General features: G+C 40.3%; 5 protein-coding genes across 13 annotated transcripts in view; 4 read left to right on the forward strand and 1 right to left on the reverse strand.

Annotated features, from left to right (window-relative positions):
- Positions 1-19,348, forward strand: part of LOC133441533 (rap1 GTPase-activating protein 2-like) — a 257,100-nt gene extending 237,752 nt beyond the window's left edge. For all 7 annotated transcript variants that reach the window (XM_061718933.1, XM_061718934.1, XM_061718931.1 and 4 more), the window contains 14 exons: positions 909-992; positions 3,240-3,340; positions 3,800-3,929; positions 4,977-5,132; positions 5,761-5,832; positions 9,735-9,821; positions 9,930-10,070; positions 11,065-11,214; positions 14,548-14,660; positions 14,760-14,858; positions 14,950-15,076; positions 16,656-16,758; positions 16,887-16,960; positions 17,934-19,348. In XM_061718933.1, coding sequence (XP_061574917.1) covers positions 909-992; positions 3,240-3,340; positions 3,800-3,929; positions 4,977-5,132; positions 5,761-5,832; positions 9,735-9,821; positions 9,930-10,070; positions 11,065-11,214; positions 14,548-14,660; positions 14,760-14,858; positions 14,950-15,076; positions 16,656-16,758; positions 16,887-16,960; positions 17,934-17,942 — 1,446 coding nt within the window. In that variant the 3' untranslated portion in view covers positions 17,943-19,348. The remainder of the gene's footprint in view (positions 1-908; positions 993-3,239; positions 3,341-3,799; positions 3,930-4,976; positions 5,133-5,760; positions 5,833-9,734; positions 9,822-9,929; positions 10,071-11,064; positions 11,215-14,547; positions 14,661-14,759; positions 14,859-14,949; positions 15,077-16,655; positions 16,759-16,886; positions 16,961-17,933) is intronic.
- Positions 19,349-19,894: 546 nt separating this feature from the next.
- On the reverse strand, positions 19,895-23,490 carry si:dkey-52l18.4 (uncharacterized protein LOC560708 homolog). The gene is made up of 5 exons (XM_061718939.1): positions 23,208-23,490; positions 22,093-22,434; positions 21,161-21,373; positions 21,047-21,075; positions 19,895-20,960 (listed from the first exon to the last, which is right to left on the reverse strand). The coding sequence occupies exons 1-5, from the start codon at positions 23,257-23,259 to the stop codon at positions 20,862-20,864; spliced, it is 735 nt and encodes a 244-aa protein (XP_061574923.1). The 5' UTR covers positions 23,260-23,490; the 3' UTR covers positions 19,895-20,861.
- Positions 23,491-33,444: 9,954 nt separating this feature from the next.
- blmh (bleomycin hydrolase) lies at positions 33,445-71,702 on the forward strand. The gene is made up of 12 exons (XM_061720225.1): positions 33,445-33,597; positions 39,720-39,917; positions 41,923-42,032; positions 42,894-43,035; positions 43,228-43,316; positions 43,426-43,518; positions 58,034-58,189; positions 58,282-58,440; positions 58,928-58,995; positions 60,622-60,739; positions 60,965-61,031; positions 71,398-71,702. Exons 1-12 carry the CDS (start codon positions 33,588-33,590, stop codon positions 71,544-71,546), a joined length of 1,359 nt encoding a protein of 452 aa, XP_061576209.1. The 5' UTR covers positions 33,445-33,587; the 3' UTR covers positions 71,547-71,702.
- A 14,373-nt stretch (positions 71,703-86,075) lies between these two features.
- On the forward strand, positions 86,076-107,664 carry slc6a4a (solute carrier family 6 member 4a). Of its 3 annotated transcripts, none has more exons than XM_061718942.1 (14): positions 86,076-86,182; positions 88,676-89,562; positions 92,243-92,377; positions 93,985-94,207; positions 97,243-97,381; positions 98,498-98,632; positions 99,406-99,509; positions 99,660-99,787; positions 100,040-100,152; positions 101,393-101,524; positions 101,988-102,087; positions 104,797-104,897; positions 105,052-105,219; positions 107,009-107,664. In XM_061718942.1, exons 2-14 carry the CDS (start codon positions 89,091-89,093, stop codon positions 107,081-107,083), a joined length of 2,025 nt encoding a protein of 674 aa, XP_061574926.1. In that variant the 5' UTR covers positions 86,076-86,182; positions 88,676-89,090; the 3' UTR covers positions 107,084-107,664. The 3 variants fall into 3 exon arrangements, with proteins under 3 accessions (XP_061574926.1, XP_061574925.1, XP_061574924.1); XM_061718941.1 differs by having other exon boundaries at positions 86,093-86,193; XM_061718940.1 differs by lacking the exon at positions 86,076-86,182 and adding an exon at positions 86,403-86,581.
- Positions 107,665-135,649: 27,985 nt separating this feature from the next.
- Positions 135,650-144,179, forward strand: part of ssh2a (slingshot protein phosphatase 2a) — a 39,143-nt gene continuing 30,613 nt past the window's right edge. The window contains exons 1-2 of the mRNA XM_061718944.1: positions 135,650-135,834; positions 140,217-140,260. Of these exons, the coding sequence (XP_061574928.1) occupies positions 135,772-135,834; positions 140,217-140,260 (107 nt within the window). The 5' untranslated portion in view covers positions 135,650-135,771. The remainder of the gene's footprint in view (positions 135,835-140,216; positions 140,261-144,179) is intronic.

Genomic DNA, 144,179 nt, shown 5'->3' on the forward strand with positions numbered 1-144,179 from the left:
TGTGAAGAGGTCCGGTCAATATTGTGCCACTTTACACATTTTAACCCTCGTCAGCCTTCTCGCCTCTCCAGCATTTGTCCTCTCCAGTAAGCTTCTTCTTTTCCTTTCGGCTGCGCCCTTCAGCAGTCGCCACAGCAGGTCATCCGACTCCATCTACCCCTGTCCTCCGGCATCCTCTCCTCTCACACCGACCAGCCTCATGTCCTCGTTCACTACATCCATATATCCCCTCTGTCATCCTCCTCTAGGCCTCATGCCTGGCAGTTCCCATTTTAGCTTCCTTTTCACAACAAAATTCATTATCCCTCCTCCGTACATGGCCAAACCATCTCAGCCGGGACTCTCTCACAAAGCACTTAAAATCCTCCTTCTTTATCTTTTCGTCCTCTAACCTCACTGTTCTACTTGCATCCCTCTCATTCACACATGTACTCTGTCTCGCTGCAGCTAACCTTCATCCCTTTTCTCTCCAGTGCAAAGCTCCCACCTCTCCAGATTTTCCTCCACCTGCTCTGACTACAGATCACAAAGTCATCTAGATAATAGTTAAATAAACGACTGATGATACAGCAACTTCTTAACAAGGGTATGATGGATGTCTCCTCCCTCTGCGTGCCTGGAGGAGGAGTGTTATGGAGCACGCTCTCAGCCTTGGCCTCAGGGAAGGAAAGAACCCATCTGTTTCTCCGTCTGCAGGAGACGGTGACGGGGCACCGTCTTCGCTGGGGGCCGCAACAGTTTGTCGCATATTTGTCTTATGCAACATGGGCCCAATAAACTTGCCCCCGAGATGCACTGCAAAAGGAGAAAAACATGTTTTTCTAATGGCTGCAGTCATTAGAAAATGTGCAGTTTAGATAATAACCACTGGGAGTAAGTGAGACGTTATTGTTTGTGTTCGTGTGCAGGGATCCCAGTTGATAGTGGCCTACGACGAACACGAGGTGAACAACACCTTCAAGTTTGGCATCGTCTACCAGAAGGTCGGACAGGTGAGCGATTCGCCGTGTGCGTCCTCGTGCATGTCGTACCTTGTGCACGGGTTCATCTTTTGTCTCGTCTGTCTGGGCATTAGGGATGGGCGGTATGGACTAAAAAATGTATCACGATAATTTCTGGCATTTATCCCGATAACGATAAAAATGATGATAAAATAAATACCAATTCAACTCCACCTTTTCAACTATAAATCTATCTCGCTCTCAGATCCGCCATGTTTGTTACACAAAAACGCCATCAACGGGAATTTATCCTTCTTTCTTTCTTTCTTTCTTTCTTTCTTTCTTTCTTTCTTTCTTTCTTTCTTTCTTTCTTTCTTTCTTTCTTTCTTTCTTTCTTTCTTTCTTTCTTTCTTTCTTTCTTTCTTTCTTTCAGGCTCATTTCCTTCCTTCCTTCCTTCCTTCTTTCCTTGTTTTCTTTCTTCCTTCCTTCCTTCCTTCCTTCTTTCCTTCTGCTCTCTCCTTCCTTCTTCCCTTCCTCCTTTCTCCCTTCCTTCCTCCTTTCCTTGTTTTCTCCCTTCTTTCTCCCCTTTCCTTCCTTCCTCCCTTCCTTCCTTCCTTCTTTCCTTGTTTTCTTCCTTCCTTCCTTCCTTCCTTCCTTCCTTCCTTCCTTCTTTCCTTGTTTTCTTCCTTCCTTCCTTCCTTCCTTCCTTCCTTCCTTCCTTCCTTCCTTCCTTCCTTCCTTCCTTCCTTCCTTCCTTCCTTCCTTCCTTCCTTCCTTCCTCCTTTCCTTGTTTTCTCCCTTCCTTCTCCCCTTTCCTTCCTTCCTTCCTTCCTTCCTTCCTTCCTTCTTTCCTTGTTTTCTTCCTTCCTTCCTTCCTTCCTTCCTTCCTTCCTTCCTTCCTTCCTTCCTTCCTTCCTTCCTTCCTTCCTTCCTTCCTTCTTTCCTTGTTTTCTTCCTTCCTTCCTTCCTTCTTTCCTCCTTTCATTAGCCCCTTTCACACAGAGATTCCGCAATATTGGTGTAAAGAAGTCCTGCCAATACGCCTCCTTTGTTGGTTCACACAGAACCATACAACGCCGGCATAACGCCGCTCCCGTCTGTAAATTCACACAGCATGCCGGCGTTCCGCAATCAGAGGCGTGACGACAGCGTCAGTCCGACCGTCATGTCAGCGGCATGCCGGCTGTGTCATTCACACAGACCCCGTTTCGTCTCTGTGACGGCTCTGTGACTACCTCCGCTGCCGGCTTATTGGTGGGGCCACTTGGCCCCCCCATTCCGCCTCCGTGACTTTCACACAGAACAGCGAGGCGGCTTAAAGGCGCAACGTTCCCGCCTCGAACTGGCTGTGTGAAAGGGGCTCTTGTTTTCTCCCTTCCTTCCTCCTTTCCTTGTTTTCTCCCTTCCTTCTCCCCTTTCCTTCCTTCCTTCCTTCCTTCCTTCCTTCCTTCCTTCTTTCCTTGTTTTCTTCCTTCCTTCCTTCCTTCCTTCCTTCCTTCCTTCCTTCTTTCCTTGTTTTCTCCCTTCCTTCTCCCCTTTCCTTCCTTCCTTCCTTCCTTCCTTCCTTCCTTCTTTCCTTGTTTTCTCCCTTCCTTCTCCCCTTTCCTTCCTTCCTTCCTTCCTTCCTTCCTTCCTTCCTTCCTTCCTTCTTTCCTTGTTTTCTTCCTTCCTTCCTTCCTTCCTTCCTTCCTTCTTTCCTTGTTTTCTTCCTTCCTTCCTTCCTTCCTTCCTTCCTTCCTTCCTTCCTTCCTTCCTTCTTTCCTTGTTTTCTTCCTTCCTTCCTTCCTTCCTTCCTTCCTTCCTTCCTTCCTCCTTTCCTTGTTTTCTCCCTTCCTTCCTCCTTTCCTTGTTTTCTCCCTTCCTTCTCCCCTTTCCTTCCTTCCTTCCTTCCTTCCTTCCTTCTTTCCTTGTTTTCTTCCTTCCTTCCTTCCTTCCTTCCTTCCTTCCTTCTTTCCTTGTTTCCTTCCTTCCTTCCTTCCTTCCTTCCTTCCTTCCTTCCTTCCTTCCTTCCTTCCTTCTTTCCTTGTTTCCTTCCTTCCTTCCTTCCTTCCTTCCTTCCTTCCTTCCTTCCTTCCTTCCTTCCTTCCTTCCTTCCTTCCTTCTTTCCTTCCTTCAAGTACGTTGTGGGTGGATTTAACGCAGAACCATAAATCAGCTTTACACAAAAACGTCATCAACGGGAATTTATCGTTTTTACCGCGAGATGACAAATTCTTACCGTGGGGAATTTTTTTGACGGTTTATCGTGAATGGTAAAATATCGCCCATTCCTACTGGGCATCTGTTTTCCCTTGCAGACGTCAGAGGAAGAGTTATTTGGAAACAACGAGGAGACTCCTGCTTTCAAGGAGTTTCTCAGTATCTTGGGAGACAACATTGAACTTCAGGATTTTAAAGGGTAAGAAAAGAAGCACATTTGAAATAAAGTGCTATAAACGTGGGTGAAATAAAGAGAAAAAATTACGACTGAGTACAGAAAAGGCTTCACAGAGATGAAAAGACGGATGCATGAGTGCAGTGCAGCAGAAGTTGATAGCGGGGTTTCATTGCCGTCACCTTGGAGCTATTTGTTCTCCTGTTTCGGACTCGGCACACAGCCGGGATAAACTGCTTAGTGAAACAGATCTGAGGAAAGAAAGTGCCGCATGGACATGTAGCCATGCTTTGAAGGCTGTTTCTTATTGTCCTGCTGGCCTTTTGTATACTGTTTCACTTCCTCTGTTAGAGGGGATCCAAACAAGCTCGCGCCCTTTTGAGCTGGTTAAGGGAGAAAAAAGTCGGATAATAGAATTATATGTCATGACTGAACAATAGAAACAACACAGAGACACGATGTGTTTTTTTAATGATGTTACAGGTTCCGCGGTGGGCTGGACGTGTCTCATGGACAGACTGGATCTGAATCCGTCTACACGGTCTTCAGGCAGAGAGAGATCATGTTCCACGTCTCCACTAAGCTTCCCTTCACTGAGGGGGATGTTCAGCAGGTATCAGGCGGAAATACTGACTTTATTACTGTTACATGGTGTTTTTAACCGCCAAGCAAGGAGGCTTTGTCCCAAAAATATCAATAAGACACAGGTCGATTGTGTTTATTGTCGATATGTTATGATCAGTACTGGAGTTGAGGGGGGATGAGGGGGGATGGCATCCCCCCTGAAATAAAAATTGTCAAAATCATCCCCCCTGTAAAACTGCCATCCCCCCTTTCCATCCCTTATGTCATTTCATCAATGAATGTGGTTTTACTGCTATTTCAACATTTAGAGTCATCACCAGAAAAATAACACCAGAAAAATAACTTATTTGACAATTTTAATCTGTTTCAAGTAAATTTTCCCTTGAAATAAGTAGAAAAATCTGCCAGTGGGACAAGATTTATCTTCTTATTACAAGCAAAAAAATCTTGTCCCACTGGCAGATTTTTCTACTTATTTTAAGTGAAAATCTACTTGAAACAAGTTAAAATTGTTGTTTTTTCCAGTGATCAGTCTTGTTTTAAGTCTAATGAGATTTTTTTACTAAAATGAGACATTTTAACTAAAAATAAGACAAATATTCTTGTTAAGATTTTGAGCTTTTCCAATGATCCATTTTACTTATCCTGTGAAGGACAGAGTCATATTAATAAGTTCAGAAAACAGTTTTTTATTGTTGTGTTTTGATGTATTTGATGTAAGCCCAGTGGATATTTAAAGCTTACAGAAGGCTGCATTTAACTGCTGCTATGTCATTCCTGCAGTATTTCTGCAGGTGTTTTGGTCAGTGCTATTATTTGTAATATATTTTATTATTTGTATTCAGCACAAATTATCTGTCCCCATATGATAAAATCCACCATCCCCCCGGTTTTTTTTACAACTCAAGTACTGGTTATGATGTTGTAATAAAAACTAAGCTAGTTTTAAATCATTGACCAGCTTCTCAGATCCTCCTGAGAAACAAAGTGATATCTGTTTGTGTGTGTTTTTACAGGTTCTGTGTGTCATAAACTTGTTCCCTGCCCTCTACTAACTTGTGGTCCTCTCTCCTAGCTCCAGAGGAAGAGGCATATAGGAAACGACATTGTGGCCGCGGTTTTCCAGGAAGGGCCCACGCCGTTCGTTCCGGACATGATCGCCTCCAACTTCCTGCATTCGTACGTGGTGGTGCAGGTTGAAAACCCCTGCACCGAGCAAGCCACGTACAAGGTACAGGACAGAGCTCTGTGTCCTGATGATGTCTCGGCCCTAAATGTGTTGTTGCAATGCTAAGTTTCACTAAGGAGAGAGTCGAGCAAACTGTGTCCTGGACAGAGAATCTAACTCCTAAATATAGGACTGTCTCAGAAAATTAGAATATTGTGATAAAGTCCTTTATTTTCTGTAATGCAATTTAAAAAAACAAAAATGTCATACATTCTGGATTCATTACAAATAAACTGAAATATTGCAAGCCTTTTATTATTTTAATATTGCTGATTATGGCTTACAGTTTAAGATTAAGATTCCCAGAATATTCTAATTTTTTGAGATAGGATATTTGAGTTTTCTTAAGCTGTAAGCCATGATCAGCAATATTAAAATAATAAAAGGCTTGCAATATTTCAGTTGATTTGTAATGAATCCACAATGTATGACATTTTTGCATTACAGAAAATAAAGGACTTTATCACAATATTCTAATTTTCTGAGACAGTCCTGTATATAAATGACAAATGATGAGTCTCTTATCACTCATGACGATGTTTTCCCAAGACTTTTTGTCATCATTATAGCTTCAATACAAATCACTCAAAATAGACCCCAAGAAAAAGTGCCTTTTTTTTTATGTCAACAGGTGTCTGTTACGGCAAGAGAAGACGTCCCTTCCTTTGGGCCTCCTCTCCCGAACCCAGCAGTCTTCAAGAAGGTGAGAGATCGTGCCTCCAGTCCAGAGGTTTCAAGTAACGAAGTACAAATACTTCGTTACCTTACTTAAGTAGAAATTTTGGTTATCTATACTTCACTGGAGTAATTATTTTTCAGACAACTTTTTACTTTTACTCCTTACATTTTCCCGCAATTATCTGTACTTTTTACTCCTTACATTTTAAAAACAGCCTCGTTACTCTATTTCATTTCGGCCTTTAAACAAAAACTATCCAGTTAAATTGCTCCATCCGGATAGAGTGAATTTGGTTGTGGTTGTTTCAGATGTTCTTGTCCAGTTTTGTTCTTACATCCGTTCCCTCAGATTCCTGCAACTAAACTTGGATGTACATTCCAATAAAGGTTAGGATAAATGATAACATGCCTCTGAAGTTTGACTTTTTGCACCATTACAATACTTATAGGCAACTAGTCATCATATCTGCTGCTCTCTGAAACACACGTTAATGCTCAATAGTACACATATATGGTTCTTTAATATATTTGCATTATACTAAGATGCATTCATTTTCAATGGCTTTTGTCCTTAATGGCTTTTTTCCCCCCTTACATTACTTTTACTTTTATAGTTTAAGTAGTTTTGAAACCAGTACTTTTATACTTTTACTTGAGTAAAAAACTTGAGTTGATACTTCAACTTCTACAGGAGTATTTTTAAACTCTAGTATCTATACTTCTACCTGAGTAATGAATGTGAATACTTTTGACACTTCTGCTCCAGTCATGCGAGAGTCCCCTTTTTCACAAGCCGGCACAATTTCCTGAGGTTTTAAAATTTTTAAATTTTAAGCCGTCCTTACACCGGTTTTTAAGCGGACGACGTGACTCTTCAGTGGGATATGCCTCTTTGAGGACTCGTCGTGCAGTTATGTGCAACCATTCAAATTATGATGATCAACCCTTTTAAGCATTGTTCATCAGTTTTAGTCCTCAGGCACCACTGTCAACGCACCTGATTCTAATTAACTGTCATCACCAGCTTGTTTTCAAGGTCCGCGCAGGTCCGTGCTAATGACTCGGACATTTGTGTCAGGGCGTGCTGAGGCAGGGAACCGTCTAAAGCAGTGGTCTCCAACCCTGGTCCTCAGGACCCTGTCCTGCATGTTTTAGATGTTTCCCTGGTTCATCACACCGTGGTACAAAGGACTGTGTCATTGACTGCGTTTACATGCACTCAATAACCCCTTTAAAACCTGAATATTGGCAATAACCCGAATTTGCACGGCCATGTAAACACCAATAACCCTTTAAATAACCCAAATTTGCTCATATTTGGGTTTTTAAAAACCCGAATATGACCCCAGGGTTACTCCTTTTAAAACCCGAATATTGGGTCATGTAAACGCCAAACGGAATATCCTGATCAAACGGAACATGAATTGTTTTCTGCGCATGCTCTGTTCGCAAGGAATCCTGGTCTTTTGAGTCCAGGAAGTTCTTATAAACACAGAGAAACGCAAGACCAGGCCACACTTTTGGAGTGAGGAGGAGACTAATCACTTCATAAATGTAATGAAGGATATGAACATTTCTGCATTTGTAGACGGTAGAAAGTACGGGGATAGTGAGATTTAAAAGAAGGTGAGCGAAAAGTTGCGCGAAGCAGCATTTGTTTTGAATTTGGATACAGGAAGAAGAAGCGGAAATGACGGGAAATGCGTCATCACGTTCTCCGCGCGTCACTGGTTTGATCGAGATATCCCGAATGTTTAATCACCATGTAAACGGAATATTCCGAATGTTTCAGTAACCGGAATATTAGCAATAACCCGAATTTTGACTGCATGTAAACGTAGTCATTAACACACTTGTCCAGACGTGGATGAGAAGCTGATGACGATCATTAATTAGAATCAGGTTTGGTCAGGGTTGAGATTTATGAATGTTTTAGACGAATGTGTCATTGACAGACTTGTGCTGACTTTGATGACCAGCTGGTCGTGATCCATTCAGTTCAATCAGGTGTTTTGCAGCAGGTAAACATTTAAAAGTGGTCCCTGATGACCAGAATTGGAGAGCACTATCGTAAAGCATCATTTTTACACAAGTTCGTCACACTGCCACCCACACCAAACGGATGAACTGATCCATTTTATTTCTTATTTACTAGTGGCTTTTTGGCCACAGACAAATGCCACAGATTCCTCTTTCAGCCACAGTTTCATGGATGCATTTAACAGGCCAGATTGTTGAAAGCTGAAGTAACTTAACAACCAGTCGGCTTGTGGTGGCAAAACATGAATCTGTTGCAATTCCTCCTTCAGGTTCATGCTGAACAGGTGACGGCTTTTAGTTTTTAGTTTTTAGAGCCTGATGTTTAGGATCGCTGCTTAGTGCTTTCACTCATGTTTACACCCATGTGTTCTTGTTTTGCAGTATTTTATGTATCGTCTCCTATGAAATGTGTTTTGCTTGCCAGTATAAAATTGCTCTTCTTGTTTTGACGTAATGTATGTTTTGATGGCTATTATCCCCAAGGCACTCCCTGCTTGATGACTGGTTACAAATAAAAAAGACCCCATAAATGATTCTTCGCTGCAGTACATCATCACGTCTCGGGACATCATGACAAACTGAAGAGGAGACAAAAAAAGATCTATTTCTGAAATATACCAGGACATTTCACTGGCTTAAAAAGGGAATTTATGAAAATAATTCCTTTTTTGTGCTGCAAAGAACATATCCTGAAAACAAGAAAACATTTTATTTTGTTTGGGGCTGAAAATATATACTTGTGTGACTCCCCCCAGATTTTCAGGGGATTTGTGTGTCACTGACAAAGTAGCGAGTAGTGATATCGAGCCTCTCCATCTGTGTCTCCACCCACAACGTAACATTATTTACGTGTTTACGGTATTTGCTTTCCCTCAGAAGTGGGAAGTCAAAACTGTGTTGGCCTTGCTTTTTTACTTTGCTTATTTTTATTTATTTTTTATTTTATTAGTTTGCACACAATAAAATTAACACTTCAAAATATCAAAATAGTAAAACAAATGTGACAGGAGAGGTCAAAAAGCCAACAGGCTTATGCAACGGACCTCCCCTCAATTTAGGAAGTAAAACAGTAATTACAAAAAATCAAAAAACAAAAACAACAAGACGAAGACTATAAACAAAAACAAAGAAGGTTTGTAGTTACAGATCATCAACACACACAAAAAAAAAAAAACAAACCAAAAAAAAAAAAAAGAAAACTTGACATTTTTTAAATGTGAATCAAATGAGATGATACATTTCTTTTAAAAATCTCTAGAGAAGCAGAGCTTTTGATAATGTGAGATCTGTACACCGCGATATCTGAGGGAAAACTGGCCGTGTTTAGTTTTATAAAAAGGAAAATGAAAATGATTAACCTGTCTAGTATTATGCAAATGAATATATTATGAATATATTTATATTTTTATCAGCAATCATATTATATATCAAATGTATATATTGTCTATTTACCATAGACAATATCACAAAATGATGCTCTACTAATATTTTGCTTAATCTTTTATACTACTACTAATATACTCTCTCATACAGTATTCATGTGCTTCAAGGGTTGCTGAATTTCATTTTTGTCCACATTTATAGTTAAAAATGGAATATTTGACTTTGTCTGTGGGACATTTTGACATCAGTAAATAGTGTTAACTTGGTGGGAAAAAAACATATAATAGCTCCTAAAAAAAGGAGGGAATTTGAGGCAGACAAGAATTTAAATCAGTGAGATTTATATTCCTGCTGAGACGCAGCATGATGCAACACTGTAATCGGTTTCAGGCCGACAAAGGTCACCTTTCCTCGTTGCAGCCTCCCCTGCCTAAGTCTTTTTGCTTGTCATCTTATTCTCCTTCTTCTCTCTTCTGCCCCCCCCTCCCATCCTTTCCCCTTCAGGGTCCTGAGTTTCGAGACTTCCTGCTGACAAAGCTGATCAATGCCGAAAACGCTTGCTACAAATCTGACAAATTTGCCAAACTGGAGGTGACACACGCTGCACTCAAACACCACAGCACGCCCTCAGTCACTTATCTGTGTCACCCAATAATCGCTTTCCCTAATGAGGGTTTTTAATGGGTGAACCGCTTGCAGGGACGCACGCGAGCGGCGCTGCTGGACAACCTGCACGACGAGCTGCACAGACAGAGTCAGGCCACGCTGGGCCTGGGCCAGGTGGGGGAGGAGGACAAGCTGGAGAACGGGGGCCACGGAGGCCTGCTGGAGTCATTCAAGGTGAACATGAACCCAAACAAAAGCACATCAGGATGTCCTTCTCGGCTCTGTGACATTTATTTAATCACTATCGCTCCCGCGATGGACCGGCTAAATGTCACAGGCCTGCGAGACGAATTCTGCGGCGGCTTTCCTGTGCGCTCATGAATTTAAACCTCAGACTCAGTGGGAATGTTGGTGAGCAATCTCTGCGAGTGTGTGAGGATAAAAGCAACCCTGCCATGCTTATACCGTCACTTTCTCTCCTAGCATCCTAATCCCTCACTGATCCTCCCGTATTTTATCCATAAGGAAGCTAATCATTGGTAGAAGGACCAGTACAATGTATATTTCTATCTGTGTCTGTGTGTCAATGCTAACTGGGCTCTCTTGCTCTTTTCAGGTATTACGGACAGCTGCCGTATACTTTCCGCAAACAGTCCCAGGGGGCGCTCTTCTCATTGCTTTCGTAGCTGTTACTGTATATTATTTCTTTGTATTACTGTAAAGAAGAAGAAAAAAGATTAACATGCACAAAATAAAATTATTTTGTGAGATGTTGTTTGTGTTTATGCTTTCCAAGAATATGAGGTTTTCAAATCCTGGAAGCTGCCAAAGCTTTTACATTCTATCATCTCAATGTGGGATATAATTTCAACTGATAATGAACTCACAACACTCGCATTTTTGTCTATTTATACTTATTACTCACAAATATTCAATAGAAGTGTAAGGCTTCCTACGGTCCATCCACTCCGACACGTTTTTCCTCTCTCTAGTAGAACAGCGCCCTCTGGTGGTTTCATTCCTGCAATATCATCTCGGATCCTTATCTATATATTATTTAAGCCTAATGAAACAGTTTTCCTCGCAGTTTTTTTTTTTCCAAATAATGCTTCTATATCTATCCAGCTTTTCGTGGTTTCTGTTCTTCTGTATTTTACAACGTCTCCTCTCCTCCGGGCTCCTGTCTCCCCTCTGTCCTCTACTCATCCTCTGCGTCCTCTTCTTGCAGAGAGCCATGCGAGTCAGGAGCCACTCCATGGAGACCATGGTGGGCTCCCACCGTCACCGGAGCCCCGGGGTGGGAGGCGGCGTCCCGGCCAGCCTCAGCGGTGGCGGACTGCCACAGAGCAGCAGTGAATGCACAAAGAGCACTTTCACTGTGAGTCAAACCATTGAGACTGAAAGGAAAAGGGAAAGTGAATCTTAACAGAAGAGACAATTGTTTCAAAAGGTCAAACCTGCATTTTAAAGGGGACCTATTATGAAAAACACGTTTTCTCTTGCTTTAACATCTATAAAGTGGTCTCCACTCAGCCTGCCAACTCAGAGAAGGAGGAAAGCAACCAGATTCTGCAGTGTCTGTACAGCCGCCCGGATGAGCCGTCCAATGTGATGTGGCTTCTACGAGCCGTTCAGATTCTGCTCCTGTCGTTACGTAATGACGGGCGCGATTTACATAGGTCGGCCTCCGATGCGTGAAACCACGGCCACAACCAACTCCGCCGGCCGGAGCTTCCGCCATTTTTTCATAGCGGTGTATCGCGTCATTCAGGCAGCCAATCAGCACAGAGCCTCATTATCATAACCCCGCCCACTCAGATCCTGCATAGATAATGAGGTTAGAGAATGGGAAGATAAAGACATGGCTCAGAGGCTGAATTTCTAATTTATTTAGCAAAAACAATCAAAAGCTTGTTTTTAATAGGTATTAGATGCCATAATAGGTTCCCTTTAAAGTTTGGGGTTTTTTTTGTATTTACTTTCACCTTGAAAGCCGTGATGACATTGTTAATCATTTTATTCATGCACCACACACAGCCACAGCTGGTTCTTCCAAAGATCTCATGTTCTCATTTACTCATTTCTGTGTTGTGAAACCAGCACAGCAGAGACTCTTAAACTGGATAAAACAACAACCTTCCGATGAAGCTAGTTTCCGTTTTTTGCCTGTTTTAGGGTATTTCTGCCCAAGTGAGACTCTTTTTTAATATAGTCCTGTGTTCCAGCATACGTCGCTGTCATATATGGGAGTCATGAGGTGGCCCTGACACAGACAGCATAGCATCACATTATTATTATTTATTTATTTATTTGGTATGGACATCACAATTACATAGGACAAACCAAATGCACTGTTTGAGTGTTTTAGCATACATGCTAATTTGCAACACTTGTCCACGGGAAGCTTTTAAAAAAGTACAGACAATAAAATATACAATAAAATTAGAGGATGACATAAGATATAAAGCAAAGACAACATAATTCAAGAGCAGAACCAGACCTGACCTATTCATGTAGGCACTGTTGTTTAGACTTGAGCCATAGTTTGAGTCCTCTGTTGTAAATATTGCCACGTGTTTCTAATTTTAAATTAGTGGGTAAAGAATTCCAGAGTTTTGCACCCTTCACAGAAAAGACAGACTCACCAAAAGAGGTCTTATACTGTACTTTGGGATAAGACAATCACCATTGGTGAAGGCCCGTGTGGTTACTCTACCAGAGCTCTGATGCCTAATAACCACTTCAGGGAACAGGGGTGAAACATGATTATGTAAACATTTAAAAACCAGTTTAAGACTACTAAAATTCACAAAGTTTTCAAAAGTGAAAAGGTTGTGTTTTCTTAAAATTTCACAGTGGTGGCATCTCATAGGTTTCTGATCCATAATTTGTATTGCCTGCTTGAATAATGATATTATAGGTTTTAGAGTTGTTGGAGAGGCAAATGACCATGATGTGATGCAATATGACAAATGTGAAAAGATCATTGCATGCATGTATAATCGAGCAGTTTGACATGACGAGTTCCTTCGAATATAACGAAATAAATTTCAATTTGGTTTGACCTTCTTGGAAATTTGCTTAACCTGACTGTCGAATTTTAAATTATTGTCCAGAATAATGCCTAGGTACTTGACTTCGGTCACTACATACATTTTTTCATTGTCGACCCATACCTCAATTACGTCATTAGCAGCCCTATCACGTATAGAGAAACACATGGAGACAGTTTTCTTTACATTAAGAGTTAAATAAGACAGCTCAAGCCATTTATGAATGTTTAGTAGTGCCTGTGTCAGCTGCTCGCCTGCCAAGATTGGTGTTTTTGCGGACACGTAGATGACAGTGTTATCAGTATACATCTGGCATTTGACACGCGGACAGCAGTTCTGTAAGTCATTAAAGTACATGGAAAACAACAGTGGTCCGAGTACAGACCCTTGTGGTTGTGGATTTGTTTACCAGCTGAAGTCCAGTTTAGCTGAAAAACAACAGTAACGGCCAAATAACACACACAAACTATCAAATAAGCAAGCATTTTCATTCACAAAAGCAGTAGATGGTGAAATCCATATTCCGATGTAGGAACGTAGCTGTAGTGTAGCTACACAGGTGTAATATACCTACGCAGCATGCTTCTATGAGTAAGAATTCTTCCTCTCAAAGGTACCGTATTGGCCTGAATATAAGACGGGTTTTTTTTAATTGAAATAAGACTGAAAAAGTGGGGGTCGTCTTACATTCGGGGTCTAGACATTATACCCATTTACACCGCTAGATGGCGCCATATATCTTTAAAGCCAATGCTGAACTTAACTCCCCAGGCCAAAGCGAACCCCTGTCACGAAGAAGAAAAATAAAAAATAGTATAAGAAAGAAAAGAGAGGAAAATAAGAGAAGAGATAACAGAAATTGGATAAACGTAGCGACAATCTGGAGAAAAGAGGGTGGAAGTTCGGCAGGTAAACCGGCAGCTGAGGAGAAGTTATAATGCAAACTTCAAGATAATGATTTCAAATAGTCAAAATAACAGGCTTTTTCTCTTGAATATATTGTTATAATCATTTGTTTCAGATTTACTGTAATTATTTTCTGTATAAAAATTGAATTTGGTGTTCAAAAAGTCTTTCTTCAAACTTGAGTCTTGAAAAAGAGGCGGTCGTCTTATAATCGGGACAATACGGTATTTGTCATGCTGCAGTCACAGTACAGAAAGGCAACTTATAATAATATCCTAAAACAATGAAAACAAAAGAAACAAGCACACACCTGGATAACTAAAGTACACAAACTCGTATACAGCTGTGACGCTAATAAAGAACAGCGAGTCAAGGGAATGTATTTCTAAAACACAGAATCAACTGACAAAAAGTGAAACCTGCTTGCACGACTTGACATAACCAAAACAGAAAATGCCAGAGACCTCACAAGTGGCTCACCATGGGTTCTCCTGAAACCAACCACCGACAAACACTAAATTACAGAAGGAACCACTTTATTGGCACAAAACCACATGGTGGTTTCTTTGCAAGATGTTCCACGATGAATGAGTAGTGACCCCGGCAGAAGTGATGATAATAGGCGACTACAGTGTTACACAGTACATTAGATGGATGTCAAAACTGTGATTTTGAGGTGAAAAAGTTATGCATTGTTGCTTTAAAGTGCTCCAGTTAACAAAAAGCCTGATTGTGTTCCCTGCAAACTCCAGCCTCCGACGCTGTCAGCCAAGTCTCCTCTGAAGAGCCCAGTGAAACGGCGCTCCGGCCTCTTCCCCCGTCTCCACTCCAGCACAGAATCCCCTTCGGACAAACACACCCGCGGGTCGGTGCTCACTGTTGCAGCTATCACTATGCCTCCTGGTTGTCGCTACGATTCATCAGAGGTTGAAGTTTCTAAGTCGTTTCATTGTTTTGCCTGCAGTGACCAAAAGCCAGCAGAGATCTGCCCCTTTTCACAGGAAGTGAGGTCAGAGACATCATCCAACCCAAGCTCCCCTGAGATCTACCCCAACAAAGAAAGGTGAGCCAGATGCTGAATGTCCTAGAGATCAGCTTAAAAGTTGTCCCTTCTCCTATATCTGAGTCTTTCTGTGTCCGTGCTCCGCCACCAGGCCGTTTATAAAGCTAAAGGAGTCCAGCAGCAGCAGCAGCAGGCCCAACATCTCTCGTTCCTCGTCCAGCACCAGCAGCTTCAGCAGCACCACGGGAGAGACGGAAGCTCTGGAGGAACTGGAGACGGTGAGAGGAGGATTCTGCTTGTTTGACTTAGAAACTTGAGAAGAAAGTGCTTGCGTCCACTTTTTACTGTAGAATGTGAGAACACTGGAAACATCACAGCTTTCAGTGGTGAAGTAGTCTGCCATTACTAGGAAGTCTAATAGTGCACTGAGTGTCAGGCTTATTCTAATGATCAAGCCTCTTCTCACTTGGACTCCTTCAGGTGAAACCACTTGTCTGTGTTAATTTATTAACTTACCATTCCTGCTATCAGCATTTGCAGTTAAACCTGTCAGATTAAGTGGTTTAAAGGCAGGAGGACGTAATCCCACCATGATTATTCAATCTGATATTGGCGGCAGCAGCGCCGAATACATTATATATATATATATATATATATATATATATACTGTCTAAGAAAATTAGATATTGTCACAAAGTTCTTTATTTTCTATAATGCAATTAAAAAAACAAAAATGTCATACATTCTGGATTCATTAAAAATGAACTGAAATATTGCAAGCCTTTTATTATTTTAATATTGCTGATCATGGTTTACAGTTTAAGATTAAGATTCCAGAGTATTCAATTTTTTTGAGATAGGATATTTGAGTTTTCTTAAGCTGTAAGCCATGATCAGCAATATTAAAATAATAAAAGGCTTGCAATATTTCAGTTGATTTGTAATGAATCCAGAATGTATGACATTTTTGTTTTTGTAATTGCATTACAGAAAATCACAATATTCTAATTTTCTGAGACAGTCCTGTGTGTGTGTATATATATATATATATATATATATATATATATATATATATATATATATATATATATATATATATATATATATATATATATATATATATATATATATATATATATGTGTGTGTGTGTGTATGTATATAATGTATAGGACCTATCACAAGAGACAGTAGTGGAAGTATTTCCATAGTAAAGAATACAGATGTGCTGTTCAGAGTCATTAAGTGCCCTGTGGTACGTTTCTTGTGAAAAGGTCCCGTCCAGGCCATGATAAATCCTGCAGAAGCAGTCCACAGACACAAAATCCTGCCATTAAGTGTAATAAAGAGGGAGATAAGATCTGAGTGGGCTCTTTTATTGCTTAGATGGAAACAATGGGTTTCTAACGGGGTCTAAGACGACTCTGCTTCTAGTTTTGGTGCCAGATGCTGGAGCTTCTCTGGTTCTGAATGAACAGTGTTCATTTCAGCCTTTTAGGAAATTCAATTATGCATATTAATTTCCTGCAGAGGATGAGAATTATTACACTTCTCTCTCTCTCTTTTTTATATATATCTGTACAATTGCGCTTTTTAATTTCTGGTCTCTTCTTTGTAGTGGAGCTAATCAGAAAACCTTTTTTTATTCCTTTATAAATACAGAAAATATTAACACCATCTCAAAGCTTCACCTTTGATGGTAGCTAATCATTTTATTAACCATGACATCGTCAACTCTTCCAATCAGCCTCTGGCTGAACATTTCAAAACGTTGTTAAGGGAAGTTTGAAGTCATGTTCATTAAAAAATCCTTTCCCTGTTTACTTTACTTAATCCACCCTGCTCTTTCCCTCTCCCAGACCGGCCATCCATCTATAGCGTCTTCGTCCGCCTTCAGCCCTTCCCTCAGCGTGGACAGTCAGGGGTCCGGTACACCTGTCATCATGTCCCGCAGTCCAACAGGTAAACTCAAATAGACGGCTGAACATCCTGATCTCACTGTTCACACGTTTCACACCAAGTCATGTCAGAAACGACACCGCTTGTTCTCTAATGAGCATGTCCCACATTGTCCCTGTTGTGTCCTGCAGATGTGAAAAGCAAGACATCACCGAGGTCGAGCTTGAAGTTCCGCTTCGACAAAATGAGCCACTCGTCCACAAATGTAAGTTTCATGTTTGACGCCTGCAGTACTCGAGTTGTAAAATAAAATCAGGGGGGATGGTGGATTTTATCATATGGGCACAGATAATTTGTGCTGATTACAAATAATATAATATATTACAAATAATAGCACTGACCAAAACAATGACAGGAAAGAATTACATAGCGGCAGTTAAATGCAGCCTTCTGTAAGCTTTAAATATCCACTGGGCTTACATCAAATACATCAAAACACAACAATAAAAAACACTTTTCTGAACTTATCAATATGACTCTGTCCTTCACAGGATAAGTAAAATGGATCACTGCAAAAACTCAAAATCTTAACAAGAATATTTGTCTTATTTCTAGTTAAAATGTCTCATTTTAGTAAAAAAAAATCTCATTACACTTAAAACAAGACTCATCACTTGAAAAAATAAATTCACCTGTTTCAAGTAGATTTTCACTTGAAATAAGTAGAAAAATCTGCAAGTGGAACAAGATGTTTTTGCTTGTAATGAGAAGATAAATCTTGTCCCACTGGCAGATTTTCTTACTTATTTCAAGTGAAAATTTACTTGAAACAGGTGAAAATTGTCAAATAAGTTATTTTTCTGGTGTTATTTTTCTGGTGATTACTCTAAATGTTGAAATAGCAGTAAAACCACATTCATTGATGAAATGACATAAGGGATGGAAAGGAGGGATGGCAGTTTTACAGGGGGGATGATTTGGACTGTTTTTATTTCAGGGGGGATGCCATCCCCCCTCATCCCCCCCTCAACTCCAGTACTGGACGCCTGTCATTTTAAATTTTTCAAAGCTTTTTAAGGCGGAGCCTCCAGATACCTGCAATATTTTTGACATTAACAGCAACATGTTCCTCAGCTTTTTCTTATGGTGTTGCGTAACACGCCCAGACTGAAATACACGTGCTGCCAGTAAGCAACTGTCCTTTAATTGCTTTCCCTGTTCTCTCTTCTCTCTTTCAGTCTGAGTAGCTTCATGGGAGAGAAAAAGAAAAAAATACGGAGATTTGCACAAAGAAGAGGAAGACCGAGGCGGCCGAGGGAGCTGAAAAACATCATCACGACCACAAAACCGCAGAGCGACCACATGTTATTACAAATGAATTAGCTTCCATCTGCAACAGAGACGCCGCACTATAAACGTACTGACGATACTGTGACTACAACACGAGGAACGGCGGCTGACGCGCTCACTTGGCTGTTAATCTATGCTTCTAGCAGCTGAAATGACACAATACTCGCTGCATTCGAGTCATTTTCATCGTCACCACATGGAGGTCTGGGCATAGCTGTAATAAATACTGTGAGTGTAGACGCCACCTCAGCTTTTTCTTAAATGTCTTGTTACTAAATGAGACACGAGTTTGTGGCAGAACTGTTAGTCTTTATATAGATCACTGTCGGCTGTTCCGTGGAAACAATTACAGACACCAGGATGCTCCTTTTAACATTTACCCTCCAATGGTACGTCTGGTGAAAGTTCCTCTTTTGGCTAAGAAAAAAACGAAGAAAAAGTAGGCTGAGACACATGAAACACACACATCCATGGAAACGTTATGTACAGTAGCGAAGCCTCGATGTTTGGCAACAGTGCAAGTCTTTTGGAAGCTGCGGGATTTGAATCTGTTCTCTGCTGCTTGTTTCTGCTTTTCTAGGGAGCGTCCGTGTCTTTTGGAGATGCTTTTATAACCTTGATAGCTGCTGCGCCGACATGCCTGCTCCTTACTTTTCCTCGTTCCGTAAGGGGGACCTCAAAGCCCCGGTGAAAATCACTTCACGTAGGAGACACTGCCAACACTTTTCTTTTGCCAAGAGCTTATTTTAGCTAAAGCTGCGCCTTACAATCCCTTAAAAAAAACCTTTCCTCCACACACACTCTCCGTCTCTCACAACATGAGAAGAGAGTCCCCCGGGTCTGGTGGCAGCACAGCTGTGCGAAGCCAACCTGACACCCTCAGCTGCTGAAAATAGACGCTGCCGTTGAAACATTTCAGACTCTCGTACCTCTCATTGAAGCTTTCTGGCTTGGTGTAAACATCCGCAGAGCTTCTTCTTAGCGCAGAAGTGTCCGCAGAGTTTACCAAAACCTTTAAACTGTCCTCTTGCAAAAACACTTTGAATGTGAAGTTCCAGCTTTTTCTTTTTGTCGTGTTTTATGCCTTGATAGTTATTACACAAGTTGAAATGGTAAAGCCAGTTACTCACAAGCACAACAGGACCAGATTTATTCTCTAATTTAGTTTAGTTAGAACTTCAGATTTGGGATTATTGAGACGAACAGTTAAAGATGCACAGATGCAGGGCCGCCGCAAGGGGTGTGCGAACCGTGCGACCGCACAGGGCCTCGCGCCCTAAGGGGCCTCGCGCCCCAAGGGGCCTCGCGCTATGGGCCGTTTTTTTTTTTTTTTTTTTTCAAATTTTTTTATTTCGTTTTTTCCCTTATAAATATCAACAGTCACGTTCCATTACAGACCTAAATGTGTACTAGTCTGTGCATATCAATAAATATATGTGCAATGATGCGCGTGTCTGTTGTTCAATACAACTGATCAGACCAAGCGCAGACACAAGCTGCTCTGATCCAGACGGGTGGAGTTGGAACAAACTGTCACACAATGTCGAGAGAACGAGACAGGATCAGGAAATTTCGATCAGGGGATGAAAAAAGAAAAAAAAACTAAAGAAAATGGAAGAGTTTAATGCCTCTCTGAAAGGCTTGTTTGATAAATTTGTTACAAATATCACTGATCCGACTGGGTCTCAAGCAGCCGCGCGGCCCCGCGCCAAGGCAGGCCAGATGATGATGAGGCTGGGGAAGGTATCCAGTATTTTGCTAATTGGAGAGTTAAAATTGCGCATATAGACACCCGATCCGACCCGAAAAACCCCAAAAATTTCACGTGCGCTCGCTAACTCACGCGCGAGGGCCCCCCTGGCCATTCCGCACAGGGCCTCGCAAATCTCCCAGGCGGCTCTGCACAGATGTGTTTGTGGTCTGACCAAAACAACCACGCTGGTAGTTTTGCAGTGGGATTGTCCCTTTCTGGATTAGTGACTGTCCTGATAGTGCGTCAAGAAGTAAATGTTCTGTTCTCTCAAATTATGAAAAGCTCCTGTAGTTAAATTCAATTCAATCCAATTCAATTTTATTCATGTAGCGTCTATTACAACAGAAGTTGTACCAGTCAGAGACCCAGAACATAAACCCCTGAGCAATTATTACATAAACAATGACAGGTAAAAACTCCCCAAGTGGGAGAAAAGCCTTAAGCCAAACAGTGGCAAGGAAAAACTCCCTTTAGGAGGGAAGGAGTTACGTTGATATTAAAACTTTCCAGGAAGCTCTTCTCAAGGAAGGCACACGTGAACTAGGGAAAAAAAAGTGTTGAATGATGCTCAAGAGCCTCAGACGGCCAAGACCAGTGAGTACCTTTAGTAAGAAATCCTCTGGCCAGAAGCAGGACATCCAGATGTCGTTGAGTGTTGTGAAAGGTATCGCTCAAACCACCCTGCAGCCTTTTCTCTGTTGATATGCTTAATTTATTATTTTTGAAAAGAAAGTTCTTTTGCATTGATGTAATGTAAAACTGTCACTGCAGAGTACGCTAATTAATTAAAGTAAGATAATTAAAGAGAAATCTATTAATTTAAGAGATGTCTAAACATGTATATGTATATTTCGTTATGTAATGTGTAATTGAGAATTTATTCTAAAATAAAATGTTGTATTTTGTGTCACTTGTGGATGTTGTTGGCTTTTTTTTTCCTTCCACACTTTCCAAAAGAAAAAAAGTCATTTTAGGAGTCAAAAAGTATCAGAGTGTGTCCTGAGGCGCCTTTAATCGAGTCCCACAGAAAGTTGGTCCTACTTGATCATCTTCTTCTTGTCAGTCAGGAAAACCTGACGTCTGAGTAGATGGTGGACTGACCAGGGTCCCGCGTGGCTCCTTGTTGCAGCGGTGCATCCTGGGAGATGTCTGCATACACCAACTGGAATGATATTACGCATAAGCTTGAGTCCACCCTACCGTAGATATAATCCAGACAGTTACTACATCAGTATATCATCCACCCACCTCAGCCTTCTGCTCACAGCTGGAGGAATCTGTCAAATTTGAGATAAGGTAGTTGATTAATAAGAGTTCATTTCCAACATCAGTGCAGTAACTTATTGGAAGAGTAGGAAGTACCTTTTGGGGGGACAGTCTTGCGCTTTTGTGGAATGGGGCGGCGAGGTGGAGGCTGCGGGACGGCATAAGTGACCCGTATCCTGGAGTACGGCAGGCCGGACTTCTGGGCTTTGGGACTCAGACAGCGAGCCAATCCCAAAATGATGGGGAGACAAAGGAGAGCGCCACAACAGACCAAAACCCTGTGCAAGTCACTTCTCCGGTGAGATGAAGCTGAAACAACGGGGAGGACACAAAAGGAAAAAGAGGCATCAGCATGTTGAGTTTAGTTTAGTTTATTGTTTTGCACAGTTTTTAAAAATATACAGGAAATATCAAATATAAATACTATAGGTGCAGGAAGAGGCAAAAAACCCAATGGGCTTATTTGAAGCCTCCACCAAAGATATTACAATTTTATGTGTTTATAAAGAACACAAGATTAACATACAAAAACAAAAAGTATAACTACACAAAAGTGATGACAAACTATGAATGCAATATATAAATAATAAAGAATAGAGACAAAAAAATAGTGTGTGTGAGTGTGCATGGGATATTGTTTTTACAACTTATATTACTTATAACTTATATTGACTCCTGAGCAAATAAGACGGTACATGTCACTATGAGTGAAACACAAAAAAAAAAAAAAAAAAGAACATGGATACATGTATAACATTACATTGGGAAAACAGTTACAAAACAGAAGTCAAGTGGTCCTTCTTTTGTACGTCTTTTGTAACCTTTCAAAGAGGAAGAGCTCTTTGCCAAGTGGGAAAAATCATTCCACAATTTAGTGCCCCTAAATCTCACCGAAAATTGACCTCTGCAAGTGAGAAATTTAGGAGGATGAAGATCTGAGGATTGTCGAGTTGAATAAGAATGAACCTGTGTTTCTGGCAATAAAAACACACAGTGCTCTTATATCCAACATTTGTGACTGCAAATACCTTCTGTGATGTTAACTTTGGTCCAGTGTCCCATTTCGATACCACCACCGACCCAGTTCACACTGCATCTGTAGGAGCCTTCATCGGATGTGTTGGCGTTCAGAATGTTCAACGTTAACTTGGTCTCGCTGGCTGTGAGTTTCACCGTGGCGAAGCGGTGCCTGGAGCTCTCTTCAACAACGCTGCTCATGGAGTCTGCTGACTTCTCCCATGTCCAGTTGCCTCTCCAGGGGCCTTCGCAGTGGTGGATCACGCAGGACAGAGACACCGTGTCCCCTGCAGGCACCGACAACGTGTCGCGTCTTGCAAGAACACGCTGTGTGCATTCTTCAGCACTAAGACCTGAGAGATGGAAAGATTCATTTAGCTCTTTATAGCACACAGATAAACCCTCTCCTAAGGTTGTAAACCATCTTGAATTCTTATTCATTTAAATAATCTGCCTCTCTGCAGAATATTAAAATACGTTTGACTTTGGTCAGATTGACATGCAGCAACTATTACTTCTCTAGGACTTTCCTTATGTCCTTCCCTCTTGGCTTTGTGTTAATACGCACTTGCTTTTATACAGGTCTGTCCAACTGCCAGTGAGCAATTCATCAAGGACACAGTGGTAGAACTGCAGATTATGCTCTTAAATCCTGTGGAACAAGAGGAGTGGCACTTGATATCGTGCCACTTTTTTTTTTCTTTGTGTGCACGTGTGTGTGTGTTTGTTTCATTTTTGTTTAGTTATGAAAATAGTTATACGCTGTATATACTTTGTCTTAAGTTTAATTTGTCTCATATTCAGACACACTATGAGCAGGTAATTGGTATTGGGTTTTTTACACACACTAATACACACACACAAATACACACACACCAACCGAGAGATTAAAAGAGAGGTTCATTGTAAATGTCCAAATTCAAGTAAAAAAGATGAAAAACATTTCCACAGAACACAGACTGCATTATTTACACTACCACGATGTTTCTTACAGCTACACTTATTTGAGGAGATTAGGCGGTTTTATTTTATCTGTGTACTTCTAACCTGCCATTCTCCTCAAATATGACAATAAGAGATTTGCTTGTTCATAACAAGGATGTAAGTAAGGTGCTAGGTTACTTACCATGATGAAGAACGCAGACACAGCTGAACGCACCAAGGAGGAAGGCGAACATGTCTAGCAGCAATGCTGTTGTTTGCCAGTCCTCATTCAGGTTGGATCTGACGTTCTCCTGAGCAGATTGTGTCTTCAGTTATGTCTCGCTGAAAAGAGCTGTGAGCCTGATAAAGCTTTTCTTGGAAAAGGACCCACTTCAACAAATCGCTGCCTTTTGTTGAAGAGTTTCTGCCACTTTCATTTTCCTGTTTGCCGTGATTACACCACGACTTTCCTCTAAATCACAGCTGCTTTTTCTACCAAATGGAAGTTAAGGAAGGAAGTGACCCTGCTAATATACCCCCCCCTCCCTCCATCTCCACAGGATCTCCCTGACACACACGCACACACATGCACGCACACACACACAAACATCAGAACCCACACACGTTAAATTACAGGAAAGCCCTGACTTCATATTGTAGGGGCAGAGCCTTGACAACAGGAAATGGGACAATTTCAAGAAACTATAATATTGAGAGAGAGGGACTAAGTGAGCTTTTTAAACGAGTCTTATGTGGCTGAATTGGGTTCTTGTTTTTATTCTGTTTATGCTGATTGGTTTCTAAAAGCTAACCCTGCTGGAGTGTTTCTGTTGCATGGCTCCATGCTGCTACACAATAAACTCTATGGGCCTGATTTACTAAGATCCTAAATAAAGAGTACTAAATTGCGTGTGCACTGAAAAAGTTTGCGCGTGCTGTTGTTGTGTGTTTTGCGGGTGATCAACTAAGAATGCTTGCGCAATTGATAACAGGTGCAAACCGCAGTATTTAAATGAGGTGTTGCGTGTCTTAAGGTTTGCGCCATGGAGAGTCTGGATGGAAAGCAGGATAGTCGCGAGCGCAAAATGAAATTTGAGTTTGGAGTTAGAGATATTAGTGGAAGAGGCAAATAAACACATTCATGAACTACAGCAAAGAAATTTAAACATTACCAAAAGAAACGCAATATGGGAGAAAATCTGCGATAGAATAAATGCAGTTGGTAAGACAAAAAGAACGGCAGATGAGGTTAAAAGAAGGTGGCGAGATATAAGGCGAAGAACTAAAGAAAAAGTGGCCTTTAATAAAACTTGTGCAACCATTTTTAAAATAGCATGCAGCAGAATAAAGACTCTCTCTCTGCGTATTCTTTGATTTTGGCGATGTCGCCTCCTTGCCACAATAACAGCAGCCATCGGTGCGTAATGCTGGGCAGATTAGCACCTTCCTTTCGAACGTATTAAATACAGACGCAATCACAATCCCCGCAATAACTTTCAGGCTTGGTAAATCTCATCGCGTGTGGTAAATGGACCAATTTGCATCTTTCCCTCCCAGTATTTAGCGATTTCTGGCGGGTACGCCCCATATTGATTATTCATTAGGGCAAAAGTACTAAATGAACAGCATGTGCTATTTTGCTCATTTGAGAGACGCAGTCCTCTTTGCACGCTGTTAGTAGATCAGCTGGCACTTTGGTTTGCGGGTGATGTCAAGTTTGCACACGTTTTTACGCACGCAAACCTTTAGTAAATCAGGCCCTATGAGTGGTGCTTGAAAATTAGTGAACCCTTGAACAAGTTTGAAAAGTAGACAATTAAGCAGATTACTCGATCATTTCTTTATTGATCAAATAATTTTGCCATATTAAAATTACTAACTGGAGTTGGTAGTTCCTTTGAGGGTGTGAGAAGGTGTCCTATTAGATTTAAACACCAACTTGTGGCCCTCATCATAAACATATGAGGAGTTGAGTCTGGTGTGAAGCAGCACCTGATTCCCAAGTGGAATGCGGTGCTGAACAAAAACGTAGGTGTGAACGTAGTCGTTATGCTCACTGTGATCTAAATTTACACAGTTGAGATAGATGTGATAAAAATGAATTTAAATTCCACTTTTATGAAGCTTAAAATTTACTTTCCTTTTTGAAAGAGCTGATCAGTCACCATGATGTTTATTATTGCGCTCCACCCTAATACCTTTCAGAGGAGCTTCATCGGAGGCGGAGCAGTTTCCTCCCTCTTAGAAGGTCAGAAGTTCAATTCTTTGTCTCTGTGGTCCACATGTCAGTGTTTTTGAATAGAATACTGAACCCCACATTTCCTATGCTAATTTCCACTGAGTGCTACATGGAGAGAAAAAAGACCCCTTTAAGTATCAAAAATTGCAGATGTATCAAAGATAATAAATAAAAAGCAGTGTGTAAAAGTACACATGGATTGAGAGAGATAATCGCAGGTGCTTCCACTAGGGTTGCCACCTTTCAGAAATAGAAATAAGGGACGCCCTGATTTCAGCAGCGCACGAGCCAAAAAAAAAGCCCCAAAACTTCTAAACTGAATAAAATGTGTTTATTTTATATGAAAAAACTAAATGCTTTGATTTAAAGTTTAAAGTGCTTTTAATAGCATTGAACTTGCATGACTGTAGAGACAGCCAACCATACTAGCAACTGAAATAGCCTCCTATTCTATGTATGTCCACATCAGCCCAGATGTATAATATAGCCTACAGGTGAAGAATATGGTGTAAAAGTTAATTTATTTCAATAATTCAACTAGAATATGGTGTAAAAGTTAATTTATTTCAATAATTCAACTAGAATATGGTGTAAAAGTGAATTTATTTCAATAATTCAACTAGAATATGGTGTAAAAGTTAATTTATTTCAATAATTCAACTAGAATATGGTGTAAAAGTTAATTTATTTCAATAATTCAACTAGAATATGGTGTAAAAGTTTATTTGTTTCAATAATTCAACTAGAATATGGTGTAAAAGTTCATTTATTTCAATAATTCAACTAGAATATGGTGTAAAAGTTAATGAAAATACGGTACAAATCGTGTCCCGTATTAGTTCAATACGGGACGCAACATTTTTTTCTCAAATAAAGGACAATTCCGTATTTTACGGGACGGGTGGCAACCCTAGCTTCCACCCAGATGCAGTCTAGGTTTGTAAAGTTGCATCTGAAATTAAAACAGCAAGCAGCATAAGGCCCTCACACCTGCACTCCATCCCCAGGTGGCGCACCTTTCCACACTATTTTGTGACATATATTTGTATTGCATTAGGTAGGCCCTATGCCTCAACGTATACTCCGCTGTATTTTTGTAAGGCATCAACTTAACTACTTCCTCACAATATCTGACATCCCTGTAATCCAGGGGTCTCCAGCCCGGGTCCCTGAAAGCTACTGTCCTGCATGTCAACACACCTGATTCTCATTTGCGGTCATCATCAGCTTGTGAAGGTGTAGACAGCTCGGTCAGTGACACAGCCATGTCTGGCAGGGTTGTGTTGAAGCAGGGAAACGTGTAAAACATGCAGGACAGGGGCTCTGGAGGAGCAGGGATGGAGACCCCTGCTCTAATCCTTCTGAGGAGCAAAGCAACACCAGACCTTAGTCTACTGTCTCCCGTTCACCACATGGTGGTGCTGAGTATCATAAAATATGAGCATATGGGTCTGTTCAGGGCGGGAAATCAGAGGTCTTTACGAAGATGTACATGGGGCTACAGCTAACATAACTTTCATGGCATCGCTGCGGTAGTACAGTCGTAATTTTTCACAACAAAGCTTCACCAAGGTGTCAATCAGCAGCATGTTTCAAAGAGCCAAAAGAAGAAAATACATTGGGGCAGAAAATCACTTCCTGTTGTCATTTAGTCACACTGTAAAAACCATGCATGTAAACATGCACTCATGATTATTTCTGTCAGATATCGTCAACTTTTTTAGTATTTTCTCACAAAGTTTAAGTGGCCTCTGACCGTTCTGAGAGGTCGTTCACATCCAGATCTAAAGCAAGGACGCTTCCTTTCACCACAGGAGGGCATGAGTACATTCTGAGCACTTATGAATGTTTGGATCTGTTCAAAGTGGGACTCTTATCATGCACAGGAAATCTGGGACCTCTAGGACAATACAAGACATGTTTCAGTGCTGCAACTTTTCCAGAATATTATGGCAGATATCCATTTCCCACGACTAATCGCTCGCATTGCACGCATCGCATTTATTTTCTAAGGAACGCAACGAGGGGTGGACCTTGGGAAGGCAGCGCATCCGGACAGCGGGTCAAAACGTTGAGCGTTGTTTAACTTTATGCAAATGAGGACATCCGGCGCGAGGCAGTTATCCCGTCAAAGTTGACATTGGCGTCTGCGTCATTGCAAACGGGAAGACTCTTGGTGCAGTCTGTGGTTCGGTTCGGTCCACTGCTCGTGAGAATGTTTAAAAATCCGCTGGGCGTCAATGTGAAAGCCAGGACAGCATGAAAGAAAAATTAAATGTTGCTGCTGCAGGTTTCAACAGTTCAAACTCCTGTGTTGACATTCTGGAGTAGCTACTGATGGAGTTGTTGATTGAGCCGGTGACATTCCCCATGCTGCTGCCAGAACACTGGTTCACCTGTGGCTCTGGCTGCATTTTCTCTGTTGCTATAACAGCAACGATCCTCTTCTGTTTGCTCAACATCCTCCAAATCTGAACCAGCCCACTGCATTTTATGCTCGAGTTGTCCCCACAAAACTCAAAACCCAAGCGTGAATGTTCGTGGTTGGTTGCAGTATGGTACACGTAACTGAAAGGATGGACCGAGAGGATACAAGCAGCAGCTTTTTTATTAAATAGAACCGCTTACTATAAGCTGTTAGGATTTAATGAAATAGTTTGAAGGTTTGAGGAGTTTTTCTATAAGATTCTACACTAGTGGTTGCTCTCAGGGCAGAATCACCTTCTTGTTTTACACTTTTAAGATTGATTCGCTGTTTTCTCTTCTTTAGGTGAAGACAACGAAGAGAAACAGATGTTTTTAAACTGATGGGTCCCGTCCTGTTTTTCTTAAAGGTATTGTGACATCATTTTTAACATGCTTTTAACACTATTAAAAGTCTTGGCCAACATCCCTCAAATGTGTCTAAAAGAGTGTAACAAGAAAAACTTCACTCCAGTACTCCATTCCTGGCTTTTTATGACAGTGTTTTTTTGCGCCGTGAAAAACGCTTCCTTTTCCCCCTTTCCTGTCAATCATTGCGCCGCTCCTCCTCCAAACCTCCTCCAACCCAACCATACGCTCACAGCGGCGTCGGAGAGTTAAGCCGAGAGCGACAGGCGAAGCATGCACGGAAAAGCAGCAGGGCGAACCACAGCAAACAATCATAAAAATAAAGGCATGCAAGCAGCAGTGTCACCTTATCTTAAGTCCAGTCAGTGGCCGCGGGTCTTCTTAGCAGTTGTCCTCCGGTGATGAGAACAGAAGAGGCTCTAAACAGCTCCGTGTTAAGCCTGATTTATGGTTCCGCGTTAAATCGACGCAGAGCTTACACCGTAGGGTTCAGCGTACGGTGCGCGTCGCCGCGTAACCCTACGCCGTAGGCTCTGCGTCGGTGTAACGCGGAACCATAAATCACGCGGAACCATAAATCAGCCTTTATGGTGCACTGAAGAGGAGAGGAGGCAGGGAGCTGGGTGGAGGGGGCGGTGATTTAGCGGGTCTATACGTAACGGCCCGCCACCAAACCAGATGCGCCGTTTTTGCATAGTTATGCGGAAAATCCCAGAAAGCACACAATACACTGAATGTTAAAAGTTCGTTGTTTTTTGGGTGTAATTGATGTCAAGACACCCAACAAAACACAAAAAATCAAGAAAAATTTGTTTTTCATGTCACAATACCTTTAAAGTTTTAGTTGTCTTAGATCTTTTCTGGGTTGACACCTCAAGTAGGAGGCAATCAACAGAGATATAAGTCTGAAGGTGTGACATGTTTGGGTGTCTTTCCCCGCAGCTGGCTTCACAGATAAGGTTCAACATCCGCACCTATAACATACAAAACACCTCATTTTTCAGTATAAATACGACTGGGTCGATGACCAACGTGTGTATTTCTCTCCTACCTCTGTGGTTTGAGAAAAGTGTACCTTTGTGCATGATATAATTAAAGCTTGTATTAACATTTGATTCTGTTCACTGGTTTTCTTATGGTGCACCAGACAACCGAACACGCTGATCTTTCAAAGCCTTAAAACCACACCAAAACACACAGCAACTGAGAAGACCAGCAGCCACCCTCAGCACCTCCATCACTGTTTGGATCTGCGTTGGGCTGGATCCACTCGCAGAGACAGAAAATCAGTGAGTGTCAAATAACATAATCCTCTTTATTACTGCCACAAACAAAAAGCGCTGCACTGGGGCAGGGGAAGAAAAACCGATGAAAAAGTAACAGAAAATCACTGCAATGCAGGAGAGGGAACGTTGCTTACGAAGGCAACTGCAAACAGAGATCAGAAAGGTAATCAAAATACAGAAAAGTTAACAAGAGGGTTTACTAGAGGGTAACCTGGGAATAAGTGATGAACACTGGCTCAGACCGAACATACAGAATCATCACAGGCAGTCTTTTAACGTTCCCTGAGGACGAGCTGCAGGTGTAGGAATCGAGCCACACCTGCCAGTCGCCTTCAGGGAACACAACAAACAAAGGAAAAGGAAAATTTAACGATCTAACATTAACCAGCCACATGCTCCGCAGCCACACCCTGACACACAGGCAGCTGTCACTCACAGGCTCTTGTCCCGCCCCCTTGCCTTTCTCATCCACTCACACAACGTCTTCAGCCTTAAATGCATTCAAAATAACCCACCCATATAACTTTATTAACATTAACACAGTCAGCACTGAACATAGATGTAGACTGCACCTTTATTTTAAAAATCTTTTTTATTTTTTAAGGAATGTTTGTTATCCCTACAGAGGCAATTTGTTTTACGGGCAGTCTTTCTCTTACTTTTTGCTTTTATTTTATTAATTTAATTAATCTTTTTGAGGGTAGGCAAATAATAAGCTTTGCTTCAGCCTACCCCTTTTTCGGTCTAGATGTTATTTGTTTATTTGTATACTGGAAACTTTTTTGCTATGTTTTCTTTGAACAATTGAACGTTTTCTTGTTGTCAGTTTTATTCTTGGTTTTTATTTTATTTTTTTTTTGTGTCATGACCAAAAATAAACTAAACTAAACTAGATGCAGGAACGCTACACTATTTCATCCAGTAAGTGTTTGTTCAATTTATCCGAGGTCACATATTTCAATCAGATGAAAAGTCTATTATTTTTCTCTGGTTATCTGGATGAGGTGTTTTTTAAATTATTTTGTACTGATTCATTTTTACTATCAAAATATCAAAGTTAAATCCGGGATGCAGCTAAAATATAAAAATAGACCTCCACGCAACCAAATAGGGGGGAGCCATGCGACTGCTCCCGGAATCACTCAGGTGCAGTGGATATGTGGCCTTATGCTGCGGGTGTTCAGGGTTGGTCTGCAAACATGTGCGTCACATTTGGGCCAAATTAAACAATGTATGGCTGAGTTACAGCCATTGACACAGTCCAAGCCCCAAAAATGCTGTAAGCGTCCCTTCTGCTCTCTACTGATTGTAAACAGCTTATCCTTGTATGATGGTTATAAAAAAAATCATCAAAATTCAATCATTCAAAAAATAAATACATCTGAAAAAAATCATGAATCAGGAATCATTCTTATATAAAGTTATATTTCTCCTAAGGTTGGGGACACTGACTGAAAAATAAGCTTTCATAAAAAATATGTTCAGTCTGATGCTCAGGCTGATCTGATGAAGTACGCTGCAAATACAGGACAGAATGACCAAAGTAACCTCTAGCTTATCTGGGTTGATAATAATACTTCATATTATGTTGCCTCAGCCAGCAGCATACCAAACTAGAGTCACATTTGAAAAGATCTGTCCTAATGCTTAAGTTTGGACGATCCTGGATCCTGCAGCAGAAGGATGCACTCAACACACCACCAGATCTGCAACAGAGTGGCTGAAAGAGAAAGTTTTAAAGGTGTTACCAATGACTTAGAAGAGTCCAGTTCTCAAGCTGAATTAAATGCTGCACACAAACCCCCTCAACCTTAATAAACTACTGTAAACCAGCTTAAGCAACGCTGTAAAGAAGCAAACAATTGCAAACCGTTCAGTCTTGGGTGTGCTTGGTTTAGCAGGTAGAGCTTCTGAATTGTATCTTACTTTTGTAAAAATACATATTGACACTGAGTAAAATGTGTTTTTATTCATCTGAGGTTATCATTATAAAACTTTGACACCTGGTAAAAACCAGATGAAATTTCTTTCTCTTTTTAATTTTTTCTTCATAAATAAAATCTTATCACTCAATGACAATGTAATTTTATTTTTATGTAACTGTATATCGTATGATATGAATTAGGAGCCTTAAATGAGCAACAAGAGGAAATGTTGGGGATAAGGTTCTTCATTGTGTGATTTTGAGGAAATAATGCACCTTCAAAATAAAAGTTTGTGTTTTTGTGGAGAAACCATTAAAACAAATAGTTTATCATTATTACACCTGTCTTTTTACTCATTCTGCGTGCATACATTTGTGTTGAAAGTAATTACACAAACAGCTAAAAGTAACACATTTAAATAGCGTGGAGTTTCTTCTGCCGTTACGTCACATTTTGAGGACAAAGTCTACCTTCAAAGTTTTTTTCAGTCTTGTCTTCAATCTGTGAGTAAACTTCTCTGACGTGTTTGAAATAAAATAAAACTAATTTGATAAATTAGATAAAGCAATAAGCTCCATTTTACAAATCAATGTGAAATGCTTTAATAATGAAATCGCACTGTCATGATTGAGCAAGTGTTCAACTTCTGTCAGGATCAATGTGAGGGATGTCATGAACTCCGCCCAACCCGTAAGCGACACGTCAAGAAAAAACAAGATCATCAGGTGTAAAGACGAAAAGTGCATACCTGCGGAGAAATGTATCCCACTAGCGGGAGCGCGCTTCCCTGCATCAAATCCTTTCTATTTATTTATTTTTTATGAATGATAAAAGCTTGGGATATTACCAAGATCAGGAGCTGCTACTTACTTTCACTCATGGTACACATTTGAAATGTTATATACTTAATCAGTGAGTGTTTTTAAACAGAACAGTTTTCAGACTAAATACACGTTTAATAGACGTGTTATGAAATGACGTTTCAGACTATCACGTTTACCCAGTAAAGTTAAAATGATTAACTTATCCTGACAATGGTGTTTCATTCGTTCATTGATGAAGACTTCATTGGACACTTATGTTAACCCCATAATCGTGTGAATCATCTCTTTCACACATGATTATGTTATTGTATTAATATTCCCACGTAATTGATCGATCTTCTGCCATCTCCCTTCTCAATTCCATGAGGAAAAGGTAGCTGTTGTGGGGCTTGAATTTTTAGATTTTTTTAGTTATTTAGGAAAAGAGATGGTGTTATTTAGGAAAAGAGATGGTATTCATGATTTACGGAATAAACACACTTTTAAACAGACAATGGCTCATACTACATTGAAAAAGATGTGCATGTCAGTGTATGGTATAACACTCTGGAACAATCTTGATGAAAGTGTGAAGGTCTGCAAGAACATCAGGCTATTCAAACGCTGCTATAAGCAGATTCTCATACTGAACTACCAACATTTGATGTTATAATGACCATGATTTTTTATTTTATTTTTTTCATTGTCTTTTTTCTTCTGTGCATGTTGCTTTTTCTTTCTTTTTTAGCTACTTTTATTATGGTGATTGTTTTTTTTTTTTTTTCATTTACTTTTTTTTTCTTCTCTTACTGTGCTTGATGCCTTTCTTTTTAGCTACTTTTATTTATTGACTCACTTGTCTTTTAATTACTTTTATATTCATATACTTTTATATGTCAAGAAGAAGGGTATATACTGTATATATGTATTATTGTTGTTATTATTATTATTATTATTGTTATTGCTATTATTATTCTTTTATATATCGGATATTCTTATATTGCAAGAAGGGGCCGGACTAGATAAGCATTTGCTTCTTCCTGTCCCTTCTTGAACAAAACTGGTTGTGCTTTATTATTGTTGTTGATGTATGGTGTGTTTTTATTATTGTTTTGTTCAAGATGAATAAAGATCAAATCAAATCAAATCAAATCAAAGTCGTTGTCCTTTTTTTACTATGTGTATATGTCTACATATTGCTGCAAGATTAATATTAATTGCAAATAAAGTGATTGATTGATTGATTGATTGATTGATTGATTGATTATCTATACTTCTACCTGAGTAATGAATGTGAATACTTTTGACCTCTGTGTATTCTCAGTAATAAAGAGCAGAGCGTCCCGTGGCTGCAGCTCTGCGCGCTCCCGCGGGGGCTCCCGCGGGAGCGCGCTTCTCGCTGCACCGGAGACTGAGACTGAGATCCTGCAGCAGCAGCGGGGCGGACACTCACACCGGGACACACGACCAGGGGACGCTGCTCGGACCAGCGGGACCATGGAGGCGGGTAGGTGCAGGAGTGTGGTCCCGGGGCGGGGAGGGGGTGGTGGTGGCGGAGCCGTCGCGGCGGGACGAGGCTCCGGTCCGGCTGCGGCTAGCAGGCTAAGCTAGCCTCCCTCGCGGTAGCCACTTAAGGCGGATTTATGGTCCCGCGTTACACCGACGCAGAGCCTACGGCGGACGGTGCGCGTCGCCGCGTACCATACGGCGTAGCCTCTGCGTCGATTTAAGGCTTTATCCCGCAGAAAAGACCTAAAACACGCATATTATCCGCTAGATCCCCGGGACCGAGCCGCACACGGACCTTAGACCCTTACAGCCGGCCACACAGACCTGCCCCTCTGTAATGGTTCAGCTCTTTCTCTGATCTAAGTCTTTCTCCAGGTTTCCTCTCAATCCACCAGCCCAACTCAGTCCAACTCTCCCAGGGTTGGGTGGGCGAACACAGCGCGTCTTTGTCTTGAACCTGGTAACATGTCGACCCCCTGGGATGGGTCTTATAATATTATTATGTGTGTGATAAGAGCAGAAAGGCCTTCAGGACGGAGTTGTAGCCGCGTCTTGATGTGGTTACGTCAGCGGCCTCATCTGCTGCACCTTTAACAGGAGGAGCTGCAACTATATAACTATAAACCCTTATATAATAGAATAACCACTTCTACCTCATCTGCTGCACCTCAGCCCTTAACTATATAGCTATAAACCCTTATATAATAGAATAACTCTCTCAATAACCACCACTACCTCATCTGCTGCACCTCAGTTTTAACAGGAGGAGCTGCAACTATATAACCAGTACTCGAGTTGTAAAAAAAAAAAAATCAGGGGGGATGGTGGATTTTATCATATGGGGACAGATAATTTGTGCTGATTACAAATAATATAATATATTACAAATTATAGCACTGACCAAAACACCTGCAGAAATACTGCAGGAATGACATAGCAGCAGTTAAATGCAGCCTTCTGTAAGCTTTAAATATCCACTGGGCTTACATCAAATACATCAAAACACACAAATAAAAAACAGTTTTCTGAACTTATCAATATGACTCTGTCCTTCACAGGATAAGTAAAATGGATCACTGCAAAAGCTCAAAATCTTAACAAGAATATTTGTCTTATTTCTAGTTAAAATGTCTCATTTTAGGAAAAAAATCTCATTACACTTAAAACAAGACTCATCACTGGAAAAAACAACAATTTTCACCTGTTTCAAGTAGATTTTCACTTTTCATAAGTAGAAAAATCTGCCAGTGGAACAAGATTTTTTTGCTTGTAATGAGAAGATAAATCTTGTCCCACTGGCAGATTTTCCTACTTATTTCAAGTGAAAATTTACTTGAAACAGGTGAAAATTGTCAAATAAGTTATTTTTCTGGTGTTGACTCTAAATGTTGAAATAGCAGTAAAACCACATTCATTGATGAAATGACATAAGGGATGGAAAGGGGGGATGGCAGTTTTACAGGGGGGATGATTTGGACCGTTTTTATTTCAGGGGGGATGTCATCCTCCCTCATCCCCCCTCATCTCGAGTACTGTATATAACTATAAAACCCTTATATAATAGAATAACTCTCTCAATAACCACCACTACCTCATCTGCTGCACCTCAGCTTTAACAGGAGGAGCTGCAACTAGGGCTGTTCGGTTTTGCCCAAAAGTTAAATCTTGATTTTTTTTTTTTTTTTTTTTTTTTCCTCCTCAAAATCCGATTTTCGATTACGATTATTTTGTGAATTGACAAAAGGCAAAGAAATTATTTCAAATATGTTGTTTTTTTATTGAACATTTGCCCCATTGGGCTTTAAGTGCAAACTTTGCTCTTATTAAACCAAAAATGAATGAATAAAGTGCAAAGCTCTGTAAAATAAGTTGAAAAAAAGTTTTAAAAAATATAATAAAATATAAAGTTTTATCTCTGAAAAAAAAAAATCAGCAAATCAGCACTTGCAAACATACAGTAAGTTATATTTCCAATTAAATAAAACAAGACATTTTCTAATTAAACTAAACTGGGTCTTTGCATGCTAAATAATAATGCAACCCATGAAGGAGGTAGAGGTGTGTAATGTCAGTCATTACATTTGCTATTCACTTTTACAAGTTTTTTGCAAGGAACACGAGCCGGTCTACCGCATCTGGCTTGAGGGATGCCCGGTGGCATGTTACAACTCCCCCTCCTACACTAAAGAGCCTCTCTGATGGGGCACTTGTCGCAGGTATTGAGAGGTATTTCCATCAATCATTAATAGGGTATCAATCATTAATATGTGTGCAGACAAGGTTAAAAAAAAAAAAAAAAAGTGAAAAATCGATTTTACGAGTTTCACGTTTTAACATCGTTCTAATTACATAATCGCGATTACGATTTTAAAATCGATTAATCGAACAGCCCTAGCTGCAACTATATAACTATAAAACCCTTATATAATAGAATAACTCTCTCAATAACCACCACTACCTCATCTGCTGCACCTCAGCTTTAACAGGAGGAGCTGCAACTCAGCCCTCAGATAAAACCCTTAGATAATAGAATAACCACAATCATGCTGGAACAATGCACCTCTCAATAACCACCACTACCTCTTACTGCTGCACCTTTCACTTTTAAATGGTATAGATGTTAATAAGAGCCATTTGTCTATTACTGCTTGTAACTATTTAAATCTGGGTTCAGTGAGCGAAAAAAAAAAATGAAAACAAATTCCCTGCCTGGCATGTTCATACTTGGCCGATAAAGCTTTTCTGTTCTATTCTATTCTGTTATTCTATTCTATTATATATAAACTTTATTACGGGCTCTAGACCCAATATCAAGACATACAACATAAAAAATAAACAACAACGACATAAACACATAAAAACATACTCTTATTCATGAGAGTCTTAAAAGGCACCCATACCAATGTTTCCATAGATATGATTGATATCTGACCGAACTGCACCTGGGGCTTGTGAGCTTCATTATAATACTGTTTTGTAACTCATCAAGTCGAGACATAAACTTAAACATCAGGTTCCTCAAGAGAGCCTGTAGAGTGCTTAGCCCTGAGTCACAAAAGAGTTTACTAGCACTGGTACTCCTGGGCTTTTTCATCAGTATCCTCAGTCGTTATCTGCTACCTGAAGTTTGCGCAGGTTGTTGCTATTCTATTCTATTCTATTATTCAATGCTATTATTCTATTCTGTTCTATTATTCTATTCTATCGGTGCATCCGAAATGCCATACTAAACAGTATATACTAAAAAGTATACTTAAGTTCGGCACACTTTTGAGTAAATATCAGTAGTATGCATTCATTCGGACGTACTATTAAGAGCGCACACGTCACTTCCTGCCGTTGGGAGGAAGTGACGTGTCACAGCTGCAGTAGCAGCACCGCTCCGGTATTTCCCGTTTATCCTGGCCAAAACAAGATGACATTATATAATATTATTATATACGAATATTATAATATTAATATTATATAATATATTATTATACCAGGGTTTCCGCGGGGTTTTAAAAAGTATCAAAAAGTGATAAATGAAAATTGCCAAATTTAAGGCCATTAAAAGTGTTAAATTCACTGTCAGAGGTTTTTTTTTTTTTTTAATTGGTATTATTTTTTACCTTTTACATTTTAATCAGTCTATTTTATTGTCATTCACAAAGTGAAATAAATGTGAAACATCTGGTCAACATCAATGAGTCTATAAATCTGTTCTGTAAAGTGTTCTATAGGTCAAAATCTGTATTAATGTTAAAATGTCCGTGATTAACACTTAATGTTGTGACCGTTTTTAAAAAAAATCTGAAGGTAGTGAAAAAGGTATTAAATTGGTATTAAATTTAACATAAGGATTGCTGTATAAACCCTGTATACTTAATATAATACTTATGACATATACGTATCACTTAGCAACCAAACACCGCTGCATTGCATTGTGGGAAGTTTCTGCTTAGCTAGTGTCCATCAATCCACACTAATACATTTTTCCAGAATGAGTATGGATAGAGCATACTATTGAGTACGTACTAATGTTTCGGACGCACTAAAAAAATCTCACATACTGTTTTTGCATACTCATTAGGGTGGAAGTATGCAATTTCGGACGCAGCTCATTATTCTATTCTATTACTCTATTCTATTACTCTATTATTCTATTCTGAATGTGTAAGTGGCCCGTGCTTGGCCTCATGCACCACAGACTCTGCCCTCGTGCTCGTCTTGACCAAGCAAAGCCACCAGCACTTAGGTCAGCCTTTATAGGCCCTGCTTCCACTTCCATCTGTCATATGTCGTGTTTGAATGCCCTGCAGAGTGATGGACATAATCTAGACATTGATCTCTTACTTTTTCCTTCATTATAAATCTGTGCTCATCTCTGTCAATAAACACAGTTGTTGCAGCTCAGGGAACCCAGGATAGTGTTGAATTACGACTCCTTGCAGGCCAACTGTGATGATCTTCTCTCGCCTTCAGCTTGCTTTGTCCTGGTTTAGCTTTGATAACTTTGCATGAAAGTTAATTAAAATTGACACGTATTTGATCTGAAAGCCCTTGCATTTCAGCTTGGAGTCCGTGGAAAATAACAGAGGGCGGCTGAGAGAGCGTGGTTGAACTCCAAGCAGCATGCATGACTAAGCAATGTTCCTCTCAATGTCTAATTGCTCTGCACTATTATTTTAGAGAATTACAAACCACACTCCAGTGCCAGTTTGATTCTGTCAAAATGCGTGTGCACCCTCTTTGCACCGCGCAACAGCATCAGACAAGCTTTCCAGTGTGTTCCTGCCACAGAGGGAGCCAGATGAGCGAGACCAGCCCGCTCTGATCTGCTCCCAGCTCAGTCGGGCCACGGACAGCACTACCAGAAATTATTCTTGATTTTTGTTCCTGTTAACTACAAGTTTTTCTGCATTATTTTAATGTTGAGGGTAGTGCTGGGTGGTATACCGGTTCATACCGAATACCAGTGTTTATTTTTCTTATGATATGAATTTTTCATATACCGTAATACCGGTGAGTATGTACAGTAGCGTACACAACGTTGGGAACGCGGCGCGCCGCTACGTTCCGCCGCGGGACACTGTTTGTGAGGGGACTGTTTAGCAGTAGTGATGCACCGATTGTTCGGTAACCGAAATTGTTCGGCCGAAAATGGCAAAAAAAAACACTTTCGGTGTTCGGTGGAATAAGTGGGAAAAAAAACGAACAATTAATAACGGCGTTGTAATATAAGGAAATAGACTGACCGCTCCCGTAACAGTTGCGCACCACAAACATAAATCGTTGGCCAACCCAAAAGTAACCACATAAGAATTTTACCTAAGATTCACCAGGAGGTGGAACCAAAACAACATAATGCTGGGAAATTAAAACATGTTAATTTTTTTTACGTTCAATAGATATTTTCTACCTTGTAATTCTGTAAAAGATCAGTCAGACAACACTTAAAGTCTTTAAGTGTTGTCTGACTGATTCTCTCACTTCATTAGAATCACAAGTGCCGCCACCTCATTGTAAACGGCATCATTTTGTGAGGACATGCAAACCTGTATTTATACTAGTGTGGACATTCATGTTTTTCTACAATATTTCCTCCTCATGACAGTAAAATAGGCCATTCTAAGCCAATTTACTGCAGCAATTCCTTTCCAAATTATTAGAAAATGTGGTTAACACCCAGTTGTGCATGAAAAAAAAATACCGTGAAACCGATATAATTTTGAAAAATACCGTGATATAAACTTTTGGTCATACCGCCCAGCACTAGTTGAGGGCTTCATTAACTGCAGTGGAGTATCGTTCCCTGTAAGCTGTGTTTTTTTTTTTCTTTTAATGGTGATGGTGAGAATGAAGCACCAGCCACTTGAAGTATCAGTAAAAGGAAGCTCTGTCGGTTGAGTATTGATCCAGTCATTTCCATCTGTCATTGGCGAGATAGAGTGCTCATTAGTCAGATCTGAAATGGGAAGTTTGATATGTTGAAGTGCACAGATGAGTCATGAGTCACATTCCTCCTCAGAGTTACAGGCAACCCTCTGACTATCAAGCTGTGGAAATACTCCTAATAAATTGATTTTCTCTGACCCGTCCTTGTTTCATTCTGTCCTTTTTTTCCCCTTCTGTTCAAAGGTTTGAATCGGGACAAGGTATCCACCTTTAATAAGCGACTGAGGGCCGAGCCACGTTACCTGTTGGCCCAGAATGTGTCGACCTGCATCGACCCGTTGGAGGTTTGTCTGCACAGGCAGACCGTCCAGGATACTGTGCACATCTTCCAGCACTCTATCCCCACAGAGGGAAAGCCCATCACTAACCAGAAAAACTCAGGTGGGACATGATGACGATGACGTGTATCTCCTCCACAGGAAACAGATGTATAATGTATTTGTAATCCCTTGTGTTGACACACAAACGGCATGTACTGCAGTCTCAGTTTGACAATGCATTGCAAAGTATGACACTCTCGGAAAAATGTATGTAATTCTCCTCGGTAGGTGAAGGTATTTCTGAATATTTAGTTTTTTGACAGCATGTAAGATGCAAATGTCAGAGTTTGTACCTTAGTTTTAATCCCGAAAGTGAAGAAAATATGAAATAACTATATGCATGAAGTGCTGAGGGTTCAAATAACCTCTCACCCCCTTGGAATCTAAACCGAAACATTTTGTATAAAGTTTGGTTGGTACAGTTTCTTTATTATATTACAAACTACACATTTCCCTTTTTCACATCTCTTATTACGAAATTAGCAATTTGCCCATCCAGTGGATTGCTTTCTCTGCTTTTTTAAATTCCCGTACTGTCATGCCTAATTTAAGAGTAGTACCCGCAAGCAGTTTCACTTTTAGACTTATTTCTTCCTCTGTTTTTTGTCACATGCACCTTTTTTAAAGCTTTGGAGGGGTGTATACTTGAAAATGTCAGACTTCGCTCGACATCCGGCTTTATTTCTATGTTGCTACTTTGTTTTAATGCATAATAGACTAATGTGACCAGGTATCCAACACAAACCTTGAAAAAATCTAAATAGTGTGTGTATACAGGACTGTATATTAAAGTACAGTGATCCCAATAAATGTGCCCTGAATATGAGAGTGGGACTGGATGAATGAATGGAGTGATGCATGGATGGTATGGAGTGCTATCTTTGTTTAAATCACGTGAATGGTTGTGGTTAATAGCTGATAAGTTACAGGCACTATTAAAGAAAAGGGAGTATTGATAGGCTATGTTCAATTATTCTGAAACCAATCACAATTATTCTCGCTTGGATTTTGAGTTTTTGTGGAGCAAGTCCGCTGTATCAATACGAGGACCCTGTCACAGTCGTTTCTAATCATAGAGATGTTTCAGAAGCAGAAGATTCTTATGTTGCTATATTTACAGAGGAAGTTTCCTTTGTTTACTAAATGCTAGGATGTAGGAGAACATTGTTGATTAAATAATGCACTTGCGTGGGATGCCATCACTTACATAAAGCTTAGCCAAAATTGAGTTTTATCAGGGTGCTTGCGCAAGTCTTGAAAGTCTTAATAAGTATGGAATTTTGAAACACTGTTTTCCAGACCTTGAAAAGTCTTGAATTTTGTGTGAAAGTCTTAATAAAGTATGGGGAAAAAATGTATGGTAGAATTTTACAGTAAGCTCAAAGGCATTGTGAAAATGTGAAATTCATGTACTCGTGATTTTCATGTTTTGAAACGTTTTCATCAGTAAAAACATAATTTACTGTGAATAATGCATTCGTTGAATACTAGGCTATAGAAAATTCTAACAAACATTTCTAATAAACACAATTGGTACAATCTTAACCAATGAAGTAGGCAGTAGGCACACAAGTATACAAGTATGTAAAGTTAAGGTCTTGGGAAAAGAAATATCAGTTTTAAAAAGGTCTGGGAAAAGTCTGGAATTTTAATTTGGAAAAAGAGCAAGCACCCTGTTTATGCATCCTCTTTGCTCTTCATAGAAAATGAATAATCACACTGGACAAATGATCCTAATTTCTGGGATGTGGTGCACACCAGGCATAAATCCTGGCTTTGTCGCCACCTGAATTTTTTTTTTTTGTTTGTTTTTTTTAAAGCTAAAATAGGAAACTGTCACCAGGCTTTGCAGAAAGTCCACATAATATGAATAACCTCCTCATTGTGATTATTAAGTGGCAGAATCAGTTTTAACTCTACAAAATCCCTGACCAGTGTAGCCCTTTTGTTCACTGAAACGATTCAAGAAGAGCAAGTGGTTGTTGCCCCTCAGGTTCTGAGCTTTAGAGAACGAGTATAACATCACAAATCTCTTACTAACTTCTATAATTCCCCCCCATCAACAGGGAGATGTTGGATCTTCTCGTGCCTCAACGTCATGCGACTTCCCTTCATGAAGAAATTTAACATAGAGGAGTTTGAGTTCAGTCAGTCCTATCTCTTCTTCTGGGACAAGGTAACTAATATATTATAACTACCTTTGTTCATCACCGTGGAATTTCTTGGACTCTCGTTGGCTTTTTTTGTAGTTTTACGGTGTGGTTTTGGAAATATTGTGCGAAGTGTGTGTTTTTGAGTTTTCAGTCTGGCCACCGTTTGTGTCCAGGCATGTGCTTTGCCGCAATCTTTTTTACGCAGCACTTTACTATTATTCAGTCTTTGTCTGCCTAAAACCCTCCTTTGTGTGTTGTGGTAAGAGCGCGTCCAAGGCTGACGTCACAGTTACACCTCGCAGAACATTGTCATCTCTTTCGCACTCAAGTCCTGTTTCCTTCAGACAAACGGTGGTTTCGCCATTTTTGTAACAAGTACAAGGCACAGGAAGTACCACTGTTACCTCTGAATACCAGAATGCAAAAAAGCTTAATGAAAAACTCTGATTCCTTTCATCAATCAGAGGCGTGGAGTTGTAAATATTGGATGAAATATCAAGCCATAATCATTTCTTGAGCAAATTAAAGTTCCTGCCCTGTTATATTAGCCCCTTTTTAATGTAGAATAATGACCATAATGTTTATTTACATTTCCACAAGTCTTACACGATCATGATCATTATGATCAGTCTTTGATTTATAAATTTAAACTTGGCGCTTATGTATTTTAGATTTTAAAGTCTTATATTTAAAATCACACCATGCATTTTTGTTTCATTTGAAAGAGGATTTGATTATCCTTAGGAAGTTTCATCTAGCTCTTGTGGCGTCTTGTCCTTACTTTTGTAAAAAGTCAAAGAGTAACCTGGGACTTGCGTCTTGTTTGGCAGTGTTTTCTCTCTCTCGTCATTCTCAGTCTCTCTGTTGGATTCATCTCTCTGCAGATTGAGCGGTGCTACTACTTCCTCCATGCCTGCGTGGAGACGGCGCAGAGGAAGGAACTGGTGGACGGACGCCTGGTCCAGTTCCTCCTTTCCAATCCAACCAATGACGGAGGACAGTGGGACATGTTGGTCAATCTCATTGGTTAGTTCTTACGCATGTGATTATAGCGTCTCTATAAATTTATGTTTAGGTATTGAATGATCTGGGTATCTTCTTGTTTTTTCTTTGTTAAAAGGGTGTTTGGTTTGTTTTCAAACTCAGGAAAACAAACTAATAACTGTATTTGGTTCTTGACTGGATTAAAAGGTGACTTTTATACCATCTTATTTTCAGAAAAGTATGGCGTGATTCCAAAGAAATGCTTCCCAGAGTCTCACAGTTCAGAGGCGTCACGCAGAATGAATGACATTCTCAATCATAAGGTATGTTTGCATATTTTCCTCACTTTTAAATCGGTTAAGATCACGAGTCTGCCATGAAAACGTTGCGTAATACTTGAGACGCTAACTGTTTATGTCTTATGTCTTTTAGCTGAGAGAATACTGCCTAAGACTGAGAAACATGGTGGCCAGCGACGCTACAAAAACCGAACTGTCTGATGCAATCGATACCATGATAGAGGAGGTGAGACGGAACACGCACTCCCTGTATTTCTTTTCCTTTTTATCTCTTCTGATCATGTGCGTCATCAGCAGGAACATTTGAATGCAATGTTTGTTTAAGAGGGTGAAGTCCAAATGTAATCCCTCTATGACAGTTGTGAACTTTGGTCTGAGAGCAGTGGTTTCATTCCCCTCATTGTCCATATATCCTCGTCTGATCGTTTCTGGGCTGTTTTAGCTGTTGGTGTGCCTCCTTATAACCTATCCAGAAGTTAGGTTACAGTGAGTGGAAAATATCTGCAATTGTACAGTTTATCTTTGTCATTTGAGCCTCCGTCAATCACTGGGGTGGGTTGCAGCTGAGTATGAAACAGGAGGGCCTTTCAAGGTCTTCAGTTTTAGTAGAATGGTGAAGGAGATGGCCAGAATCTGTTCGGGTCTTTCACATTGATGAGAGAACCTGAAAAAGGGCGAAGCTCTCGATGTGTCGGCTGATCCGTGTTCCAACCCTCACCTACTGTATGTTTATGAGTAGTGACCAACATAATAAGATAGTTTATATAAACTGCCAAAATGAGCTCTTCTTTTTTTTTTTTCCAAAGCAGGCTGGTCTAACTTTTACTGCTTCACGGCATAGCGTGAAGCCAGCAGGCGTGGTTTGGTCGTCTGGGCAGAATGCCGGTTAGACTCCTTCTAAAGCTGGGCATACACTGTGCGATATTTTAAATCGTTTGAGACTGCCCCATCTCACACTGCACGACTAGATCGCGGAGTTCAAAAGTTCACAGCCCACGATGTATGTTCTCAAACTGTACGACCCGATGCTCGGATGCGACCCGTCTGCTCACACTATACGATCATATCCTCCCGTCGGACCTCTGTGTACTGGAACTCGAGGCCGGTTTTGGGGCAGGGGTGGGCTGTGCCCACCCAAACGTGCGTCCTGCCCACGCAATCAAAGTTATGGGGATCCTTTATTTTTTTATAATTAAATTTTTTTTATATATATAAAAAAAATCCCAAAATATCTGTACCGTTTCTGATTGGGTGGGCACTGCGCATCATTTTCAGGGTTTCCGCGGGGTTTTAAAAAGTATTAAAAAGTGATAAATTAAAATTGCCAAATTTAAGGCCATTAAAAGTGTTAAATTCAATTTGTCGGAGGTATTATTTTTTTTAAAATTGCTATTATTTTTTACCTTTTCCATTTAAGCAGTCTATTTTATTGTCATTCACAAAGTGAAATAAATGTGAAACATTTGGTCAACATCAATGAGTCTATAAATCTGTTCTGTATAGTGTTCTATAGGTCAAAATCTGTATTAATGTTAAAAGGTCCGTGATTAACACTTAATGTTGTGACCGTTTTTTTAAAAAATCTGAAGGTAGTGAAAAAAGTATTAAATTGGTATTAAATTTAACATAAGGATTGCTGTATAAACCCTGTTTTTAGACTCAACAATGAACGCATACTGCAAAAGTTGTGTCTCGGCGGAGGGACCCGGCGTCCCAGCAAAATGAACACTTCTTTGGGCTCAGAACAGCGCAGAGCGCACACTGAAGGCTGATTTATGGTTCCGCGTTACACCAACGCAGAGCCTACGGCGTAGGGTACGCGGCGACACGCACCGTACGTGGGAAATGCAGTCTTTTTTTCTGCTATTAAAACATGATTTGTAAAGTGAATTTGCAACACTTAAACTACAAATAATAGTTTTTGACGTGACATCAGAGATTGCGCATGCTCTCTGCGAAAGGATGAGGCAACTCGGGTCGTAGCTGCTTCAACTGTGCGACTCCTTCACGAGGAGCGACCAGGATTTCAAACACGCTTGATTTTCTTGTGACCTCACGATTTATGATCGGGAGCTCGTCGTGAGGTGTTAATCTCTCTTTGTTGGCCCACGTACACTGCACGACCAACTATTGGGTCAAAATCCGTCCCGATCCAAAAAATAGTCGCACGACTGGAAAATCGTCTCAAAACGAGCCGATAATCGCACAGTGTATGCCCGGCTTAAGGTGCCTGAGGTGTGTTCCAATGCAAGGAACTACCAGGCAGGTCCAGAACTCACTGAAGACATCATCATATGGCTTGGGAATGTCTTGATGTCCCCCCTATTAGACTTGGAGAAGGTAGCTGGGTAGAAGTGGGTCTGCTCAGGCCTTTGTCCCTGCAGTCCTCGACAAGTATGTTCTTCAAGTTAGTGAAAGTGTTCCTGAGATATTACCTTGCAAAAACACCCACGGCTCCACATGGAGGCACATATACTGAGGAGATCCCCTCATACTCTCACACAACATTTATACTTGAAAGGAATCAATAGGTTTAATGACATTTCTGAGCAGGAATGTTAAAAATCAGCCCACTTATAAAGAGGTGAGGAAAATGAAGATGGATGGTAATTCAGACTTTGCTTATGCGCAGCACTTTAAGTGTGTCTATTTACCAGCTCATGATTGGCCACTTTTTAAGAGCAATCACAGCCACGGCCATGTCTGCCTTGATTTAGATTGACAGGAAACAAGACGGGAACACCAAGTGCACGCTGAGCGATCATGAAACTTCTTCAGTTTTTTTATGACAAAAAAGGTCTTGGACTGGATAATTCTTCAACCAAAAGCGATTCATTAATCTTTGAGGGTGATATAGATTGAGTATGTTTTACTGTGCTACATTTCACATAAATATTTTGCCATGAATGTCCACAGCGTTGCTAATTTTAAAAGAAGTATTACTTCTTGTTACTGGTATATTTTAGCAGAATTAAATTAAAGCTTGAAGACTTTGTCCATTTAGATTTCTTAAGTTGAAGTTGAAATCATGTCATCTAAGCGAAGCCCATTAAATGTATTAAATATGTTTGTATTTTTTTAGCAACGTTATAACTAGTTTTGATTATAGGCCTTACTAGGCCCTCCAGAAAAACGCGATTACGCGATCGCATAATTCATTGCATAATCAGCCAAATGGCGCAGATTACGCGGGGATAGATTTATTCCTGAAAGGGCGCATATTTCCCGCGATGATCGCATATGTCCGCGCTGAATATGCGAATTATGCGGGGCTCACTTGATTTCACCGCATCATCGCCGCACATTTTCGCATAAAGTTTGGAAAAAGGGGGAAGTGTTGTGAGTGACATGTCGGGACGCCCGGTCGCGACGTGCGGGACCCGCCCGGGTACCTCCGCACCCCTCGCAGAAACCGCCACCCCCCAAACAGCAGCTCTCACCCGCGGGGGTGAGAGGAAAAAGGGAGTGCCGTCTCCGTCGAGCCCCCCGCTTGCGCGGTGGGCGCGGCTGCCGGTGGACTCAGGTCTCCGTGCTGACCGCGTACCACTGCGCCTGCGAAGGCCGGCGGAGGCGGACGCACGCTCTCATCCACTTGGGGATCTTGGCGGCGGACGCGTGGGGTGACGGAGCTCTGGCTCGTCCCCTCGCTGCGCCGGTGCGCCTGGCAATCACCCGAGCACTGAGCCGCGGGCTGGAGGGAGAGAGGCGGCCGGCCTCCGGGCCGCCACCACCCCTCTCCCCTCCTCTCCACCCGCACTCTCCTTTTTTTTTTTTTTCACCTACAACCTCAGATCAGACGAGACAGCCCGCTGAATTTAAGAGGGAAGAGCTCAGCGCCGAATCCGCCGAATTCCTGCATATTTCGCATATTTTGCAACTTTCCGCATATTACGCAACTTCAAGCATATTCCGCAATTTCACTGCATAAAATCACATAAAAAACCTGCACATTTAATCGCATAATCAATGATTTTTGCCCGCGTTTTTCTGGAGGGTCTACCTTACATGTAGTCGTCAGACTTCTGCGTAGTAACAACACACACACCCTACCTATGGGACCGACATGTTAGCTGGCGTTTGTACTTACACCAGCAGTTCTGAGTTTCTTTTTGTTTACCTCCTTTCTGTACGTCACATATGTCAATAGAGCTACTAGTTGGGGTCAGCATGAACCCTGATGTGTTACAGTTCTAGGAAGGTGAATGTGAGGCTACGAGGGGGGGGTTATGGTGCAAGGTCAGAAATACGGCTCCACTACAAACAGCACCAAGGAGCTGCTAGTTCAGTGTGTAGTGTATTAGAATAGAATGTCTTTATTGTCATTTGTACAGGTACAACGAAATTGGATGCTATCTTCTTTAAGGTGCATGGTTTAAAAAATAGATATATTAAAACAACAATTATAAAAACAAATAATCTCTAAAAGGACACAAACAGGAAGACGATGCTTACATGCTGGGTATGAGAAGGTCTGTGATTTTAATCCCGTCTGAATGCGTCATGTCTGTGATTTGAAAAGTAGAAATTCCACAGCAAATAACCTTCCCTATTTCACCAAACACCGAGGTCACAAGATCACTTTAATCCCATCAGAATGCACGTCAGTAATTTGGTGATATGCGGGCTGGAATCTTTATTCCTAAAAATTCCTCTCGTTGCCTTTTCTGCCTCTTTCCTGTGTAGTTTTGGCAACTACAGTACAGTGTGATATAATACTACTTCAACCTATATCCACCCAATATCGTGTAACGATCTGATATTTTGAGAAGATGAACTAATAAAAATGAATCAACATTAAGCTTCACTAGGAGACTTGTGAAAAAGTAGAAGAGCGACAACGAGATGAAGACACATGTGGCTGTAACACGCATTAAGAAACTTTTCATGTTCAAGCTCAAACCCCCTCTGACGGCGTAAAACCTTTAACAAAAGCTTCGAAACAAGAAGAAACAACAAAATGTGACGTGTAGTCACTGCAATCTAACTCTTGAGTGTCTTATCAGATGCTTTCAACTCAATATTCAAATGTATTGTGTAAACTAAATGTAATTGTTTAATAAAATGCAAGGCCTTAACGTCACTCCTTTTTACAGATTCAAATAGTACAAAAGAAGGCATGATTTATTTTCTACACTTCCATGGTTTCGTGGAGAAGTTTGGCGGTAAAGGGGTAAAACATAAGATCCAGACTAGTTTTTAAACATCCTGCTGACATAAGATTATAACTTGTACATTGTTCCAATCTAACCAGAAGAGGGAGCTGTCAAATCATCCATGACTCAGACGAGCAGCGTCTTGCCAAACACGATGTTCAACAGTCCTTTGTATGTGTTCAGCGTTTGAGTTGATCCTCGTAAGGTTTAAGATGAAAAAGCTGGTGGTTGGCTCTATCTTAAAATGTACTTAAGATATGCAGCAAATTCCTAGTTTACAAGAGACTCTTATCAACAGAAATTAGTTTTTAATCTTAATTGATTTAATTTCTGTGCATTTTCTGTTCCATCCCAACTTATATGGGAGAGTTTCAAACTGTTTAATATCATTATTATCAATAATATTGTTGTTTTTTTTTAAAGTCCTTCTTAAATTTGTGGAAGTGCCCTTATGAAGTTTATTCACTAATTAAATATTCCATTTTTGCATTTACAAAGTCTAATATATTCCTCAGCACAGGTGCATCAACAACAATAGTTTGCTTAAGAACTGACGCTCAGACGTTCTCACTCTGCCCATCTTTTCCAGCCTTTTTTTCCTCATAAAACCAGCAAACACAACATCAGAAGGATTAATAATCGCTTCACGCCATTGGCTGTGCCATATGCTTTAAACATTTGATCCATCCGCAAACGTAAGCGCTTACGCATGAAGAGTTGCACAATGTGAGCATGTCATGTCTGTCATGTCATGTTTTAAAAGAAGCAAGGAGAAAGAATATTGACGCCAGTGCTGTTGTTTATGGAACAGTGTATTATCTGATGCTGCACAGCCGGGATGTATTCACCTCCAGCACAAAAACACAACGTAATCCATGTGTGTAAACAAACACGTGCGCAACGAGTGTAACACGTGTCGTGTGCATGCATCTGTTCAGCCCAATACAGTCGTGTGTATGCGTGAGTGTGTGTGTATAGGCTGGACAGGTTGTGTAGTGTAAGTGGGAAGCTTAATTCACTATTTGTGTGCGTGTGTGGGCGACCATTGACACAGTTAGAGTACAGGGGTCCGGTCAAGCAGCCTTTGTCAGCTGGTAGTTTGTATTGTGTTGCTGACTGGCTGCTTGTTTAAACAGTTGCTTGTACCTCACTGCACCTTCATGATGCCCAGTCATCACTACACACGCATGCAGAGGCACAAGACTGCTCGTGCTCCTCTGCACAGTGTCGGGGTAGGCTCGCTGGCGTTGTTTGTCCACCTGGAATTGATTTGTTTTGCAAAACACAACTTTGGCCCAGCTGCTGGCGAAGGCTGATTTTAGTCATGTCAAAAGAATGAACTGCTGCAAAGAGACAGATTGTTTGAAAGTTCATTTGCTTGTATATTTTACCTGCATCTTTTCCAATAATCAACATTCACATTTCGCAGCAACAGCTGTGCAAAAAGTGAAATCTTTTAATGAAATTTCGTTTTGAATTTACAGGGATTAAAATCGGTGTGTATTTTTGAAAATACTTCTAACGTGACCTAAAGATGACACAAAACTATTTTGGGCAAATATTTTTAAATTCCAAAAAGGAAATGCATAGAGATCAAGATTCATGTTTAAACTTTGACCAGTATGTCAATTATCTATTTGCAATATTGACCTTTTAACGTCAGATTCTTGGATATTTTTATAATTATCACACGATTACTCTGAAGTATTGAATTAAATAATGCTACTTTAGGTTTTGAAACTAAAAAACTAATCATCTGATTTTTGGATTAAACTGAATGTTAATTTCTGAAATAAAACAGGTCACTTAACCATCGTTATGTAAACTTCTAATATGAACAGGTAACTGAAAAATACATATTTTTATAACGAATAAGTGCGTGCATGCGTGCGTGTGCGCGCAGGCTTCCATTTCCTCTACCCTGTGTGATTTGAAATAAATCAATTTGCGTGTTAAGAGACTATTCTTCTTGTGAGCACTGGACAGGTGGATTCACTCAAACAAAGCCTGTAACATTTAACTTTTCTGGGAAAAGTAGCTGAACTCACTTTTCCCAGCCCCTGCTGGGGGGAACCATGCTTTTCATATTCTGCATCGTGCTCCTCTTCAATTACTCATACAGACAAGTTGTCAACACACACACACACAGAAATCAAAAAAGCAATCACAAGGAGCTGAACATGTATGCAGAACTTCACACATGATGGTGTCCTACAGACAGTACTGGCCATGTCCGCAGCAGTTCCTTGCTCTGTTGCGTCATGGAATCAGAAACACCACGTGCAGATCTGGTCTTGGCCCTCAGTTCTCTCTGAGTCTTAAAGGTATTGTGACATGAAAAACAAATTTTTCTTGATTTTTTTTGTGTTTTGTTGGGTGTCTTGACATCAATTACACCCAAAAAACAAACTTTTAACATTCAGTGTATTGTGTGCTTTCTGGGATTTTCCGCATAACTATGCAAAAACGGCGCACCTGGTTTGGTGGCGGAACGTGACGTCACGCCCCGCTAAATCACCGCCCCCTCCACCCAGCTCCCTGCCTCCTCTTTTCTCCAGCCCACCATAAAGGCTGATTTATGGTTCCGCGTTACACCGACGCAGCGCCTACGGCGTAGGGTTACGCGGCGACGCGCACCGTACGCTGAACCCTACGGCGTAGGCTCTGCGTCGATTTAACGCGGAACCATAAATGAGGCGGAGCTGTTTAGAGCCTCTTTTGTTCTCATCACCGGAGGAAAACTGCTAAGAAGACCCGCGGCCACTGACTGGACTTAAGATAAGGGGACACTCCTGCTTGCATGCCTTTTATTTTTATGATTGTTTGCTGTGGACTGCTTCTCTGTGCTGCTTTTCCGTGCATGCTTCGCCTGTCGCTCCCGGCTTAACTCTCCGACGCCGCTGTGAGCGTATGGCTGGAGGAGGAGCGGGGCAATGATTGACAGGAAATGGGGAAAAGGAAGCGTTTTTCACGGCGCAAAAAAACACCGTCATAAAAAGCCAGGAATGGAGTACTAGAGTGAAGTTTTTCTTGTTACACCCTTTTAGACACATTTGACGGATGTTGGCCAAGACTTTTAATAGTGTTAAAGCATGTTAAAAATGATGTCACAATACCTTTTAAGACGGGTCTGATTCATGAGAAACCCATCAGCTCACAGAAGACCCTTCTCTCTGTAACCCGGTGGGCCGGTGCCGCGGGTCGATTCGCTGTTCGATGTGGGTGGGTTCCTGCAAGTTCTAAGTCGTCCGCACATATTTCTTGAATTTCTCTGCGCGATTGTTGAGGTTTAACAATGGCCACATGTGTTGAATGTTTACAAAATATGGAAGTTTAATCAAAACCTCACTCATTTTTATCCAAACTGTTTGCATTGTGTCATTTGCTTACACTCTCAGTTCCAGCTTTTCGACAAAAGTTATAAAATCACCTCAGAGTAGCAAGGAGGGACATGTTGTGTGTCAGATTGGCATTCAGCTGGGTGAGAACCACGTTTAACCTCTGAGCGTTCACCAACAGATTTAATTTCTCCATAATTGTACAACAACAAAACGCTCTTCTGCTTCAGGACACTCTTGAGCCTCAGATGTTCAGACACTGATTTCCAAAATAGAAGCATATCCTTGTCTTCAATGTCAACTTATTTTGCTGTAAACTGTTTTTTGTGAGACAGTTAAGTGTTGAAATAGTTCTCATAATGTTTTTTTCTTATCAAAGACACATTTAGAAAGGGGAGACACCTTTATTCTTGCTGGAATGTCCTCATATAATGTGTTACTATAGGCGTATGTGTTGGTCTGACTCACAGCTCCAGGTGATCTGCTTGTTTAGGTTGGGTAGAACGGATAAATATGCAGGGGGATGCCAGCCCCCGGTCAACACTGGAAATCAGATGCTATCAAATCTTAGTCGAAGATAAATCCATCTGTTAACAACCTCCTTCGCAGTTGGATACAAGATCTGGGAGCCAAAGTGTTTCCACATCAGATATTTGGAATATTAAGATGTAAACACGTTCGTTGGCACCTGCCACAGCTCATAAAAGCAATGCTTCATTTACAGGGAAATGTGATTAAATTATATGAAATTGCCTTTTTATACTTGCAAAGCCTTTAGTATGTAATAGAGTGAAACAAGGAATGTTGCAAAGAGAGGATCACATTTGTTTGTTTTTTCTTTTTCTTTTTCTTTTTCATTTATGCGTACAAGGTTGTTCTGAACTAGCCTGCGGAGATTTGCTCATACTCATAAGGAGGGAGGGAGGGAGGGAGGGATTGATTGATTGATTGATTATCGGAATAAATGCCAGAAATGATGGTGATACATCTTTTAGTCCATACCGCCCATCCCTACTGTCACAGATGTCTTCAATATTTTATCAGTTATGCAAGGTTTAAGTAGCCTAACAGTGCTGGTCCAATGAAACCACTTAAGTTGGTGATGTGTCCAAAGAAGTGGTGAAGTGGTTCTGCATCAGGCGTCAGCGGCCCCACAGACCTCTGGCACTTGAGCTCCTCGTTTCATGGCCATGCCGTGCAGGACACGATAAGCCCGTATTATTTTGCACACCTTCCTTGATCATTAGGGACAGGTTGGCAGGGCCTCTGTCCAAGCAGAACCACCTCCCCTCTACAGTGGTCCAAGTCATTGTGTGGGTGTCTTTCAGCATATCAGGCCAATTGAATCAATCCATTGTAGGCATGGGGCGATATACGATATTATCGTGGGGTACTGTAATTATCGCCAAAAAGGTTTGTTTTTTTTTTTGTTTTTTTTGGAAGAAAGTGTCAATTCACTCGCCCGGTTGCATATCCGGCCCAGACCGGCTTTTCTGCATACCTGCCACTAGTGTTCCTTCGGAACGTGTCTTCAGTGCCAGTGGACACATTGTTACGCCTCAAAGAACAAAACTTAAGCCAGAAAAAGTGAACATGCTGACATTTTTGCACTTCAGTCTCTGAAAGAGCTATGGTTTCACATCTCACTCTCTAGGCCAAAGGTCACACAAGGCTACCAGCCAGGTAGAAGCCAGTGTTATTTTTTTTTCATGTATTTTATTAATATTATTTATTATTATTATTTATTTAATATTTTTTCAGAGAGTAGTACAATCCGTGTGCATTTGACTACTGTGGCACTTTATTTTCACTCAATCTTTGTGTTGGCCATGCAGCTTTTGTTTTGTATTCTACAGAGCAGTGCCTTATTTTATAATTTTTCCAGAGAGCCGTACTAAGTAGCAGGCAGCCAGCTACTGTTAAAGTTTCAGAGAGTAATACAATCAGTGTGCATTTGGCTCTACTTTGTCACTTTATTTCTATTTGTCACTTATTTCTTTCGACTCTCAGGGAAGTATTTTCTTACAAAAAAAGAAACTTCAAATAGGTACCGGTACTATAGTTTACACTTTGTAATGCATAACATTTACAGTACACTATTTGTTCTCTATCTCAAGTGTCACTGTGTTGAGAATGATTTGAGAATAAATGTTCTGAAGGAACCAGTGGATCCACGGTTAGTGTTTTTCCTTGCATTTTAAGAATTTTATAAGCGACACGCTAATATCGTGATAATATCGTAATCGTGATATTTTTGTCCACTAATATCGTGATATGAAATTTTCATATCGTCCCATGCCTAATCCATTGACAATTTCAAATGTTTTCTATGCCCGTTGATTTGTATAGATGCATTATATTTCATATTATAGTCCATATGAGGCATTAAGGTCAAGTAATATTTGAATTACTCAAGCTCTAGTGACCTTTGACCTGGTCAGAGGTGGATGTAAATTTTGTTCCTACTTGCGATGTGGGCCAGAGTAGATAGAGTTGTCTGCAGAGCTCAGTGAGACAGTTATTGATGAACATTTTAGAGGTTTAGACTTTACAACCATCTCCATGGCTTTCATTATCCTGTGAAGACAGCTGCAAGTTGAAGTTGTAGAAGTATCAGGTCCAGGGGGCTGTAGCCGATCTCCCAGGACATGGCTACCAGAGGAAACGCAGATTAGGTGTTCCTGAGTGTTAGCAAATCGATGTCAAGCTAATAAAATACAACATGTTAAATTGAGATGAAACCAGGACAACCGTTACACATAAATGTATACCAAAACAGACTTGTTGAAAGTGCTGCTTAGCCATCACCTCTGTTCCTCCGGCACCTCTGTGTCCCGCTCGTTCCCTGCCACTCATGCACATCTGTCACTGAGGCGACAGGTGCTCCAATATTGATCCTGCTCGAATGTCACTGCCACTGTTTATTTTCTGACTAAGGTCTCTCTGTCAGTCCTGCCTTTCACTCACACCCACTGTATTTGTTTTACCAGGTCCGATGAGTGGGCAGAAGGTTAATGTGACATAAAGCGGGAGACTTATGTAACGGTTTTATGTGTTGTGGCGTCTGAAAGAAGAAAAAAAAATTAAACGAGTAGAAATTTATAAAGGAAAAGCAGAGTGTCAATTAGGGCTGGGGATCGATTCAAATGTCAAGATTCGATTCCGATTCTTAAGATTCAGAATCGATTGTCAAAATTTGAGTCGATTCCGATATTGATTTGGGTTAGTGTTATTAAAACTGTTTTTTGAGCTGTTGCATGAATTATATGACTGTAGTTATGCAAAATATTACTACTATATTACTACAGCAAGTATTGGCAGCTAATGATGCTGTAAGGACCAATCAGCTCCCAGAATGCTGATAGAACTGCTTTCAGAAACATCATGTGGGTCAGAATTACCAAACAGATCCAGGGAGGAAACAGAGACGGATGAAATCGGTTTTATTTTTTCCCACATTCCGTTTTTATTTGTTCCATTTTCGGTCTATTTTGGTTTTTAATTTTTGAGCATTTGGTTTTTAGCATTTTTTGCAAATGTAACCCCAAGACAGTATATAAAGTAATGAAATATAGACAATTTATGCAATTATAACCCTTTTTTTTAACACTTTAATGTTTTCATACCTTTAAACAAATTTAAAGGAAAAAACATGGCACCAGTTATTCTCGTGTCCAACAAAACATTCCTTTTTTGGGGATAAACAAAAAAATAACCAAAAGTTGTAAAAAAAAATAATACATATATAAATAAAAGAAAATTAAAAAAAAAAAAAATTTCAACACAGGCGTAGTGTCAATAGAATAAAAGGACCAAAACAACAACAAAACACACTGTAATGAAGAGAAAAGGGCAGGACAGACATGGCGATTGGCACCTCGGCGTGATGTCTTGCCCTCAGGGAAGTCTACTGGCAACAAGCAGCTCAGAAGCCCTTGTTGACTCAGTGTATGTGTGTGTTTTTGTTTGTGTCTGTTCGTTACGCATTGCTGTAACGAAGAAGGTGGATGTTTGTTTGAGTTAGCCTGGATTTTTTCCCCATGTTCATGAAAGCTTAGAATGGTTACCAGAATCAGAGTCCACTTTACAAAGAATAGGAATGCCGTCGCCGGGTAGGAACTGGTGTTAACGCAGCCGTGACCACTAGATTTCTTCAGGCCTGGCCAAAAATATGGCCCTATCTCTTCTGTATTCAGATTATTACATTTCTCCGGATATCAGTAGACGGGTCAATGACAAAAAAGGATTTTCAACAGGTCAATTTTAAAATAATAAAAAAAGAATATCTATTGCAGTAGTTCAAACATTAAGAATGCTGTGTACACATAAATTCATATAAACATTTTAAATTAAGTGAGTTTTTTGTCAAGATGAATTGGCACTAGCCTTAAAAAAAGTCATGTGGTGCAACCATGATTCATATTAAAATAAATTAATTTCCTTAACATCTTGACATCTTTTTTTTTTTCTACAAGTTTTCAGTATTATACAAAAATTGTTTTTTTAATGGTTGCGTCCCATGATATTTCATAAAATGGACATCATCAGTCAAACTTTGTTTGTATATTATGATGGAAATATAAATACAAATGTGTTGCAATCTTACACACTACAAGACACTTCGGAAATCATGCCAGATAGGGCAGAAGATTGATTTAAAAACATTTAGAGTGATTTCAAAAAAAAGTCATGGTCGGACGGTCGCACCACATGACATTTTGACGCTTAAAACAACAACAAAATCCCAAGTAACTAGTATTTTTTGTAAAATTCAAGTGAGTCCATATGTGGGACAGGGAGGTCATATATATATATATATATATATATATATATATATATATATATATATATATATGGTATTTTTGTATCCATTTAAACCTTTTTTGAATTGAAAAAAAATCTGTTTTTCAGAAAATATAGGCGTCACGTCCTTGACCCAGAAACAGAAAGATATGGAAGTTTGTTCTGCCTTTTATTCTTACTTTCCGAGCGAGTGATGACCGTTCATCCTCTCGATTAGAGGAACGGTCGCACCGCGTCTGCTTTGTGTCAAATCAGTGCACGGCTGTCTCGTTCTCTCATCCTTCACCCTCCACCAACATCATCATCATCTCAACCTCTCGGTGCCTCCTTAACTCTATTTGAGGGGAAAAGCGTGTGCCGAGTGCACGCGGAGGATGGGAAAAGTGAAAAGCAAAGGGGGAAATTCCAGAGATAACTATATCAGAGGTTAGGAGGGCCGGAGTGACAGACGGCCCAGTCCAAACAACCCCGATTTAGCCCACAGGAACTCTGTCTGAACTTATGCACTGCAGGAAGACGCACATGGTGGAGGGGGAAAGGGTTTGTGTGTGGGGAGAGGAGGACTGGAGAGACGTGGGGGAATATAAGGAAAACTGAGAGGTCTGAGTGCTGACGGGTGAACATATGCCGGGGCAGATGTAGTGACGGATTTAAGTATACAAGTAAAAAGACAAGAAGTGACAATGTTTATGCTGAGTTGAGTATGTTGTTCCACTGGAGGTGAATATGATATTCCCGGGTTGGGAGACTTGAGATTTCATTTTCATTTCATTTTCATTTTATTCTTTATTTCATTCAAAAAACAAAACAATTTAATACAAACACAAATACAAATGTTCCTAACTTATGAATGAAAAGGGAGCAGAAAGAAGAAGATTCTTATCTGATCTGCCCCTTTCACAAATAACATAAATTAATAATAATTAAAAAAAAAAAAAAAAAAAACTAAGTGAATAAAAACAACTAAAATAAAATTAAAATAACATTAAATAAAATTACCACCGCCTACGGGTATGTCAATCAAACTCAACATTTTTCGTTATATTTCCTTAACATACAGGTTTTAATTGTTCTTTTGAATGTAATGTTTGATTTGGATTCTTTGTTTTCTCTGTTCAGATTGTTCCATAAATTGATTCCTTTCACAGAAACACAACGTTCCATCAATGTTGTCCTGCATCTTGGTTTTATAAAAATCTCTGTTCCTTTTAAGTTATACTTGCTTTTTCTTTTTTCAAATCTTTTCTGAATGTTGACTGGTAAAGTTTTTTTATGAGCTTTAAACATCATTTGCAGAATACTATGGTCTACTAGTTCATGAAATTTCAACAAATTAAACTGAAGGAATAATGGATTTGTTGGATCTCTATATCGTTTTCTACTAATTATCCTTATGGCTCTTTTTTGCAGAATGAAATTTGATGTTCAAACTGTCTTCCCACTCCAGGTGTACCGAGTGGCCAGTGTTTGTCTAGGCAGCCCCCCTGAGACCATCTGTTGGGAATACCGGGACAAGGATAAGAACTTCCACCGCATGGGACCCCTCACCCCTCAGGAGTTCTACAAGGAACACGTCAAACCCCTATACAACCTTCAGGACAAAGTACGTAACACAACACGGACCACACACGCCTCGGCTCCAAACCCGCCAAGGGTAGCCGTCTAGTTTCTGAACGTCTGCGGTCGCATCAACAGGTCTGCCTCGTAAATGACCCGCGACCACAGAACCCTTACGGGAAGCTGTACAGTGTCGAGTTCCTGGGAAACATGGTCGGAGGTCGGAACACGCTGTACAACAACCAGGCCATCCAGTTGCTAAAGAAGGCCGCCGCCGACTCCATTAAAGACGGAGAGGTAGGCGGGGGACGTCGGGTCACGACCACGGACACAAATGTGCAGGAACTTGACGTGTTTGAACTCTGACAAGTATTCATTCCTAAAGATTCAAAAACAAGAAAAAACCGAGGCACTCAAGAAGTTAGAAAAATATAAAAGGCCTTTATTAAATCATGGCTTAGAAAAAGTAAAAATGCCTAGAAAAAGTTAAAATGCCAACATGTTCGTCTTTGCTATCTGCCTTGAGGAAGGCCTACATGGCCGAAACATGTTGGCATTTTAACTTTTTCTAGGCATTTTTACTTTTTCTAAGCCATGATTTAATAAAGGCCTTTTATATTTTTCTAACTTCTTGAGTGCCTCGGTTTTTTCTTGTTTTTGAATCTTTTGGATCCCCATGCCGAAGAGCACCTGAAGTATACTCTTTTTTACACCCAGCAGCACTCCATGCGTTTGTAGATGCCTTTAAGTATTCATTCCTGTTTTCTCTTCCTTGTTGTGGCAGGCGGTGTGGTTCGGCTGCGACGTCGGGAAGCATTTCCATGGAAAACTAGGCATTAATGACATGAATGTGTGAGTAAAATCCAGGGATTTTCTGTTTGCTCGAGACTGAAATGATAACTTTGGGATATAGTCACGTTTTTCTTTCAGGTTCATTTATTTCATTCATTTGCATCGTAAAAGAAAGAAAACAGGAGCAAATGTGCTTTGATTGTTTAAATAGTGGTCTTTCTGGCACACCCCAGTCTCATCTGCTCTGCACACTCGTGGCTGGACCAGAACTCATTTGCCTTTATAAGGTGTCGGTCTCTCCAGAGGAAGCGCAGCCCGTCTCTGCCCTTCAGGTGCAGCAGCATCTGCGTCTGAGTCACTGGCGCCAGGCTCGGATCTGTTCACGGAACCAAACCGGCGTGGTGCCGATTGTCTGGTATCATCTCTGCCAAAGCTCATCTTCCAGACAGATCTGTTGTTGGCCCAGTCGATTATAACGGGAATGAGGCTTAATGTTGCTTCATTTCCACGTTCATGTTCAAGATGGAGATTAAAGGTCATGAGCAGCTGTTGTTCCTGCAGAATACCGGAATTTTGAAGGGAGCGCTTCTGGCTTTTTATCGCCTCCACTAGGGCTGGGCGATATGGACCAAAAGTCATATCGATATTTTCTAGCTGAATGGCGATAATCGATATATATCGATATTTTTTCTGTGCCATAATTGGGGTTTCCCCCAAAGCATTATAGCATAGCATCTCTGTTAGCTTCATTTTTTTCATTTTCATTTTTAAGGCAAACCCTTTAAAAAAAACACTGTTTTAATACAAAGCCTCGTGCCAAATGTCACACAGGTACCTTTATTAACAGAGGTCTGCACAATATCAAAATGTATAAAACAAATGAAATAAAAATAAACTTGAATAAAATAAAACAAATATCCCTTTCCTGCATAACAATTAAATTAAAATACACTGTGCAATTAATACAATGTAGACAGTAGCAGGCAGACTTTTCCACTGAGGTTGACAGTTGTGCAAATAACAAAACATTTGTGCAAATCTCAAATAAAACATTCAAGTCAAGCTGTCACAAAATAAGCTACGTCAAAATCATAAAAAAAAATATATATATATTTTTTAAATCGATATAAACGATATTGTCTCGTACCGTATCGCGTTTGAAAATATATCGATATATATTAAAATCTCGATATATCGCCCAGCCCTAACAGGTACCTTTTATTAACAGAGGTCTGCACAATATAAAAATGTATAAAACAAATGAAATAAAAATAAACTGCCTGCATATATAGAATAAAAATGCTTCTTGAATAAAATAAAACAAATATCCCTTTCCTGCATAACAATTAAATTATAATACACTGTGCAATTAATACAATGTAGACAATAACAGGCAGACTTTTCCACTGAGGTTGACTGTTCTCAAATAAATCTCAAATAAAACGTTCAAGTCAATTTGTCACAAAATAAGCTATATCAAAATAATAAAAAAAAGCTATATCGATATAAACGATATTGTCTCGTACCATATCGCGTTTGAAAATATATCGATATATATTAAAATCTTGATATATCGCCCAGCCCTAGTCTCCACAGTTCTTACCTAGTTCCCCTTGCCAAAAGTAGTTTTGAGGACTCCTGCTATTACACGTGGAGTTAAGTTTAAACGTGTATGTGTGTTTTCAGGTTCAACCATGAGCTTGTGTTTGGCGTCTCAGTGAAGAACCTTTCCAAAGCCGAGAGACTGATATACGGCGACTCTCTCATGACTCACGCCATGATCCTCACCGCTGTCACAGACAAGGTACGCTCAGACGGACCTGAACTTACCACTCACACCCAACTCTATCTGTGCAGCCGTTTCCCAGGGTTCTGCTGCGTGTTTACACCCTTCTTATCTACTACAGTTTTTCATAAGTCCGTCAATTTCCTCTCTTTTAAGTAACCCCAGCTGTTAGGATGCTTTCTTTTCTTTGCTCTCCATTTCTCAGTCTTATCTCCGTGTTGTCTCTCTTTTGCTCTCCCCCAGGAGGGGAAGGAAGGCTATGAAAAGTGGAGGGTTGAAAACTCCTGGGGCGACGACCGTGGGAACAAAGGTAATGAGAAGAAATTCCCACAGAAGATGTGGGCCAATCGCTGTAACGTTAAACTGATTGTTGGTTGATAACCACTGAAAAACACTTTCACCTGGACGTGGCGTGGGAGATGATTTACATATTCCCTGTTGGCTGGTGATGAAACAGCACCCTCCTCTATATGTGAATTGTTAGGGCTGGCTTTCTGTAACATCTCGTCTTTCCACAGATATATTTATTGCCTCTCCACTTTTGTAAGTGACCTTAAACTACATTTTCCAACCAGGATTTATGAGAGGGAAAAAAAACTCTTTTTAATAACTTTAGGCTTGTGGATCATGCTTTTATTAATCAGGAACATCCCTTTAATGAACAATAAGTTATCACTGGGTGGATCCTCTGGAGATTCAGCTGGAAGTTGTACTCTCTGTAGAGTTTTTACTTGAATATTTTCTTTGGATCAGTTTGATTCGTTTTTTTATGAATATATTGTATTAAAAAGGTAGAGTCTTGTCACGGCACAAAGTCTTCCCCAGGACGTCCCCACATTTCTCAGTCAGTACGTTTACATGCGCTAACAGAAAGTCCAATTGTTGCATTCATCCGACCGATATCAAATTTTTAAAAGTCATGTGTACACCTTAGAACTGACTCTTGAGATCGAACTTTTAGTGCGAGATAATGCGTCCTAATCCGAGTTATTCCGGCATGTATACGCAACCCAGGCTTAACCGAGCTGCTGGCTGTCCCTTACGGGAGTGAAAACACAGAAAGCCAGAAATCAACACAGTAGGAGAAGAAGAAAACGAACAACAAAGAACTAACTGGAAGAACGTCAACGCTAAAGTGTGTGTGGCGTCACCTAGGATCACGGAGTCAAACGCACCTCACTCAATAATCGATTGTCTTCTCTTGCATATACAGGACTGTCTCAGAAAATTTGAATATTGTGATAAAGTTCTTTATTTTCTGTAATGCAATTTAAAAATTCACATTTTTTTAGATAGGATATTTGAGTTTTCTTAAGCTGTAAGCCATGATCAGCAATATTAGAATAATAAAAGGCTTGCAATATTTCAGTTGATTTGTAATGAATCCAGAATGTATGACATTTTTGTTTTTGTAATTGCATTACAGAAAATCACAATATTCTAATTTTTTGAGACAGTCCTGTATACTTGGATTTCTCTGAAACTCCAGTTTAATCCTTAGCTAGATTGTTGCCAATAGCTTGATTTAGATGTGCATGTGACCACACTGACTGGGGTTCAGGTCTGGACTGGACCTCTTGGAATATCTTGATGCCATCGGCGTTAAAAATAGAAAATAAAGTCAGCTGGCCTCATTTATTGTGGGAAGACGACGCCTCTGAACCCGGACCGAGCCGGCTGCAGATCCTAGGCAACTGGTTGCACCTTAAGTGTATTAATCCCTGCAGTTCTTCTTAAATGGAAGGCTGTAACCTTTTTGCTTCATGAAATTCCAGAAGAGGTTTTGGGTGTGTGCGTGTGTGCACGTGTGCGTGCGTGTTTGGGACAGACAGTGTATATCTCTTTATCCTCCCTGCATTAATGCTTTATGAATTTCTAATTGGCTGTGTCCTGTTTCATAAAGACGTGAACACAGCTGACCTTACGGGGTTTTTCTTTTTGTTTAATTCTTCGTTCTTCCTTTTTTCTGCTTTAACTCGGCGCCTCTGGGTGCAGTTGCATAACACCGTTATTAAATCAGCTAATCCTTAAGAACAAAAAGTCACAGACAAAGATCACACGCTTCATTGAAAAGATGAATTACAACCGTTGACGTTCGTCTCCCATCTTTCTGCAAGCAGTAGCCGTTTTATATCGTTACCTCTGTTTCCAGCCTCGCCGTCATTGATGTCAAGCTTTTGTTGTCGCTGCTGCAATTTAATGAGTGTAAGTTCACAGAAATTTGACTGGAAAAGGAACTGATTTGCCCAAGCAAGCACCAAAGATATTAGGTTCAATTACAATTACTATTTTAATACAGTTTCTTTCTTTTTCTTTCACTAAATATAATTATCCAATACAGCGCCGGTCTTAAACTTGCACTTATGACTTATTGTGGCTTGTCCGGGCAGGTTTATTGCCCAGGTGATTTAGAAGCTTTTAAAAGGAGGAAATGTTCAAATATGAGATATTGTACACGGTAACCTGAGGACCTGAGGGAATGTGTAAGAAAAACAAAAAGAAAAGTTATAAAACGCAGTTTATGGACAGCATGTACTTTGCTCCTGAGGTGTTCACAACTTTAGCGTTTTCTCCAGAATGTTGGAGCCTAATGAAGAACTCCTGAACCTAGGTCTGTTCGATTAATCGATTTTAAATCGTAATTGCGATTATGTAATTAGAACGATGTTAAAACGTGAAACTCGTAAAATCGATTTTTCACTTTTTTCTTTTTTTTTTTATACCTTGTCTGCACACATATTAATGATTGATAACATATTAATGATTGATGGAAATACCTCTCAATACCTGCGACAAGTGCCCCATCGGAGAGGCTCTTTAGTGTAGGAGGGGGCGTTGGAACATGCCACCGGGCATCCCTCAAGCCAGATGCGGTAGACCGGCTCGTGTTCCTTGCAAAAAACTTGCAAATGTGAATAGCAAATGTAATGACTGACATTACACACCTCTACCTCCTTCATGGGTTGCATTATTATTTAGCATGCAAAGACCCAGTTTAGTTTAATTAGAAAATGTCTTGTTTTATTTAATTGGAAATATAACTTACTGTATGTTTGCAAGTGCTGATTTGCTGATTTTTTTTTTTTTTTTTTTTTTTTTTTTTTTCCCAGAAATAAAACTTTATATTTTATTATATTTTTTAAAACTTTTTTTCAAATTATTTTACAGAGTTTTGCACTTTATTCATTCATTTTTGGTTTAATAAGAGCAAAGTTTGCACTTAAAGCCCAATGGGGCAAATGTTCAATAAAAAAACAGCATATTTGAAATAATTTCTTTGCCTTTTGTCAATTCACAAAATAATCGTAATCGAAAATCGGATTTTGAGAGAAAAAAATCGAGATTTTATTTTTGGGCAAAATCGAACAACCCTACCTGAACCTGGTGATTTATTTTATTTAAGATGGCTTGTTTGAAACTTCCAAGTCAGTTTAGGTCAAGCTACAAATAAGAAACGGCGACGTATGAATGAGAACGCGCAAAATGTTTTATCATCAGGTAATTGGGATGGGCTTTCTTTACGCACCATCCACTCAGCGCAGCAGGTCATCCACACCGCTGGCACGGACCGCCGTTGTTATTCCCCGTGTCCTTTCATCCCTGTTCCTCCTTCCCCTCTGATCCTCTCATCTCCATCCCTGGCTGGACATTCCACTGCAAATTATAGCCGAGTATTTCAAGTCGGTCATGCATCGTCGGCTAACGCACACACACAGAGCAGGATTTACGCGGAGAGGAGCACACGAACTCACTCACAATATTTGCCCGAACCCACAAACCCTAGTGACTATTGGGAAAACAAATGAAAACCCCCTCAGGCAGTTTGAATGTGTTTCACGCGTATCTTATTCCATAAACGGCATCAGATGGGAGACGGCCCAGACCCACGGCCCGTCCGCAGCCAAATTAATAAGCCTTTCTGAACAAGTCTGATTGGTGCAGTTCCCTTGAGAACCTGGGAGCTTTATTTGTTTGAGTAAAGCTGAGGAAGGACAGACGGATAGTATACAAGAGAGAGGGGATGGGCTGAGGAGATATTAGGTTGTACAGGTGGATGTGGACGTAAGAACAAAGATGCATTCTATCTATCTATCTATCTATCTATCTATCTATCTATCTATCTATCTATCTATCTATCTATCTATCTATCTATCTATCTATCTATCTATCTATCTATCTATCTATCTATCTATCTATCTATCTATCTATCTATCTATCTATCTATCTATCTATCTATCTATCTATCTATCTATCTATCTATCTATCTATTTTCCTTCTTTCTTGCTCATTTCCTTCTTTCTTTCTTTCTTTCTTGCTCATTTCCTTCTTTCTTTTTCTTTCTTGCTCATTTCCTTCTTTCTTTTTCTTTCTTGCTCATTTCCTTCTTTCTTTTTCTTTCTTGCTCATTTCCTTCTTTCTTTCTTTCTTGCTCATTTCCTTCTTTCTTTCTTTCTTTCTTGCTCCTTTCCTTCCTTCTTTCTTTCCTTCTTTCTTGCTCATTTCCTTCCTTCTTTCTTTCTTTCTTTCTTGCTCATTTCCTTCTTTCTTTCTTTCTTTCTTTCTTGCTCATTTCCTTCTTTCTTTCTTTCTTGCTCATTTCCTTCTTTCTTTCTTTCTTGCTCATTTCCTTCTTTCTTTCTTTCTTGCTCATTTCCTTCTTTCTTTCTTTCTTGCTCATTTCCTTCTTTCTTTCTTTCTTTCTTGCTCATTTCCTTCTTTCTTTCTTTCTTTCTTGCTCATTTCCTTCTTTCTTTCTTTCTTTCTTGCTCATTTCCTTCTTTCTTTCTTTCTTTCTTGCTCATTTCCTTCCTTCTTTCTTTCTTTCTTGCTCATTTCCTTCCTTCCTTCCTCCTTTCTTTCTTTCTTGCTCATTTCCTTCCTTCCTTCTTTCCTTGTTTTCTTCCTTCCTTCCTTCCTTCCTTCACGTACGTTGTGTGTGAATTTAACGCAGAACCATAAATCAGTTTTATACAAAAACGTCATCAACGGGAATTTATCGTTTTTACCGCGAGATGACAAATTCTTACCGTGGGGAATTTTTTTGACGGTTTATCGTGAACGGTAAAATATCGCCCATTCCTAATGCATACAGAGATGACTCTGGCAAATATTCAAAGTAATTCATGGTTAATGTCAGAAAGAAGAAGCCGAGGGAAAGAAAGTGGGCAGTTTATAAGGTTTTAGATGACCGTGCTCCCTTCGGGCCTCCTAATTTTCCTGGGAGCCCTGCAGGGGTCCTTGTGTGGTTCAGCTTTCTGTTCCCCTCATCTTTAAACCTTCACGCAGAGGCCCTTATGGCCGTACTCACTCTACAACTCATTTTTTTAAATAACATTTTAGACAAATGTTTGGCCCCCACGCTAAGAGTTTTATGTTCTAATTCGAGAGTTCATTTGGCCGACGTTCAGTCGCCGACATGTGACATACCTGCTGTTCCAACCCTAAATTGTTTTGAGAAAGCACAAATTCATTCCCTTCTAGTTTGACTCTATTGTTAAAAACAACAGGAGAAGATGTGGTTGGAGGGATTTTGGAAGAGAGGCTTCATTAGTTTTTAAGTATGCTTCTCATCCAAAGCCATTATTTTCCCCCGGTTATTTGTTCACCCCCCTTGTTTGAAGGCACTCTTTCAATCCCCCTTTAAAATAGGCTGTGGAATTATTTCACCAAAAGTCCTCTCATCAGAAACTAACTTGCCTTTTTTAAATCAATATGACTCATATGAGTTCCTGTGGGGGGACATACCGATCAGTAGGGCTGGGCGATTTTGGACAAAAATAAAATCCCGATTTTTTTTTTTTTTTCTTTGAAAACCCGATTTTCGATTTTGATTTTTTTGGTAAAACTACAAAAGACAATGGAATAAATTGTTTAAAATATTTTATCTTTATTTTTAAAGAAAAATAGCAAACAAATTTCCCTATTGGGAATGAAGTGCAATTGAAAGATACTGTTAATCCTCCTTGAGTTTAGTAAAGTGACAACATTTACAATTTTCTTGACCAAACAAAGATGACTAGACGAGCTCTGTCTGTAATGCAGACAGCTGCAAAAAAGGAAAATCGATTTTCCGATTTTCCTTTTTTAACATCGATTTTGATTAATAAATCCAATTTAGATTTAAAATCGATTAATCGCACAGCCCTACCGATCACTAACGGCCCTGGATCATTAGACGTCCCTGTCCACCACCAGACCGGCTCAGGCCAAACACTGATATTCTGACTAGGGCTGGGGATCGATTCAAATATCAAGAATCGATTCGATCTTAAGATTCAGAATCGATTATCACACTTTGATTCGATCCGATCCGATATTGATTTGGGTTACTGTTAATAAAACAGTTTTTTCAGCTGTTGCATGAATTATATGACTGTCTAGTTATGCAACATATTAATACTAGTATTATATTGAGATTAAACAGCAAGTATTGGCAGCTAATGATGCTGTAAGGACCAATCAGCTCCCAGAATGCTGATAGAACTGCTTTCAGAAACATCATGTGGGTCAGAATTACCAAACAGATCCAGGGCAGCAAACAGAGGACGAAAGAAATCGCTTTTATTTTTTCCCCATTTATGAGAATTTGGTTTTTAACATTTATGCAAATGTAACCCCAAGACAGTATATAAAGCAAAGAAATATAGACAATTTATGCAATTATAACTGAAAACTTTAATGTTTTCATACCTTTAAACATATTTAAAGGCAAAAACATGGCACCAGTTATTCTCGTGTCCAACAAAATATTCCTTTTTTGGGCATAAACAAAAAAGTACCAAAAGTTGTAATGTAATGATGAAAAAAACCCTTTTTTTTTTTTTTTTTTTTTTTTTCTTTTAATCGATCTTTAGACATATGAATCGATTTTTAGGAATTAATATGAGAATCGATTTAAAATCGGAGAATCGATCTTTTCAACACAGGCCTAATTCTGACTTCAGGATTGAAGCTAATGCAGAAAAAAAGACATTTTCAGCTCATCGACCGACCTCCTCGGCTGGCGCCGGAGGTCGGTCTCCACTGACCTCCATGTTAAATGTCCAACGCCCAGTAGTGGTGGAGTGTCTGGCATCGGGATCATGGGAATCCTCAGAGTTTCTTTTTCTTGGTTCTTGAAGACGTTTCACTTTCCAGCCAGAGAATACTTTTGGGACAGATCTGTCTCCGTATCTGTCTCTTGTGTATTTAACTTGTGCATCACTTGGAGTGGACTTGCATTCCCGTGATAGCTGTGACTGCCACCCAAAGGACACGTGCAGAACCTGCCTGAACAGCCAGTTCTGGTGAATCGCTTGTCAAGTTAAAGTTCAGAATGGCTGCTCCCTCCTTTTTTAAACTACATCCATCTGTTCTGTGACAGGACAGTCGGCCTAGCCCTCAAAACAAACTAACAAAAGTCAACATTCGCACACACATCGTGCCATCCAACATATGGGATCCAGGAAGCCCCCGTCAACACATACATGGACACCGCAGCAGAAACCAGGCAACGTGCCATCCAAGATGTGCGTACTTGGAAGTGGATGGATACACAACACGCCCGTCGCTCTGATTGGACGGACGCCTCTGTTGCGAGCGGTGTCATGTGCTCGGGGCTTCCCTGTTGTCCTTGATAAGTCAACGTGACAGCGGGAGTGTTTGCTCATGTGAGAAGGAGGAATGAGAAGCTGGAGAATAAAAGCGACCTCAATCCAGTTTCAAATCTCGGTCCTCGTTGGGATGCAGCTGCCGGTTCAGATGTAGATTTCTTCTCCAGAGTCCAGATGTTGAAACGAAGAGAGGTGTCGTCAACTCTGGGGGCGAGGCCTTGTTGGTACAATAGAGCACAGTGATGGAGAGCAACTACACATCCCTGCATCGGCAGGTTATTTACTGCTGAGTTCCCTCTTTACTCCAGCCGTATTCAACGAAAGAGGAGAAGCCATAATTAGCTTAATTAATGTCATAATATTATGATTCAAATCAGAAAGTGTAGCTCGATTATAGGATTATAGGGGTGTAACGATACACTAATCTCACGATACGGTACGATACACGATATTGAGTTCACGATAACAATACGATACGATATTATAGCAGTATTTTTTTAACAATCTTGAATGAGGAAAATATGACTGGAAAAAATTGTCCTTTATTTGAAAGACACAAAATACAAAACAATGCTGTGCGTTTGCCCTATTGTTACAGTTTGTAATGCTTTATAACTGTTTAAGTTTTAAAGAGAAAGCCAGGCAAACCATTTTCCACAAACTGAATAGTTTCTCTCATGTATGATTTGACTTTTTTTCTTTTCCAGAAATTTAACAACTAAAATTAAATAAATAAAAGTAAATAAATACATACAATTTTACATCATAAAAAAGATTGATTCATGCTCACCTTATAAGTGTAAGAGGAGATTTATTTTTGTTAAGAAGGTTATTTTGTAATTCAGGGTTCATTATTTTATAAATATATTCTTTATATTCTGATGTAAATTAGGGACTATAATGACACTAGTCAGTTTATCTGTAGTGATTAGTCTGTTTTAGATTGGGCGGAGTGATACGCCACAGTACGGCACTAGGTGCTGTGTTGATGTTCTAAAATCCTACACTGTTGAGCGGACATTAAAGTACACTGGAACTCGGCAGAAGTTGTCTCCGTGTTTATCTACTCACGACCCCAAAAAGGTTTAATTTAATAAGGTAAGGCTTAACTTGACACCAGACTTACATAAGTAAAAGTTCAGAGCTCAAAACCCCCCAAGAGACCCGTGATCTGGACCAAAACGGTACTAGTTTCTTCTGAGTGGAGTCAGATTTTGGTCCGCGGGTCGAGGCGCGGTCGGCACCAATACACTGAGCGTTACTAGTCAACACAATATAGGCTATTAATATTAATAATCCAATATTGCGATACAGTTTGTCCACGACACGTATTGTGACGTTTTTGTATCGCGAAATTTCGTGGCACGATATATTGTTACACCCCTACTCAATTAGGTTTCCAGTATACATCGACTTTGGCCTCTCGCCCTGACTCCTGCAGTTTAAATAGCGACGTATTGAAAGGTTGGATCGGCCTCTCTTGTTGGAGTAGAAAACATGTCTGTTCAGAGACGGTGGTCCGTCTGCACGGGGACTCAAAAAAGACTCACAGAAGGGAATAAGGAATAAAAATCTATAATGCAAACCCTAATGACCATAAACGTTACCAGTCACCACATTTAAATAAGCTGGATATGGGATCTGGCAAGACTCTTGTTTCACAGAATAAAATAGAGTAGAATAGTCTTTATTGTCATTGTACCAGTACAACGAAATTGGCAGTACAAACCCTTAAAGTGCCGAATAATTCAACATTAAAAGCATAAAAAGGAATAGGCTAGACCAGGGGTCGGCAACCCGCGGCTCTAGAGCCGCATGCGGCTCTTTAGCGCCGCCCTAGTGGCTCCTGGAGCTTTTTCAAAAATGTTTGACCTTTTTTTTTCTTCCTTTTTTTCTTCTTTTTCTCTTTTACTCTTTTTTTTTTTTTTTCTTCCATTTTTCTCTTTTCTTCCTTTTTCCTTTCCTTTTTAATCTCGACATTTCGACTTTTTTCTCGAGATTATACTTCAACATTAACCTCGACATTTCGACTTTTTTCTCGAAAATTTGACTTTTTTTCTTGACATCTCGAATTTTTTCACGAAATCTTTACTTTTTCCTTGACATTTCGACTTTTTTCCCGAAATCTTGACTTTTTTCTCAACATTTCGAGGTTTTTTTTCGACATTTCGACTTTTTTCTCAAGATTGTACTTCAACATTAATCTTGACATTTCGACTTTTCTCTCGAAATTTCGACATTTTGACTTTTTTCTCGAGAATTTCGACATTTTTCTCGAAGTGCATAGTGAAAAAATAAATCTCCCCCCAGTTATATCTAATATAGATACATGCATCATGTGTTGCCTTCATTCTAAGGCTGATACAAGACTTTTCATTTTTTGCGGCTCCAGACATATTAGTTTTTTTTTGTTTTCGGTCCAATATGGCTCTTTCAACATTTTGAGTTGCTGATCCCTGGGCTAGACCTTTTAAAAGACACATTTAGAACGACATGTGTGGGATCTCAGACCTGATTCACGGCTGACCCCAGGAAGTTCGTTCTCGCTGATATTATGGTTCATTATTGTTCTTTGATTATCTACTTCAGCCTTCAGTTGTTACATATAATTTCTTACAGGTGAGAAAATGCAAAATAAGAAGTGTTTTACATATATATGTGTATATTTTATAGATGGTTGCTGGTGTGTATGAAGAGTTACTTCTTAGATCATTTTGTGTTACTTCCCAGGCAGCTGGTTTAGTTTTTCCACAATCTTAATTTCTTTTGATCCCCCACCCCCAACGGCCAAATCAGCTCCTGTGATTTCCTCCAGACGCACGCGAGTTATAGTTTATGCCTCTTCCATGTTTGATTTACAATTGTGTAATTTTGAAACACTTTTCCTGTCGCCCAAAAGAAAGCTTATTTACAAGAAATGCAACACTGGAGCCACTGAATGTAAATTATGCTTGACACATGGGCTCGTCTGAAATTTGTTTGCTTTTGCGGAAACCATTTTTCCCGCGGAGCAGCGCCTTTGTGTGAGGACGATTATTGACTCGTTTATGCTCACGCTGCGTTGTTTTCTACCTGTCTCCGCAGGCTACCTGATCATGACGGATGATTGGTTCTCAGAGTACGTGTACGAGGTGGTGGTAGATAAGAAGTTCCTCCCTGCCGACGTCCTGGAGGTGATGAACCAGGAGCCCATCGTACTTCCTGCCTGGGACCCCATGGGAGCGCTGGCGTAGACGCAGAAATCCAGGTTTTAGCCCCAGCCTCGGGTCTAATCGACTCCGCCCTATTCCTCGGCTGCTTTTACCTCTCTGATATTTTCCCCGATACCTCCTTCCGAAACAGCCTGTTCTTGTAGGAAAATAAAAATTTTGATTTCTTTTTTTACTGGACTGCCCGTGTCTTTTGTCTGTCTTTATTTCTGCTCAGACCATCACACACAGGAGCTGAAACAGAACAGCTGAAGGTGGTTTGTCGATGGAGGAGATCACCACTGCTGTTTAATGACTTTAAAAAGGATAAATACTTCATTTAATTTATTTTTGTCCTCCAAAATAAACAAAACTGCAGTTATCATCTCTTCTTAAAATAAAGTTCCCAGTAGCAGTCTTCATATAACATGCTCTGTCTGCAAAAGTAAATCATAACGGTTTCATTGATGTGCAACAGTAGAAATATATTTGTGTGTAAAGATAATAAAAGTAAACTAGCACAGATCACAAGATGAAAAAAAGTCTTACGCTAGATGGGGAATAAAGATCACTTTCTGACGGCTCAGAGGAAAATGGAAAAGAAAAAAAGTGTTTCAATAGAGCAGAGTTAGTAAAAAAGGCTGGTCAATAATAATAATACTAACAATTAGGGGTGGGTATTGGGAAGGACCTCACGATACGATACGCTTCACGATACTTGAGCCACGATACACATTGCAATATCCCGATTATGCGATATCCCGATTATTATATTCTACATAGTTCACAGAAAAATTTAAAAATGCATTACACATCTTAAAATCCAAGTTGTATATATGTACATCAGATGATAGTGATGGATCTTAAAATCCGAGTTGCACGTTCATCAGATTATAGTGACAATTCATGGGACAAACTGAGTCAAAACAATGTTTTATTATAACTATACAAGCTAAAGTTACAACATATTTGTATATGTTTTTCATATTATTTACATCATATGAAATTAACATTAAATTTAGTATGAGGTTGCTTTAATTATGTGGTAAATGATAATAAACACAAGAAAGATGGTACTAAAACCAAGGACAGGCACAGTGATCAGTCAGTATAGATATAAATCCATAAATGAATAAACCTCTGTCCATTATTTTTCAATTGTGTTATATAAAAAATAAATTATAAAATGAAATAAAACGTGAAATAAAACCTGAGCTCAGTGCAGGGCCCTCCCAGGGTTGGTAGAGAGTGGCAATGCCCAGGACTGTCACTTAGGTAGGAGCACTGGGTGATAGAATGGGGAAAAAATCGGGGATAAAATTTTTTTTTTTTTAAATAAAAAAAAATCGATATTCAAAATTTGAATATCGATATATATAATCGGCTGGAAAAGTATCGCGATATATTGCCATATCAATATTTTTGCCCACCCCTACTAACAATAAAGCTCAGTTCAGCTCAGTTTCTGTCTTTTCTACAGAATTAGGTTGGTTTATATTAACTCTTAATGCCGTCATTTGACAAATTGTATTTTTAAAGCAAGCACTGTGGTGATGCAGACACGGCTCAACAGGCTGGATCTTCTGGACTCAAGTGGTTGAGAGAGCAGAGGAATAAAGAAGAAGCTTATTAAGGTTGTGTGTAGTAAAAGCTGTAATACTGCTGGGAAGGTGCGCAGCAGGTAGAACCGTAAAAGCGACAGCGTGTTGTCTAACACCACCTCCCAAATACATGGTGCTACGTTTACTGATCCTGCAGACGCTTTTATCCAAAGCCACTTACGGGTGACGCTCTCAAGATGAGCAGATCAGGAGCGTCGGATCCAAGGGCACGCCAGCCTGAGCATCCCAGCAGCTCAGATAAACACCACGGCATCGGGGTTTCATAAAGGTTATAATTGATGCTGTCATTTATTGTAGTTTTTAGTGATATATCAATGTTGGTTCACTTTTTAACAAAGAAACAAGCGCATCTGTTCTTTGGCCTGTTTGAGGAGTCAGTCCACTGAAACAAGTGCTCTCATGAAATGTGTCATCTTTCTCTGCTTCACTCTGCCTGCTGAAAGCTGGCAATCAGGTAATAGTTGTGTGCGCTCATACTTTTAAAGACATTTAGACTGCTGCTCTATAACTTGTTTTTAGGCAAGGCAAGGCAAATTTATTTATATAGCACAATTCAACACAAGGTAATTCAAAGTGCTTTACATTGACATTAAAAGCAGCAAGACATAATTAGACAGTAAATAACAAATAAGCTTGAAAAAATTAAGAATAAGATAAGAAAAATAGGCAGATTTAGTGATAAACTTTATATGACTGATGAAATTCAGGTCTGAGTCAATAACTACACCAAGATTTCTGGCTTGATTTGTAGCTGTCAATGACAAGTAGCCCAGGTGAGCGCTGATCTCTTCCCTTTCATTTTTAGGGCCAAAAATTATCACCTCTGTCTTTTCTGCATTTAGCTGGAGAAAATTCTGGCACATCCACTCATTGATTTGGTGAATACAGTTACTCAATGAGAGTAGGGGATTGTTTTTAGCTCTGTAACATGTTTTTAGAGCTTTAAAACATTATTCTCATTTCATTTCATTTATTGGTTCATTCCAGACAGTTCAAAATCATCGTCTATAAAGCATAATGTTAACACTTGTATGAATCTAGGCATCTATATACAAATAGATATACACATACACATTTGGAACATATTGAACCCATTGTAAATAAATCTATACAAATAAATGAATCTGTTTTTAATGAATGAATAAATCTATACCCAATGTGCACAGACATATTTATATATACACAGGAAGAAATAAAACTTATTTAATCCTACCCCTATTGATGTTTTCCATGAGCCGTGTGTGTGTGTGTGTGTGTGTGTGTGTGTGTGTGTGTGTGTGTGTGTGTGTCAGTCAGTGTCAATGTCAATTTTATTTATAAAGCACATTTAAAAACGACCGAGGTTGACCAAAGTGCTGTACAGCATACAAGAAAATAAAACAATACCAAAAGAAAAACACAGTACACAGTGTAGAAACAATAAAATCACTAACATACTAAAATGATCAATAAAATAGTAATAAAAAAATAGAGAATAGACGACAAATAACAGACACATAAAGTGCACAATCACTTCACACAGATGTAGGGAACTAATTTGTCACACACTAAAAGCCAAAGAAAATAAATACGTTTTCAAAGAAGACTTAAAAACCACTAGGGTCTGGGCAGATCTAACATTTAGTGGCAAACTATTCCACAGCTTAGGGCCGGCCACCGCAAAAGCTCGGTCACCTTTAGTTTTGAGCCTAGATTTCGGGACGTCTAAAAGCAACTGACTTGACGACCTCAGACCTCAGAGCAGAGAGATTTAAAAACAAGCAGCAGAATCTTAAAATCAATCCTGTAGTGAACAGGAAGCCAGTGCAGGGAGGCCAGAACCGTATGTGTGTGTGTGTGTGTGTGTGTGTGAGAGAGTGTGAGAGAGTGTGAGTGTGAGGGAGCCGGGCAGAATTAGCCCATCGCTGACCCATACAGCACCAGTCATCACACGACCAGCCTCATTATTGCCTTCTAGTTTTCTTCTTTTCCCCTCATTGGGTGTGTGTGTGTGTGTGTGTGTGGCGGTGGGGATTAACCTAGTGCTTCAGCTGATGCTGATTGGAATGACGTTCCCCACTCAAATGCAGGAGGAAGCTGGATGCTTATGTGTGTTTGTGAGAGTTTGCGAGACAAGACAAAGGAGGACTCAGTGATCGTAGTGTCAGCGTGACTTTTATTTCTTAGACTACTCTCCCCCTCTCTCCGCTTTTGTATTCCAACACAATGAAGTGGACTGTGCTGCTGTATTACTGCGGCTGGCACGCTGCCATTTGGCATGGCAGGCTACAGGTGGGTGTAAGTGGGTTAGTTGGGCCGGGACGCAGACAGTCTGGGAGTTCAATCCCCCCTCTGCAGAACTCACATCCTAATACTTCATGTTTTGAAACTTTATGTGACCCTACATGTGTGTTCTGTGTCCCGCTATTGTCCTTTTGTAAACATGCTGGAAGGAGTGTTGGATTAGGGGCAACGATCCTGTTTTAAACCCCAGATCGTGTGTGTGTGTGTGTGTGTGTGTGTGTGTGTGTACGGGTGCCTGAAGGCTCCAGTGTGTGTGTGTTTGAGTCTTAAGCCAGCCAGACCAGAATACGGCCCGCTGTAAGCCCGGGCATGTGGGATTTATGTGAGTGGGTTTAGTCAGAGTTGATAGGCGACGTCTTGGACCGTGGATGACCAGGAGCTCCATGGATGCGGGAGACGGTCCAGCCGAGGATGTGAAGGTAAGACCTCTCTGTCAGCTGATGCCCACGTTCATCACTTCCAACATCAGTTAAAAGGTGTAAATTCATACTTCGTACTTCGTACTGGTTCAGTAAAAAGTGGGATTTTATAATCGAGTAAGTGTTTTTGTGTGTGTGCATTCATTGATCTTTGATTTTAGAACAGGTCAAATTCTCTAAAGGCCTTTTCTCCTCAGAGTTTAATCGGATTTGTAGTTTTGAATCCGTCTGCTTCATGAAAATGTGTCAAACATTATTCGATTAAAGGTTTTTTTATGCTTCAATAAAAATGTGGCATGCACACAACTAAACTCAATATCTTTGTCGAAGATAAAAGAAACAAATATTTTGGAAATATCATAGTTATTGCAATGTTTGCATTCCATGATTTCCTAAAATAGCACCGAATAAGGAATTGTTTGTGATATCTTCTCAAGTCCTCCCTGTGAGGTCGGTTGCTGCTGCGACTGTTGTGGACGTCAAGTATGAAACAGGAATGGCATGAAAAAAAATTAAAAGATAGAGAAAATAATTGTGGGAATGTACATAGAGACACACAAGTTAATAAATAAATTGAAAGACAAGTAAATAAAAGAATGAAGAAACATAAATACAAATGACAAAATAATCAAAAGCATTTTTGTATTTGTTTTCCCATGATGGTCATTTGTTTAGACCTTAGTTTTTCTTCTTGTTTTATCTCTCATGATAATCTTATAACGTCACGTTTGGCGTCCGCCTGATGTGAAGGTCACAGTTCTCATGTCTGGGTCTCATCCTTGAATCAAGTACCGTCTGTCAGTCACAACTAAGTTTGTCGACATTCACTACGATTTGAAATCTTTTGTTACCTTCGTGTAGCTCTAGAGATCCAGTCCACTAGGGTTTAAGCAACTCTCGGATCATTAGCTATCGATACAGTTTAGCATCAGTTTGGTTAATAACGTTCGAGCAAGCGAAAGGGTGCCAGCTAGGGTTGCCACCTTTCAGAAATAGAAATAAAGGACGCCCCGATTTCAGCAGCGCAGGAGCCAAAAAAAAAAGCCCCAAAACTTCTAAACTGAATAAAAATGTGTTTATTTTATATGAAAAAACAAAATGCTTTGATTTAAAGTTTAAAGTGCTTTAATAGCTTTGAACTTGCATGACTGTACAGACAGACAACCATACTAGCAACTGAAATAGCATCCTATGCTACGTATGTCCACATCAGCCCAGATGTATAATATAGCTACAGGTGAAGAATATGGTGTAAAAGTTAATTTATTTCAATAATTCAACTAGAATATGGTGTAAAAGTTAATTTATTTCAATAATTCAACTAGAATATGGTGTAAAAGTTAATTTATTTCAATAATTCAACTAGAATATGGTGTAAAAGTTAATTTATTTCAATAATTCAACTAGAATATGGTGTAAAAGTTAATTTATTTCAATAATTCAACTAGAATATGGTGTAAAGGTTAATTTATTTCAATAATTCAACTAGAATATGGTGTAAAAGTTAATTTATTTCAATAATTCAACTAGAATATGGTGTAAAAGTTAATTTATTTCAATAATTCAACTAGAATATGGTGTAAAAGTTAATTTATTTCAATAATTCAACTAGAATATGGTGTAAAAGTTAACTTATTTCAATAATTCAACTAGAATATGGTGTAAAGGTTAATTTATTTCAATAATTCAACTAGAATATGGTGTAAAAGTTAATTTATTTCAATAATTCAGCTAGAATATGGTGTAAAAGTTAATTTATTTCAATAATTCAGCTAGAATATGGTGTAAAAGTTAATTTATTTCAATAATTCAACTAGAATATGGTGTAAAAGTTAATGAAAATACGGTACAAATCGTGTCCCGTATTAGTTCAATACGGGACGCAACATTTTTTTCTCAAATAAAGGACAATTCTGTATTTTACGGGACGGGTGGCAACCCTAGTGCCAGCATGGCTGACATCACTGGACATAGCTTCTACTTTTTTCAACAACCCTGGCAGATTTGACCTGCAAGACAAAATCAGCTGTGGTTTTTCTTACCAACCTAAAAGGTCCACATCAAACTGTCTCCAACAGAGGAAAGCAGTATTTACTCTGGTTTTGGCTCTGCTTTTATCTGCTCTTTTCTTTTTCTCTGTAACTGTGGTGGTGGCAGAGTTCTCTTCCCGAGAGAACCCTTGCTGTTTCTGTTTACGTATCCTAAAATAATAACTTGGGGGCGGTACCCATAGACTGTAAAACAATGGAAAAATCATTAGGTCATGTGACCTTTTGGTTTCCAAAGAGCGGTTTTGAAGCTCATTTTTCTTCCTACGGAGCAGAGCCGTGTTGCTCTGTGAGCCAGTGGGATCACGCCCACCAAATGTCAATCAAAGTTAGCTTTGGCTACCAGCTCCGTCAGCAGATCCCCACCCAAATATCTGCAGAACTGCCCCCAGATGTTTAAACCAGAGTATACCGTTCCACGTGTTCTCAGCAGTGAAATCAAAAACTACTGTGGCATCTAGCCGACACTGGTTTTCGTACAAACAGCTGGTTGCTTCGCTAAGCGCCGTAGCATGGCGATTATGGATGAGGAAGTGATAGTGGGTAGCCATCGGCTGAACCAACTCTTAATCATATTAGACATAAATGTATTGCTTTTTATAAACTCTCCTGGTATGGTAAAATAAAGTCACCTCCCTCGGAGTTGTCACGGATGCGAAATCAACGTTGAGACCAAACCTTTTGTTTTTTTAACCAGCTTATTCCGGCTCTAAAGTTGAACATTTTAACAGGGGAGTCAATAGAGATTGACTCTCTTTTGGAGCCAGACTCCAGTGGCCAGTCAAGGAACTGCAACACATTTTTGTTCCCCATAAAGGCTGAATTAAGGTTCTGCGTTACACCAACGCAGAGCATAGGCCGTTGCCGTGACGCCGTTGTGAACCCTTCGGACTTCTCCGTCACTCCATTTCACTGCGGTGAAACCCCCCCCCCCCCCCCCCGAGAGCGCTAGTTAATGCTTTGTTTAGCTTCCGTTTTTTTCCATTTTTTTCTGGTCAGAGTGAATCAAAGAGATAAGGACAACTATTGTGCAAAAAAACAAAACAACCCCACCAAAAAAATCACAAACACGAAGAAAAGAGCGATGAAAGTTCCCGACTGCTTCACGAACCGGAGCCGGAAATGCGTTGCTACCAAGCAAACCACTCACAGCCCTCTCGGTCTTCGTTGGGTCTCCGTCACCTTGACGCGTAGTTTCATTTTTTGGGAGGTACGCGTCAGGCCACGGTAGGGTTGCCACCCGTCCCGTAAAATACGGAATTGTCCTTTATTTGAGAAAAAAATGTTGCGTCCCGTATTGAACTAATACGGGACACGATTTGTACCGTATTTTCATTAACTTTTACAGCATATTCTAGTTGAATTATTGAAATAAATGAACCTTTACAGCATATTCTAGTTGAATTATTGAAATAAATTAACTTTTACACCATATTCTAGTTGAATTATTGAAATAAATTAACTTTTACACCATATTCTAGTTGAATTATTGAAATAAGTTAACTTTTACACCATATTCTAGTTGAATTATTGAAATAAATTAACTTTTACACCATATTCTAGTTGAATTATTGAAATAAATTAACTTTTACACCATATTCTAGTTGAATTATTGAAATAAATTAACTTTTACACCATATTCTTCACCTGTAGGCTATATTATACATCTGGGCTGATGTGGACTGATGTGGCGTAGCATAGGAGGATATTTCAGTTGCTAGTATGGTTGTCTGTCTGTACAGTCATGTAAGTTCAATGCTATTAAAGCACTTTAAACTTTAAATCAAAGCATTTAGTTTTTTCATATAAAATAAACACATTTTTATTCAGTTTAGAAGTTTTGGGGCTTTTTTTTTGGCTCCTGCGCTGCTGAAATCAGGACGTCCCTTATTTCTATTTCTGAAAGGTGGCAACCCTAGGCTACGGCGTAGCCCACGCCGTAGGGTGCGCGTCGCCGCGTACCCTACGGCGTAGGCGCTGCGTCGATTTAACGCGGAACCATAATTCAGGCTTAAGCCTCAACCTCGAAGATGGGTGCACCTACATGGCTAAAACAAGTTCAAATACAACCACAAACCATGGGACCTCTTTGTGTCATCTTGTTGCACTGAGGCTGCTGTGTTGCTCTCTACCGCCACACGTGGCAGAAACTGGTATTACGAGACTGGACGCATGCTAGTTATTTAGCACACCAGCTCTGTAGATATCTCAGCAGCCAAACAGACAGTCATCATTTTTATGACATGACTGCACCTATATCTTATCACTCTCTTGCTGTTTCTAGGTTTTTTCTGGGGGATATTTAAACCTAAAATCTTACACTAAAATCTTACTCCTTTAAGCATCCACCAAAATCTAAGAATGGGACTTTTTTTCCAGTTATTCCATAATTACTCTCTATAGTTTTGAGGAAATGCCAAAATAATGAGGACAGAAGCAAATATGGATGCAGACCACCCACCTCTTTCATCAGGATCTCTGATTGTTTAAAGTTGTTCAGCTCAGAAATCTCTCGGGAACAGAAATGCTTACTAGGAAGCGGTGAGGTTTTGTTTTCTTGTTAGAGCTGCAGAGAGCACGGCGGCGGCCTACATCCTAATAAGCATTTCTCACATGATTAATGAGGTTGTAGTGTTTACAACTCCAAGCTGCAGGGAAAATATCTTTCATCAGCATGTCAGAAATGCAGGGTGGAGTGTTGCCCCGGCGTGAAGGAGTCACTTGTAGGACCGTAGGATCGACAGCTTCACTTCCTCTGACCCTCCACCCGGCTTTCACCCTCACCACTAGGGTTAAGTTGTCGGTCAAATTCATGTTGCTTGGTGTGTTTTAAGCTCCAGCCTATTTTCCATCTGCTTCTCTGCTGTACGGCCCCCGCATTGGGGGGCCCTGGAGTGGAGCGGGTTCAAAGAAATAAGGAAATTTTTCATTAAGAAACTGTTTTGACAGTTTTATAAATTAACCTGCATGGTGTTTAATCAAGAGCTGAATAGAGGAAAATACCTCTCATTGTGTAATTAAACTTACTTGCCCCAGATTTAGTAGCTGCTCTGTGGAGTCATGGAGCTGATCAGTCCCAGAGCGAGCTGTCTGATTAAGGTATAAATGTTCTCCGTTGTCTCTTAGGGTGCGTGGTGGCAGTCTGAAGCCCACTGAACCCTATTTCTGGGACTTTCTGGTCTTCTTTTGGACATTATATTCAATCAAAGAGAGAAATGACTTGCTATAAATGGAACCAGAATTACATCCAGGACTCTGTCAGCACAGTTTGCTCCACTTGATACAGACTTAATGAGGGTAAATATGTTTGTGGTTTGTAGGACTGATGTGAATGTGTGTGTGGAATATGATGTGACGACTCATGCAATGAAAAATAAAACTCTCAAGTTCAGATTTTTGTTGTAGTTAGAGTATTATATTCCACATCACATCAATTTTTCAAGCTTGAGCATTTATAAGCATATTTATCTTCATGCAGCAAAAGCAATATCTTGTCCTTCAAATCTAATATGACGCAAAAGCTACACCATTTTTCAAAGCACACAGAGACATTTAAGAAAAAAATGTTTATATACATAAAGGCAAAAGTAAATAATCTACAATCAAATCAGAAGCAATTAAGCTCTCAGAAAGTTTTAGTTTCATGTTTGTAGTTTCTCCAAAAGCGCAGTATTCCAACCCTAAATCACGATAACAAAGGCAGTGATTTTCAGACCCAACATATTTCTTTTTTTTTTCTTTTGTCATTAGCTTTATTTCCTTTATACATTCATTTATACATTTCAGGCCTGGGACATATATAGCAAAAATGTTGGCATGGGTTCGGTACTAGTAAGGAGGTGAATAAGAGGATGTTGTGAGTCTTGATTCAAGAAATGTGGAGGGATCTTAGGCCTTAGAGGGCGAGGGAAGGTGCAAGCCTCAACTGGACAACGGTGACCTCTGATATAACCTTGTGGGCGATGGATACCTTTGTCAAGCATCACAAAACAACTACGTTCACAAACTTAAGCTTCATTGTGCAAAAGAAACAGAAGCTTCATGTTAACTTTGCTGAGTCGTAGTTATTGACATCTCTGGACTGGGAGGCCTCTGGGATGGACCATCACATTGGAAATGCATACTGTGATCACAAGAAGTCTTATTCATTAGATTTTGGAAGAAATGGGCACAAATGCAAAACTAGAATTCGATTAGCAAACGATATAAATGGCATCAGAAAACCAAAAAGGAAACAAACATGAAGTCTCTTGGGTTAACGCTGTCTGCAAACAGCAGAAGTACCGTCTCCTCTGTCTCGTCTCGTAAACAGCATCAGTGATTAATCTCACACAAATGTTTGGACACTGGAGCAGTTTTTGTTATTGTTTTTTAAATTAGTTGCCAAAACCTGTTAGTGTTGGAGTTAATCAATGAGATGGAGAGCGAAAGTCCACACGCTCAACTTCAATTTGGGGTGAGTGAAATCCAAACTGAGGGAAAGGTTTAAGAGTTACAGCGCTTTAATCCACATAAACCTCTTCATCACAGACTCAGATCTGTTGGCGTCATGACTGTAAAGATGCTTATTAGATACAGGGCCGCCGCAAGGGGTGTGCGAACCGTGCGACCGCACGGGGCCTCGCGCTATGGGCCGTTTTTTTTTTTTTTTTTTTTCGTTTGTCCCTTATAAATATCAACAGTCACGTTCCATTACAGACCTAAATGTGTACTAGTCTGTGCATATCAATAAATATATGTGCAATGATGCGCGTGTCTGTTGTTCAATACAACTGCGTCAGACCAAGCGCAGACACAAGCTGCTCTGATCCAGACGGTGGAGTTGGAACAAACTGTCACACAATGTCGAGAGAACGAGACAGATTCAGGAAATTTCCATCAGGAGATCAAAAAAGAAAAAAACTAAAGAAAATGGAAGAGTTTAATGCCTCTCTGAAAGGCTCGTTTGATAAATTTGTTACAAAAATCACCAATCCGACCGGGTCTCAAGCAGCCGTGGGGCCCCGCGTCGAGGCAAGTCAAATGATGATGAGGCAGGGGAAGGTATCCAGTATTTTGCTAATTGGAGAGTTAAAATTGCGCATATAGACACCCGATCCGACCCGAAAAACCCAAACATTTTGGGGTTTTTGGGGTTTTTCGAAAAACCCAAAAATTTTGCGCGCGCTCGCTACGCTAACGCGTGAGGGCCCCCCCTGGCCATTTCGCACAGGGCCTCGCAAATCTCCCAGACGGCTCTGATTAGATATGATCATTTTCCTGCAACTTTTAGACAAAAGTTGCTTTAAAGGCCGAAGAAGAACAAATAACACAAATAATGAATGTTACTCTGTAGATTTAAGCATTTTCTTTGTCTTTGATGCTGAAGGATTATTCTTAACGTCCTCTATAGTCTCTTAACCTCTAGATTATTACTTGTAGCTCTATTTAATGATCTAAATTGCAATGTCATGTGTACTGTAAGCTCAATCAGACAGGAGGTTAGAGGTACAGATAAGAGAACATGTAACAGAAATGTTTGTGGGAACATTAATGATGAAATATCATGATTAAAGAGATTTGATACATTATTGGTGAAAGTCGAAGGCCATCATTTAACAATGGGCACATTAATGTTTCCCACATTTCCTAACTTTTTGTGCAACATTGCAGTCTGGTACTAATCTCCGCTTCGAGGCAGGATGCCGTCTGCCACTGTAAATATTTTTTGGCATGTCTGCTTATCAGGGCACCCTTACAATCCAGTGCATGCATGCTCTTTCCCCCTGGGAGTAGTTTCCTCGTACATTATCACAGGTTCCTCAGGCTGGTTGAGTGTTGTTCTTGCAGATGTGGTGGCGGCGCAGGCCTCCCACTTTATCCGTCTATCTGCCCCTCGGCCTAGTTTTCAATTAGACGGAGGTCAAGACGGTGTGATGACAAGTGGGCACGAGAAAATGCACGCCACGCTCGCAGAGGACAGACGAAAGCGAGGATTCTATGATTCATCTGGTTTCTCTTTTTCCCAGTGTGCATCTGTGTATTTGCTGAGCAAAACCTGTTATAGACGGTGAAACGGTTTGCATTCCTCCAAGTTTCTGTATCGAGAGCGCCCATAAGAGTTTTTCTTGGCACCTATGCCTGTGGGCGTGTGTGTGTTTTCAGGAAAGTGAAAGAACATTAGTCCTGAAAAAAGCTTAAATCAGTCAAAAAACCCAAGATCATTCTTTGTTATCATGCTTAAACATCACACGCTCCATATGGCTGGAACACCGACAGTATGGATTAACGGGTTAGCCAGGTGGATAAAAAGGCGGATATGAGCTGCTCGCTGATCTGTGCGGGTATGAATGTCAGCCAGTGAGAGACAGGAAATTACAGGACAGACTGGAAAATATACTTTCTGGTTGTTCAATCTCCATCTTTGCTGATCATTTCTAATAAATTCTCAACTTTTAAGGTGTCGCGTCCAAGTGAATCAACTGTCATGAGCTTAGACTGACTGGCCTTTGTCAGTGTTCTGCCCTTATTATGTCCCACGGAGATGAAAATCTATCCCAAAAAGGAAAGTCTTAAACAATAGTGTTCAACAAGAGTTGAAAAATCATTCAGGAGCTCCCTCTGAGAGTTGAAAAAGTTGACCGTGTTAAGGACGTAATTGTTACACGATCCCTCCTGACGTCTGTGAGATCGTACCATGGAACCCTGCTTTGTATTTAAAATTAGCCGGAGCTTCAAGCTCTGTTTGATTAAAGAGACGCTGAACAGGCGCGGCTTTGGCGGCTCCCCGGGACTCACGACGAGGGGAGACACTCAGGTTGCAGAATGAAATGCAGTTTAATTACTCATTTAACCTTTCAACAAGGGCAATGTGTCTGATTAAGTGGTGGGACTGCAAATGTCGTATAGATGCTGTAGGCGTGCACGAGAACACGTTTGGTACAGTGCTACTCTACTCGTATTTGGACTTCTCCTTCATCTAAACCCCTCTCTCTCTCGTCTGGATGGAAGTGCTGCAGTCGTTGCCACACAGCATTCAAAGCCAGAGCTTTTGTGAAATCTAAAACACTGTTGTCAACTTCTTCCAACCCCCCCCCACGTCCCCTGGAACCCCACAGATGGTTTCGTTTAAAGAAACAAGGCCCAGAGAGGTAAAATCATTAATGTATCCCAAAATAGCAAAGATGAATGCACATTTAGGTATCGTAACTTGCGTGTGTTTCTTTCATTAATCATCTCGTGACCCCCCCTGATTTATGCCGTGACCCTTCGGGGGGCCTACTTTGTGGATGGAAAGGAAAAAGAGCCCAGAACAGCTGCCCAGCCTCATGCTGCAACCGTAAAACGCTGCTCACACGTTGATGCATCAACCTAAAAATGTCTTACTCTGCGTTCTACATCACTCAGAGGGGTTTTGGAGACGTGGGGTACTTTTGACTTTACGAAGCGTTTAGTTCAGTCCTTGCACTTTAAGTTGGGGCAAGAATCTGAATATTTTTCCTACCATTACGCAGCATAAACAATGTTATGGGGAAGTGAATATTGGTAGCATGATCTCATACGTAAAACATCTGTTTTAATGATGATAGTATTTGGTGCTTTTCTGTTGCTTGAGTAGACAAAAATGCATCAATTGCAGCAATAACCTGGAGGAGTGCAATTCCAGCAAACAAGGTTTCCTCACAGCGAGTCCTTCCACCGCCTTGCACCAAATATAGCACGCACAATGAATCAGGAGTTGGACTTTTGCAGATCCTAGTTAGCGCAAAAAAAAACACAAAAACAGAGTCCTCCTGCTTTGTATACACAGTCTTGTGAAACATTTTGAACATAATAAGAAAGAATCAGCCTGGGAAACCAGAACAGGTAGTGCAGGCTCTCTGTGCGACTGAGTCTCGGGGTACAAAAACCCCAACAAGAAGAAGTCTCACCTCACCAGAGCAGGTGAGGATGAAGACCTGACAGAAGCACGGATCAGAACGCGGGGAAGAGAGATGAGGCAAAACAGGACGGACGATGAAAAGAGTGAACGGTACGAGAAACGGGAAGTAAGAGAAACAGAAAAAGAGGGAGTATCAGGGCTTTACTGACATCCGTGTGTGTGTGTTCGTGTAAGTGTGTGCACAAGAAAGTGATGGGTGGGCACCCTGACACACAGAGCCCCGCACGGCCGCGCGGCTGCTCCAGGGGAGGACTTCCCCTGTCTCCATTGTGTGCTGGTACAGTTGGGGCTTTAACGAGAGATCTGCCATGACCGGGTTCCATCCGAGCAGCGCCTCACTTCATCATCTCTGTTTGTGTTGTTCCTGCATCAATGCAAACCTGACAAGGTGATGTGCAGGTCCGTGCCTGCATGATGGTTCCTTTTTGTCTCCTGTCTGAGTGCATGCATCCATCCGTCCATCTGTGCATCTGACTGCTCTGCTCAGCCTCTGAGCATGTGTGGAAGCGTGTGTGTGTGTGTGTGTGTGTGTGTGTGTGTGTGTGAGTGGAAGTGGAAGTGTGTGTTGCAAGTGAGGGAGAGAGGGACAACAAGGGAGTGAGAGGGAGAGAGAAATGAGAGAGGTTTGGGAGCTCCATGGGCAAACACGAGGTCCTGATGTGTTAGTTCACGCTGGTTCTCCGGCAAGTTGGTGCCACCGTTCAGGATTCCTCAAGTTTTCAGTTGAAGCTGTTTCCGCTGCTCTTGTTTTAGTCGCTGCAAGTCCATCTTCTTCGGCCGTTTTCAGGTAATGCATGCTTTGGCAAATACTCTTGTTGACTTAAACAGTATTGTTATCATTGATTATACAATTTTTTAGGAAGTGTTTAATTAGGCTACTAATGTTCCTGCTTGAAGCAAAGAAGAATAGATGTTTCTGAAGAATGTTTGTCTTCTTTTTTAATATTTTTATTAGTTTCCCTTTTTGTTTAATTTATCATCTTGTTACACTTCATGCTCCAGTGGAAGAGCAAGAGAGAAAACATTCACTGTTATTTCTCATTGGTTACTTCGTATCATTATGTGATTGATGTTGAACTTAGGAAGACTTGATAAAATAGATATCAACAGTTTATTTTAACTCAGTACCCTTTTTTAAATAATGTGCTATAATTCTACTTAGTGCAGTTTTTTATTCCGTGGATTGTTTTGAATCTTCAGGATATTATGACAGTTGATACTTTGTGCCTGCAGCTGAGAAAAATAAATCCTGATTAAAACATTTCTTTAGTAAATCAGTATAAACAGGCATTTTACCGTATTCTCACATCATAAGGTCCAAAGAAACAAATCATCAGATTTATTTTTCTTTTTTTTTAGCTATTTTTTATGGTGTATCTAAATGTTCATGTCAGCTACAGTACCAAGCAGCTCACGGTACTTTGAGAAGACTATGTGGATTTCCATTAAACTGCTCCGATGGAGAAAGGGTGGAAAGGTTTGTGATGTGGAAGAGGAGAGGAGAGGATAGTCCTGGTTGTGCTGTTGTCAGCGGTGACTGTGCATCCGTTACTAATTGTCCAAATATTATAAACAGTTTAGTCCACATTTACACAGATTTCTCAGTTTGAGCCGTCAGTCATGTGTTGAAAGTTACAATTGCTGCTGAACATTATGAAAGATATTCACAAATGTTTGTTTTTCTGGGTAATTTAAAATAGATAACACAACTTTTGATATTGTATAAATCAAACAGAGGTGGACAGAGTACTCGACCCCAGTACTTGAGTAAGAGTACAAATACTAGTGGTCAAAATTTACTCCGTTACAAGTAAAAGTAGCTCAGTCAAAATATTACTCGAGTAAGAGTAGAAAAGTACTTGCTTTAAAAGCTACTTAAGTATCCAAAAGTAAATGCTTTTAAATTTACTTTAAGTAAAAGTAAGAGTAAGAGTAAATTTCTTATTTTCCACATCAGTAAATTACTATATTTTTTCTAAATTAATGTAAGGATCTTTTAACTCTTGTTTCTGAGAATTCCATGTTGAGTTGTTGAAAGCAGAGAGGTAGTTCTGCATACACTATAAACATTTGAAAATAAATGTCTGTGGAAAGAGCAGACCTGAAAGTAACGAGTACTTTTCAGCCTTCCTAGAAATTTACTTGAGTAAAAGTAAAAATATTTGTCTTGGAAATGTATTCAAGTAAGAATAATAAGTACCAAAGAAATCTAATACTCAAGTAAAGTACAAATCCTCTGGATATGTACTTAAGTACAGTACTCAAGTAAATTTACTCCGTTACTGTCCACCACTGCAATCAAATATAAAAGAATGGGAATAAAATGTATTAAGTCAGACTCATATCATCATTGATATGACAGTATTTAACCCTGAGGTTGAGTTCTGGTTGTCATATTTGAGTCAACCACAGCCTTAGTTGAGCAACTGACACTGATGAGAGGACGACTGTTGAAACACCGAGAAAGCACACGTCCACAGTGGTAGTTTTTGGGTTGTTTTTTTCTTGTGAATTTGTGTGTGTGTTTCCTGAATTTGTAAATGCTGCTGGTACTGTTATAATTTAGCAGATTCTCCTATATTACATGGCTTTGAAAGCACCTGAACAGGTTATGCAGCTGATAGCGTAAAATGAGAATCGCGAGGAAAAGGCTGCAGTGGGTGAAGCGACATGTCCCAACACACTCAGTATGTTCTCAGGATTAAGCTGCTCGCTCATAAAACTGTACGACAGAACATGATCCCTCATCTCATAATCATTTGTCATCGTCATAGTTGACACTTTTCTCAAACCTTGCTATAAATGAGTGATTAGCGTAATGAAGATGGATAATTATGTAACGTTACTGTGTGTGTACCCCCCCGTCCCCCGTGTGTTGCAGGTTGGCCCATCACTGAGGGTCTCAAAGGACAAGCCGGACAAGATCCAAGATTCCTGCAACTTTCCTGATTGCCACGTCCTGCTCAAAGACTTCTGCCCCCCCCCACGTACATCCTCCTCTATCCGTCTGACTCCCTCTTGCTCAGCAATCCCCCACATGAGTCCCTCCTCTAGTTCTGGCCTCATTCTCTTATTGTAGCTCTGTTCCTCCACTCCCCCTCTCCTTTACCTGTCCAAGAAGGACAGACTTGGCTTCTCCTCGCTGCCACGGCGCCCTTCCCTGTCTCTCCTGATCCCTCTGTTCCCCTCATGGGCTCCATATCAGAGAGCAGCAGCATCACGTTCCCCGTATCCTCCCTGGGAGCCTCTCTCCACCCCTGAACACCTCGCCGACACCCGCGTTAGCACCGACCACAATGGAGCAGAAAGATACGGTAATGTCGAGCATGCTGGCAGTGAACAAAAAGTTCAGTGAGGGGAAGAGGGACGAGGGGAGCGAGGACGTGGAGGGACGAGAGGAGCAGACGCAGCAGGACGGATCTAAACCCGTGCTGGCCGACGGAGGACCCGACAAGACCCTCACCTCCGGCTCCGGCCCGCAGGTGTCCAACGGGTTCACCACGTCCACCCCTCAGAGCCCCAGGGAGGGAGCGGGGACCGCGCTGGGCACGGCGGGTCCCGCCTCCGGGCCCGGAGGGGGGACGGGGTCCTCGGGGCCCCCGGGGCCACCGGGAGGCCTGAGGACTCTGGTGGTCCAGCAGACCAGCCTGGAGAGGCCCAGAGAGACCTGGAGCAAGAAGATGGACTTCCTGCTGTCTGTGATCGGCTACGCTGTGGACCTGGGAAACGTGTGGCGCTTCCCGTACATCTGCTACCAAAACGGAGGAGGTGAGGAGTCAAAGGATGTTGGGAGGAATAAAGGAGAGGGGGAGTAGGAGCGGCCAGGCGGGCAGCAACATACACAGTAGTAGTAGTAGTAGTACACTGCAAAAACACCAAAATCTTACCAGGAATATTTGTCTTATTTCTAGTTAAAATCTAGTCTCATTTTTAGTCAAAAAATCTCATTACACTTAAAACAAGAGTCATTACCAGAAAAATAACTTATTTGACAATTTTCACCTGTTTTCAAGTAAATTTTCAATTTATCTTCTCATTACAAGCAAATAAATCTTGTTCCACTGGCAGATTTTTCTACTTATTTTAAGTGAAAATCTACTTGAAACAGGTGAAAATTGAAAAGTGATGAGTTTTTGCAGTGTAGCATCTCAAGTATGTGTATTTACCGTAGAGCAACTTTTTTTTCAGTCTTGCATTTGCAGATGAATGAGATTCATGTGTTACTACCATTTCTGTAAAAAGTGTAAATAAAACCGAATCTTAACAAGGAAGGCCAGTTTGATTTAAGGTGCTTCTTGCACAAGTCAAAGCATGAAAAGGTGGCGTTCACTTAAAACAAGAGTCATTACCAGAAAACTAACTTGTTATTTGACAATTTTCACCTGTTTTCAAGTAAATTTTCAATTTATCTTCTTATTACAAGCAAAAAAATCTTGTTCCACTGGCAGGTTTTTCTACTTATTTTAAGTGAAAATCTACTTGAAACAGGTGAAAATTGTTGTTTTTTCCAGTGATGAGTTTTTGCAGTGTAGCATCTCAAGTATGTGTATTTACCGTAGAGCAACTTTTTTTTCAGTCTTGCATTTGCAGATGAATGAGATTCATGTGTTACTACCATTTCTGTAAAAAGTGTAAATAAAAACGAATCTTAACAAGGAAGGCCAGTTTGATTTAAGGTGCTTCTTGCACAAGTCAAAGCATGAAAAGGTGGCGTTCTCCGAGTCTGTGTGGCCCGCTAGACTCACCTAGCGGCAAGCAGGACCTCCCTTTTTTTTTATTGAATTTGCAATAATAAAATCTTTGCAATTTCCTGTGCTCTGAATGTGTGTGTGTGTGTGTGTGTGTCACAAAGCGAGGTAGAGACGGAGATGGGGGGATACTTGATAGAAGCAACAGTATTAATTGTGCTTTTTATGAGAACGCCTTGGGTCTCTTTCTCCCTGCTTAATAACCTGTCTCCCAGGCAGCTGCTCAATCAAGCCTTATCTGTGCTTTCATGTCACAAAGAGGCTGGAGCGCACGTGCGCACCGACCCCGGCGCAGGCACAAATACTCACATGCACAGAAAGTAAGTTTATCATCAGATAGGAAGGAAGGAGGAGATACGTTATCAGAACTTTGCACATTAAGGCCCAAAGATCTGGCTGCCGACCTGCTGCTCTTCTCCTCAGTGTCTCCATCACCTTTTTTGACTTTTATAACTTCTTTCCTCAGCCATAACAAAGTTAACATCAAATTAGTTACAATTTAATGCAAGATAAACAAAAAGTGGGTTTTCTTTGCATGAATTGTGGTTATGAAGGAGATCAGGCTCTTTATCTATCTTCATTCTCTTTCAAAGTTTATTTAGACGGGACAATGCATATTCATGAACACTACATTAAGCAGTGTAAATACACCGGGTTTTTAGCAGTAATGCTAGTTTCCACCCGCAGTCCCCACAAACAACCAGACACACTCACACTCACTACGACGGAGTATTAGGGCCAAACTAAGACAAGAAAAAATGGAAATTACGAGAATAAAGTCATAATAATACCAGAATAAAGTCGTAATATTTTGAGAATAAAGTCGTAAAATTACGAGAATAAAGACATAATATTACCAGAATAAAGTCGTAATATTAAATATATTATAAATATATAAATATAACATCACAAGATGCTCAATATTCCTCATTTTAACACAGGGAGAATACTGCTCTTCCTGTTAGAGTTCTCATAAATTACGACTTTATTCTCATAAATTACGACTTTATTCTCGTAATATTACGACTTTATTCTCGTAATATTACGACTTTATTCTCGTAATGTTACGACTTTATTCTCGTAATATTATGACTTTATTCTCATAATATTACGACTTTATTCTACTACGACTTTATTCTCGCAACATTACAACTTTATTCTCGTAATATTACGACATTATTCTCATAATATTACGACTTTATTCTACTACGACTTTATTCTCGCAACATTATGACTTTATTCTCGTAATCTTACGACTTTATTCTCATTATATTATGACTTTATTCTCGTAATTTCCTATATTTTTTTTGTCTTAGTTTGGCCCTAATACTCCGTCGTACACTCACACCTACGGGCAATTTAGAATGATGAATTAACCTAGCATGCATGTTTATGGACTGTGGGAGGAAGCCGGAGTACCCAGAGGAAACCCACGCAAGCACGGGGAGAACATGCAAACTCCACACAGAAAAGTCCTGCTGGGCCTGGGAGTCGAACCGGGAACCTTCTTGCTGTGAGGCAACAGTGCTAACCACTAAGCCACGTGCTGCCAATAGTTAATAGTTTCATCCTGACTTTGCTTACTGAGATCAAAGATTACTCTTCTTTTTTCCCCTCTCTCCTTTCATTTTCCTCCTCTTTGACTTCTCTTACTTCCAAACTCCTCGTCTCTCCCCAAACGCCCCCGTTCGTCTGCCCAGGTGCCTTCCTGCTGCCCTACCTGCTGATGGCCGTGTTCGGAGGCGTGCCGCTGTTCTACATGGAGCTGGCGCTGGGCCAGTACCACCGCAGCGGCTGCATCTCCATATGGAAACACATCTGCCCCATCTTCAAAGGTAACAGATGCGGGGGAGGGAGGACAAAACTGGTCCGGGAAAGTCGAACCGCCAAACACTCGGTCAAAGGAGAGAGAGAGAGAGGGAGGGTAAAGAGAGCGGTGAGGGCAGAGAGAGGACGAAGAAGAAGAAGAAGAAGAAGAAGCATCATCTGAGTCTGATAGACGGCTCATTTAACCCCGTTGGCCTCTTCAGTGTGGTACCCTGGTTTCTGGCACATCTAGTAAGACATACTCCGTCTCTGTTATGGAAATTGTCACATTTCCGTCCTAAATACCAGGAGCTCAAGAAAATTGATAGCACGTCAATTATTGCTGTTTGGAAATGTCACCCGCTTAGCTAAACAGAACTTTTTAAACTGTGTTGCATCGTCTTCCAGATGAACGCCTGGTGTCACACACGCAAATACAGTATTTTCTGGACTATAAGCCGCTACTTTTTCAACCATGCAGCTTATACAAAGGTGCAGCTATTTTGTGGATTTTTCTTCCACCGCTCGGGCCGCTCTAACCGGAATTAGAATCAAAACTAAGACAAAATAAATGCAAAGAGGAATACACTACTTCTTCTTTAGCAGATAGAAGTAGGTAGAAGCAGATTTCAAACAGATAAATAGATAGATAAATACTGGTTATTTTCTCTTGGTTCTGTCCCGTTTTAATCAGCAAAGTTGCTGCCGTGTTAAAAGACACTGTTAGGAAAGGATCTATTTAGGTACATACATGTACATCATTTACAGTTCAAAATGGTTCTGTACATGTAGTAAATATCTAATCTAACAACATAAATATCTGCATATCTTTTTTTTTTTTAAATAGAGTGGATTATAGTCCAGAAAATACGGTATCTGACAGCAGAGGTGTCAAAAGTATTCACATTCATTACTCAGGTAGATGTATAAATACTAGAGTTTAAAAACACTCCTGTAGAAGTTGAAGTATCAACTCAAGTTTTTTACTCAAATAAAAGTATAAAAGTACTGGTTTCAAAACTACTTAAAGTATAAAAGTAAAAGTAATGTAAGGGGGAAAAAAGCCATTAAGGACAAAAGCCATTGAAAATGAATGCATCTTAGTATAATGCAAATATATTAAAGCACCATATATGTGTACTATTGAGACTTAACATGTGTTTCAGAGAGCAGAAGATATGATGACTAGTTGCCTATAAGTATTGTAATGGTGCAAAAAGTCAAACTTCAGAGGCATGTTATCATTTATCCTAACCTTTATTGGAATGTACATCCAAGTTTAGTTGCAGGAATCTGAGGGAACGGATGTAAGAACAAAACTGGACAAGAACATCTGAAACAACCACAACCAAATTCACTCTATCCGGATGGAGCAATTTAACTGGATAGTTTTTTTTAAAGGCCGAAATGAAATAGAGTAATGAGGCTGTTTTTAAAATGTAAGGAGTAAAAAGTACAGATAATTGAGTGAAAATGTAAGGAGTAAAAGTAAAAAGTCGTATGAAAAATAATTACTCCAGTGAAGTATAGATAACCAAAATTTCTACTTAAGTAAGGTAACAAAGTATTTGTACTTTGTTACTTGACACCTCTGTCTGACAGTTAGGGCTAATAGTTTTGTGTCCGACTCCTCCAGGGATTGGCTTTGCGATCTGCATCATAGCTCTGTACGTAGCCTTCTACTACAACACCATCATGGCTTGGGCCCTTTACTACCTGCTGTCCTCCTTCCGCTCCACCCTGCCCTGGACCACCTGCACCAACAGCTGGAACACGGGCAACTGCCAACGCTACATGTCCTCCGACCAGAACGTGTCCTGGTCCAACCTGTCCACGTCCCCCGCCGAGGAGTTCTATACGTAAGTGCATGTAAGTGGCATGTGGGGAGTGTAGGGTGAGAGCTACACAGCAGGGAGACGTCGCCAGAAGGAGGGACGATGACTTCCAGACGATGCCGTGGTGTTGGGGAGACAATAGGGGTGTAACTAGGGTTGCCACCTTTCAGAAATAGAAATAAGATTTCAGCAGCGCAGGAGCCAAAAAAAAAGCCCCAAAACTGAATAAAAATGTGTTTATTTTATATGAAAAAACTAAATGCTTTGATTTAAATTTTAAAGTGCTTTAATAGCATTGAACTTGCATGACTGTAGAGACAGCCAACCATACTAGCAGCTGAAATATCCTCCTATGCTACGTATGTCCACATCAGCCCAGATGTATAATATAGCCTACAGGTGAAGAATATGGTGTAAAAGTTAATTTATTTCAATAATTCAACTAGAATATGGTGTAAACGTTAATGTATTTCAATAAGTCAACTAGAATATGGTGTAAAAGTTAATTTATTTCAATAATTCAACTAGAATATGGTGTAAACGTTAATGTATTTCAATAATTCAACTAGAATATGGTGTAAAAGTTAATTTATTTCAATAATTCAACTAGAATATGGTGTAAACGTTAATTTATTTCAATAATTCAACTAGAATATGGTGTAAAAGTTAACTTATTTCAATAATTCAACTAGAATATGGTGTAAAAGTTAATTTATTTCAATAATTCAACTAGAATATGGTGTAAACGTTAATGTATTTCAATAATTCAACTAGAATATGGTGTAAAAGTTAATTTATTTCAATAATTCAACTAGAATATGGTGTAAACGTTAATTTATTTCAATAATTCAACTAGAATATGGTGTAAAAGTTAACTTATTTCAATAATTCAACTAGAATATGGTGTAAAAGTTAATTTATTTCAATAATTCAACTAGAATATGGTGTAAACGTTAATTTATTTCAATAATTCAACTAGAATATGGTGTAAAAGTTAACTTATTTCAATAATTCAACTAGAATATGGTGTAAAAGTTAATTTATTTCAATAATTCAACTAGAATATGGTGTAAAGGTTCATTTATTTCAATAATTCAACTAGAATATGGTGTAAAAGTTAATGAAAATACGGTACAAATCGTGTCCCGTATTAGTTCAATACGGGACGCAACATTTTTTTCTCAAATAAAGGACAATTCCGTATTTTACGGGATGGGTGGCAACCCTAGGTGTAACAATATATTGTGCCATGAAATTTGGCGATACAAAAACGTCACGAAACGTGTCGTGGAGGTGACAAAGTGTATCGCGATATTGGGTTATTAATATTAATCTATTGTGTTGACGACTAGAAACGCGCATCCGACCACGCGTGCGGACCGCGGCTCGACCCGCGGACCAAAATCTTCCTCCGCTCAGCAGAAACTAGTTCAATTTTGCGGTCCCTGTCACGGACTTTTAGGGTTTTGAGCTCTGAACCTTTAAGTCTGGTGTAGAGTTATGCCTTACCTTATTAAATTAAACCTTTTTCGGGTCGGGGAAAACTTCTTCAGAGATCGAGAGTACTTTACGGTCCGCTCAACAGTGTAGGATTTTAGAACATCAACACAGTAGTGCCGTACCGTGGCGTATCACTCCGCCCAATCTAAAACAGACTAATCACTACAGATAAACTGATTATAGTCCTTGATTTACATCAGAATATAAAGAATATATTTATAAAATAATGAACCCTGAATTACCAAAATAACCTTCTTAACAAAAATAAATCTCCTCTTACACTTATAAGGTAAGCATGAATCAATATTTTTTATTATGTCAAATTGTATGTATTTATTTACTTAATTTTAGTTGTTACATTTCTGGAAAAGAAAAAAAGTTAAATCATACATGAGAGAAACTATTCAGTTTATGGCAAAATATTTGTACTTGTATGAAACTGAAGATGCATAATGCAAACCTGACATTTACTTTTAGTTCAGTTTGTGGAAAATGGTTGGCCTGGCTTTCTCTTTAAAACTTAAACAGTTATAAAGCATTACAAACTGTAACAATAGGGCAAACACATAGTATTGTTTTGTATTTTGTGTCTTTCAAATAAAAAAACATTTTTTCCAGTCATATGTTCCTCATTCAAGGTTGTTAAAAAGATACTGCTATAATATCGTATCCTATCGTTATCGTGACCTCAATATTGTGTATCGTACCGTATCGTGAGATTAGTGTATCGTTACACCCCTAGGAGACAACCACATCGTCCTTGCAGCAATCTGCCCGTGTCAGTTTGTGATGCGCCGCAGGAAAGGTGTTAATAACATATTAATAAAACTGCTATTACCAGGCAACGTATCTTTCAGAACAATGTTTCCATTGCTCCTCCACAGCGAACGCTGTCTCTGCGCTTCCGCTGCCTGCGGGGCAGTTTGAGGGCTTGTCCACGACTTTTCCTTACACAGGTTTAAAAGTTAAATTCCACAACTTAGTCTGGCGCCAGAATTTCCTGTTTTCAGCATAAATCACGCCTCAGCTTAATCATCCGAGCGCCGTGTCCTCGGCCCATGACCTGGAGTCGGCCTTTTCTTTAATTCTCTTACTTTAGTTTGTTGGCTACAGAGACGACCAAATCTCTTTGTCGTTCATAATTTTCTCAGAAGAACTTTCACGGTTGTTTATTTAATTTGTGCTCAATTCTAGCACCCACGTACTGAATGAAGAGATCTTATTTTCCCACTTCCTCCTCCCTTGATATGTTTCCTTTTTGTTGCTCCTTTTTATAATATCCTAGGTTGTATCACATCTCCTTCCCAAGCTTTCCTTGATATTCCAGCATCCATATCTCATATCTCTGTATCATGACTTCTTTTTTACTTTTACATCCTCACCCCGCCCTCCCCTCTTTCTTTCCCTTTCCTTGATAGACACTTCACTTTACATCTCCTCTTTCCTTTTCATTCAGGTCCACTTATTACTTTTGTGTTACCACCTATTGCATTCATTTGACTGTTTGTCTGGGGGGTTCCTCCCAAACGCCCCCACCTCTCTTGTGTCTTTTGCACCAGTCGCCAGGTGCTGCAGGTCCATCTCTCGCCAGGTCTGCACCAACTGGGTTCTGTCAGCTGGCAACTGGCCCTCTGTCTGCTCTTCATCTTCACTATTGTCTATTTCAGCATTTGGAAAGGAGTCAAAACATCTGGAAAGGTAACTGATGGGGCGCCTGCATGGCTGATCAAAGGTGTCAGTTAGAGGGATGGATGGGTGGATGAAGAGGCAGATGGAGGAATAGGACGTCTCCTGTTATCACTTTACCCTTATTATCATGAGTCATCAAGCATGCAAGTATCCTGGAAAAACCGCCCTGATGAACCTGCGGGAAATACTAAAAAGAGGATGAGAAGTGTATTGTGTATTATGGTATAGACCAGGGGTCGGCAACCCGCGGCTCCAGAGCCGCATGCGGCTCTTTAGCGCCGCCCTAGTGGCTCCCTGGAGCTTTTTCAAAAATGTTTGACTTTTTTTTTTCCTTTTTTTTTCTTTTTTTTTCTTTTTTTCCTTTTTTTCTTTTTTTTCTTTTTTTCCTTTTTTTCTTCTTTTTTCTTTTTTCTATTTTTTTCTCTTTTTTCCTTTTTTCTCTTTTTTTTCTTAATTTTTTTCTTCTTTTCTTTTCCTTTTTTTCTTCTTTTTTCTTTTTTCTATTTTTTTCTCTTTTTTCCTTTTTTTCTCTTTTTTTTCTTAATTTTTTTCTTCTTTTCTTTCCTTTTTTCCTTTTTTTCCTTTTTCTCTTTTTTCTTTTTTCTTCCTTTTTAATCTCAACATTTCGACTTTTTTCTCGAAATTTTGACTTTTTTCTCGTCATTTCGACTTTTTTCTCAACTTTTTTCTCGAGATTGTACTTCAACATCAATCTCGACATTTCAACTTTTTTCTCGAAATTTCGACTTTTTTCTCAACATTTTGACTTTTTTCTTGATATTTCGCCTTTTGCCATTTGCCTTTATTCTAAGGCTTATACATACAAGACTTTTCATTTTTTGCGGCTCCAGACATATTTTTTTTGTGTGTTTTTGGTCCAATATGGCTCTTTCAACATTTTGGGTTGCCGACCCCTGGTTTAGACAAGCTGGCGTTTATAGTTTGCACATGGAGCCAACCACAGTAGATTTTTGAAAGGATGGATTTTGTCTCACTCCAAGTTTCTTATGTTCTTCTCCGGTTACTATGGTTTTGAAAGAAAAAATAGATAAAGATATGATGATGATAATAATAATAAAGCAATAAAATCTAAGAAATGTAACTGTTTGTCCATTTCTATGTCAGGTGGTTTGGGTGACTGCTACATTTCCCTATCTGGTCCTCTTCGTGCTGCTCATCCGAGGGGCCACTCTGCCCGGGGCCTGGCGGGGCGTCGTCTTCTATCTCAAGCCTGACTGGGAGAAGCTGCTCAGCACTACGGTAAGCCCAGGTTCCTGGATGCTTCCTCAGCATCCGCGTCCCTCCTGGATGGTCCTTTCTTTCACTTTTCCTTCCACTAACCCAGGGGTCCGCAACCCCCCATGCCCCCATGAGGCTCTTTAGCGCCACCCTAGTGGCTCCTGGAGCTTTTTCAAAAATGTTTCACCTTTTTTTCCCCTTTTTCTTCTTTTTTTTCTTCCTTTTTTTCTCTTTCTTTTCTCTTTTTTTCTCTTTTTTTTCCTTTTTTTCTTTCTTTTCTTTGTTTTTTTTGCTTTTTTCTTCTTTTTTTTCCTTTTTTCTTCTTTTTTTCTTCCTTTTTTCTCTTTCTTTGTCTTTATTTTCTATTTTTTTCTCTTTTTTCTCTTTTTTTCCTTTTTTTCTTTCTTTTCTTGTTTTTTTTTCTTTTTTCTTCTTTCTTTCCTTTTTTTCCTCTTTTTTCTTCCTTTTTTCCTTGCCTTTTTAATCTCGACATTTCGGCTTTTTTCTCGACATTTCGACTTTTTTCTCGACATTTCGACTTTTTTCTCAACATTTGAACTTTTTTCTCAACATTTGAACTTTTTTCTCGAGATTGTACTTCAACATTAATCTCCACATTTTGACTTTTTATTCGAAATTTCTCCTTTCACCATTTGTCTTCATTCTAAGGTTTATACAAGACCTTTCATTTTTTACGGCTCCAGACATATTCGTTTTTTGTGTTTTTGGTCCAATATGGCTCTTTCAACATTTTGGGTTGCCGACCCCTGCACTAACCTTTGGCACTCTTGTAGGTGTGGATTGATGCAGCAGCGCAGATATTCTTCTCTCTGGGCCCGGGCTTCGGCGTGCTGCTCGCCTTCGCCAGCTACAATCCGTTCCACAACAACTGCTACAAGTAAGAACGCCGTTCAGGTCTCAGTGTGTGGTTCATTGATCAGTAAGTGTCCTGCAGCAGTTGCTCAACTTCAGGAACATATTTTGGATACATCTGTAACACTTTTTTCTTTGTTGTGTCCCTGTCACCTACGTTGTTTCTTTCTCTCAGAGATGCTTTGGTCACCAGCTCAGTGAACTGTCTGACCAGCTTCCTCTCAGGCTTCGTCATCTTCACCGTGCTGGGTTACATGGCCGAGATGAGGCAGCAAAGTGTGGACGCCGTGGCCAAGGATGCAGGTGAAACACAGTCTTCAACAACGTTTTCTCAGCCAACTCACCACTCTGTTAGAAATATATTATTCCTGGATTGCAGCCAAGATGAATATCACCTGGATAGTGATTGAGCTGTTTTTAAATACCTGTTCAGCAAGAAGGTCTGGAAAAGAAATTAAATAAAAAAAACATCTGCAGTGATACGTTTAACAAAGCAGTCATATCTGTCTCAATCAAAGCCGTTTCTGTTGACCTGCCTCTCTTCTCTCTTTCCAGGCCCGAGTCTGTTGTTCATCATTTATGCAGAAGCCATTGCAAACATGCCTGCCGCCACGTTCTTCGCCATCATCTTCTTCCTCATGATCATAATGTTGGGTCTGGATAGCACGGTTAGTCTGCTTAGTACTCGCTCCTGTTCATCATCTGCCCACGTCTGTTGCTGCAGAGTTCCCAGCAGCCGTGTACTCTGTCAGAGGTTTAATGGTTTCTTTCACAGAGCACGCCTCGTTGTCTTTGCCCTGTATTTACTTGTTGTACTCAGTTCTCCATCAAGGTATCGGGCCTTATTCGCCCTCTGTTCCATTTTGATCAATAGCCGATAAAACCAAAGTGATTAGAGTTTTGTATCGCTGGTGGTCTCGTCTCCACGAGCCTTTATTTATCGGTTCTGAGGCAGCCAGATGGGGACCCGAAATGCTCTTATCAAATACTGATAATCAGCCTCTGTGTTGTTGTTATCCCTCGATTTTATGACTGAGGATATTACTGCAAAACAAGCCTGTGTTTTTAAATCTACGGTGCACCCGCTCAACTTTTTGTCTTGCTGAGAAACAAGGTTACTGAGCGCGCCGCTTAGGGATGGGCGGTATGGACTAAAAAATGTATCACGGTATTTTCTGGCATTTATCCCGATGACGATAAAAAAATACCAATTCAACTCCACCTTTGTAACTATAAATCTATCACCACATTCAGTCTTTGGAGCCAAAACACTGCTCTAAAAGAATACTAAATGCTACTAAACTACACCAATTAAATTAAATTGATCTTTCTTTCTTTCTTTCTTTCTTTCTTTCTTTCTTTCTTTCTTTCTTTCTTTCAGGCTCATTTCTTTCTTTCTTTCTTTCTTTCAGGCTCATTTCTTTCTTTCTTTCTTTCTTTCTTTCTTTCTTTCTTTCTTTCTTTCTTTCTTTCTTTCTTTCTTTCTTTCTTTCTTCCTGGCTCATTTCCTTCCTTCCTTCCTTCCTTCCTTCCTTCCTTCCTTCCTTCCTTCCTTCCTTCCTTCCTTCCTTCCTTCCTTCCTTCCTTCCTTCCTTCCTTCCTTCACGTACGTTGTGCGTGGATTAACGTAAATCCGGCTTTACACAAAAACGTCATCAACGGGAATTTATCGTTTTTATCGATGACAAATTCTTACCGTGGGGAATTTTTTTGACGGTTTATCGTGAACGGTAAAATATCACCCATTCCTAGTGGATATGAATATGTAGTCAAGATATGTGGCCTTGGCACCGTCCGAGTTCTTGTTGCTGCTCCAACTTCTCCTTCCCTTATCTCCGTCCTCCTCCTTTTCATTGTGTCCCCATTATCTTATCTCTTTCCTCCTCCCTCTCGGTGCTCTTTCTCCAGTTCGCAGGCTTGGAGGGGGTAATCACAGCAATGCTCGACGAGTTCCCTCACATCCTGGCCAAGAGACGAGAGTTGTTTGTGTTTGGCCTCGTCTGCGTCTGCTACGTCGGGGCTCTGTCCACACTCACATATGTAAGTTAAGCAACCACATTACATACTTTACTGTCAAAACAGGCATTCATGATTAAAGTCAGGGGTGGTTAATGTACTGTAACTGTAAATTTGATTATTCATTGAATGAATCAATCAACAGAACCCAGAGTAAGCATCGGAGGTTATTTTCGGATGGTTCCCTTGTTGTACGAAGGAATTTTCTCAAATTCACCTCACATGTATTGTGGAAATCAGTAAAAAATAAACCTACTCATGACAAATAAAGCTTCAGTCTTGTTGCTGAACTTCAGTAATGTGCCAAAGCTAACAATTAGCTGAAATCAGATTATAGCAGCGTCAGTAATCTCTTTATCTCCAGCAGTGACTAACGTGCGTCTCTGGTCCAGTGAACACTCGTTGTTTCAGCGTTAGTAGATGAAAGCTCATTTATGAACAGGTTTTTTATCCTGAACTCCTTGGGTGGATCTTTGCTGTGTCTCAGGGCGGAGCATTCGTGGTGAAGCTGTTTGAGGAGTACGCTACCGGCCCGGCGGTGATCACTGTGGTGCTGCTCGAAGTCATCGCTGTTTCCTGGTTCTACGGTGAGTGATGATGATGATGATGATGAAGGTGATGGTGAAGGTCTGACTACGCTGAGAATCACTATATGATAACATGACGCCAAAGTTATTACGTGTTTTATTAAAGGAGCTGTATGTAAGAGCAATAATAAAACGAATCATAAAATGACCCCGATATGTCAACAGACATTCAAAAATCATGTTCATTTCAAATACTTATGTCACTGACAACAGCACTCAAGCCAGGATATTCCAGTTTCAAAAGAGGAGTTGCAGCCCTCAACTGATGTTTATGTTGTCATTTTTTGTTTTGGCCTGAAGCTCCACCCTCCACCTATCTCCCAATCACCAAGTCAGTATTGTTTCTGAAGCTCCACCCTCCACCTATCTCCCAATCACCAAGTCAGTATTGTTTCGGCATCCGGGTTGCCAGCTCGGCTCTAATTATCGCAGCCATGGCAGCCTACGTTCCTGCTGCATTCTGCAGCCTACCTGGCAACCTCTGGTCGGGGGGAGGAGGGGGAGGGTACACGCCGCTCAAAAATATTTTGAAAGTGACTGCAGTACCAGTTTTCTTACAGACGGCTCCTTTAAAGTAAAGTTTATTTATACAGCATCCTCTACAGTGAAAAATTCCCAAGTAGCTACTTCACAATAACACTATAGAAATAAGACATAAAAAGCAATGTAGAAGTTATAGAATCAAACAAGTACCATAAAAACCTATCCTACCAACAACTCGTTTTATTAAAAACAAATGTTCGCCTGTTGTTAATAGGAATCAACACAATCAATGCAGCATGACACTAGGGACACACCTTCAGTAGTCTCTCATCGTCTCTTGTTGGATGTCCTGGGAGTTCAGCTCTAACAGGGATGAAGCAATGAGGAGTTATATCATAGAAACCTCTCAAAGTTAGCATCAATGAAATCTAAAAAAACATCTGATGGCTAATGGAGGGTCAATAAATAGGAGGCATGTGAGCACTTCATCAAGGTTCCAATTCAGAGCTGCTCTGCCGTGTTTTGTACGATCTAAAGATGATCAAGGACACTGCAGGGGTCTAAACGAGAGGAAATAAAAGAATCAGCCACACTCGAGTTCCCTAAATGGAAAAAGCCATTTCAGCCAGCAGTTCGGATCAGTCGAACAACATCATTTAAGTTGAAAATAAAATCTAAATGACTCACTCTCTGCTGGACGGAGGAGAAGAAAGAGCCAATCTGCTGATTGATTTCAGCTTGGAGTTTAGTTGGTGGATGTTAATCATTGCTAATCATGTGCTGATACCTGTTAAGCAGTCCTAAAAACAACAGTTCCGCTGAGTATCGTCAACAGAAAAGTAAAATATAACATGTATCAGCATGATAGTGATAGATAATCAAAATAAAAACAAAATAGGGCCTAAAAACAAACCCTGAGGGACCCCAAGGGACTTTGAGGGACCTCATATAACAGGCGAGTTGCAAAACCCTGAAACTCCTGTCAGACAAATATAAACAAGGCTCAAACATTTAGCAAAACTCCCAACGAATCAGAAATCCTTGTTAATGAGGGGCTGTGATCAGCTGTGTCGAGACCAACGTAAGCTCCAGCAAAGCCACAACATGTGAATTTTCCAGCGTTAGTTGCCATCAAAATCATTCGAGAAGTTTCAGTAGAATGCAGTTTGCAATAGACATGATAAAAGGCATTTTTTTATACCACCTTGATTTACAAAGCAGATCAATACTTTACACTTTTCTTTAAAGGTATTGTGACATCATTTTTAACATGCTTTTAACACTATTAAAAGTCTTGGCCAACATCCCTCAAATGTGTCTAAAAGAGTGTAACAAGAAAAACTTCACTCTAGTACTCTTTTCCTGGCTTTTTATTACAGTGTTTTTTTGCGCCGTGAAAAACGCTTCCTTTCCCCCCTTTCCTGTCAATCATTGCTCCGCTCCTCCTCCAAACCTCCTCCTCCTCCAGCCATACGCTCACAGCGGCGTCGGAGAGTTAAGCCGGGAGCGACAGGCAAAGCATGCACGGAAAAGCAGAAGGGCGAACCACAGCAAACAATCATGAAAATAAAGGCATGCAAGCAGCACTGTCCCCTTATCTTAAGTCCAGTCAGTGGCCGCGGGTCTTCTTAGCAGTTTTCCTCCGGTGATGAGAAGAGAAGAGGCTCTAAACAGCTCTGTGTTAAGCCTGATTTATGGTTCCGCGTTAAATCGACGCAGAGCCTACGCCGTAGGGTTCAGCGTACGGTGCGCGTCGCCGCGTAACCCTACGCCGTAGGCTCTGCGTCGGTGTAACGCGGAACCATAAATCAGCCTTTATGGTGCGCTGGAGAGGAGAGGAGGCAGGGAGCTGGGTGGAGGGGGCGGTGATTTAGCGGGCCTTGATGTCACGGCCCGCCACCAAACCAGATGCGCCGTTTTTGCATAGTTATGCGGAAAATCCCAGAAAGCACACAATACACTGAATGTTAAAAGTTTGTTTTTTTTTGGGTGTAATTGATGTCAAGACACCCAACAAAACACAAAAAATCAAGAAAAATGTTTTTCGTTTTTCATGTCACAATACCTTTAAAAGTTAGAGATAACCTTTATGGCGTGTTTTTGCTTCTGTGCCTGTGATGTTATCTCTTTGCTGTGTTTCTGTGTAGTTTTACTTACTGCCATGCAGGATGATGTAGATGCAGCTCTGATCTCTCTAGAGACCTTACGTGTGTGTCTGTGTTGTAGGTACCAACCGTTTCTGCAACGACATTCAGGTGATGCTCGGCTTCTACCCAGGGTGTTTCTGGAGGGTCTGCTGGGTGGCCATCTGCCCCTGCTTCCTTCTGGTCAGTCTTGTGGCCAGGAGTTACACACAAACGCACACGCACAAGTCACTGTGGAAAGAAGTGGCCGTCTTTCTGCTTGTTACCTTTCAGGACAGTTGGCCACATTCATCCTGATGTTTGACTCTTCTTATTTTGCTTCTGTTCTTGCAACCAGTTCATCATCATCAGCTTCCTGGCCTTCCCTCCAGAAGTCAGGTTGTTCAACTATCTCTACCCACCATGGGCGACTGCCCTGGGCTACTGCATCGGGGTTTCCTCATTCATCTGCGTGCCAGCATACATGGTCTACCACTTGCTTAATGCAAAAGGCACATTCAAGCAGGTACAGAATCATCCTTGTTATGTCTTTTGTCCCTCTGGTCCCTTGTGCTCCCCGCCTCTCCCTCCGTCCTGTACTACCTCCTGACCTTTGTTGTCTAACTGGCACGTCTCCAGCAGCGGGGATCGCCTCTCATTCCTCCCTTTCCATGCTCTGTCAGGGTCCACCCTCTCCTGTGACCTCATGCCTGGAGATCAGGATCAAAGGAGTGCAAGCCAGAGATTAGCAGAAATATGAAAAACTAAAAAGTCACGACGACAGCTAGAACAGGCACGTGCACGGCTGGCTTTCAAGGATCCACATTTTGTTCTGTAGACTGGCACGTTGCCAGATTTGGAAACAAAGGCTAAAATCTGTAATAGGTAGGGGTGTAACGGTACACAAAAATCTCGGTTCGGTACGTACCTCGGTTTGGAGGTCACGGTTTGGTTCATTTTCGGTACAGTAAGAAAACAAAATGCAAAATATAAACGTGCTAGTTGTTTATTACACACACACAAAATAACATTGGCTCTACGTGTGCCGGCGCTAGGACCCCGCGGATGCATGGTGTGTCGTTGGGCGGTTTTTTCCTTCATGCTTCCCTGCAGCGTCACATGCAAACACAAACACACGTACCTGGCAGAAACATTTCTTTATATCATGTTGTCTGTCGCCCGCCATATTTTTTCTTTTTTTGGCCGGCGCCATAGTTGGTTGGCTACAAACTCTATACATCCCATAATGTATAATAATATGCCCGCGCTCTCAGCAGCGGTACTCCCATCGTTAAGGCTGATTTATGGTTCCGCGCTACACCAACGCAGAGCCTACGGCGTAGGGTACGCAGCGAGCGACCGTACGGTGCACGTCGCTGCGTACCCTACGGCGTACGCTGTACGTCGATTTAACGCCGAACCATAATTCAGGCTTTACTAGGCAACGAAGCAGGTTGACTCACGTTGCAGAACAGCGCTGCAGAGGCACTCCTAAACGTAAATGATCATTGTTTTTTTTTTTTTAGGCCTGGCCAGGCCCCGCCAGGCCTAAACAATGGTAGGGGAAATACTGGACTTGTCACAATTATGTGCTTAGCTCTTTAGTTCTTCATTAGTTAGTGCTTTTTTCTTTAATCTTAATACTTTCTCGGTGTGAGTGCAACTGCATGTGCAGCTGCAGCAGGGCTCTGCTCCACAACGTGCGGTCCTCTACTTAATATGTCCGTGTGGAAACTCGTTCGGTACGCCTCCGTTCCGAACCGAACACGCTATACCAAACGGTTCAATACAAATACATGTACCGTTACACCCCTAGTAATAGGCCATGCTTTAGCCATCTGTAGTGCTTTATGAGATATATGATACAGTTCCCAACCATCATCACGCTGCCTGGAGGCGTGTCTCTGTTCTTTGACATGATTGGATAGGACAAATGTGTACGAATGTCTTTATCATTATCATTGTCACTATTTTTGATAACTTGTTGAACCCCGTGTGAGAGCTGACAGAAGGTGGAGGGCCATCTAAGAGGCTCGGAGATAGGTCTTCTCTAGCTGTTGTCCGTTATTGACACTGATGCCAGGATGTACAATGACACTGACACAAGTTAATAAGCACAAGTCCTTTCTTTGTGGACATGTGGGTGCAAGAGGCGGTGCAACTATGAGAGTCATTCCTAGCACTTTATTCATTCTCATGAGCATGCTGTCAAACTAAAGTCATGGGACGGTTATTCTTGATTGAGCCTCGTTGTATTAGAATCCTGTGACCACGAAAAGAGGTGGATTTAATTCCCTTTCTGTCTCTGTTCACAGCGTTTGTTAAAAAGCATCACTCCAGAGCCCAACCCCGACAACAACAGAGACTTCATTGTGACCAACGCAATCTGACCAAGCGTTTCGGCGAATAAAAAAAGGCGCTGCTCAAACTACCTGAAGCGCCCTCTTCTGGACAGTCTGCAAAACTACAGGACAAGGGGGCTACTTCTCACCGTCATTGCCTCTTTTCATACTTCACTCGTTCCTCTCTCTCCCGTGGGATTAAGTCAGGCTGATTTTCTTTAGCTTGGTTTGGTTTTTGATGGTGGTTCAAAGATATTTTTGTGGTTCTACATGCAAAGCCGCTGCTGAAGGTTGGATGATTATACGCGACGGTCCACTCTCACTATTTAAGGCTGTGTTTTTCATATTATCTTGTTAAGTTATGCATTCCAAAATATGTAGCAAAATTCAGGTATCTTTTACATCTGTTACTGAAGCCAAATAAGAGATCTGTTCTGTTCCTGTTTCCGTATCGTAGCTGTTGTCATGCTGTGTCGACTGTCAGCCTGTGTTCATCTGGTGGCAACTTGGACAAAACGACAGATTTGCAAGGAGGTCCCTACACTGTGAAGCACTGTCTGCTCGGGATGTGAATGGGGGTGCGTGTGACTGTGCGTGCATGTGTGAAACATAGACTGTTATTATATCCAGAGGAAGAGGAATCTCAGACAGAACCGCGTCTATTCTTTCTATACCTGCAATATGAGATATATGTATTTATTTTTGACCGTACCAGTGCTGTCCTTTTGTCCCTCCTCACGTTTAGATCACCTCAACACGCAGCGCTGATGGTTTTTGCTTAATACTGGTGATGTTGTAACGTCTGTCGTCATCCCGCATGTCTGTCAGTTATAGAAGCTAAATAAGGGCCGGGGTTCTGCCAATTTGTGCTACCTGCCGAGAAATAATACTTTGTGGTTCTGCGCATGCGCAGAGTCGATTTTCTAAGTTTGATTGCCACGCTAAATTGATAATATGGGATGTTGAGTATTTGATCCTTCAAAATACACTACCCATGACATGGATTGCATTACACTTTGTGAACATTATACGATAAAAAGAAAACAACGAAACAATTCTATGGCTTTATTTGATATTCATTCAGTCATTGGCCTTTATTTAACCAGGCAGGTCATTAAGAACACATTCTTATTTACAATGACGGCCTGGCAAGTGACAAGGACCACTTGGGGGAAAGGAAGTGGTTTAGGGATTAAAACACAGTACAATTGTAGCTCTGCAAAGGTAGAAAAGCATTAGGTAGCATTTTTTGGCAAAGCAGCAGAAATTGGCAGAACACTGGAGCTAACGACAACAGTATCACAATAGATCAGCGTTATTGCCTATTTCTTTTTTTTTTCTTTTTCTACCAAATATTTGTGTGCCTCTGTGTGTGTGTGTGTGTGTGTGTGTGTGTGTTTCTGAGAGTGTGTGTGTAGGAGCGGGACTTAAAGTAAAATATGACAAGCACTGTACGACTACATGTGTATTTCAAGTCTGGTATTGGTGTAATCATGTTAATACCTGTGACCGCCCTCCAAGTGTGTGAGTGTGCGTGCATGTGTGTGTTAAGTACTTCTGTCTGACAGTTTGAGTGTGTGAAAGTGTTTTAACACGCCATAAGGGGGGGGCTTGTTGTGGGATGTGTGTGTGTGTGTGTGTGTGTGTGTGTGTGTGTGTGTGTGTGTGTGTGTGTGTGTGTGTGTGTGTGTGTGTGTGTGTGTGTGTGTGTGTGTGTGTGTGTGTGTGTGTGCATGTTGGTGACGTGATCTCCAGTTGTCTTGTTAAATGCCAAAATATCCAATGAAGAAAGCAAACCCCCTCTTGCCTCTCTCTCTCTCTCTCTTACCTCTCAAGCTTGTGTAAGATCTATGTATGTCAATAAAAGACTGTACTAAGAAACATCTGTATAGAGTAAAGATCTATAAATATATGGGAAATAAATAATAAAGATATATGGAAGCTAGCCTGTACCATTTCTCTTTATTTAAGATCTGCCAAGCACATGTTTGTCTTTGTAAACGAAGAACGGGCAAGAATGTAATTAAGAGCAATTTAAACCCTTTGCTGTGTAAATTTTAAAGCCATTATTTTAAAGATATGACTTAGTCAATGTTTAGGAACATATATTTGGGCGTGTGCAGGCACTAACACACACATACAGTATGGATCATTTTTGCCATGTCATACATATTTCGTTAAGATCTAAGGAACTTGTTTCAACTTTTGAAAAAAAGTCTCCTTTAATTTGTGACGTTTGGTCCTGAGACTGCCTAGAGTCCAACTTAAACAAAGTTTACAAAAACTGAGCAAAAAAACATTCCAAGTCAAAAACAAAAGCCGGTCCGTGGCACAATTGGGAGACTTCCAGAAAATGATAATAAAAATGTAAATTAAAGGGGACCTATTATGGCATCTAATACCTATTTTAAACAGGCCTTGAATGTCTTAAAAACAAGCTTTTGATTGTTTTTGCTAAATAAATTAGAAATTCAGCCTCTGAGCCATGTCTTTATCTTCCCAGTCTCTAACCTCATTATCTATGCAGGATTCTGAGTGGGCGGGGCTATGATAATGAGGCTCTGTGCTGATTGGCTGCCTGAATGACGCGATACACTGCTACGAAAAAATGGCGGAAGCTCCGGCCGGCGGAGTTAGTTGTGGGCGTGGTTTCACGCATCGGAGGCCGACCTATGTAAATCACATTTTGGTTACGTAACGAAAGGGAGCAGAATCTGAACGGCTCGTAGAAGCCACATCACACTGGACGGATCATCCGGGCGGCTGTACAGACACTGCAGAATTTGGTTGCTTTCCTCCTTCTCTGAGTTGACAGGCTGAGTGGAGACCACTTTATATATGTTAAAGCAAGAAAAAAACAGTTTTTCATAATAGGTCCCCTTTAAGTTAAAACAAATACAAAGGACCACAGCCTAAAACTATTCTTATATTTGCAGTAGCTGTGAAGAAGATGGACCGTGATCAAGGAGGTGACCTTCAACCCCGGAGTCACTGAGGGAACTTCTCTTTGAAACAATTTCCTTAGATCTTCACGAAATATGTGTGACATGGCAAAAAAGGAGATAACGTTAAACAGCTCCCTTTCTCAAAATGTTGTTACACCTCTGTTCATCACATCCAATTTTAGGGGGTGGAGTCAAGTGGCCGACTCCACCCCCTATAATCTTTGCAAGATCACAACATTTGGAGAATTACAGCTTTGCCACCTGCTTCAGAGGAGCAGAGAATGATGTGGTTTGAAGTCGGGAACAGCCATGGGTCTAATGACACAGAACCCTTCAAATCTGAACAATTCACGGAATAACATATTTTCAGATACAGGCTACCCAAAAATTCAAAAAAAAAGAGGCTCTCTGTCCATCCATCCATCCAAATTCATGTTGGCTGATCTGCAGTCTTGTTCTTTCAGCCACTACCTACTGTTGTGACCACAGGTGAGAGCAGGCCACCAAACTGGACCCGTCTCGTCCCTTGGCTGCACCAAACAGACCGCAGCAAGTGACTTACACCAAGAGTAAAAAGCCCATTGTTCCACAGCCAGCAAAAAAACATGCATTGCTCTTCCTAAATTTGACGTTCCTCTATCAACAAAATGTTGCCAGGAAGTTTGAGGAACGTGACTGTCATGTATTTGCAACACATCCTCCAGACCTCCTTCTATTCAATTCAATTCAATTTTATTTATATAGCGTCTAATACAACAGAGTTGTCTCTAGACGCTTTACAGAGACCCATACCCAGAACATGACCCCCGAGCAGTTATTACATAAACAATGGCAGGTAAAAACTCCCCTAGTGGGAGAAAAACCTTAAGCCAAACAGTGGCAAGGAAAAACTCCCCTTTAGGAGGGAAGAAACCTTGAGCAGGACCAGGCTCATCAGGGGGGACCCTCCTGCCGAGGGCCAGACTGGTGGGTCAGGGACGGCAACAGCACAGCAGGCAGGTGGAAGCAGCAACGGGATGACCGGGGGTGGGGACCGCAGGCCAGCACACAGCTCCCGAAGCTCCGGCCCAATCAGCAAGTCCCAGGTTGGGGTGCAGGGTCAGGAAAAGACTTGTGCTCCGTAATGCAAGCTACAAGCCACCCATGGCCACCTGCAGGACAAAAGAGAGAAAAGGGAGGAGAAGGGGGGGGCAGCAACGGGATGACCAGGGGTGGGGACCGCAGGCCAGCACGCAGCTCCCGAAGCTCCGGCCCAATCAGCAAGTCCCAGGTTGGGGTGCAGGGTCGGGGAAAGACTTGTGCTCCGTAATGCAAGCTACAAGCCACCCACGACCACCTGCAGGTTCCGTTGTCCGGCAAAGGATGCTGCAACATGGACAAAAGAGAGAAAAGGGAGGAGAAGGGGGGGGCCAGCACAAGAAACCACAGGAGCGACTCTGACACACTAAAGTTTACACTACCTAGAGATTTACCAACACCAGCTAGAGGTTTACTAAACACTAACTATAGGCTTTACTAAACAGAAAGGTTTTAAGTTTAGTTTTAAAGGTGGAGGTGGTGTCAGCCCCCTTAACCCAGATTGGAAGTTGGTTCCATAGTAATGGTGCCTGATAGCAGAACGCCCGCCCTCCAAATCTACATTTAGATACTCTAGGAACTACAAGTAAACCTGCATTCTGAGAACGGAGAGCTCTGACAGGAACATAAGGCACTATCAGGTCTTGCAAATAATGCGGAGCTAAGCCGTTTTGGGCTTTATACGCAAGTAATACAATTTTAAATTGGATTCTGAATTTTACGGGTAACCAATGGAGCGACGCTAACACTGGAGAGACGTGGTCTCTCCTGCTAATTCCTGTCAGTACTCGTGCTGCTGCATTTTGGATCAGCTGGAGCCTATTCAGCAAATTACTTGGACATCCTGCTAACAACACATTACAGTAATCTAGTCTAGAAGATACAAACGCATGAACTAGTTTTTCTGCATCACTCTGTGAGAGGATTTTCCTAATCTTTGCAATATTACGGAGATGGAAAAAGGCTATTTTACAAACCTGATTGACATATGGTTTAAACGACAAATCCTGATCGAAAATAACACCAAGATTTCTCACAGTTGCACTGGAAGCCATCGCAACACCATCTAATCCCTTCCTAAGATGCTCTGGACCAAGAATGATAACCTCTGTTTTATCTGAATTTAGAAGCAGGAAATTTCTGGACATCCAGTCCTTGATGTCCCTAAGACATGCCTGAAGTTTAACTAACGGTTCTGTTTCATCCGGCTTCATAGACAAGTAGAGCTGCGTATCATCAGCATAACAATGAAAGTGTATGCCGTGATTCTGGATTATACTTCCCAACGGCTGCATGTATAAACTGAACAAGATTGGCCCTAGCACTGAACCCTGCGGAACACCATAACAGACCCTTGACTGTTCTGAAGAAACCTCATGTACATGAACAAACTGGAACCTGTCAGATAGGTATGATTTAAACCAACATAGAGCTGTCCCTTTAATCCCAACAACATGCTCTAACCTGTGCAGTAAAATGCCATGATCTATAGTGTCAAAAGCAGCACTGAGGTCCAGTAGAACCAGTATGGACACTAATCCCTTATCTGAGGCCAGAAGGAGGTCATTCGTGACTCGAACAAGTGCTGTCTCTGTGCTATGATGCATTCTGAACCCTGACTGAAAGACTTCAAACAGATCATTTCTATACAAATAGTCACATAACTGGCTTGAAACTGCCTTTTCCAGAATTTTAGACACAAATGGAAGGTTGGAAATTGGTCTATAATTAGCTAAGGTGTCTGGGTCAAGAGAAGGTTTTTTAAGTAAAGGTTTAATTACTGCGACTTTGAAAACCTGTGGTACATATCCTAAACTTAGGGATAAGTTAATTTGGTCCAGTATTGTCGTACCAATAAGAGAAAAAATATGTTTGAATAGACGAGTCGGGATGGGGTCTAACATACATGTGGTTGACTTAGCTCTATTGACGAGTGAGGTCAGCTCAGGGAGGTCTATAGGATCAAAACAGTCTAGAGACAAGTCAGAGCCTAGGGAAGTCGCTAAAGCTGAAGAAACACCTACAACCGGCTGGTTGATTTCTTCTCTAATTCTCGCGATTTTACTGTTGAAGAAGCCCATAAAGTCCTCACTACTGAGAGCTGCAGGAATGCACGGCTCAACAGAGTTGTGACTCTTTGTCAGCCTGGCTACAGTGCTGAACAGAAAACGTGGGTTACTTTTGTTATCCTCTATCAACGTTGAATAATAAGCTGTTCTGGCTTTGCGAATGGCTTTTTTATATACTATTAGAATATCTTTCCATTCACGATAAGAGTCTACAGACCTACAAGAGTACCACTTCCTTTCCATTTTACGCACGTTTTGTTTCAACATGCGGATATCTGAATTATACCAGGGAGTTAAGCTCCTGTGGCTAGAAACCCTCCTTTTCAAAGGAGCAACTTCATCTAAAGCTGAATGCAACAAATCAGCAGTGTTACTAGCAAGGAAATCAACATCTGCAGAGGTAGAACCCAGGTCACTGGCCTCGACTACATCACTATTTCGCACTGTCGTAAGATAAGCAATGGCCTCCCTAAATTTAACAATAACTTCATCAGACAAACATCTGCTAAAATAATACCTCCTATTTTGCACTTCAACATCAACAAAATTAAATTCAAACGTTATTAAGTAATGGTCGGATAAAAGGGAGTTTACAGGTGACACCAACAGACCATCAGTTTCAACACCGTAGGTGAGAACGAGATCGAGAGTATGATTAAAACAGTGCGTCGGTTTATCCACTTTTTGTGAGATACCCATTGATTCTAGAAGAGAATCGAAGGCTAATTTAAGATTATCGCTTTCAACATCCATATGAATGTTAAAATCACCCACTATGATGAATTTATCTGTGCTGATCAATAATCCAGAAAGGAAATCTGAAAATTCAGACAAAAACTCCAGATACGCACCAGCAGGGGGCCGGTACACTACCACTAACACAACTGGCTTCTCTGATTTCCGGCTCGGAAATTTCAGACCAAGCATGAGGCTTTCAAATGTATTATAGTTGCACTTGGGTTCAATTTTTGTTTGGAGACCGGAGTTATAAATTGCTGCGACTCCTCCGCCTCGGCCCGTGCTTCTAGGAATGTGATGATTAAAGTAGCCGGGCGGAGTTGATTCATTCAAACTAACATACTCTTCCTCCTGTAACCATGTTTCTGTTAAGCAGAAAATATCACTCCTGCTCTCTGTAATTATATCATTTACTAACAGAGACTTAGAGCTTAATGATCGTATATTTAGTAGTCCGCATCTAATTTTTCGGTCTGTAATTGGTACCAAATGTGCATTGGTTTTAATTTTTACAAGGTTATCTTGGTTAACGCCTCTATAACGCTGCACCTGGTGAACCTTTGGAGGGCGGGGAACTGCAACCACTTCTATTTTGCTAGGCACCTGGCCAGAGTCGCCAATATCATGTAATCCTACAGTTTTAGAGTCGCTAATTACATAATGCAATCCTACAGTTTTGTTGGCAGGCGTTGGTCCTTGAGAAGCAACAGATGTGTCGCTGAGTGGGGAAAAACGGTTAGACACATGAAGCGGGTGGTGGTGTTCTGTGAGCCCTTTAAGACTACCCTTCCTCCGAACCGTCACCCAGCTGCCCTGCCTGGCCGGCTGCCGGGGAGCTGCAGGGGAGCGGTTACGCTCAGCTGCTACGGGCCGGTCCGCAGAGGATTCTATCGGACTATGGTCTAGTTGGCCAAACCGGACCTCTAACTGACTAAGCCTCGCCTCCAGCCCTGTTAAACTACAGCTCTGCATCCTGGCCTGGACCCTGCATTGTCAGGGGGAGTGTCTAATAACATTGGCAAGATTTCTAGACATAAGAGCTGCACCATCCCGGGTGGGATGAATGCCGTCCCTTCTAATCAGACCGGGCTTTCCCCAGAATGTCTCCCAGTTGTCAATAAAGTCCACGTCGTTTTCTGAACACCACTGAGACAACCAGCGGCGGAGCGAGAGCATGCGACTAAACATGTCATCGCTGGTCAGATTGGGGAGGGGGCCAGAAAAACCTACAGAGTCCGACATGGTCTTGGCGTAGTTACACACCGAGACAATATTCATTCTGGTTACTTCCGACTGGCGAAGACGGGAGTCATTAGCTCCGACATTGATGATAACTTTACCATATTTACGATTACCCTTTGCCAGTAGCTTCAAATTTGCTTCTATGTCGCCCGCTCTGGCCCCCGGGATGCACCTAACTAAGGTCTCTGGAGTCGGCTTCACATGTCTGACTATGGAGTCTCCAATCACCAGGGTCGGTTTCTCAACAGATGTGTCGCTAAGTGGGGAAAATCTGTTAGACACATGAAGCGGGTGGTGGTGTTCCGTGAGCCCTTTAAGACTAGTCTTCCTCCGAACCGTCACCCAGCTGCCCTGCCTGGCCGGCTGCTCGGGAGCTGCAGGGGAGCGGCTACGCTCAGCTGCTACGGGCCGGTCCGCCGCTAGCTTAGCCTGGTTAGCTGAGGAGGCTCTCGGACTATGGTTTAGTTGGCCGAACCGGACCTCTAACTGACTGAGCCTCACCTCCAGCCCTGCAAATAAACTACACTTTAAGCACTTACCGTCTTCACTAAAGGAGGCAGAGGAATAACTAAACATTTCACACACTGAGCAGGAAAGAGGTGAAGCGGTGGGAGCCGGAGCGGCCATGCTAAGATGCTAACGGAGGCTAACGGACAGAAAATGTATCGGTGATTGGTGACAGTGAAAGTTACGGAAGAGAAAATGAGCGAGTGTTGAAATAAAGACAGTAATGTACCAGATATAGTGCTATTTTACCAGAAAACAGTCTAAGTTTTAGATAAAAAGTCGGGAGAGATCTGAGCCTGCAAACGCCGTGAGACGGCAGCAGCACAGACCGCAAACACCAGGAAGTGACGCGATGCGTGACGCAATACGTTACCCAATCAGCAAGCCAGTCACACCAGTCACAAGGCTGGTGTCCTCACACCAGTCACAAGGCTGGTGTCCTTAAACACTTCTCTAAGCCCTAGTTTGCCAGTGCAGTGAAACTGCCCCGGATGTCCAGAGAGCGTAGCGGAGGTGAGTCAACCGAGAAGGATCCAGAGCTTTGTGGACCTCAGGGCGGACCCGTCCACCCCCACACTTGCCACTGGGACTTTCTTTTCTTTTTTTAAAATAAAGAGCCTTAGATTTATTTTTTTTAAACTGTTTTCAGATTCAGAAACCTGTCATAACAGAAGAAAAGCGTTAGTTCAAAAAGCAATGCTAAAGGCAAACTCCCAAATAATAAAAGGATGCATTTTATTAATGAATGAATGAATGAATGATTGAATTAATGAAAGAATGAAGAAATGAATGATTGAATGAATGAAGAGAAGGTCAAATAAAGGTTTTTGGTTCTTTATGGGGATGATATGAGGGATGATGATATGGGGATGATAAAAACTGGAAAGATTTGGGCGTGCCTCACCTTAAGCCTGAGTTATGGTTCTGCGTCAACCCAACGCAGAGCACATGCCGTCGCCGTGACGCCGTCGTGAACCCTTCGGATTTCTCCGTCACTCCATTTCGCCGCGGTGCAGTACCCCCCGTCACCACTAATTCGCGATCTTTTCCTGAATGGTTTATCCGACTTTTTCCGGTCACAGTGAATCAAAGAGATAAGGACAACTATTGTGCAAAAAACCAAAACAAAAAAAATCGACTGCTTCAAACCGGAAACACGAAATGCGTTGCTACCAAATGAACCAATCACAGCCCTCTCCGTCTGCGTGTGGTCTGCGTCGCCTCGACGCGTAGTTACAATTTTCGGGAGGTGCACATCAGTGACGGCGTGTGGTCTGCGTCGACGCGTACCACACGCCGTAGGCACGGCGTCGTTTTGACGCAGAACCATAAAGGCTGAATTAAGGTTCTGCGTCACACCAACGCAGAGCACACGCCGCAGCCGTGATGCCGTATTGAACCCTTCGGACTTCTCCGTCTCTCCATTTGGTCGCGGTGCAGTACCCCCCGCGACCGCTAGTTAGCGATCTTTTTTTGAATGGTTTATCCGACTTTTTCCAGTCACAGTGAATCAAAGAGATAAGGACAACTATTGTGCAAAAAAACAAAATAAAAAAAATCACACATAAACGAAGAAAAGAGCCCTGAAAGTTCACGACTGCTTCAAACCGGAAACCGGAAATGCGTTGCTCCCAAGTGAACCAATCACAGCCCTCTCTGTCTGCGTGTGGTCTGCGTCGCTCGACGCGTAGTTACAATTTTCGGGAGGTGCACGTCAGTGACGGCGTGTGGTCTGCGTGGACGAAAACCACACGCTGTAGGCACGGTGCAGTTTTGACGCAGAACCATATTCCGGCCTTAACTCAAGCTTTACCCAGACCAGCTTCGACTCTAGTTGATCAAAAACGCTGTTGAATATGGATGAGATAGTCTTGATACAATAACAGAACCAGCGCTGGGGTGAAGGTCACTTACTGGCCTCCTTCACAGAAGGCGTGACCCGTTCTTCTAACACACCAGTGTCTGAAAGATCCTGTGCAACTTGTTATGATCTGATAAAAAGGATGCAGATAAAAGAAGAGGGGATATGTGGAGCAGAGTGAAGGAGTGCTATGATGATGGCCGGCCTCAGCAGAATGGAAGTCATCTGTTTCTCTGAGTCTCCTTAAGTTCTGGTCAGGACAACCGTGGATCGTCTGCTAAACTGCATGCGTGCGTCTGTGGGTGCATCCATGCAGCATCATATAGTTCCTTGTCATCACTGATTAATCCTGTAACTGAAACCTGCAGTCAGCAGCAGCAGCAAACAGTCTCGTGTGTACATAAAGACACAAAAACACACATGCACTCAAATATGAGGATGTACGTGCCTTTTATTTCAGAACTGCAGCGAGGAGGATGTTTAAAGCTCATATAGAACACGTACACGCGTACATTGCACAACCCATTTATGAAAAGTGCAAAAGAAAGGAGAAGAAAACTTTCAGAAAGTCACTTTATTTCATTGCATATAGTCATTGTTCTGCGTGTCCAGATATCAGCTGCCCCGTCTGTCAAATTTGAAATGAAGCTCCAAATGTACATTTTGTACATTAAATGTCCCTGAGTTTTGTGCCAGCGGCCTCTGCTATATGTTTGTTTGCTTTATTATGGCAATATCCTCTGAACTCCCTTCCCCTGGCTGACGGACACATCCTGTGTTCTCAGCCTTCCCTTATCGCAGCAGATCTATATTAAACAGCGCCGCACAGCCAGCGTATCCCTCCACCTCTGCCTGTACCTGTCATCTCGGCATCTGCCCAGCTGCCTGTCTGCTCGCCTCTCTCCCTATCCGGGGTCCATCAGGACCTCCAGCTCGCTTCATCTCTCTCCCAGCTTTAATATCGTCTTATTTTCCTGTTTTTCATATTCATTTGAGCAAAAACTGGCCCCCGGCTCCGCGCGAGTGCATGCGTGCCTCTGTGGGAGCTGCTCTTTCTCTCACGTCCCCGTGTTTATTTGTGCTATCAGTTCAAAAACTTCCTCACAGGATCATCCTGCATTCGGGGCCGTGATAAACGTGACGTCCGCAGCAGATCCACTCCGTTTGACATATCTTTCAACTCTGTTTCTGCCTGCCTCACCCTCAGTAGTGCTTAGAAATATTTTCGACGGCAATTCAGAGGGTCACCCTTTTTCTCTCTGGCATTTACCTCTCTAGCCCGCTCCGTCTCCTCACCCTGTCTCTCCAGTTTGTTCCTCTCTACCCAGTCTCTCTGCTGATCCTCTGATACTGTTGCCGCCTCTGAAGAACAGGAAATGAAGGTCTTTTTTTTTCTTACACTTCCAATCTGTGGCTCCCAGCCTTTATCACACACAAACCTTGATTCCCTGCAGTGACTGTTTCTCCATCCCTTAATGAACTCATTTTGCACGAAGGGAGAATACCATCTTATCTCTGCAGAGGAGACTCTCCTCTCTCCCTCACTCCGGCTCTCTTCTCCACTGCTCATGTCCCCGGTCATCTCAGTGCATATAGTCTTTGCCAAGATACACCGAGAGCTCCTTGATGTGTGTTTATAGGCGAGCTGAAGAAGACCGAGAGAAAGCAAAGGAAATTATGCTTAATAAACATTCTGGCAAGCTCGAAAAAAAATGATCAAGGGCTGACATTTTTTGGGTGTTTGAGGCGGTGTTTGCATTGTAAATGTGCATATACAGACACATACGCTGAAAAGAAACGTATGTGACCGATACGAGCTTGGAAGAGCGAGGACCTAAATGCAGACTGGAGCACAGGAGGCAGACAGAGCGAACTAAAATAAACTTTATTAACTTACTAATGAAGAACAGAAGGCTCTGCCGGGCAGGAAATAAAAAAAAAACAAATGGAGCTCAAAGATAAATCAAGAAAATAGTGGCAGGAGAAAAAAACGTAGCATGGGAAGGAACAGGAGAGCCATGAGAACAGTGTTGAGGATCAGAGGTGTCAAAAGTATTCACATTCATTACTCAGGTAGAAGTATAGATACTAGAGTTTAAAAATACTCCTGTAGAAGTTGAAGTATCAACTCAAGTTTTTAACTCAAGTAAAAGTATAAAAGTACTGGTTTCAAAACTACTTAAAGTATAAAAGTAAAAGTAATGTAAGGGGAAAAAAAACATTAAGGACAAAAGCCATTGAAAATGAATGCATCTTAGTATAATGCAAATATATTAAAGAACCATATATGTGTACTATTGAGCATTAACGTGTGTTTCAGAGAGCAGGAGATATGATGACTAGTTGCCTATAAGTATTGTAATGGTGCAAAAAGTCAAACTTCAGAGACATGTTATCTTTTATCCTAACCTTTATTGGAATGTACATCCAAGTTTAGTTGCAGGAATCTGAGGGAACGGATGTAAGAACAAAACTGGACAAGAACATCTGAAACAACCACAACCAAATTCACTCTATCCGGATGGAGCAATTTAACTGGATAGTTTTTATTTTAAAAGGCCCGAAATGAAATGGAGTAACTGGGCTGTTTTTAAAATGTAAGGAGTAAAAAGTATTAAGTCTGAAAAATAATTACTCCAGTGAAGTATAGATAACCAACATTTCTACTTAAGTAAGGTAACGAAGTATTTGTACTTCTTTACTTGACACCTCTGCTAGCAAGGGTGATGTCTGCCGGAGAGACGGATGACTGACATGATACATGTGTGGCATCCAGTAACGGAGACCAGGTGAGACGGGGACAAAGATGTTAAGATGAAAATAAAACAGGAAATAAGTCGTAAAAAGAAACAAGACTAACATCACAACACAGCAAAGCCCATAAAACATTGTAGTGTTGTGGAAGTTGATAGATGTAATTTAAAAAGGTTGGGCCACTGAGATAGATCGTCCAATTTCTGTTTGCTCTACAGAGAATAAACCGAGGAAACTGAAGTGTACTGAATGAGCAGACCAGGAGTTAGGTCAGGCAGGCGCTTCAAGCACAGTGTATGCTCATGTCTATCCCTCTGCATGATTCAAGTTACTACGCCTCGTTCAGCGACCCGTGCAAGGAGCTCTGGATCCCTATGATGTCTCACCTGCTGGGCTGGCAGTCCCCCCATCCTCCCCATCTCCACCTGTAGGCTCTGATTCTGTGCTGGGGAGCTAGGATAAGTTCATCACGTCCAACATCTCTGTGCAGACCTATCAAAGGACAGCGGATCAGAGCCTTAACACCACAACTCAAGTACGCTTTAACATCATTAAAGCATGTGAAGTCTTCCCTGCATGCAAGCGGCTTGTACATTATTTCAATTTCAATTTCAATGTATTTTATTTGGTAAGGAGGGACAGTGCACATCATTATGCATTTACAGAATAAAAGCAGATGCACCCAAATGTAGCCTATTGGCTAATTCCCATTGGCAGTCCCCCCGGCTAGAATATAAAAACAAGCAAGTTTAAGAGCAATACAATGTTCAGTTAAAAAAAATACAATAGTACAATAATATAACCAATATCACAATAATACAACCAACCACATAACACATTTCATAGTATTTTTACATTCATAAGTTATAGTTTATAAGTTATTGTTATAAGTTATAGCAGCAGGCTAAAGTAAAGTGCAAGTGTCTATGTAAAGTGTCACAGCTATAAAGTGCAGAGTAGAGGTATAAAGTGCGTGGTGTATGGGGTTATGGACTTGAGAAAAAAAAAGGGGGGGGATATAGGTGGAATGGGGTTGCAGCAATGCAAAACCGGGTCATGCTATTGGTTTAGATGTGGTTTATATGGAATCGGAGATGCTACGACGGTACATTTGTGGCATATGACTTGTTGGCTTTGTGTTTCCATCTTTATGGTAAAGAAAATGTCTAAATTTACAACATTTAGATTCACTATTAATCTTATTTTATACTCTCCTAAATGCTAAAGCAATGACATAATTGTCACATATTCTGATGGAAGCAAATCCTCTATTCTAAAACTGTGATAGCACCAGGGCCGGCAACTGACACTGAGCAGGAAGAACAAGAGGAAAGTTCAAAATAAAAGATATGAATGAGACTGATTAAGGAAGATTATGTTGGAAGTAGAAACTTCCCAGCATTGTATGTGTTGGTGAAAACATTCTGGGTCACGGTCAGGAGGGTCGGAGTCAATGTTGTGGTTCAGGGATTTCCTTGACGGCTCTTCTGTGTCTGTCAGGGGACAGAAGTTCTCAGGTCCACGGTTTGGTTGATTTAAAGATGAGAGATGAGCCCAGTGGCGTCAATTCAGTGGAAGCTAAGGTATGGCAAGGTTACGAGTCACAGAACTTAACTAGAGTATCAATCAACACGTCCAGCAAATACTCATCACAGAAGTCTGCTATGGAGCTGATCTGTGTGGTCAAGAAAATTGGAACTTTTTCAAATGCAGTCTCGCTCGATGCAAAAACTTTAAATCTTACCAGGAATATTTGTCTTATTTCTAGTTAAAATGTCTCATTTTTAGTCAAAACATCTCATTACACTTAAAACAAGAGTCATCACCAGAAAAATAACTTGTTATTTGACCATTTTCACCTGTTTCAAGTAAATTTTCACTTGAAATAAGTAGAAAAATCTGCCAGTGGGACAAGATTTATCTTCTCATTACAAGCAAAACAAATCTTGTTCCACTGGCAGATTTTTCTATTTATTTTAAGTGAAAATCTACTTGAAACAGGTGAAAATGGTTGTTTTTAAGTCTTGTCTTAAATGTAATGAGATTTTCTTTGACTAAAAATTAGACATTTTAACTAGAAATAAGACAAATATTCTTGTTAAGATTTTGAGTTTTTGCAGTGTATAATAACTAGTGAAATCGATCATGTTGTTCTGATTTGCATTTGTAGTTATTCTATATGTATTAAGTAATAGAATAATCAATACAAATAGATACAGAGTAATTCCATACACTTATTTAAAAAACAAACATTTACATTTTCCCTTGAAGCCAAGGTGTGGCGGCTGCCATACCTTGCCATACCCAATTGACGCCCCTGGATGAGCCGATGCTTCAGTCTGGGTTTCTTCCTCACACATGTAGCGCTTGTTATCGTTTGTCTGATCATTTTGTACTTTTACGAGTCCTATTGGATAACTGTGCTTGAACTCTGGAAGAGAGGAAGGTTTTACTCATCAATTATTCCTTCCAGAAATGAGTCAAATATCCTCAATACGCCCCTTCAAAGCACACAAAATAGAACAATACAGTTTCTCTTCTTTAGTTTTCAAGGTTTCCAGTTAAATTATCAGTATATTTAACTGCATGGCAAAGCAACCAGATGTGATTTTTAGCGGTTTGGGTTGAGACAGGTATACATTAGATTAGCATCATACGTTTTGAAACTGCCAAAATTATCTCATAATTGTTATGTTTTACATTCTGATTTCAAGATTTCAAAATGTAAAATATTGGCACCGAATGGGTAGATTTAGATGCATGTCCTGTTTCGTGCTGCAGATTAATACCCTAGATTAGTGTTTCCCAACCCTGGTCCTCGGGGCGCGCAATCCTGCATGTTTTAGATGTCTCCTTGCATCAACACACCCGATTCAAATGAACAGTCATCACCAGCTTGTACAACTCTGTTGATGACACACTACTTATATCAGGGTGTGCTGAAGGAGGAGTTTAGCATCCAAAACACACAGGACAGCGTGCCCTGAAGACCAGGGTTAGGAAACACTGCCCTGGATGCAGATTTTTCAGAGGTGTCAAAAGTATTCACATTCATTACTCAGGTGGAAAAATAGATACTAGAGTTTAAAAATACTCCTGTAGAAGTTGAAGTATCAACTCAAGTTTTTTACTCAAGTTAAAGTATAAAAGTACTGGTTTCAAAACTACTTAAAGTATAAAAGTAAAAGTAATGTAAGGGGGAAAAAGCCATTAAGGACAAAAGCCATTGAAAATGAATGCATCTTAGTATAATGCAAATATATTAAAGAACCATATATGTGTACTATTGAGCATTAACATGTGTTTCAGAGAGCAGAAGATATGATGACTAGTTGCCTATAAGTATTGTAATGGTGCAAAAAGTCAAACTTCAGAGGCATGTTATCATTTATCCTAACCTTTATCGGAATGTACATCCAAGTTTAGTTGCAGGAATCTGAGGGAACGGATGTAAGAACAAAACTGGACAAGAACATCTGAAACAACCACAACCAAATTCACTCTATCCGGATGGAGCAATTTAACTGGATAGTTTTTTTTTAAAGGCCAAAATGAAATAGAGTAACGAGGCTGTTTTTAAAATGTAAAGAGTAAAAAGTACAGATAATTGCGTGAAAATGTAAGGAGTAAAAGTAAAAAGTCGTCTGAAAAATAATTACTCCAGTGAAGTAAAGATAACCAAAATTTCTACTTAAGTAAGGTAACAAAGTATTTGTACTTCTTACTTGACACCTCTGAGATTTTTATTAAATTATTTATTTTATTTATTTCCTCCCTATTTATTATTTTAAATGGCTTTTATTTAACTTTTATTTTATATATATTAATATATTTCAAGTAGTTCACATTAGAAAGCATCTCAACTAATATCAAACACCATTCACTCAAAGACGACATGTGCTTGCAGCAGCTGGTTTCTTTCATGCAGTCTGGGTAGAAAACACCCTCATGGACCGATAGTTTCCTGCACGCCTGCAAAACCTTCGCTAAGAATGTCACCAGTAAGTCCTCTCTCTGAAGGCTCTTTGAGGCTTTAACAATGTAGTTTAAAAAAGAAAAGCACTGGCTTAGTTCCTGTCGTCTGCCGTGGGACATCTTGAGATTGTACACACTTAAATCTAACTGTATAAGCTGTGTAGTGTTGTGGCTGCCACTGCCAGGTAGGGGCGGTTTGCTCATTTATGTACAAGGAGAGGAGATAAACCGGGGGGGACAGTGAGTTGATAACTGAGAAAATAACAAAAGAGTCAAAACTATGTTCATCTATAAGACCTTTTTGGAAGGAGATACAGATGCATGTGGAGAATATTTTTAATGTAACCATGCCTTTGAATTGTAAAACGTTATTTTTGGGAGACATAAGGTTCGAAACGTGGAATGGAAAAGACAAAAAACTGCTGACTATACTGTTGGCAGCCAGTAAGAAATGTCTTACAAGGAAATGGTTGAAAGTAGAACCCCCCACTATCGACAACTGGATTGGGATCATCTACGAGATCTATGTTATGGAGAAGATCTCTTCCTCCCTCAAGGTTGAGAAAGAAAACTTTTATAAGATCTGGTCCAAATGGACTGAGTATGTGAAACCAATCACATCCGATTTCATGTGAACTATTTTTTTATAGTTAAAACGTGGGTGCGCTCCCTGGTTTTTATTTTTATTTTCTTTATTTTTATTTTTATTTTTATTTTTATTTTTATTTTTTATTTTTCTGTTAGTGTTTTCAATTACTGTTCATAAAAAATGCCTGGAGGACAGTAGGGACAGAATCATTTAAGTTTAAAGATTGAATGCATAAATGTGTAAGTTGGAATACTGCTGTTCTAAATAAAAAGAGAATTTCAAAAAAAAAAAAAAAAAAACTATGTTCATCAACACAAAACTGCTTTCAGTTTTCATATTTTCATTATAACGACTCATTTCAGAGCCTGCAGGTTTTGAGGGGAAAATCCGTGTTTGTGTGGAAGTTGGGTCTTTAAACCCTACTGCTCACTTTTTTTCTTTTTTTTATTAAACAATGTCTAATCTTTCCATTAAAGTAATTAACAACAAGAGTGCTTGAATGAACACCATGGAAAGGAGGGAGACACTAGTTGGCCTAGGTGGAGAGGGCAGAGTGGCCCTTTGTAGAGTGGAAATTTAAAAAAGGACTTAAACAGAGTTCTGCAATAACAACAAATGAAGCGTAGGAATTAACATTGGAGGTCAGACCAAGAGGGATTTTTTTTTGTGTGTGTATGTGTGAAATAAAGGACAGTCAGATAAGTTACAAGAAATACATCTAACTGTCTTTACATATAATAAAGCACCATCAGCAACCTTTACACTCAATATGTCTCAGAAAATGATCGTTGAACAGATTCTGTCTCTTTTACTGATGGCATGGCCGGGTGGGATCTTTTGTGCATGTCGTCTGGTTTTTTAACCATGTAAAACAGTGGATTTCTGACTAAATCCATGCCTAAGTCAGTGTTGCCAGTGTGGACATGTCCACAGCGAGGATGCTGGAGCTAAAGAAAGTACTATTTCATCCTGGACACAGTCCTTGTGTGAAATGTGAGGAACTTATCTAACCTTACGTTTTTCTTTTCTTTCTTTACTTGCTTATCATCTTCCCATCACCACGCAAACCCCCAGGTGTATTGTGCAGCGATCTATCGGGGGGGGCAACTCCATTAAATGTGTTTTGTTTGCTTTACTTATGCGCTTACTATAATAAACAAGTCAATACTGAGGAGACGTCTGCTCTGGGGTTGTTTTTTTGTTTCTCTGTTCATGTATCTGATGATTATCTACTGAGATCTCTTCATGTGAATGTTTTGAGACCAACAATCTAACTTTGATTAACATGTTAACTGCTCACATTCAGCTAAAAGTCCATTCTCCTCTACAGTGCATTCATCTCAGTTGTAAAATGAAGTAAATAAAAGACGGTATCATTTCTTGGTTTTGCTTCTAAACATACTGCAGTATTATATGTATATTGTTCAGCCACAGCTCTTTCTACCTGTCTCAGTGTTGGATCAATCAGCCTTTCTTTGACTGCTGTGGTTGTTCGTGGGGTCACATCCCCCCCTGTTGGCCCTGCAGAGCAATGGGAGTTCAGGATGGGACCGGCTGGTAATGTCAGGAGCTCACCACTGGGAGGAGGTGGAGCTGTCTCAGGGTGGGGGACGAGTCTGAACCCCCGGGTCATCACAAGCCTCAATGATCCAGTAATCCATCTAATCAGAGGGGAGACATGAAAAACCACTAAATGGATTTGAAGGGAAATCAACGGAAATCCTGGGCCCAGAGAAAATCTACCCCATCAGCCCAAGCAACCCCCTCTGAGGTGTTTTAGCCACATCATCCAAATTATTCGTGAAATTAAAGCTATTTCCCTATAGCCTTAGATCCTCAGACAAATACTCCCATGTACTGCCCTTTCCTCTTCTCTTTTCCCTGTCTTGTCTTCATCCCTGTAGCACCCTATAATGTAATAATTTCCTGAAAATTGTAATAACGCCTTAAAATGTAATAACATTTGCACTTAACTCAATCAAATATGTAATAAAACCCAATAATGTAATAAAATATCCTGACTGATATTGTAATAACATTTTTACCGATAATGTAATACCTTATTACATTATTGGGAATTTATTACATTTTCAGGTGGGTCTTTCTTTTTTTTTTTTTTAACTGATAATGTAATACTTGACAAATAATGTAATATATATGTTCATTTTCAGTCCAGAGTTCTACATTTTGTGTTTTAAGTATCTAAGAATGTTATATACGCTGGATTTGAAACACCAGAATGACTATTGGCTTAAATTGCAGACTTTGAGTACCATGTAATAAATTCCCAATAACGTAATAAGGTATTACATTATTGGTAAAAATGTTATTACAATATCCGTCAGGATATTTTATTGCATTATTGGTGAAGTTATTACATTATTGGGTTTTATTACATTTTCGATTGAGTTAAGTGCAAATTTTATTACATTTTAGGGCGTTATTACATTTTCAGGAAATGATTACATTATAGGGTGCTACACTCCCTCTCAGTACTTCACCAGTCTCTCCACCTCCATCCTCTTATTCCTCTCTGGCTGCAACGAGGACAGACTTCTCTCCAAACATGACGTGTGAGGGGTTGATTTGACCTTCCTGTCCTGGCATCAGCCAAACACACAACACACTACGATGTTTATACTTTTAGTTTAAACTGCTACAAATAACTGACAGGAGAGGATCTCCGGCTGCAGCTACATGAGAATCAGAATCAGAATCAGAAAAAGGTTTATTGCCAAGTTTGTTAAACACACACAAGGAATTTGTTGTGGTGATTGGTGCAATACAATACAAATATAAAAGCAAATATATAAGAGAGAAAATGTATAAGCAAAAATGTACAATATGAGGTTTTTAAAGTGCCGGATATGAGTCTGTGCAAAAGTGACTTAGGATGTGCGTTAATGTAACGCATAAGGTCAGGATTGGATTCTTTAACGTAGAGTGAGCTCACCTTGTTTAACATTTAACAAGGACCTGCCAAACCTCCACCCCTGCAGTTGTTTCTGAAACTGAAGATCACGTGGTAAATCATTTTAAGTTACTGTAACCAAAATTAAATATAATGCCATATGGAATGAGTGTTATGATGCAGTTTTATTTTGATATTTAGATAAGTTAATGGTGCAGAATATTTTGGTTAACCTCCTCCAACGTATGCTGCACATCCACATTATCCGTCCATTCGTAAATGGTATAACCTCACGTTTCCTTCGTGATGAACATGTTTCATTGAACCTTCCTTTAATCATAATAATACCCTTTAAAAATTAACTTAATGTACAACTTCAATAACAATTTAATCTCCTCTGTTCTCAGTTAGATTGACTTGATTGTAAGTCATATCAGATAACGCCACGTCTCATTATTACATGGTAATAGCAGGCTCGGGTTTTAGAGCCACCGGTGGCAGAAAACATCAGCAAACCAATGTTGACTATCTTCTGCCTTCTAGTGAAGTGGTGTTATAAAATGAATATCATGTGAGATTGCTCCTCTGATATTAATTGCTCACAGGAAATAAAATATATATATATAATATATATAATATATAAAAAGAAAACAAAGAGAAACTGTCATTGCATTATGTTATATAAAAATAGTAATACCAATAATGCAAAAAGGAGTATATAGTGGTGCTATTTTCATGTTAATCTATAATAGGCTATACCAACATAATTAACAGATTTCTTTATAACTGTTTATCATTTTATATTTAAACATTTTTTTGAAAACATAAATTGAGGTACACATTCTTAAATCCTTATCACAGCAATTCCACAATTTGACACCTTTCACGGAAACACAGTTTTCTTTACTTTTGGTTCTTCCCCATCATGCCTTCTTAAACATACCTGTGTTCCTTAGTTCATATTTACTCTGGTGGATTTGGAACGGCCTCTGAGAAAATCTTGGGAGGAGATTATGATGTGCTTTATATATAATCAATAAGGTTTGAAGGTTAACTAGATCCCAGAATTTTAATGTATTTAAATTAATAAATAAAGCATTGGTTGGCGCCAGGTACTCTGCTCCCATAATTATACGTACTATTCTTTTTTATAGTAAAAATATGGGCATGAGATTGGTTTTATAGGTGTTTCCCCGCACTTCCACACAATATGTCATGTATGGGACTATAAGGGAACAATATAACCAGTACTCGAGTTGTAAAAAAAAATCAGGGGGGATGGTGGATTTTATCATATGGGGACAGATAATTTGTGCTCATTACAAATAATATAATATATTACAAATAATAGCACTGACCAAAACACCTGCAGGAATGACATAGCAGCAGATAAATGCAGCCTTCTCTAAGCTTTAAATATCCACTGGGCTTACATCAAATACATCAAAACACGACAATAAAAAACAGTTTCTGAACTTATCAATATGACTCTGTCCTTCACAGGATAAGTAAAATGGATCACTGTAAAAACTCAAAATAAGAATATTTGTCCTATTTCTAGTTAAAATTTCTCATTTTAGTAAAAAATCTTATTACACTTAAAACAGGACTCATCACTGGAAAAAAACAACAATTTTCACCTGTTTCAAGTAGATTTTCACTTGAAATAAGTAGAAAAATCTGCCAGGGGAACAATATTTTTTTTGCTTGTAATGAGAAGATAAATCTTGTCCCACTGGCAGAAACAGGTGAAAATTGTCAAATAAGTTATTTTTCTGGTGTTATTTTTCTGGTGATGACTCTAAATGTTGAAATAGCAGTAAAACCACATTCATTGATGAAATGACATAAGGGATGGAAAGGGGGGATGGCAGTTTTACAGGGGGATGATTTTGACTGTTTTTATTTCAGGGGGGATGCCATCCCCCCTCATCCCCCTTCAACTCGAGTACTGAATATAGAAGGTAATGTGATTTTTTATTTAAAAGTTCTTTGGATCTATAAACTATTGCGATTGTTTTGGACATTTTCTTTTTGACATGATTAAGTTAGTTAACATATTAAAAAGTAAAATCAACATTAAAATAAACCTAAGACCAAAAAAAAAAAAAATGATTATGTCATGAACAGACTTATGCAGACTTTAATGATGATCTGTTCATTTGAAGCAGGGAAACACATGCAGGGAAACACATGCAGGGAAACACATGCAGGGCAGCGGCCCTCAGGGACCAGAATTGGGCAATCCTTTTTTGGTAAAGTGATAAGCTGCGTTCGCTCAGCTTCCTTTGGGGAGGCTGACTCATTTGGAAAGAGTTGAACCGTATTGTTGAAGTCCCTTGAGACGGCATGTGTCATGATTTGGCGCTATGTGAGTAAAGCTGAATTGAACTGAATACCATATCTATTACACACTGCTACATTGTGGATAGTCCCTAGTATCCCACTGTAAGAGCAACTATCTTACAGCCGGACTGGATGTCAGTCACATGACTGTGACATGCTCCCAGTCGTGGTGCGTTGGTTTGTGGGGCGTGTGAGAGGACTGGTTAGTAAAGCGTTGAGAATTTTCCCTGAACTACAACTACTGCAAAGCAGCAGTTGTTTGCATCTTGTTCTGCACTATGGCAAAATCACTGTGTGCACAATAAAGTACGTAGTTTAGGAAACAGCCCTCTTTTTTATGTTTTTTGGGTGGGGGGTGCTATGCTGCAGCATTACTCAGTAGGTAAGAATGTGTTGTAGGGGAATCTCTGTATGAGGTTTACTCAATTAAACACCCTACACATATATATTTTATGCAAAACTGCAGGGATTGGACGGGTTTTGGAGACAGAAACAACACGTTTCCAACCCCTGAAATGTCTGTATTTATTCAAAAATATATTTAGTTACTACTTAAAGCTACACAAAGGAACTTTTGTAACATTTACCCCTGAAGGTCCCTTTTAAGGTGTGGAAGTCAACTCACTTTTACATAGCTTTCTGAGATTTACTCTTATGATTTCTTCTTCTTCTTAGTCACCTCTGCAACAATGTCCACTGTATCATTGTGTGCTAAACTAATCTCATAGCCATCATTGACCACAATAATACAGTAGTAATACAGTCAGGCCAGCTGACAGTCCTGCCGGGGCCCCGGACAAGATAATCTAAGATGGGCCCCCCTGCGCCCGGATCTCTCCTTCTCCTCTTCCTCTCCTCTCCCTCTGCTCTTCAGGTTTTTATACAAGCTAATGGGCGTTAACATTAGAGCTAGCCAGTTAGGTTAAGTTACAAGGTTGGTAAACGTTGGCTGCGCTGTTTCTTACCTTGCTCTACGCTGACTTTATTAATTCCAGGTTCACCGTCACCACCCTTTTTTTTAATATTTGTGTAGAAAATCTCTGAGGCCTCTATTTTCTTCTGCTCTTCTTCTCTTTTCTCTTCTTTTCTGAGCACCGGACTTGTGCTGACCGGACATTTTGACCATTCTAAGAGTTGAATTAAATGATAACATCAAATTTTGATCAGCGGCCAAACCATTTTTGTGTTGGGGGTTCTTGACCACAAGGACAATTAGTAAGAAAACAAATAACAAGCTTTTATGTAACTCAAATACTACATATTTTTTCCACAAATAGGCATATTTTGAAACATTTTGGAAAATGATTCCATAATTTAATGACAAAAAAAAAAAAAAAAAAATATTTATTTAAAAAAAATAATTTCAGTTCTGGGCCCCCCCCCTACCCTGGGCCCGTTTGTCCCCCCCTATCGGCAGGTGTGAATACAGTTATTGTGGATGGTAACTGGAACCCGAAGTTGCTTTGGTGGGTTTTTTTTGTAATTAAAGTAGAAACGCAAGAGCAAGGCGAGGCGTCCAAGTAATCAAATATTCCTTCAAATGAATTTGAAACCAATATTTTGAAATCCAAATTCTCTTGGTGTTGCCTTAAGGAGAGAGTGCTGGATCGTTAGCTCGTCTTCCTTCACCCCTGACACCCCTGCATGTGGTATTTCTGTTTGCTATTGAGTCATCATTTTGAACTCAAGTTCAAACATAATTCGTTTTCGTTTCCTCTTCTGTCAACATCAACACACATTTACTCAGCCACATAATCACCCTTACTTTCCCGTCACGCACACACAGGTCTGTGATCCGATTGCTGGTGGAGAGCAGAGCTTTAATTACCGGGAGGATTGTCTTGAGCACCATTGTGTTTATCTTGACAGTGAGTCCCTGAAGAAGAAACACCCTGATCTTTAATCCTAATCTTGTTTTCTCCTTCACGCTCACTTTCCCGTCCTCCCCGTGTGTCGTGGTGGTTACCCGTTTTCTTCCTCTTTACTTCCTCTGCGACTGTTCCTACGTTCAGTCTCACATTTCTATGCAATCAAAACGCAAATGAAGGTAGATTTATGAGTGCAGCTGCTGGCTGTCTCGCTTACACACGCCGTCTGAGGCCTAACTGGCTGCACCCACATTGCAGGGTTCAGATGTGGTGGGGGAGAATGTGGGAAGAGCACGCCATCAATCATTTTGTCACCCCTTTATTTACAATAATTTCTATCAAGCGCTTCTTCTGTTCTCTGTATTCAATTACCTTATTCTCTTGTCCCTCTGTGTCCTAATTGTTTCTTTCTTTATGTGCATCATTGCTTTTTCCTCTCAGGATGCGCATCTCGTTTGGGTTTTGTTAAACTCGGCTGATTTCTCCCTCTCTCTGTGTCTATTTTACATCCCGATTTCCTGTGTGCTTTTAACACTAAGTCTTGTTGGTGGACTGGTGAAAAGGCAGGGACCAGAATTAGAGGAAGAAGGGGGAAGGAGCACTCAGGAAGACGGAGGAGAGGAGTCAGATGAGGAGGCAGTGACCCATATAACTCAATAAAAAAGGCACAAAATGAGCTCGCTATTGTTGTGCAGACCTCAGCTTTCCACCCATCCAGACCTTCACTCTGTCTGCTACCAGCTCTAAAAATACTCAGTGTAAATATAAACAATTTTTGTTGCTATTTTGGAAAAAGGCAACGGAAAAAGATGGTATTTGCAGTTCTTTTGATCTAACATTTCATGTCACGAGCTTTCAAGGCTCTTCAAGATATGAGGCTTTGTTATCTCCTTGCATCTGTCACCTCTTCTCTACTTCCTGACCCTCTTCTGATATTCCCTTCACCATCATCATTCACACAACCCTTCCCCCTGCTTTCACATCCCCACTTCTCCCTCACATCTCTGCTCCCAGAGGAAGAGGCTGGACTAACTGAACGACACAATCTGAGGTCAGGTCTCGGTCTGCTGCAGATCCTCTGTACTAATGCCTCATACATTATTCATGACACTATATGTTGCCTGTCTAAAACCACACACACACACAGGGGCGAAAATCCCGGGGGGGACGGGGGGGACAGGGGGGACAAGTCCCCCCCATTAGTAAAGCTGTCCCCCCCTAGAATAATTTGAGACAGAATTAATAATTTTGGAACAATGCAGTAGTATTTAGTAGTGATGCACCAAAATGAAAATTTGTGGCCGAAACCGAAATCGAAAATAATAATAAACAGTAAAATCTCATTACACTTAAAACAGGACTCATCACTGGAAAAAAACAACAATTTTCACCTGTTTCAAGTAAATTTTCACTTGAAATAAGTAGAAAAATCTGCCAGTGGAACAAGATTTATCTTCTCATTACAAGCAAAAAAATCTTGTTCCATTGGCAGATTTTTCTACTTATTTTAAGTGAAAATCTACTTGAAACAGGTGAAAATTGTTGTTTTTTTCCAGTGATGAGTCTTGTTTTAAGTGTAATGAGATTTTTTTTAACTAAAAATGAGACATTTTAACTAAAAATAAGACAGATATTCTTGTTAAGATTTTGGGTTTTTGCAGTGTATTATGTCAGATGTGCTGTATTATTGCCACCTTCCACCTAATACCATTGTTTTATATTACTCTAAGAAAGCTCTTCTGCCTGTTTGCGAGATAGAGATGAAAATGTCAAAATGCTGTATTAAAGGAAGGCTAAAACTTTTATTCCTTGTCCCCCACTGGATTTATTCTCTAAAATGTTACTGTTTATTGTCCCCCCCAACTATGAAACAGGATTTTCGCCCCTGCACACACACACACACACACACACACACACACACACACACACACACACACACACACACACACACACACACACACACACACACACACACACACACACACACACACACACACTCTTTCCTAAATGTCTACTGAATGTAATTAACCATTCTGTCCTTACAATGAATGGGAACGTGATGATTAATCAGTCATTGACCAACTACTAGTAACACGTTTGACAGCCGATTACCATTGCGCATGCGCGGAAACGCCGGCACGGCCGCCTGGTTCGTGAGTCACAGCTGCTCACCAAGCCGGAAGCTTTGAGGTTTATCTATCAAAATAAAAGCTTCCAGACACCAATTTGAGATAAAACAGTTGTTTTGAAAGGCTTTCGAGTTGAGACATAACGTGTATAAATATATGTTACCCCATCTTAGCGTGTACTAAAGCAATACCCGTCAAAACAAAGACTTTTGGAGTTCAAGTTTAAACGTAAAGCAGTAATGTAGCGTGTGTGTGGTTAAAGATTGGGATCAACAACTGTATGTTCAGCAAGTTTCAGGTCATAATTTATATGGATGGTCTGCCAAAGAAGGTATCCAAGATGGTGAACATAATTCTAATTTTGGGTAAATATCATATACATAAAAATAAATGGAAAAACAGCAAACCCTCCATAGTATGTTTTAAAAACGAAATAAAAAGTTATATAACATCTATTAAGGTACTTTCAAAAGAAAATCAGTCTATAAGTAATTTATGTGAAACCATGTTAGAGTCTCTTGCTCTTTAAGATACAATCTTGCTACGCTTATACATTTTTGTTGAAATGTCAACCCCTGTGATTATTTTATTTTGTGATTATTTAAATGTATTTTATTTATTTTCTTTTTATTTAAATTTAGAAGTTTATCTTGGAAAAAATGTATAGTTACATATTTGCTTGTGTGTTGTGAATTTATGTTTCAGTTGCAAACTAATGTTTCCTCAAAGGAATTTTGTAATTTTGAAAATGTTGAATAAAGTTTGTTTAAAAAAAAAAGTTTTAAAAACGAAATAAAACATTTTATAACATCTATAAAGGTACTATCAAAAGAAAATCAGTCTATACATAATTTATGTGAAACCATGTTAAAGTCTCTTGCTCTTTAATTTACTAATTTTGCTACGCTTAAACACTTTTGTTGAAATGTCAACCCCTGTGATTATTTTATTTTGTGATTATTTTATTTTATTATTATTTTTTTTTTATTATTTAATCTAGAAGATCATCTTGGAAAAAAATGTATAGATTAATGCTGCGTTCCATTTACTTCGGAAGTCGGAACTGGGAATGACGTCACAGCCGAGTTATCAGCGTTCCAGTTACAAAGTAGGTAAACCAGTTTGTAGTTCGCATATACCACATGAAAAATGTAAATTACACTATAGCAGCATATATATGCCGAACAATACGTTGTATACAACTGATTTAGTGTGACCAAAACTAGAATGAAGTGCTACGAATTTTTACAGAGCTCTCTTCTACTGTTTACAACCGGGGCAGCCATCTTGGAATGTGAACTCGGGAGTGGTGAAGACTCTCCCACTTTCCCAGTGGGAAATCCCACTTCGAGGGGCGTTCCAGTTGAAAATTCCGACTAGGAACTGGAAAATCCCCACTTCCGAGGACAAATGGAACGCGGCATTATATAATAAAATTATATAATAAATAAAAAATAATAAAATTATAATGTTTCCTCAAAGGAATTTTGTACTTTTGAAATGTTGAATAAAGTTTATTAAAAAAAAAAAGCAGTAATGTAGCGTGTGTTTTGAAAGAGCCAGGGCAGGATGTGGAGAAGGGCTCTCTTCCGCTTGACAGCAGCAGGAGCAGCACCGACCGAGCCGCCTCCGCAGGACTGTCCCCGGGATCTCCTGCCTGCACATGCCCGGCGCCCCGGTGTCTCCCTCCCGCAGCTGACCGGGCTCCGAGCCGCAGCCGCCGGCATGGCGCTGGTCACCGTGCAGCGGTCCCCGACGCCGAGCAGCAGCTCCAGCCCCAGCGTGTCCGTGAGTACCGGTCCGGCCGGACATGCCCGGGGACCGTTTCCTCCTTAAGCCTGATTTATGGTTCCGCGTTAAATCGACGCAGAGCTTACGCCGTAGGCTCTGCGTCGATTTAACGCGGAACCATAAATCAGCCATAACCCCTCAGTCAGAAGTTTGATCCCCAACTTTTTCCAGCTTTTACTGAGTTAGATGTGGAGCAAAAGCGTAATATTTCACTAACTTGTCAACATAATGCTTAGCATTTAAATCTCCCATTTGCTAACTCCCTCCCCAGTTTGACGTTTCTTTAAAGCTGATTCAGTCTGTACTATTTAAACATACACAGGACTGTCTCAGGAAATTAAAATATTGTGATTTTCTGTAATGCAATTACAAGAACAAAAATGTCATACATTCTGGATTCATTACAAATCAACTGAAATATTGCAAGCCTTTTATTATTTTAATATTGCTGATCATGGCTTACAGCTTGAGAAAACTCAAATGTCCTATCTAAAAAAAATTAGAATATTCTGGTAATCTTAAACTGTAAGCCATAATCAGCGATATTAAAATAATAAAAGGCTTGCAATATTTCAGTTGATTTGTAATGAATCCAGAATGTATGACATTTTTGTTTTTTTTATTGCATTACAGAAAAATAAAGAACTTTATCACAATATTCAAATTTTCTGAGACAGTCCTGTATATGATGAGTGATTTATACATACAGATGTTTGGCTCTATGTCACTGACAACAGCAGCACTTGTTAGTGGAGTGACAGTCAAGGAGGTTTGTTGTTGGCGCAGTCATTTCTAGCAGGGGTGGTGGTAGGGCTGGGCGATATGGACCAAAAGTCATATCTCGATATTTTCTAGCTGAATGGCGATACTCGATATATATCAATATTTTTTCTGTGCCATAATTGGGGTTTCCCCCAAAGCATTATAGCATAGCATCTCTGTTAGCTTCATTTTTTTCTGAGGCAAACAGTCTTGTTTTACACAGGTACCTTTATTAACAGAGGTCTGCACAATATCAAAATGTATAAAACAAATGAAATAAAAATAAACTGCCTGCATATATAAAATAAAAATGCTTCTTGAATAAAATAAAACAAATATCCCTTTCCTGCATAACAATTAAATTAAAATACACTGTGCAATTAATACAATGTAGACAGTAACAGGCAGACTTTTCCACTGAGGTTGACAGTTGTGCAAATGACAAAAAATTTGTGCAAATCTCAAATAAAACATTCAAGTCAAATCTTCACAAAATAAGCTATATCAAAATCGTAAAAAAAAAAATATATTTTTTTTTTTAATAATCGATATAAACGATATTGTCTCGTACCATATCGCGTTTGAAAATATATCGATATATATTAAAATCTCGATATATCGCCCAGCCCTAAGTGGTGGTAAAGAGAGATATGATATTAACTATAGAAACTAATGTTTGCTAGACTGTTTTATCAACCTTAAACTGCATGATAAAGAGACATCTTCCAGCTCAAAGACCTGACCTCTAATGGAGGGGGCAGTCGTCATGACAACAGTTCTGCAGGAACTAGTGTTGCAGGTATCACAGCCAGTTTGATGGAAAATGCTAATTTTAGGGAACGGATTAGGGATATTTACCATCAAGTAGTGTTGCATGTCTAATGAGCTGTGCTTTCTGAACTAATCCGTTTGTGGGGGGGAAAAAACTAAAGTGGAAACAAACGGCAACAACAAAAAGTGGCCATTATCAAAACATCAGTGTTACTTGATAGCAGTTTGATACATCTAGTCAAACTTTTTACTAATCTGTACTAAATTAAGGAAATTAAAGAACATATTCCAGTTTAATAGTTGTATGGTCCAAAAGTGAGGAATTGTGGCCCTGGAGCAGTTGAAGAGTCAAACACCGAGGTTACCAGCTGCTTGTCATGAGACCGGTTTCTGGCTGGTAGCAGGCATGTGAGCGCTCTTATGAGATGTCTGTTGCCGAGAGGGCGGGCCAGGCAGAGAACTGGGGAAAAGACCAGTCTAAACAAACGAGCAACACATAGAAGAAAGGAGAAGCGCTCCTAGAAGACAGATGTACGCTCATCTCATGAGGAGCTGGACTGGAATGCCTTTGGCCCTTCAGCTGAAGTTTTTTCTGTTGAAACATTTTCTCAGTGCTCAAGGTTTCAAATGTTTTAGATTACTGACTCGATGCTAGTATGCGTTGTTTTCTTTCTGCACAGGGCGCTTCCTTGGTCTGCCTAGCAGCAGTCTGATTTCTCTGTTCCTCATTGGCTATAGGACCACTCCCTAAACATCCATGCCGCGGCATGGTCGCCATGGAGATCAGCTTGTATATACCTATGGACATTTTGTAAAGTTGTTGTTTTTTTAACCCATTACACATATACATTACATTAGTAATGCGCTCATGCGCTTTGTCATATTGACTTTAAAATTAGCTGAACAAGGCATTTTGTCAGCTGTGCAGGAAGCACCTGCGCATGGATCTGCAATTTCTCCTACGTCACAATGTTTATTTTGTTGTTGATTTGCTTTGAAGTGAGATCCAGGCAGCGGATAAAGTCATAATCATTTATGAGAATAAAGTCATAATGTAATGAGAATAAAGTCGTAAAATTATGAGAATAAAGTCATAATATTACGAGAATAAAGTTGTAATATATTATAAATATATAAATATAACTTCACAAGATGCTCAATATTCTTCAATTTAACACAGGGAGAAGACTGCTCTTCCTGTTAGAGTTCTCATAAATTACCACTTTATTTTCATAATATTATGACTTTATTCTCATAAATTACCACTTTATTCATTACAACTTTATTCTCGGAATTTTACGACTTTATTCTATTACGACTTTATTCTCGGAATTTTACGACTTTATTCTCGTAATTTTACGACTTTATTCTCGGAATTTTACGACTTTATTCTCGTAATATTACGACTTTATTCTCGTAATATTACGACTTTATTCTCGTAATATTACGACTTTATTCTCGTAATATTACGACTTTATTCTCATAATATTACGACTTTATTCTATTACGACTTTATTCTCACAACATTACGACTTTATTCTCGTAATTTTACGACTTTATTCTCATTATATTATGACTTTATTCTCGTAATTTCCAATTTTTTTTTGTCTTAGTTTGGCCCTGATACTCCGTCGTATCATTCAGCCAGTTGGCTTTTTAGGCTTAATTTCAAGACATACTCTCCTCAAGCTTATGGTCCTCATGACCTGGCCCACTGCTTCCAGCTCCCATCATCTTATCACATTGTCATCCATCACTACTGGCATCAGCACATTTATTCCCCTCTAGCGTTGGACTGCGTGTATACACACAGAATGTGTCTGTTTTGTGTGTATGTTTCTGGTCTGTGTGGGAGTCAGGATTGACAGATGGATGCCAAAGAGAAAGTTCTCTGAGTTTTGAAAGGATTACAGAAACAGGCTGGGATTAAAGTTACATGTATATTCATCTATGCTGGTTGCAGTTGTGTGTAGGGATGATTACATTTAGTAAAAAGAGAGATGAAGCGTGGTGCTGGGTGCGGGGTCATGGGGGCCCTCGGTCTGTTTAGGCCCTTTTCCTTCATCCCAGTTTTAAGCCTGACTTAAAATACAATGCTGGCCCTGCCTTGGGACTGAAGTCACAGATGAAAAGAAGTCTACAGTAGCTGTCAGACAGTGTGTCTCTCATTTAATTAATATCATTAAATCAATAAAATATTGCCTGAAAATATACAACGTTTTTTTGTGTTTAGTTCAGAAGATAAGAACTATAGGAGGAAATTTGATTTTAAACATCCGTTTGCACGCACCACTTTAAAACAAATGTGTATTTCAGTATGTGGTGTAAAATTATGGAACTCCTTAACTATTGATTTAAAAGATTGTAAAAATATTCACCAGTTCAAGAAATTGTATAAAGATCACACAATTAGACAATATGAATTTAACGGGTAAAATATATTTTGTTGTTTTTGTTTTTATATTGTTGGTGAGTTAGTGTGTATGTTTTCATTATTTTTTTTTTTTGGGATTATATAAGTAGTGATTGTTGAATAGACGGACAGACCATCTTCATATGAATTGTTTTATTTTTTTGAGAAAGGGGCTTGGTATATAAGGCTTTCTTCTTCTTGCCCCTTTTCCATCATGGAATGTAACATATGTGAACTATTTCTATGATATGGAATAAATAAAAATGAAATGAAATGAAATAATTCAAGATTAACTGAGTCTCATACGCCATCTAAATCTCTTAGTTCAATATAAAACCTTTTGTTTTATGTCTAATGCTAGCTGCTAGTGTGGGGATGATGGGAACAAATCCAGGTACTGAATAAACATTTTCGTATTTGTATTTCTCTGCAGGAGTCCGGCAGCGGTGAGGACGACCGTCGCTCCCAGCCCAGGAGGTGAGACCACTGTTTTATTCAACTATGTCTCCAGTTTCCTGGAATAACTCTTCTTTCACGTTGCTGCCCTCCAACAGCACATTTACAAAGTGTAATTGGAGACTGACGCCACTAGGGGGAGACGGTACTATTTAGTATTTTCTTTATTTTTCCTGAAGGGATGAAGCACATTTTTGCAGTCTTCAAATGTTCTTCATTTTTCTGTTCTGTAGCTTTCTGATTTAGTTTTATTACTTTGCAACACAACACTCAATTTGATATGTCAAAGGCAATAAAGGGTCTATACATGTAACTTATTTATCAAGCCAGAAATGAAACAAAAATGTACTTCTTATATTCACGCTTTCTCGGTATGACATGGTGAGTTAAGTTATCTGTCAGCTGAAACTGTTTCCTCTTTTCACTTATAAATTTGCATTGCACGCAGTCACCAAATTTTAAAAGTAGCTCTGTAGCGAAAAGTACATTTTGACGTGTTAAAAGAACAAAAAGCATTCACAATTATTTAAACATTTGAAACAAACTAATCATGTCACTGTGTTTATTGCCACTAACGATAAACACAGTCAATGTAGTAAATATGACACAACAGCACTGTCGTTGATGATTGTATAAACAAAACAGGTAACAAAAACTTCTTTGCTTCTTGCACAAAAAATAAACAGCAAATATGTATGTGCTGGAATATTTGTAAATATTTGCTCAGCCTCCTGATGTCAGAGTGTGACCGATTTGCATGATACACCCGGATCGTTGTGGTGGAGTGGATTTGCTTTTGACGTGCGTACCTGGATCCTGACAAAAAAAAAAAAACGAGTTTGTTCTTTTGTTTTGATGACCGGGGCGGCTCTGGCATTCCAGGACCACGGCCCTCCTCAGTCATTCACATGCCTTACCCAGGACAGGGTTGGTGTTGTTTCTGCTCTAAAACCAGCTATTGTTGAATGTGGAAGTTTGGATTTTAGTTTTCATAATGTCTTTTCAGGGAGACGCTGACGCAGTTGTTATTAAAGAGGGAGTGGAACATCAAAGCTAATGCAGCCCTATCCATCTCAGATGGAGTTTGTAGATTCATCAAATCTTTGAAGTGCAGTCAAAAGCTGTCTCGCTTTTGTCAATACATTTTTTTGTTGAAAATGTTTCAGTAATTACTCATTTCCTTATTTCAATTCATGTTATCGGAATAGGCACATTTTTTTTTTTTTTTTTTTCGTTTTTAAATGTCACAGTTAATAAGAGGGATATGGTGTGAGGGGAAGTTTGGAGGTTAGAGTTAACACTACACATAAACTACAACACAATTCTTAGGAAAAACACAATGCACGGATATTAGCTGAGTGTGTTTTTGACCATTGGTGTAAAATAAATAATCAAATCAATCAAATGATGGTCAGCATAAGTTCTATCTCCGTACAATGATTTGGACTCCCCAGCACTCTCTCTTTGGGAGTTAGGACACAAACATCTCTGTTTTAAAAAGTGTGTTGCTCAGTATCCCTCTCAGCTAATGTCCGTGCACGCCTTAGACCCATTCATGCTAAACGACCCCGGTGGGACCTTGCCTGGCCAAATCAAATGCATCTAAAAACAGATCATGAGACTCTCTCTGGTCTGCAGATGCTGGAAGGGTTTTCACTTGGTTCCTTATTCAATCAGCAGAATAATGTGAGCAGCTATCTGGGCCGAAAATGTTTCATTCTGCACACAAGGCATGGAAAGCTATAATATTAGCAGCTCTTTCTGGTATCATGAGCGGTTTCCTTATGCAATTATTGATGCACGGTCTGAAGCAATTAAGGATTATTTACAGATTAGAAACTTTAAAATCTTTTACTGACACTAAAGTTGAGGAATAGCATTCATGTTTGACTCGGTTAGAAATCTTTTTCCTGCGGTTTAAGCAGTTGGGAAGATCCCACATGATGTTTTGGGGCTCATTGACATCATATGAGTTAATTTGAGTCACATCTGTGAATGTTTTCTTAAATAGAACACCTTGATACACACGGGTCTCAATCTGTGATGTGAGAAAATGTTAAAATTAACCAATACATCAGGAATGCAACGGTGGACCTTCAGTCTGAATCGTCCCTGGATACAGTTTCCACATGCTCGAAGACCCCTCACTCATCTGTTCAAACAATTATACAACAAGCATAAACAACACGGGAGCACTATCATCATACTGCTCAGGAAGGAGACGGCCTCCGTGTCCCAGAGGTGCTTTGTTGCGAAATATGCAAATGACCCCCAGAACAACAACAAAAGACCTTGTAAAGATCCTGTCTGAAACGGGGAAGGGAGTATCATCATCCACAGGAAACACACTCAGGACTGAAATAAGCTGAAAGAGCACAAGGCAAAAGACAGCTGCTGCTCCCAAAAAAAAGAAGCAAAATGAAGGTTTGCAGCTCCACACTGGGACAGAGATCTTCATCTTTGGAGATGTGTCCTTTGGCCCGAGACCCCAGCCAACAAGCTGAAACTTGTGCATGGATTGCTAATCCTTAGGGATACAAACCCCAATCATACCTCCAGATCAGTTGCAAAGCGGCTGCAGGACAACAACGTGGAGGTGCTAAAGCGGTCATCACCTCAGTCCAGTGGAAAACTTGTTGGTGACGCTGGGAAGACAAACTCGACAACCTCAACAGGTCTGTCTGGAGCAGGGGTCTGCAACCCAAAATGTTGAAAGAGCCATATTGGACCAAAAACATAAAAAACAAATATGTCTGGAGCCGCAAAAAATGAAAAGTCTTGTATGTATAAGCCTTAGAATGAAGGCAACACATGCTGCATGTATCTATATTAGCTATAACTGGGGGAAGTTTTTTTTTCATTATGAGAGAAGAGTCGAAATGTCGAGGAAAAAGTCGAAATGTCGAGGAAATGGTCAAAATTACGTGAAAAAAGTCGAAATGTTGAGAAAAAAGTCGAAATGACGAGAAAAAAGTCGACATTTCGTGAAAAAAGTCGAAATGTTGAGAAAAAAGTCGAAATGTCGAGAAAAAAGTCAAAATTTCGAGAAAAAAGTTGAAATGTCGAGATTAAAAAGGAAAGGAAAAGGGAATAAAAAAAAGAGAAAAAAGGAAAAAAAAGAAAAAAAGAAGAAAAGGAAAAAAAGGAAGAAAAAAAAAAAGGTCAAACATTTTTGAAAAAGCTCCAGGAGCCACTAGGGCAGCACTAAAGAGCCGCATGCGGCTCTAGAGCCGCGGGTTGCCGACCCCTGGTCTGGAGGAATGGACCAAAACATTTCAGCACAATGTTGTGAAACGTTTGTGGAAAATATGGAGAGAAAAAACATTGAAAGTATATCGTCATTGATGGTAGTTGGAATACTCTAAACCTGCACAATCCATATGTTAAGAATTACAGTGTGTGATTGCATCAAGACGTAAGAGTAGCTGTTGTTGAGCAGCTACGCTGTTTAACTTGTTGTGAGACATGAGGAAGGATTTAAGAGTTATGTCACATGCTTGAATATTGAAACATGGTGACATCAGTGCTGCCAGTAACACACCCCAATAGGGATTAGAGGGCCATGTGGTCCCAATTATCTGTTGAAGTCATACACACACACACACACACACTTGCATCCCTCTGCTAAATGCTTTACCATTTGGCTCCTTTACTTGGCTCACCACTGCAGGCTCGCTGACATGTAGGGTGCAGCCAAGGGGCTCACTGAGCGACCTCTGATACATATTACATAAGAGTCCATGTCCAATTAAGTGTGCACATCCCGCCCCGCATATGGCTGAGATTGAGGGGAGCTTTCGCTGCAGTGCGGTGTTTTTGTCTCTCTTTCTCTTCCACGTATTCAGTAAGCTTTTCACCGATTCATATACTGAATCTCTCTTTCTCTGGTGTAACCCTCCTCCTCCTGTGTCAAGGCCTGTTTCACACAGACAGCTGTCTC

This window comes from Cololabis saira, chromosome 4 (genome assembly GCF_033807715.1).
Source record: "Cololabis saira isolate AMF1-May2022 chromosome 4, fColSai1.1, whole genome shotgun sequence".
Lineage (NCBI taxonomy): Eukaryota > Metazoa > Chordata > Actinopteri > Beloniformes > Belonidae > Cololabis > Cololabis saira.

Excerpts from the sequence above, each read along its gene's own strand:
- si:dkey-52l18.4 (XM_061718939.1), bottom strand. The coding sequence starts at position 23,259 with ATGTTCGCCTTCCTCCTTGGTGCGTTCAGCTGTGTCTGCGTTCTTCAT. Across the intron at positions 21,374-22,092 it reads CAAAGTTAACATCACAGAAG|CTTCATCTCACCGGAGAAGT; the intron begins GTATTTGCAGTC and ends CCGTTGTTTCAG. Across the intron at positions 21,076-21,160 it reads CAAGACTGTCCCCCCAAAAG|ATTCCTCCAGCTGTGAGCAG; the intron begins GTACTTCCTACT and ends CAAATTTGACAG.
- blmh (XM_061720225.1), top strand. Across the intron at positions 43,317-43,425 it reads ATGACATTCTCAATCATAAG|CTGAGAGAATACTGCCTAAG; the intron begins GTATGTTTGCAT and ends TATGTCTTTTAG. Across the intron at positions 58,190-58,281 it reads TATACAACCTTCAGGACAAA|GTCTGCCTCGTAAATGACCC; the intron begins GTACGTAACACA and ends TCGCATCAACAG.
- slc6a4a (XM_061718942.1), top strand. The coding sequence starts at position 89,091 with ATGGAGCAGAAAGATACGGTAATGTCGAGCATGCTGGCAGTGAACAAA. Across the intron at positions 98,633-99,405 it reads AGAAGCTGCTCAGCACTACG|GTGTGGATTGATGCAGCAGC; the intron begins GTAAGCCCAGGT and ends GCACTCTTGTAG. Across the intron at positions 99,510-99,659 it reads TTCCACAACAACTGCTACAA|AGATGCTTTGGTCACCAGCT; the intron begins GTAAGAACGCCG and ends TCTTTCTCTCAG.